The sequence below is a fragment of the Cibotium barometz genome, chromosome 26, assembly GCF_041138505.1.
Source record: "Cibotium barometz isolate CiBa-2024 chromosome 26, ASM4113850v1, whole genome shotgun sequence".
Lineage (NCBI taxonomy): Eukaryota > Viridiplantae > Streptophyta > Polypodiopsida > Cyatheales > Cibotiaceae > Cibotium > Cibotium barometz.
The window spans coordinates 50010576-50154754 of NC_141071.1; the positions used below are offsets into that span (position 1 = coordinate 50010576).

General features: G+C 45.3%; 1 protein-coding gene across 1 annotated transcript; it reads left to right on the top strand.

The window, feature by feature from the left end:
- Positions 1–4898: 4898 nt before the first annotated feature.
- LOC147624066 (lactoylglutathione lyase-like) lies at positions 4899–118729 on the top strand. The gene is made up of 9 exons (XM_086820725.1): positions 4899–5173; positions 67805–67982; positions 68112–68236; positions 68401–68465; positions 68623–68835; positions 68989–69036; positions 69466–69573; positions 69695–69835; positions 118371–118729. The coding sequence occupies exons 1-9, from the start codon at positions 5044–5046 to the stop codon at positions 118410–118412; spliced, it is 1050 nt and encodes a 349-aa protein (XP_086676851.1). The 5' UTR covers positions 4899–5043; the 3' UTR covers positions 118413–118729.
- Positions 118730–144179: the final 25450 nt, after the last annotated feature.

Below are 144179 nucleotides of genomic sequence, written 5' to 3' on the forward strand. Positions count from 1 at the left end.
GCAAGGTAGCTTTAACAGTGCATCTAACATGATTACTTTCCTCCTCGTCTGAGTTGGAAGAATTGGAAGAATCACATTTGCGTTTGGAATGCTTCACTTGGCACTCTAATTTGTGTCGGAGTTCTCATTCATTGGTAATTTGTTCTTGAAGTGTTGAGATTTATTCTTGCACCGTGGGTGGTGTGGGTAAAGTAGCCATTGCAATTTGATAACGCAAATGAAGACGGAAGATTTAGTTCTTAAATTCGTCATCCAGTAGTTGGTAAGATACCGTCCTCCAAAATTTTTGAGAAAGTCAATATTTTCTTGATATCAAAAAATTTAAGAGCAAGAGGCTTCCAAAGAAAAGAGGGCTTCTTCTGAAATTTTCTGTAATTTCATACGTCTTCGGAAGATTTGAATTCTCCTCTAAAATTTTCTCTTTTTGGCAAGGACCTTCTTCTTCTTCTTCTTCTTTGAATCCCTTTGAATGCTTTGAGGGTAAGCTTTATAGGCTTTTGATAAGCTTTTTATAAGCTGCTAAGCTTTACTCTCTTTTTTAAAATTATTATTATTTTGGTGTAAAGCTTATAGTATGAGCTTACTAAGCTTATAAGGCTTTTTCAAAGAAATGTTAGCCTTTGGAAACGACTCCGCTACAGCGTTTGGAGAATAGAAAACTACCGCCGCCTCGCTGTTGAGAGAGAGAGAGAGAAAAAAAAAGAACAATGGGCGCCGCGCTTCCGTTGTTGCCGATTGGAGAGAAGGAAATAAAAGCTTAAGTAATTAAGCTTTTAATTAAAAAGAAAAAATCAGCTTGGAACAAGAGATTAAGTTAATCATCTCCATAAAAAGATTTATGGAAGCATGAGCACCCTCCATTATAGATTTCTCTCTCCAGCAGTGGTTTAGCAATCCCAAAGCTAAGCTGAATTCCCCTTCAATTATAGACTTCGTCCATACGGATGGATCAAGAAGAGGCTAAGAATTTGGGAAAATCGTTTTTCATAGAAAAGATGGTTTTATGGTTTTCTACATAGTGGTTTGTGGCCCTCCCCTTATCCTTTGGTCTTTTCCCCTTGGATAATAGATGGAACTCTTCAAAAACCTTTGAATTAAGCTTTTAAGCTTTCAATTCTGGTCTCCATCTTCCTAGCAGTGATACCACTGTCACATATCTAATTTTCTAGGGAGATAGAATTTAAAGAAACTTGCAAGAATTGATTTAAATCAAATACTTCATCAAACACCACATGCCCAACATATTCAATAATTGAGAGAAAAATAAATAAAAATACTTAGCTCACAAAGCACGACTCCAAGATTGGGTGCAATCATCCCCCCTCATGTGTGTATGGCCTATTTCCCTTGCACATGAGTATTTATGAGATACTTTATTCCAATTTAGGCCATAGCCTCCAAAAATACAAAAATGTGCTTTTCTTGCATGACACTCTCTTATCTTCAAAAATAGAGTGTCCATAAATTGAGGCTTGGGTTTAAAGCATATTACGCTTTACAAAAATATTAAAGATCAAGTCTATGCTTAATAAACTAAGGCTTTCCAAATATTATAAATCAAAATGTGCACAAGATGTATATACAAAGCTTGTTTATAAAAATGGTGTGCCAAGTAATAAATTTATGAAATTCCTCCTCAATCTTCGGAATCCTCTAAATTTATAAAATAACCAATAATAAATTGGTGAAACAAATATTTCATAAGCATACAAACCATAGCCACACTCATGTTTGCTAGTAGGCGTAAGTAACCTGGGAAACACCCCTCCATACAAACCAACAGAAACAAATGGAGACCCCAAACATACGTCAATATCCATCAAACATATTAATATTTAAAATGGCATCACCCATGATATTAACATAATTTGGCTTGACGCAAAGATAATCCAAGCATCCCCGAATTATCTAAGAGGGTAGAATAATATTTTAAGAGGGCTTAAAATATATTCTCATAACAAAGTTTGAAGCCTGCTCTTCATACTATGCTAAATAAGAGATGTAATGTTTTGCTAGACAGGCATCAGTGGTATTTTAAATTTAACTCATTGTGGCATCAATGTATAGAACCAAAAAAAGCTTGTCTTCTATGGTTGATACTACATCAAGGAATCTGGACCAATGTGAAGGCTTTCTCTCTGGGCATTGGCAGCCCCATGTGCCCTAGATGCTAGAGAGCACCTGAGGACATCATTAATTTATTTTTTGAACACACATATAATAAACTATGCCTTTCTCTTTTACAAGAATGGCTTAAAGAGCAGTTTGGAATGAGCCTTTGACTTGGAAGCAATTTTTACTAGGAGACTTTGTTGGCTATGCCTCTTTCTTATGGAATTTTCTTAGATCTAAAGTGCTCTCGCATATCTAGGCTCAAAGGAATAGGTGTGTCTTTAATCAAATGAGGCTATGTAAACACTTGGTTTGAGAATGGCATTATGTGTGCAGTGTTAGGTGTTGAGAAAGAGAAGGGAGGCAGATGAGGTGCTCTTCAGACCCAAGGTTGAAGTGGAGGCATTCTAAAAACAAAATACAAAAGCTACTACTATGAAGAAGATATCAACAATGGATTCATCTTCTTCAGAATATTAAGGAAGGCCAAAACCTTAACCCCTTAACAAACAACAAGATCAACTCCTCCTGAACCATCTTGTAAGAAGTTGTAGCTAGGTACTTGTTAGGACTGGTTGCAGCATTTGCTCAATCATTGTAATGTGTTTTGTACTCTTCCTTCTCCCCTCTATTGGGGTCTTTTTTTACCTTGGGTAGCCTAAGATGCTTGCACAAAAGCAAGCATCTAGAGAAGACCACGTGGTATGCTTAATCTAGCTTACTGCAAGAAGATTTGATTGGAACCTAGAGGCTCCTACACGATTGGTTCCTCTCCGACCTCCACAGCATCACCATCACACCCATCTATTGCTCTTTCCCATGGAACAACCCCCTGACCACATGAAACTCAAAGAGATATCCGATGCCTGGATCCTAGCCCGTTTCTTTGACGACCTTGAGGAGATGGGATGCGACCTAGCCATGGCAGACGAGCTCACGACGAGCATTGTGGGCGTGCTTGAGTCAAAGAGAACCCCTTATTTGGTCATCTGTGTGCGCTAGGCCGACACCGTCCCCAGTGTGGAGACGTTCAAGCTCATCTGGGCAGATGCCGGTGGTTGGTAGGTATGCTGCGTGCTCATAGAGTATGCCCTTGGGTTGAATTTCAATAAGGAGACACTTTCTCACCCACTTATCCGCTCGCTCTAGTTTATCGCCGCCTATAACATCTACTGGGTGAACGACGTCTTCTCTTTCAAGAAGGACTATATAGAAGGGGATCTCTTCAACATTGTTGCCGTGCTCTATATTCACAAGCTCAAGCTTGCTCCTTAGTGTTCAAGCTGCCCACTACTCAGCCCCCTAAACATGCAGGCCATTGTCTTGGATGTGTGCAAAATAATCAAGGAGCATGATCAAGACTGCGTCCATCTCTTTGCCGAGATCTGGGCATCCGGCCTCCTGATGGGTAAGCTCGGCATGCAGGGCATGACAAACGAGCTGGGTGGGAACGTCTACTGGCATCTCGTAAAGCTAAACACGCTTAATTGAGTTTCTCTCTTTTCATCGGTCGTCTGCTCCTTCCCCACACGGTGCTCATGACACGCACTCCTCCTCCAGGGCTGCTTAGATCTACTAGCTCAAATTATCTCGGCGATACTCATGAAAGTCTGGGAATACAAAAGCTCAACGTACTTCTCTCTCTTTCTCTCTCACTCTCGCTCAAGCCCTTTGGATTTGTTAACCTTACGAAATGATTTTGCCTAAAGCTGCTAATTGCTAGTTCTGTGCTGCGTTTTTATATATCCCTATAGTGGCCGTCGTGGTGGAACGCATGTTGTGAAGGGTATGGCCGTACCATTGTGAAGCCACAACCGTACCCTTCTTAACAGATAAAAATGCGGCAATGCTTGAAATGCTTGAATGAACATAATTTGAAAGCATACTTGGAAGTAATGCTAGACTGACATCCACAATCGATGAGCTTGAAGCCTACTCTTATGTTCGATTGGGGATTCAAAAGTACCTCACAAATTAGAAAATTACAGACTCATTACCACATTTGAAAATGAGTTTTGTATCTTGAATCAATACGTAGGACTGATCGCCGCCTTCAACACTGAAGGTGTTATGGTCCACTTTCGATATCGAAAGTGCTATTTGGGAAACGGGGGAAGGGCACGTTCTCCTATGTTTATAAAATTTCAGGGAAGATTGTGCCAACTCTCTGCCATACTTTATGTATGGTTTTTTTTAAAACTTCACTCACACAAACGAGTACGAAAATCCTATGACTTGATGAATGACGCGTAACTTAGATTCAAATGTGGTAATGAATTTGGAATTATCAACCTTGCGATGTCGATATCCATCCATTCCTCACATTGAATATAATCAAAGCCTTGATGTTCATGCTCGTTCAAGCTTTGTAAGCTGTTCATATAAACTTGAGAAAGACACGCATACGAAGAGGACGTGCTGCAGAAATGGTATGGGTTGTAGTGTCCATCTTCATACAATCGCTTCAAGATGTTAATACATGAACGTAAGGACACATGTTCTTTCAAAGTACGTTGACAACGCACAGGTGCAAGCAATCAAGAGGATAAGGGTACCGAAGCATTCTAGTTTCTTAAATATAATTCTTAGAAAATATATATATAAACCAATGTTTTTTTTATTTTTTTATTTTTGGCTATTGTTTAAAAAAAAACGTTCAAAAAGGCCGGCGAAAATCAGCGCCATCGGATACGAAAATCCATCTAAGGTATGTCATTTTCTTAACGACCTAAGGCGCAGGACACGTAAGGGAATATAATAATCATAATGGACGTGGCAGGTATATATAGAGAACACAGTAGAATTGCTTTGTAAAATGAGAGATCAGAGAGAGGGCTGCGGCAATGGCTGCTGTTTCTTTTTCTTGATATCACGTGCTGCGTATCGCTTGAAACATTGAGGAGAAAACAAATAGAGCAGGATCCTGTGATTATGGCCGCCCTGTCGTCTTCGTCTCCAGCGCTTCAGCGAGCGGCCTCCATCGCCCAAACGCAGGCCTGGTGCCGCACTGCCCTCCTCGTCTCTCCGCTCCGCCACCTCATCCCCCTCCGTCCCCTCTCAGGTACAAATTTTCCTCAAACTCTTCATTGGGATAGGGTAGCTCGCTTTACCATGGAAGCGCATGGTTTCACTTCTTTCTATTGGTCTTTTGCTTGTCTAAATTAAGAAAGGCCTGCCTTGTTTTGATTAAGACCCAAAGGCTATGAAACTAAAGAGTAATTGAGAAAAATATTTATTAAGCCCTATGGCCTTGCTGGCCCTTGGGCATCAAGTGATGTGTGGTCGACTCTTATAAGCATTACTGTAGCCACATTTAAACCCGCTTCCAACCAACCAACATCAAGCATCATCACCGCATATCAACACCCCAAAAGCATGGAATATACCTCCTTCAATGTCCCAATGATTCAAATCCCACACTTATTCAAGGAATCCCCTTGTGCAACTGACTCTTCATATCATGGCTGGTGCATGAGACCCAAGTAACTATTCACACATCTGTGCTACAAATCCACTCGAACATTATATGCAACTATGTATTGTGGATGCTCTTGAACATTGCCAATCTGCCCCTATGCTCAAGGGGTTGAGCTCACATACATTGGGGTGTGTACATTTCAAGATTCTACCCTTATTCATTTTACAATATATTTGCAACACCCTCAAGTGACAGCACATATGCACCTTAATTGTCATATTGCCATCAAGATTCCAAGATCCACATAGCCAACACATAATGAGATTGAACCAAATCACCCTTCACGGGTGGATGCAAATTCATGTGATGAGATTCATGTCCCAGAGTCATCATATAGGGCTTATCCAACGTCTTAAGTTCGTATATGCAAAGTAACTTTCAAAATAAAGGCCCTCTTTGTTCCATACAAACCCTAAACTCTTTGTAAACTAAACCCAATATACCCTCTTGCATGTATTTAACAACCACACAAAAGACGTAGAGAAAAGGCATCTCAGAGTCCGGTAAGGTCCACAATACCAGGGGATAACTTCCCAACCTTCCTTGTTCGTAACGTCGTAGACCTCTTGGGTGCTCTCAAATATATTAGCATTCCCTTGAATAACTCCCTTGATGAACATTTCCTATCAACATAAACTCATGCTTTGGCCTGAGCACTTTTGATAGCATCTCGTGCACTGACTATCATCTCTTGCATATTCGTCAAGAAGTCCCTAGCCACATCAATCTGAATACCCTTATGACCTAAGGTTACAAGAGATCTAGGCTGATATCTGTACAGTAGCATAAACAGACTATAACTAGTAGCCGAATGCTTAGCACTGTTAGGTAAACTCGACGATAGGGATGTACTTATCCCAGTCAGATGATAGCCTGGAGTTGTATGCACAAAGAAAATTCTCCAAAACTTGATTCACCGTCTCTGCTGTCCACTAGATTGATGATGATCAGAGCAACTCATACTCAATGCAGTCTCAACTCATACTCAATGTAGTCTCTAGTTCCCGGAAAACTAGTCGCCAGAGAACTTAGAGTTCCTATCACTCACTACATCACAAGGCAGAGTGTACAATTTGAAAAGCTGGTCAATAACTATTGTGCCAATTTAGTTGCTTCCATAGTTGTCCTTGTGGAAAAAAATCTTGCCATCTTCGTTAGTTCTTCTCAAGGAATCATACAATTGCAATCCGGCACTAATTTTGGTGAAACTCAAAAGATTTAATTTCCTAATGCTACTCAAGGCATTTGCAACTTGGCTCAGACTAGCCTTCCTATACTTAATTTCCAAATCAAAATCCTACATAAGTTCTGGCCACTGTGCCTTCCTTCCCCTGATCCTAGGTTAAATATCCCATTAGGAATACGACATGCTAGGTGAGAAATATGATACATTGGGAAACTCTACATGCCGTAGATCCTAGCGTCCCATACCACTAGTGTATACCACAAAAAATTTCATTTAAACCATAAAGTTTAGTTAAGGTGATCAATCCTTTTCCAATCTCGGACTTGATGAATCTCCACCTCAAATCATGGTCCAACCTAGAGGTAGACCTATGAAAGAAACAGTTAGATTCAAATATGTAACATGCGGAAGAGTTGCTTGTCTTAAGAAGTATGCAAAACACAAAGATGAACAGAGGGAAGAAAGAGATATGTTGCTAAAGCAATGTTTTCTGTATATATGTATCAAGATGTACATAGATCCTAGCCAATCATGGCCTCCAGAAGGAGTCTACTAATGCTTATGACCCATCCGTGCTATGAGGGATCAGATGAATAAAAAAGGAAGTGAACTTGCCTGTTTATAGGTCCCATTTGACCCCTATGTTGTAGTCGGCCGGGTCCTTGGACAAATAAATCACAAAATGTCCATAAAATGCCAAATTATCTGTAAATGTCGTCCACCTTCTTTTGACTGTCCCTAACATTAGCCCTGGTTGTTGATTGCCCCAAAATGTGCCTAAACACAACCTAAAATTGGAGTTTAGCATGTCCACATGTTGTGCATGTGACATCCCCTCTTGCTAAGCTTGATGACGCCAATCCAACTGATCTTGGATAATTGACATCATCCCTTTATTGCATGTGGACTCCATCCTTGGCATCGTGCTTCCAATACTTGAGGCACTCTTGACCACTTGGATCTTGCCTTGGAAACCTTCTGCTTTAACCTACAATCTCTAATGCTTTGTTCTGCATTGAGAAATGTGCACCTGTTCTTCTTGTCCCCTCCTTGGGCTTAATCCTTGTACCTTTTTTGGGCTGAGAGTTAAATCCCTTCTTGGAAACCTGCAATCCCTTGTTCCTCCCTCACCCTTGTACCCTGGCTACCGAGTTGAGCATCTAGCGAACCCACGATACCCACTTGGGGGCTCTATACCATAGTCACATGGTTCGGGGGACGGGAACGGGGACGAGGAAGGGTTTGGGGATGGGGAACGACTGGAGGCAGGGAACGGGGACGGGGGGTGGGATGGGACGTGGGACGGGGATGGGACGTGTCTGTGGGTATTCACCTCTTCCTACCAAGACCAACCTGAACCCTTGCCCCCAACATGGACTGCTGGTGCTTGCGAGGAAGAGGCCATTGAAGGCTGATGGCAGCTTAGATGGAGCTTTGGCACGCTCAAGCCTCAAGAACTTTTGCAGTGTGCAGTGTGCACACTCCAGAGGAGAGATGGAAGAGAGTAAGTGTGCTCAACAAAGATGGAGGAGAGCAAAGATCACTCAACAAACTTTGCACATAAGCCTTTAGATAGGCTTTTTTTAAAACATTAAAACTTAAAACTTAAAACCTAAGAGGCAAAGCCTTCCAAAAATTTCTTCACGTTCCCAAACATCCCCTCATCCCACAAATTTAAGACGTCCCCTGATAGGGGATGGCCGTCCCCTTGTGAGGGACGGCACATGGGACGTCCCCCCTGTAGAGGGACACCTTCCCGTGTGAAAGGGAGGCCGGGACGGCATTCCCCCGTCCCTAAGGCCCGGGACGAGCGTCCCCTGTTACTATGCTCTATACCCCATGGTTGCCCTCGTTCTAGCACCATCGGGATCCCCTTTTTCTAAACTTGATGATGGGGTGGACACTGTGTCATCCTTCCTCCTTGGACTACTGTCTTTGACCTTCTACTTTGACTTTGATATTTTTGTCTAAACACTTCACACTTATGATCTCCACTTCCAAATCTTGCTGAAGAATTGAGCATTTGTTCCACTGCTATCCCTTACCCTTAACACAGTGGCGGGTCACCTACTGGAACTGATCATGCTTGTCGCTAGGCCTTTGGAACCGATCTGAGAGCTTCTCTTGCTGCAGATCACTCCATCTGCTACCGTGCTACATTCTTCTGTTGGATTTGAGCACCTCCTTGGAACTATGCTTAGTGGCTAAGCTTGAATTGTCATGTGCATCAGTAATGCCATGGACATTCTGAGAGCTAGATCCAGAAGAGGCAACCAGATAAAGAGTATGAACCCAGGAGAAGAACCAGGATGATGGAGCACAGAATTCAGAGCACCTCTGCAGTGCAGACTGAAGCAAGGCTTGGAGAAAGAACCAAAGGGATGCTGTCGGCTGACATCAGCATGGTCAAAGAGCTGTCGGCAGCATACTGGAGTGGTGGGCTGAGCCAGCAGATAAGGGCAGCAGGCAGGCGCCAGAACCAGGACCAGTCGGCTGAATTAAAGGGATTTAATGAATTAAAACTGGCCGACCAGCAGTCGGCCAGCTCCTACTTTGTCCAAGAGTGCTATAAAAGGCACCAAGTGCTCCATGTTTTACTCATTCCACCCACTAGGGGTGTGAGTCAATAGGAGGTCCCATAGGGGACAGAATTTAGGGTTAGGAACCTTTTTATGAAGGCAGCCCATGGCTGCAAAGATCTGTACCTTTTTTGTACATAGTATATACTGAAATTCCAGCACTTCTCACTCTCTCTCTCTACTCTCTCTCTACCTGCATTTTTGCATCATGGTGCGTTTTTGCATCAGAAGGTCTTCAAGAGTGTTTAGGGCTGAAAGAAGACTACCCAGAGCTTCCGCGCGTTACATTGGTATCAGAGCATCAGGCTCAGCAAAGCTAAACACTGATTCAGTCCCAGATGATGGTGTACAGGTCCAAGGTACAGGAAAGTACACGGATTCGAAGCCCAAGGCAAGAACACAGATCGGGAAGAACTCCCAGGAGGTTTGTTGGTGGTGTTCCACAGTGCCAGATGGGGATGGCAGTTCCGTGAGCCAGATGGGTTCTAAGGGAACGGTCCCAAGGGAGGTTGATCCTCCAAGGGTGATGTGAGAGTGCCAGACTCAGTTCCAGGAACGAAGACCAAGACGGTGTTCAGAGCCAGGGCAGGAATGGATTGTGGACTAGAGGAAGACCAGATGCATAGATCTTCATCGGAGACAGAGTGGGTTGGAGAACAGAACGGATTTTCAGAGAAGAAAGGTTTGCCAGGGATGGATGATGACAGAGGGACTTCGGAACAGGATTGGGGATTGGGATGATGACAGTCATCCAAGAGCAGGTTGGATTCCCGTCATCAAGTTTAGCAGAGGGGGATGTCATGTGCATCAGTAATGCCATGGACATTCTGAGAGCTAGATCCAGAAGAGGCAACCAGATAAAGAGTATGAACCCAGGAGAAGAACCAGGATGATGGAGCACAGAATTCAGAGCACCTCTGCAGTGCAGACTGAAGCAAGGCTTGGAGAAAGAACCAAAGGGATGCTGTCGGCTGACATCAGCATGGTCAAAGAGCTGTCGGCAGCATACTGGAGTGGTCGGCTGAGCCAGCAGATAAGGGCAGCAGGCAGGCGCCAGAACCAGGACCAGTCGGCTGAATTAAAGGGATTTAATGAATTAAAACTGGCCGACCAGCAGTCGGCCAGCTCCTACTTTGTCCAAGAGTGCTATAAAAGGCACCAAGTGCTCCATGTTTTACTCATTCCACCCACTAGGGGTGTGAGTCAATAGGAGGTCCCATAGGGGACAGAATTTAGGGTTAGGAACCTTTTTATGAAGGCAGCCAGAGCTAGATCCAGAAGAGGCAACCAGATAAAGAGTATGAACCCAGGAGAAGAACCAGGATGATGGAGCACAGAATTCAGAGCACCTCTGCAGTGCAGACTGAAGCAAGGCTTGGAGAAAGAACCAAAGGGATGCTGTCGGCTGACATCAGCATGGTCAAAGAGCTGTCGGCAGCATACTGGAGTGGTGGGCTGAGCCAGCAGATAAGGGCAGCAGGCAGGCGCCAGAACCAGGACCAGTCGGCTGAATTAAAGGGATTTAATGAATTAAAACTGGCCGACCAGCAGTCGGCCAGCTCCTACTTTGTCCAAGAGTGCTATAAAAGGCACCAAGTGCTCCATGTTTTACTCATTCCACCCACTAGGGGTGTGAGTCAATAGGAGGTCCCATAGGGGACAGAATTTAGGGTTAGGAACCTTTTTATGAAGGCAGCCCATGGCTGCAAAGATCTGTACCTTTTTTGTACATAGTATATACTGAAATTCCAGCACTTCTCACTCTCTCTCTCTACTCTCTCTCTACCTGCGTTTTTGCATCATGGTGCGTTTTTGCATCAGAAGGTCTTCAAGAGTGTTTAGGGCTGAAAGAAGACTACCCAGAGCTTCCGCGCGTTACATGAATGCTGTGATACCAATGTTGCATGTGCGGAAGCCTTGCTGTACTGATCCATAGCCCTAAGCCTGATTAAGAACAAGATGTTGATTTAAACATGATTAAGACAGGAGAGAAGAAGAAAGAGATGGTTGGTGTCAGGGTTTCTTGTATTTAATATGGTACAAAAAGGTGACTTAATGCTTGTGCATGGCACACCTGCTGCCATTGTCTAGCACGTGGCCGCCTGCTGCATAGGGCTCTTGCTGGCTGCTAACAGGGTGTCTACAGGCTGCCGATAGGGTTCCCATGCCCCCCTAGATGATTCTCTGATGGTAATGATGAAGGTAGCCAACACCAGCAGTGCTTGTAAAGAAGGTAGCCAACACCAACAACGCTTGTAAGGAAAGCGTTGTTGAAAACAACACACCAAAATATACATGTGACATTGGGGATAAGGGCATATGGTAGGTCACCTTAACCTTAACTAAACATGATAGACTATGGTTTAGAGTATCTAGGAGGATCTTTTGAGCATATGCTAGGCGCCTAGAGCAAGTGGAGGAGGATCTCTCTTGCACACTAATCTAGGATTTTGGGTGCCTCCTTTTAAGATATTATTAGGGTTTTGCTTAGGGGTTAATCACACCCTAATCACTTGTACTCCAGCCTATATAAGAGGCTCTCATCTAATGCAAGAGTACACAACACTCTCATTCTCTCTCTCACATTTTGTCATTATGCTATTATTATGTTGTCATTAGTCTTAATCTCATGTGATTAGTTTTAACCCTTCTTGTCTAGCTTAATGTTGCCTTCATCATGAGCTTCATCATATTCTTTGATCCACCATGAAAGCCAACATGGTATCAGAGCTAGGATCAATCTAGGTTCATCTCCTTTAGCTCAACATTAATCACTCCTTTAACCCACTTTTTAGTGATTTTCCTCTTCTCCTCCAACACCACAGTTCATTCAAAGATTTAGATCTCCCTCCCTACTCAACCATTGCTCAATCTACAACTTGGGCCTTATCCCCAACTCAGATGCATCCTCTAGCAGCTTCAATCAAGCATCCCCAAGAGAACCCGATTGAAAGAAGGCTGAGTTTTTTTGGCAAAAACGTTGCAGTGCACAAATAGAACATCGGCACAAATCCACTCGTCCTCAGGGGTTTTTCAATGATGCGAACTCGCCTACAACGTCAAATTTTTGAAAAAATGACTACGGCAGCCGCCTCAAGCTTGGATACTCAAAGACAAACGTTTTTGGTAAAGATATGATTAACCTTGCATAAGAGTGGTTAATCTTGTGTTTATGAGTTAAAAACTCATTATTGGGAGTTGCTATTACCTATTTTGTGCTTAGTTTACAAAAGCCCCATCATTTGGTGCTCCAATTGAAAGCTCCAAGTCGCCCCTTCTTCTGCACTACAAACAATTAATTACCTCTACTAATCAAGTGAGTAATGCTAATCATTGAGGTGATTTTGGACCATTGGGGGTTCAATCATACCATGGGACCTGCTATAGCCTCCCAAAGCTTCATCTTGAGAAAGCTCCTTGATTTTGAAAGAAAGTGAAGCAAATAGAAAACACAGATTTAGGCCCATGTACAAGACCTCGAAATGCTGGAAACTGCTGTTTATTGCTGAAAACTGAGCAGGAGGGAAGCCCGTAGGTGCTGTATGATGGTAAGAAGTAGAAGCAGGTGCTAATGACCTCAACAAGATGCAGAGAAATGAGATGAAAATGAGGGAAAGGGTGAGAACCCTTATATATCTCTCAAAGTGTTGGTCGGCCAGTTGTAGAGCAAGCTGACAACAGGACAATAGCATAAAATGCTATAAAATACCTAAAAAATGGTAGAAAAAATGCTGAATAATATCTGCCAAGATATGCCAATGCAGGGCCTCTCATAAATGGCCAGTACAAGCATGAAAATGGTGATGTAGACCCTCTGGAGATGATATAATTCAACACCTCCTCTTCAGGCCAGAGGGGCGGTCCAATATCAGCATGCTGGAGTAACACCTCCATAGTAGCTCTCGAAAGTGGTTTGGTGAAGAGATTGTCAGAATACATAGCGGAGAGATTAGCAACATTGTCCTTGGTAGAACAGTAGGCCAGTCGAAGAAGTTCCAACTCGATCCAGTCACGTACAAAATGATAATGCACTTCAATATGTTTGGATCGTCCTCGTATCACAAGATTCTGAGCTCTGAGCAATAGCACTTTGAGAATCTGAGAAGATAGTAACTTGGGAAGTATCGGCATAGCACAAATGCTCCAGAATCCGATGAATCTAAAGTGCCTTAGTGGAGGAGAGAAGGTAGGATTTATACTCAGCCTCGGTGGAAGAAGCAGAAATAGTCCTCTGCTTTTGAGACTTCCAAGAAACCAATCCAGAACCAAGCATGAAGCAATATCCAGATGTAGACCTCCGAGTATCGATATGGCCTACCCAATCAGAATCTGTGAAGCCAACCAAATCAGTACCACAAGAGTAGGTGATGCCATAATCTGAAGTACCTCAAAGATAATGAAGAACTCTCAAAGCTGCATGCCAATGAGGCCTTCGAGCGGCTGATGAGAACTAGTTGAGGACACTCATAGCATATAAGATGTCTGGACGGGTGTTGGCAAGGTAAAGCAATGAGCCAACAATTTGCTGATACTCTGTGGAATCCACCAAGGGTGTATCTGTCAGAATACGCAGCAGAGATGATGACCAGATCTGGGAACACGAGCAAAACGCAGTGCAGAAAATCACAGCACAAGACAGAGAGAGAGATAGAGGCGTGTAACTCTGCTCTATATACACAAGAAGATCTCGGGAATGATACAAAAATGACAAGGGGGCTGGGGGCCATTTTATATGGCCCCCCAACAGCAATCGGCCTGCTGTAGGGCAGCCGACAGGACACATAAAATTCCCACGATTGAAAATACTCAGTCGGCTAGCAGCAGAGGGGGTCGGCCAGCATCAGGGAAGTCCACGACCCATGCAAATCAGTCGGCCACCTCCAGAGACTCCACGGATGCAATCGGCCAGGTTCAAGGTCCTCGTGCCACTACAAGACTGCCTCCCATGCCACAGAAAAATAGGGAAAAATGGGGGAAAAATACGGAGAGTGGGGAAAAATGAGAAAACACCTCATAAGGGCGGGCACACCCACAACAAGGGCCCTGGTGTATAGATATAGACAGGAGATGACTTCTAACACCCCCTCTCAGCTTCTGGCTGTGTAACCAACCACAGGGAGCTGGGGTGCCGCCTGAGCAAATCCTGAGATAGCGACTTCGTGAAGAGGTCCACCATACTATCCTCCGTCGAAGAGAACTCTAGCAAGATGTCATCAGCAACGATTTGTTCACGAACAAAGTGCCTCTGGATGACCATGGGTTCCTCCAGTGGAAGCCCAATCCTGCAATGCAACCTCTGCATCCGCACCACCTCACAAGCAGTATCACAAGCAGCCCGGTACTCTGCCTCTGTCCTCGACAAGGCAAAAGATGACTGCCTCTTATTGCTCCAAAAAACTGCTCCTGGGCTTGAAGTAGATCTCCTCGTGTCTGGATCTCCTCCAAAAACTGAGTCACTCCAACCGTGGAGTCGGACTCTATCAATCAATCCCCCTCTTGTGTACAAGAGTCCATGATTCTTCGCATGCCGCAGAAACCACAGGAAACGCAATCCTGCCTCCGAAAGAGTCATCTGCAACCATGAGCTCAACTGCCTCATCAAGAAGCTCCTGTCCAATCTGGTGTCCATCAACCAGATCAATGAACCATTCTGCTTCTGAGTCAAAGAGGCATCACACTGCTCACAAGGACCAACACCAGTTACGGTGCAAAACCAAGTCCTGGAAACTTGCTGAAGACCACGCAAAGCCTTCTGAAACGTGTCAACTACCCCCTCTGATCCGGAACCACAAAGCTTGGAGAAACCACCTCCTTCTGCAAGTAATCAACTGCCACCTCCTTGGCTTTCCGAAAGGTCCCTGTGGAAAGAACATCCTCATCTATAGGAGTTTCTTTGTCCCGAATACTACGAGACATTAGGGCATAAGTTACCTGTTCAGTTTCCTCTGACCGACGAACACAAGAACTACCAACATCAGTACTGGAAAGTTCCTGCCAACTGTTGCCATCAATTGGCAAGCTATCCACCATCTGGTCCCGGAAAGCCTGCACCTGCAGTGTATCCACACTTAAGTGGCCATTACCAGACTGCCACTCATCACAAAGCTGAGGACCTGGGAGAGAGAGTGCTGAAAGCTTGTAAACTCCATTCTCCACTCTGCCTTCCCAAACTACCTGGCCTGTTGCTTTGTCCCGGAGAGCAACAAAGTGCTCATCAAACTCCACCCGTACGCCAGTCTTGCAAACCTGATGCACTGACAACAGATGAAAACCAAGTGACGGAACATACAACACCTGGGAGGAATGCTTCCCCCCTCTGCCATCGAGAACTATCTCCATCCTGCCCTCACTGGTGAACTGGGATAGTGGACGTATCCCCAGTAAAAATGTTACCAGAAAACTTGCAGAGATCCTGTAAACCGGAACGGGAAGGAGCCATGTGCCTGGAAGCACCACTATCTAGAATCCACTCCCGAGTATCCGTTGCGGAGAGTCCTCTAATCTCCTCCCTGCCTGAAGAAAATGAAACATCGGTGTCCACCACCTCCAGGTGCACAAAAGCCGGAGTTTTCATGATTGCTGCTGAGGAATCTTCACCCTTCTCGGTCTTCCGCTTGGGACACTGCCTCCAATAGTGGCCTTTCTCGCCACAATCATTATAGGTCCTCTCTGCCTTTAGTTTCTCGCGGTCAGTAACAAACTTCTTCTCAAAAGACTTCTCCGACGAAGCCTTCCCTTTGCCCGTGTTACGGCCTTTCGACCGTTGGCCAGTTAAGGCCTCCGAACCTCCACCCTGAGGAGGGTTCGTGAATCGTTCCTCCTGGTCCAAGACCATGGGCACAAGCTCCTCCCACGTGATGGTGCTGAGCCTGCCACTGGTAATCAAAGACGAGTAAAATGCTGAGTACTGAGAGGGCAAGTGTGACAGCAACGTTATGGCCATGTCCTCTGACGATATCTCCTTCCCAGCCTGAAGAATTTCCTGCTGAAGAGCCCGCAGCTTGTTAATATGCTCCCGCATCGTCGACGACTTTGCAGGGCTCATAACCCGCATCTGTACTTCCAAGGAAATCCTCTTCATGGGCGATACCCTGTTGTAAAGAGAGGCCAAATGTTGCCATAGACCTCTGGCCAGCGTCATATGCTTTACATGACTGATTACCTGCGGTGTGCAGTTGAGAAAGATAAACGAACGGATCCCTGGCGTTGACACGATCCCACATCTGTGTCTGAGCCTCCCGGTCCTTTCGGATCGATGGTAACTCCCCTTCCTCTACTTCCGGCCGTGGAACCTCAACAATGACGAAATCAGCGAGGTCGTAAGACTCCAGAACAGATTCCATCATAACCTTCCAAATGCCGTAGTTGTTCCCGTCCAACTGACGGTCCACCGGGAATGTGGGGAGTGTTGGGATCTTCACATGCCTCTCGGCCATCTCAAACAGATCTGCCATTGTGGGGATGTACATTGAAAAAGGGTGGGTGGGTGGGAACAAAGAAGAACTAACACCTGCAAGTGGCTGTCCAGCAAATCAGCCCGCCGTCCTCTTGCTTCCCCTCTTCCCGAACAGTCCCGTACAGTCCACCAATCAGCAACACAACAGTCCCTCTCTTGCTCACACAAATCCCAAGAACTATCTAGAGCCTAGGCTCTGATACCATGTCAGAATACGCAGCGGAGATGATGACCAGATCAGGGAACATGAGAGCAAAACGCAGTGCAGAAAATCATAGCACAAGAGAGAGAGAGATAGAGGCGTGTAACTCTGCTCTATATACACAAGAAGATCCCGGGAATGATACAAAAATGACAAGGGGGCTGGGGGGCCATTTTATATGGTAGGGGAAGCTTTCCCAGGGTTCCCTTCATCCTTTTGAAGACTTTTGTCACAAAGGATTGCGACAAAACAAAGATTTCAATACTCCAAGCACTTCCATTCGCGAAGACTTTTGCTGTCATTGACTCTACTTGCAATCGGTAAGCTTTTATGTTTAAATATGGAAGCAAGTAGCAGGAGGGAGGAAACGGATTACAAGATCACATACCCTGTGTAGTGTTCTCTTGTCCTGCGTGCTCTCTTGAGATTGTTGCTACCATGTGTTGGTGGAACAATCGAGAGCAGATGGTAGGGAACATGGGCACTTGAGAGAGTAGTGTGAGTAGCAAGTTTACACAGACAACCACACTGTTTGCATTATTGTATTCATATGCATTGGTATGGAAATCTGGTCAGGAATGCCCATGACACTATGTACTTGATTCTCCCAAGATTAATATACTTTATTTGGGGGAGGGGCCGGCCGTTTCGGCTCATTGTGCGTCTCTTGTCAATTCAGCAAATTACTTCTTGTATTGAGCATGCTGTCTATTAAATCTTGGTATATTTAAGTGTATTGATTAGCATTGTGTTCAACTAAATTTCATGGAGAACTTCTTGGCACAAGATCTATGTGATGATCCTCCGGTCTTGCTGGTGGTAACTCTGCGGGCAATGTATCAACAAAACAATCTTTAAAGGCATTTTGAAATTCCAACCTATTCTTTGTTAGAGTATCCACATGAACATCACTATGTGCTACATTATCTCAAACAAAAACCAAGTACGCGGAAAGGCTCTTTTTCATTGCTTTATTAATCTAGATGTGGGATACAATTGGGAATGAATCCCCTTCCTTGCCGGCATCAATAACATGCTTATGGCCCTTATGCATTAAAGTGATCTTATTAGTCTTGTAGTCCTTGAAAGGCTCAAGACGATGATGCCATGGTTTGCCAAGTAACACATCACATTCATTGAGTGGAGCAACCAAGAAATGTTCATGATCAAGATATCTTTGAATGTGTTGGATATTTCAGAGTTAGTCTGGAGTCTAGTGTCTTTTGTGGTGTGAACACACTAGGTGTGAACACCCTCTTATTTAGTGCCAAAAGGCGAAGGCCTTGGTGCCTATAAAAGCATGTACTTGGATCCTTCATTCTTACATATGAGTACCATTTAAGTTGTGCAATCTCTCTCTCTCTCTCTTTCTCTCTCTCTCACACACACACACACACACACACACACACACACACACACACACACACACACACTCACTCCACCATGATGATGATATTTCATCCTCTATAGCTCCTTGTGTGATTCTTTGGATACCAACATGGTATCAGAGCAAGTTCTTCTAGCTGAGGTGTTGCCATAAGCATTTTTTTTTTCCTTTCACCATTTGCCTTATGGCATATACTATTTCCTTACGTTTTTCTCCTTGAAAAACAATTGCGTTTTTGTCTTGCGCTCTAAAGTTGTCATTCTTCTTCAAGTGGCTTTGAAGTCCTCCATTGCTTTTTTTGGACTGTACTCCATGCGACACCCTCTTTCAATGGCTCTGCTCCTTGGCTATGGGGCTCTACTAGCAGCTCCATCCACTCCAATGTAGTAGGCAAACCTGCATCTCGTGCGTTTTTTCATCTGCGCTGTTGTGATCAGCCACATCGACAGCATAATTAGCACCATCGACGGCCCTCTGTTGGCGCTCTTGCTCACACGCCAACAGCAGCTTGTGTTTCCTTTGTTTTAGCTCGGCCACCCTAGAGCCGACGCCTGCCATCTCTGCCAGTGCAGTCGACAATGCTATTGTTGAGAGTGCCGTTGCCGCCTCCCGCCCGCCTACAGAGGCTCCCGCCCCCGCTGGCTCCTACGTGCTATCCCGGCTGGGCCCCCAACGCCGCCGGCCGCTGCTTGGGCCGACTTGGTGCTGTTGCCCCGGTTGGGGCCTTGACCTCACCGTTGCTCTGCAGAGGCCGTGAAGCACCCGGTAGTGACGGCGCATGCTGAAGATCGGCCGTCGCAACGTCCTTGTCATTGGCCAAATGAAAAAAAAAAAAGCACCTTCGACGTTTTTGTTTACAAATTTTTTGGGAGATAAGGTCTTTTCGTTTATCCATACAATTATAAGGTGTTTTCATCAAAGCTTGTGAGCTGTTGTTCACATGGACACCTTCGCGTGCTTGGCTTTTGGGCCCTTCTACAACTCATATAAGATCCATCACTCCACAGCACCCATCTTTTCCGCTGTGGGATCTTCTTCGACATCTTCTCATCGGTCGATGGCGGATATCCGCAATGTCCTCCATGGTGAGAGACATCTTTGGATAGTGATGTATATGATGCTTACCTTTGTTGCTGGAGTTTTCTTTCCTAGATGTTATCCATTAGGAGCTCCTAGCACCTTACTTTTCCTCATAGTTGTTGTTTTAGTTTCAGTTAGTTGTTTAGTTGTTTTAGCTTTTCTTACATAGACATTGTATCAAATCCACCAATTGTTGTAACCTTTTTGGTCTCATAGGTCATTTTGGCCTTTTGAAGACGTTAATATATCATTTCATTTCATTTCTCTCTCTCTCTCTCTCTCTCTCTCTCTCTCTCTCTCTCACCCTCACCCTCCATGATGATGATATTTCATCCTCCATAGCTCCTTGTGTGATCGTGTGGATACCAACAATATGCACACGCAACTTTCCAACAAGGGGAGTAACCTGCACCTCCTTCCCACAAAGGCAGGTTCTACTTCAATTGGGTGTCCCATGTCCCCAACCTCAATGCCCAATGCGGGTGCCATATGTGTAGAGATGAAATTGTCGGTGGCACAATCATCAAACAGGAAAGCGGGCTGATCCTTAATTTGGCCCCATGCTTTGCATGCAACCCTCTCTTTATTGTCATGCCCTGTATTTCCTTGTACATCTCGAATTGCATGTACATTCACTTTTGGTTTCTTGTCCTCCTCTTTCTTTTTGCATTGCGGGCAATCCCGAAACATGTGATCTTTACTCCCACAAGAGAAGCACTTTCCTTCCTTTGCGTATTGTTCTCGTTGCTCCGGAGTGATCCTAAACCTGTGCCTCTTACTAGGACCATCTTTGGTAGAAGAATTTTCAGCTTTGGCCTCTTTAAAGCCCCTTTTTGGTGGCTGTCCAGCTCTTTGCAGGTTTGATACAGCTCTCTCTTTTGCATTGTAAGTACGGCTATCCCTCTCAGATTGCTTGATCTTTTGCTCCAATTGCTCGGTAGCCACTGCGGAAGCTATAAGCTGCTGTAAAGTGTGGTTTGGATGCAACTCCAACCCCGATTGGTACACCGGATGAAGACCCGACTCAAACTTCCACTTCTTTTCAGCTTCTCCAATATGCATAAATGAGGAAACTTCCAAAAGAACCTTTCAAAATTTGACTGACTCATTGTCCTTTTGTTCAAGCTTATCCCACTTCTTCCTAATTGAATTTGGAGCTAGGAATTGAGCATAGAATTTCTCCTTGAACTCCTCCCAAGTGGCAATAGGGGTTCGTTCTTCCCGTTGTACAAAAGATTTAATCCTACGAGAAATGGCACCACCTGGCTCTATGCGAGGAGGCTTTTTGAACTTAAGAATGCTTGCTTCACCTTCCAGTACATATCTGTTGCATATGAGATAAGTAAGGGCCAACTCCGCCCAATTCCCTAGCCATGGAATCAAAAGTATGGTCCACCATGGATTCAGCTTTGGTGGCTTGAATGAGCTTGTGAATCTGTGGGTTCTCATGAAGAAGCTTCAGCTCCTCTTCTCTTGCCTGCAACTGTCTCTTCACATGATCCGATTCAGCCCTCAATGTACGGGCTCCTCTTCATAAACCTTTTCCTTGCCACGGGATGGCTGTCCCACCAAAACCACATTTGGATCATGAGGGTTTGCCACATATCGACTGTGAGACACATCCGAGGCATGTGTAGCACTAGAATACCCTGTAGAGTTGGGCACTTCTTCACATCTTGCTTGGCTGTCCATGGTGTCAAGTGTGTGAGGGAAAAAGGACGAAAGGACCAGATGAACGAGAGATCAGAGCAAAACAACACAGCATGAAATGGGTGAGTGAGTGTATATATGATGGTGAGTGAAAATATGTACAAGAGGCCCTTTGATGTGAGAGGTCTCTGAGTAGAAGACCAGTGCAGAAGCAAAGACGATGTCGGAGCTAAAGCACGGTCGATGACGAAGGCTCGCGTCGATGTGAGGTGAAGGCACTCCGAGAGGTGGTCGGTGTCGAAGGCTCGTGTCGATGGATGCAGAGGCACTCCGAGGTCGTAGTGTGCAACGGAAGGTGAAGTGATGTAGACTCTGATGACAAGGGTGCTGCGGTACTTGAAGGGTCATGAAGAGCAGAGAGGGCTACCGTCCCAAGTGGTGTCGATAGTGAAGATAAGCAGAGGGGGCTCCCGTCTCGATGATGTGAGATGGTGAGCAGAGATGGCTGCCGTCACGATGATGTGAGATGGTGAGCAGAGAGGGCTGCTGTTCCAAGGTAAACTGTAAAAGAAAAACGATGATGTACTTTAGCAAAGAGTGGGCTGCTGTCCCAGGGTGTGAACTGAAGATAAAACGCTAGTGTGCTCTATGTAGTAGAGAGGGCTGCTGTCCCATGAATTGACGATAAAACACTGGTGTGCTCTCTTCAGTAGAGAGGGCTGCTATCCCATGAACTGATGATAAAACGCTGGCGTGCTCTGTGTAGCAGAGAGGGCTGTTGTCCCATGAACTGAGGTAAAACGCTGATGTGCTGGAGCTGACAGTGATGATGATGAAGCAGATGTAGTGCAGGCCCCGGCAGCAGCAGCAACCAGCAGGTGTGGTACCAAATATGGTCTATGAAGTGGTACAAGATGTTGAATGAAGAGGCTATGCTATATATAGTAAGGGGGGCTTTTGGTCGGCCCAACAAAAGGGCAGTCAGCCAGCAGCAAGACCTAAAAAACATAAATAAAACCTAATAAATCCAAAAAAAGCCTCTTTTTAGGCTGGATAAAATGCCATTTTCACACAATGTGCTATGAACATGGTGTCCAAGCCCACAAGATCATTTCCCCACCGAGGAGAGGGAAACAACTGTGCTCTGATACCAATGTAATTTGACCCTGCAAGGAGTGAAATTGTATTGGGCACCGTACTGAGGTTTAGCAAAACTTAAGCCCTTGGAATCCTTATGACAGCTCAAGAAAAAAGATGAAGCTGAAAATAGATAATGCTCAGTACACCACATTGAGGCCGGAATCCTAGGCCGATAATCTCCCCCCCCCCCCCCCCCCCCCCCCCCCCCGCGTGGGGCCCCCTCCCCCTCAATACCAACTATATTATTGGTACAATGTTCCACAGGCTTTTAAACCAGCTTTTCCATAAAGGCACTAGGCATGACTACAATTACCAAACAAGTAATTCAGAGAAGAATTCCCTTCATAGTCGATGTCCCTCGAGAAAATCTTCCCGCCCTTTGCTGGAGTAAACACCCACGATATTGGTTTTCCGGGTCCACGCACGATGCTGGTGTGCCCGTACTGGTACCTGGACTGGGTACTCTCGGTGGGAGGTATCTCATTGAGCAAAATGGTGTTGTCAGCCCTAGTCGTGGAAGCAAACAATAGTCAGCAGCAGCCTGTATCCAAAAATGATAGGCAGAATCCAGTAGAATATGGCAGCCAACGACAGCACTTGTATGGAAGGCAACCAGCAGCTACAACACCTGTGAAGATGGCGGCCAGCAACAGAACCTGTAAAGGTGGCGACCAGCAGTTACAGCACCAGTAAAGGTGGCGGCCAGCAACAGCAGCGTTTGTAGGTGAGGCGTCCAGCACCAGCAGCGCTTGTAGAGAAGGCAGCCAGCACCAGCAGCGCTTGTAAAGGAGGCAGCCAACACCAGCAGCGCTTGTAAGGGAAGTGTCCAGCACCAGCAACGATTGTAGAAGAGCGGCCAGTAGCAGTAACGTTTGTAGAAGAGGCAGCCAGCACCAACAGCACTCGTAGGAGAGGCGGCCAGCAGTAGCAGCACTTGTAGAAGAGGCGGCCAGCAGCAGCAGCACCTGAAGCAAGGGAGATCAGCCAATGGAGAGCTGGCAGCCCACACCACGAAAAGAAAAAAAACGATGGTCTTCTGATCACCACCCTCCTTCGAATCTCCTTCAATCCCCTTGCACCAGCTTATTGAGTTTGTCCACCAACCCCAACAATATGTGGGGGGTTATCAAGTATGAGCGAGTGGCCCTCTCCACAACCTTTGATCATTGTGTGCCCAAGGAAGGGTGCCCACTGGGTTGGGCCCCAGGCACACTCATTAAATGTCCACTCACTTATTACAAGTGTGAACCTCCAAAGGTTAGAACTTTATAAAGAGATTTTAATAAAAATAACCAAAGCTTTTGAGCAAACTTACCACTTGTTCACGGCCACAAAACACATCAGAATACACGGCATTCACACGGTTCACGGGTAGGTGTCCGAGGCCCGTAAACTGGACATTCATAGCAGGCAAACACAGGAATACAGGTCACACGAAAACAATGTCAAGCATGCTAAGATGTGTGCATGTGCACTTGATTTATGGAAAAATCTCCCAGTCATGGAACATGTACATCATTGGCATTTTTGGGCACGAATCTGGCATATTGGAAAGCGTGGAACTGGGACGCCGAGCACACGGATCCACACACTGGCCACATTTGGGCGTGAGAAACTGGCCACATTTGGACACAAGAAATGAGTGGAAACCATATAAACAGCCAAATGATGACACCATTGTTGGGTTTTATGCTGTGTTGTCACGATTGTGACGTGTTTATATATCAGATTCTCTCTTCATTGTTGATTACTGTTGCAGATACAAAGAGTTACCAGCCAAAGGGAACCCCTACCCTCGACTGGTTGCGACTCTTCGTCAAAGGATGTACCTCTTCATCGAATAGCCACATCTCTTCGACGAATGGTTGTATCCCTTAGTGAATGGTTGTGCCTCTACATCGACTGGACACATCCCTTAGCCTAAAAGTTGTACCCTTTCGTCTAAGGTCATGTCCTTTCATCAAAGGACATGCCTCTTCAAATGTGTCTCTTCATCTCCTATATAAGAGACCTATTGTACTCAGTTTAATAACAACAAGTCAATTCAATCTTGTCTCAAGTGTTCTCCTAAAGGTTCTTGTTCTAAGTTAATTACTTAAGTAGTAATTAGTACACAATATGCAGGATTAACAACATAATCCTCACAGTGGTATCAGAGCAAAATTTTTTTCCCGGGCCTACGGTTGTGAGCCTCTCACCCTCTCCGCTCTACTCTCCTCTCGGTGTTGTATGGAAGAAGCAGAGCGATGGTGGACTTGGCGTGAATCCTTGCTCGCAGTAATGTAAACAAGCAGCAAACTTTTTTCCGCCCTGTGAGATGCCCAAACCCAAACCCTAAAATCAGTCCAAACCCTAACCCTAAAATCAGCCCGTCCAAACCCTAAAATTGGGTGTAGCAAGTGTTGAATGGAAGAGCAAGAGAGAATGCCCCATTTAATTCTACCCAATTTTGCCAATTTTGCTTGATTAAGCATTTTCCCAATTTTCTATCAAAAAAAAAACGATGGGAAGCAGAGAAGCAGAGAAGCAGAAACTCACATCAAAGTGCTTGTAGTATGCCTGTATTCTACTGGAAGCCCTCATCGCGTCTTTTCGGGCTGCATTTCTCTCCACGCAGGGTCGCCACCTTTCGATCCTGCCTCTTCACGTTTTCTTTTAAAAACGTGACGTTTCATATTAAAAAAAAAAAAAACGAAACCAAAAGCCTTATAACTTAAGGCTTACATTAAGCCTTTTAATATACGTGGCTTCCACCAGCCACGTAAAGCAGCCACCCAACGGCAACTAGCGCTAGCGCACGCAAGGAAACCCGCCAGCGCAAGGAAGCCCAAGCCGCCGGCCAGCGATTATTTAAAAAAAAAAAAAAACAAAGGAGTACCCCACGGCCAGCGATCAGCACAATCTTTAAAAAAAAAAAAAACCCAACGGGCGTACGCTAATGTGAACCGGCACCCCCAACCCCCCGGATGCAGCCCTCTTCATGTATGCCCCTCTTGTCTTGGCAATGACTTTCTTGGCATGTAAGGCTTCCACCAAACCCTGCAGTGCAGAATTTTGTTGCTGTCCAGAAATTACAACAAGCATAAAGTGTTGAAAGTGGCCTCAAATCCTCATTTTCTTCACCGATTTTCCTTCTCGGGCATGAAATGAAGGCATTTCAACTACTCTTGAAGCCTTCTCTGGCTACTTTTTCGTCACACTTGATCCATGGTGAGCCAAAGCCTCCTCAAGCTCCCGACAAGCAACTTCTCGGCGTACAACACCCACAACAGGTTTCTTGTCCTCAGCACAGTTCTGTGGAGACCACCAGACATGAAATAACTTCGTTCGAGCCTCTGCATGCTCGTTGCAAACATTCTCAACATTACAACAGTTATGAGAAAGATCCATCTTTGAATCACTATCAGCAGAAGCCAAAGCAGCAATATGAAGCTTTCAGAAGATCTCCCCTTGAAGAGTCATCAATCTCTTCGAAGTGGGCTCACATAGTGGCACATATTTGCGACCCTAGTCGAGTACTCGGTCGTGAATGCCGCAACGCTGGACAAGTTCCCCCTTGCGAGCCATGCCATGCTCCTCCTACTCTGGAAGCCTTAATACCCGCTGATAAAGCTGACGATTCAAGAGGTTCCGGTTCATGTGTGGCATCCCAAATGCACACAACTTCTTTGGCTGTGGTCCAGGCAAAAACAAAAGCCTCGTCACCGCCCTTTCAAAATGAAGTCTTTGTCTCTTACACAATAACCGATGCAGTTGCAATGGTGAATGAAGATTCTTCAAGTCTGAAGACTCCAGTTCTTACCTTGAATGGTACAAAGAATAATTCTCATACAGACTCTTGCAGCATGACTTCAGTTGTTACAAATAAATCTTTGGACATAACTTGTTCCGAGAACAACTTTCTAAGCAAAGAAAACCATATGGAAGATATTTCTTCTTCATCTACGACAACCCTTGAAGACATCCGTGTTACAGACAAGCCAATGGAATCCCTTTCAGATTTCCAAATGATGGTCACTAACCAAATGCAAAGTTTGGTGACACAATCCTTGATATTGGAGATTCAAGACAGTTTGCTTATGGTTTCTCTAAAGGCAGATGAAGATTCAATCTTTTCTTGGACAAAGCTCGAAGTTACCAATGATGTTAACAAAAGAGTTCCAGATATGATTCTCATGCTTTCAGTAAAGATGAGACAAGTTGCAGATGCAGTTAATATTCAGTTTGGTATGTGCGAGATTGTTATGGTCAACAATAATGCCATGACATGGGATCTAGCAGCTAGAGCTTTGGATGCAGAAGCAATTCAATCATTTCCCTTCTTCCAGAGTCTCAACAACTACCCCTGGATTTTATTTTAAATGGGAGGGAATGTCACGATTGTGACGTGTTTATATATCAGATTCTCTCTTCATTGCTGATTACTGTTGCAGATACAAAGAGTTACCAGCCAAAGGGAACCCCTACCCTCGACTGGTTGCGACTCTTCGTCAAAGGATGTACCTCTTCATCGAATAGCCACATCTCTTCGACGAATGGTTGTATCCCTTAGTGAATGGTTGTGCCTCTACATCGACTGGACACATCCCTTAGCCTAAAAGTTGTACCCTTTCGTCTAAGGTCATGTCCTTTCATCAAAGGACATGCCTCTTCAAATGTGTCTCTTCATCTCCTATATAAGAGACCTATTGTACTTAGTTTAATAACAACAAGTCAATTCAATCTTGTCTCAAGTGTTCTCCTGAAGGTTCTTGTTCTAAGTTAATTACTTAAGTAGTAATTAGTACACAATATGCAGGATTAACAACATAATCCTCACATGTGTATGCACCCAGAGGAGTGCTAGTGATCATCAATAGATTACTGGGGCACTTTTTACTTCAGTTAGTGGAGGTTTTTTCCCCCCAGTTTAGCTTAGTTTCACTTATAACAGTTTATAAGTGTTTTGGTCCACCCGGCACATTTTATGGCCGGACATGTGAACACATCTTTTAGGTCACTTCATTATGTGGCTATTGTACTTCACATTATAACAATTGAATACACAAAGAGTCGCGTTCTCTCTCTGCTTCCCCACGTTTCTGTTTGCAGTACCTTCAAACCCTAACCCTAACTGCTGAAAGCCTTCATTTGGTATCAGAGCTACCAGGTTGGCCTGCCCTTGCCCTGCCTGTACTGTTCAACACCACCATCCGTACAGGCTCATCATCATTAGCTTCGCCTGCAACTGCCCGTACAGCTTCGTCTGCAACAGCCCGTACCCTGCAGCTGTCCGTACGAGTTCGCCGACAGCTACTGTCCTGCTCCGTACACCTGCGCCTGCCCGTACTGTTCCACCCCTGCGCAGACAGCGCCGTCAACCTCCGTACACACCTGCGCAGACAGCAGTACTGTCCTGCGCAGACAGCCGTACAGCTGTCAGTACAGGCGACCTGCGTCATTCAGTACAGGCGACCTGCTGCGTACCTATTCAGTACCAGTCGACTGTACCTGCTGCGCATCTCTGAAGTCAACAGTCGACTGCAGCTTCCGTACCTGCTTCTGTACAGTACTGCTTGCGTACCTGCTTTCGTACAATACCACGATTGTAGCTGCTGTGTACCTGCACAGTACAGTCGACTGTACTTGTTCATTACAAATACCATAACCTGCTCCGTACAGTTGTGGTAAGCATTACAAGTTTTGAATTTTGGGCATTTTTCTCTGTGAAAATCTTCTGGCAGATACAGGCAGACTTTCTTGCAAAGAAATCTCTACAGGTTTCTTGCAAGGTTTTGGGTGCAGTAACTTTGGGCATTTTGGCACTGTGTAAGCCATTTTTGCTGCTCTACTCAGTCAGTGGTGCATTGTGTTGCACATTCAGAGGATTGAGAGTGCAGGCATATTTGGGTTAACTGTATTCAGTGGAGTACAGTTGCTTTTAGGGTTCTTGCTATTGGGTTTTTTGATACACAGGTACAACATTGTGCATTGGCATAATGGCAAATCAACAGTAGAGTGATGTATTCACGTATTTGTCTAAGGAAGACAAATTGGACGGCACGAACTACTCCTTGTGGAGTTTTATGCTGAAAAATGTGCTCGTGGCAAAAGGTCTTTGGGATTTTGTTAGTGGTGATGAACCACGTCCAGGTCCATTGGCTCCAGAGACTCCTCCCCAAGGGTGTGCTCGTGGACGAGGACAACAGGTACAGGCTCCAGGTCAGCCATTGCCTGTTCAAAGAACAAATGCTCAGAAGACATGGGATGCCAGAGATGCACAAGCCTTGTCACTCATTGCATTGTCAGTATAGAGGTCTATTATACCTCATATTCGTTCAGCTGGCTCTTCACAGAATGCATGGGTGACTTTGGAGCAGATGTATGCTGCTCGTAATGAGGCTCGGATCTCGTTTTTGAAAAGAGAGCTGGAAAATCAGAAAATGCATGAAGGAGATGATATGTCTAGCCACTTAAACAAGCTGCAGGATTTGAGAGAGCAACTCATCAATGTGGATGAGATAATTCCTGAAACACAGCTTGTGTCTACCATCTTGAACTCTTTGCCAAGATCTTACTTGGCTTTTCATACCTCTTTGAACCTCAGCATGAGGAATGCTGTTGAACCTCTTAAGTATCAGGAACTTGTTGCTCTCTTGCTACATGAAGAGCAAATCAAGAAGAATATGAATATGAACACAAGTGCTGAACAAGCATTTACTACAGGTCAAAAGGGGAAATGCAAATCTCAGCCAAAGAGTTCAAATCAGAATTCAGGTGATGGTGGTTCATCTCAGGATACCAAGAAAGGTGATGGACAGCCCAAGAAGAAGGGCAAATGCCATTACTGTAAGAAGCCAGGTCACTACATCACAGAGTGTAGAAAGAGGATTGCCAAAGAAAAGGCAAAGGAATCTGGGATGTCTGTAAATGATGCCTCTAAAGCTCCTCCAGAGACTTCTTCTTTTGTTGAGGACAGGGATTACTGTTTCTATACATGCAGCTATGATGCCTCTTGGTCTTCACAGGCACTCAGTATGACAGAGCATGCATGTACTTGGTATTTTGATAGTGGTGCTTCAAAGCATATCACATCTCGCAGGGATTTGTTTTGTCATGTAGGCCCTGCCCCTGTTGGCAAAACTGTTCAGTGTGCCAACAATGCTTCATATCCAGTTCGGGGAAGAATTTGTTGTCCATTTCTTCTTTAGCACAGTGTGGTATGCAAGTCCACTTTGATGATGACAAGTGCATGGTCAGAGACAAAGCTAATGCTTTGACATTGATGCTTACTGGTACATTATGTCATGGACTTTATCAGTTGGATGCATTTCAGCCAGTGGACCAGTCTGCTTATAATGCATTCACTCTTACTCCAGCTATGGTTGATGCGGAGTTATGGCATGCTCGCATGGGGCATGTAAATTTTGGTAGTCTTATGCTTATGCAGCGACATAACATGTTTACAGACCTACCTCTCATGGAGAAGCCTCCAGATCACATTTGTGAAGGATGTATTTTGGGAAAAATGCATCGGTTTTCCTTCCCACGTGATCAGGCTCTACGAGCAACTGCAAAATTACAGCTTATACACAGTGATCTTTGTGGTCCCATGCAGACGAAGTCATTAGGAGGTTGCTTCTATTTTGCTACATTTATTGATGACTTCTCTCGTATATGCTGGGTCTATCCTTTGACACACAAATCACAGGTATATGATGCATTTTTGGCCTTTGTAGCACTTGCTGAAACAGAGTCAGGATGCAAGGTTAAGACTCTCCGTTCTGACCGAGGGGTGGAATATATGTCACACATGTTGAATTCCTTTCTTGAGAGTAGAGGTATAAAACATCAGTATACTACTCCTTATACTCCACAGCAGAATGGGGCTGCAGAAAGGAAGAATCGGTCACTCATGGAGATGGCCAGATGTATGCTAAAGGCAAAGAAGCTACCACATATCTTTTGGGTGGAAGCTGTCATGTGTGCTTGTCATATTTTGAATCAATGTCCCACAAAGGCATTGGTTTCCATTACTCCTTTTGAGGCTTGGCATGACCGCAAGCCTTCAGTATCACATTTTCGTACTTTTGGGTGTCTTGCATATGCACACATACCCAAAGAGATGAGGAGGAAGTTGGATGATAAAGCCACAAAATGCATTTTTGTTGGGTATAGCCGTGAGAGCAAGGACTACCGGTTATATGACCCACTATCCAGGAAGATATTCACTAGTCGGGATGTGATTTTTGATGAAAAATCAGAAATATCCATGGCTGGTTATGATGCAAATCAGGCTGAAAATGATGTGTTTGAAGGTCTACTACCTATGGAGTTTCATTCCACAGTTGGTGATCCAACTCATGAGGGTACATGACAGCCAGCAAATCATGAAGGTGGTGCAGAAATTCAGCAGCAAATTGAGCCAGAAGCTGAACCAAATATGGGGCAGCAGGCACCACAGGTCAGACACATACCTAGATGGTACTTGAGGACATTACAGGACAGCCATCTAGAGGGTCCTCTTGCTGGTCGTACTCGTAGGGAGACACGGACCAATGAGCATGCACACATCATGGATTTGAATATGGTTATGGCAGCCAGTTTACAGGATGATGATGAGCCTGATTCATTTGTGGATGCACGAGACAATGTGCATTGGAATAAAGCCATGCAGGATGAGCTTGATTCTATTAAAAGGAATCAAACATGGCATTTGGTTGATCTGCCCAAAGGGAAGAAAGCCATTGGTACTAAGTGGGTCTATAAGTTGAAAAGACATGCAGATGGATCCATTGACAGGTACAAAGCCCGTCTAGTTGCAAAGGGCTATGCACAGAAGAAGGGCATTGATAATGAGGAGACATTTGCTCCTACATCCCGTATGTCGACACTTAGGTGTGTCATTGCATTGGCTGCACATCGTGGTTGGGTTGTTCACCAGTTGGACATTAAGACTGCTTTCCTACATGGGGACCTCGAGGAGGAAGTTTATGTATATCAGCCCATAGGTTTTGCAGAACATGGTCATGAAGGCAAAGTATGTAGGCTGAAAAAGGCCTTGTATGGTTTGAAACAAGCTCCACGAGCTAGGTATGCAAAGATAGATGCTTTCCTACTCACTCAAGGATTTGTGAACAGTCCATCAGAAGCCACTTTGTATGTAAAGAAAGAAGAGAAAGATCTGCTGGTCATCAGTCTTTATGTAGATGATCTTTTGCTCATGGGATCAAATGATGACAAAATTGCAGCTTTTAAAGAGATACTGCAACAGACATTTGACATGTCTGATTTGGGGCTCGTACACTATTATTTGGGCATACAGTTTGTGCAGGATAACAGAGGCATTGGGTTGTTGCAATCTCGTTATGTTGCTAAACTTTTGGAGAAGTTTAAATTTCAGGATTGCAAGCCTATGGAGCCTGGGATGAAACTGTCACTACAAGATGACAGTATTCCTTTTGATGCCACTACATATGCTCAGGCTGTTGGGTGCCTTATTTACTTGTGTACTACACGGCCAGATATGAATGGGAGGATGAATTAGGGTTAGAGTTCATGTGGGAGACATACATAGAGAAGCAAGGGAGAGAGAGAGAGAGAGAGTTGTGGGGATAAGTCAACTCATAGGAATAATGAGTGTGTGACTTCCCTATCACACATGTATATTGCACTAGTACACATAGTGCACTTAGTACATTAAAAGTACTAAGTGTACTATGTACTATAACTTATGGGCTTGTACACACTATAAGGGTGGGCATAATGCCTTTACCCCAACAATCTCCCACTTAAAGGCAAAGTGCCCTTAAATGAAGGAAAAGAAAAAATCAGCATGTACATGATAATATACAAGGCCATATCAAGGCTGAAACTGGCCTCATCCAATGCCCATCAAGTGTCTGCAATGAGCAAACCGCTCCGGAGGCAAACTCTTTGTCAACAGATCAGCCGGGTTGTCATCCGTATGAATCTTAACAAGCTGAATTTGCTTGTTCTCTATCACCTCTCTCATGAAGTGATACTTCACATCCACATGCTTCGTCTTTGCATGAAAGACAGGGTTCTTTGCCAACTGAATGGCACTCTGACTGTCACAATGCAACAATGGAACATCCCCTGTATAACCCAAATCAACCACTAACCGAGATAGCCATAATGCCTCCTTGCAAGCCTCTGTGGCTGCAATATACTCGGCCTCTGTAGTAGATAAGGCAGTGCACTTCTGCATCCTGGATATCCATGATACAGCACCTCCTGTGAATGTAAACACATAACCGGTAGTAGACTTCCGGTTATCTGGATGACCGGCATAATCCGAATCCGTGTAACCATGCACTAATGCATCCTGTTTGCCAAAGCAAATGCACATATCCTGTGTGCCCTTCAGGTATCTCATGACACCTTTCACTGCTTCCCAATGCTTCTTGCCAGGGTTGGCCATGTATCTAGAAACCACTCCCACTGCAAATGCAATGTCCGGCCTAGTAGCAACCATGGCATACATGAGACTGCCACAAGCTGAAGCATACGGAATCTTGGCCATATCAGCCCTGCCACTATCTGACTGTGGGCTGTCCATAGCACTGAGTTTCACATATGGAGGCAAAGGAGTACTAGTCTTCTTCCCCCCGTCCATATTGAACCTCTGCAAAACTTTGCCAATGTATTCCTTCTGAGACAAATACAACACATGCTGATTTCTGTCCCGAAGTATCCGCATACCCAAAATGTGATTTGCATCACCCAAATCCTTCATATCAAAGGTCTGATGCAGCCTCTTCTTCAAGGCATCCATCTCTTTACGAGATTTCCCGGCAATCAACATATCATCAACATACAAGATGAGGATCAATAGACTGCTATCCAAAGCTTTCTTGGTGTACAAGCAGTGATCTATGCCACTTCTCCTGAAATCCTGGGATTTCATGAATGTATCAAATTTATGATACCATTCTCTTGGTGCCTGTTTGAGCCCATAAAGACTCTTTTTCAGCTTGCATACAAGCTTCTCCTTTCCATTCACTGCATAACCCTCTGGCTGTTGCATATATATCTCCTCATGGAGATCACCGTGAAGAAAAGTAGTCTTCACATCCATCTGAATCAAATCCAGATCATCATGAGCAACCAAAGCTAATACAGCTCTAAGTGTGGTCATTTTGACCACTGGAGAGAAGATCTCATCAAAGTCCACACCATATTCCTGCTTGAAGCCCTTAGCCACTAACCTGGCTTTGTATCTTGGCTTTGCATCAGGTGCAACTTTGAGCCTGTAAACCCATTTGCATGGCAAAACCTTCTTGCCTGTAGGCAAATGCACCAACTTCCATGTTCCATTTTTGTGCAGAGAATCCATCTCTGACTTCATGGCACGCTCCCAAAGAGCCTTGTCTGCCCTCTGTAAAGCCTCCTTATAACATGAGGGCTCCCCACAGTCAGTGAGCATCAAGTAGTCAACCCCTGGAACAAACCTGTCATCAGGGGCTCTGGGGGGTCTTGTGGACCTCCGTACCCAATGAGCATCATTTGCAGGTTGCTGTCCAGCCTGCATGTCACCTATTGGTGGCTCCTGTTCCATGCCATAAGGCTGAAAAATCATGCCCGGTATCTCCTCTAACTGTGGCATATCCATAGGGATATTTTCTGCCATCTCTGGCTGTCCATTTGGACCATTTTCAGCACCATTTAAGGGCTGGTTTTGCTGCTGTAATGGCTGATTTACAGCCCTTGGTTGTTGTCCATGATGTCCATCATCATCAAAGATGACTCTGCTAGGCTCCTGTTGCCTTGCAGGCTCCTTATACATGCATGTTTCATCAAAAATGACATCATTGCTGCGTATAATCTTTCTATTCACAGGATCCCAAAGTCTATACCCCATTTCACCTTTGTCACCATATCCTAGGAATATGCATTTGTGAGACTTAGGATCAAGTTTGGTGCGCATTTCCCTGCGTATGTGCACGTACGCAACGCAACCAAACACTCTCAAGTGCTTGCATGACGGAGGCTTCCCTGTCCATACTTCCTCTGGCACTTTCCTACCAAGCCTCGTGTTAGGTGACCTGTTTATAAGATGAACGGCTGTCATAACAGCTTCAGCCCAAAAACCATGAGGTAATGCAGCATGTGACAACATAGAACGGACCTTCTCCTGAATGGTCCTGTTCATCCTCTCTGCTGTCCCGTTTTGTGGAGGATCATAAGGAGTAGAGAGCTCCCTCTTGATGCCTTTAGCATCACAAAAGTCCTGAAACTGTTTGGACATATACGCTCCACCATTGTCGGAACGCAAAGCCTTCAGTGTTTTGCCAGTTTGATTCTCAACATGAGCAACAAACTTCTGAAACACTGAGAATGTATCACTCTTCAAACGAAGAGGATAAACCCACACCTTGCGTGTGGCATCATCTATAAAAGACACAAAATATTTTGCCCCTCCCAAAGAAAGCTGAGGCATCTCACATACATCTGTATGCACAAGCTCTAACTGAGCATCTTGCTGTCCAAGAGCTTTCTTGTGGGGGCACTGGAGTTGCCTGCCATATATACAATGCTCACAAAACTGAAAACTTGAAAACTTTAGAGAAGGCAAGTAACCCAAACGAGACAATTGCTCCATTCCTTTGACACTCATGTGTCCCAACCGGCTATGCCACATAGAGATTTCCGGCAGCTCGGTTGCATTTACATTAGCATGGTGACAAACACCTGCATGCATGAAGTAAAGAGTGTCCACCTTAGAGCCTCTGGCAACAACCAGTGAGCCCTTACTAATCTTCCACTTTCCACGACCAAATGTGGTAACATAATCAGCATCATCAAGCTGTCCAGTAGAAAGCAGGTTCTTCTTGATCTCAGGCACATGCCTGACATCATGGAACATAAGTTGTGAGCCATCTGAAAACACAAGCCTCACATCACCTCTGCCAAGAATCTTGCATGCATGGTTATCACCCAAATAAACTACTCCTTCATTGCCAGCAGTATACCTGACAAACAAGTCTCTGCAACCTGTGACATGAAAGGAGGCACCTGAATCAATGATCCATGAGTGCATACCATGACCATCTCCTGTAAGAAGTGAATGGGCATCAAGTGAAGACGTGAATAGGACCTCATCCTCACTGTCACCTGCATGTGACACATTGACTTCTTCAATCTTGACTCCACTTTTGCTCTTTTGCTTTGCATCTTTGGCTTCATCTTTGTCTTTGTCTTTGCCTTTTCCCTTTTCCTTTTGATCATTTTTCCATTTGTAGCATTGCTTCTTGATGTGTCCCTTCTTGCCACAATAATGGCATTCCAAGTCCTTTTTGGAGCGGGACTTGCTCCTTCCCCTTTCTCGGCTTTTACCCCTTTGCTGGGATCTCCCACGTGCATTTATTGCATTGGACTTTCCAACAGAGTTGTTTTTCCTGTTCATCTCTTCTTGAAGAAGAGCACCCTCAACATCTGCATATGACAGCATAGCATTCGAATTGCTAGTGGCTGTCCTGAATGTGTCCCAACTCTCTGGCAAAGTGCATAAGAGAAAAGTGGCTTTGAACTCATCGTCCATTGCCAACTTTTGATTTATAACTTGGCTGACAATACCATTAAACTCATTTAGATGGGTTGCCATAGACGCCCCTTCCTTCATCTGAAGACCTATGAGTTTCTTCAACCAATACACTTTGCTTGAGGCACTTTGCTGGGCATACAAGTCCTGCAATCTCTGCCACATTCCCCAAGCTGTCTTCTCTTCACGAATGCTGAAAAGTAAAGAGTCTGACACAGATAACATGATAGTAGATCTTGCCAGCTCATCCATATCTTCCCACTCTTCAGCAGTAAGAGAAGCGGGCTTTACACCCCTTTCTTTGATAGGATTGTGCTGCTTCTTCTGGAGCAACACATTATAGCACTGGGTTTGCCAAATATCATAGTTATGTGAGCCTTCAAGCTTCTTGATGTGAAGCAATGAAGAGCTCTCACCTGTGGTTGCCATAGCAATATGCAACCTGTCAATGCCTGACTCCCTGCAAGTGTGCAAACACTGCACCAAAAGCACACAAAGTGCTTACAGTTGTTCTCCCAAGCTTGATCTCCCACTGCGGAAGCACAAATGCAACTCTACTCCCACTGTATGTGATGAAATCACCAAAATCTGGTTGCTGCAGATTTAGGACAGCACCTTAAATGTGCTCTGTTCCCCTTCCAAAGTACTGTACAACAATACCAAGTGCTCACCAATGATGTACCAAATCTGTACCGGCAAGTACAGCAGCTGAAATTGAGCCTTTTGCTCACTCAAATCAATGTGCAGCCATGCCAAAACTTGTACAAAGCTGTACCAAATTTGTACCAACAGGTACAGTAGCAATAAATGCTCTCCTGGCTGTCCAAATGAGTGAAAATCAGACTTTTACAGTTCCGATCACTGCATACAACAGTCCCGAACAGAAATTGGGCAAAAGCCCCTTGACTGCAAGCTGATTTCTGAGGATTCAAGGCATAAAAGTCTTGCCTGCTGCTTTGCCAAGCTCAACAAGCATAAAATCTTGAAAAGCCCCTTGATTTAAGATCAATTGCTGATCATACATGGTACATTAACGCACATGAAGGCATCCAGAGTCTTCGAAATGCTTCCCCCTGGCCACATATACATCCAATACATGAAAGCCCCTTGATTTACAGGCACATTGAGTGCTTGACAGGCATCAACACATTGCCCAAAGCATCAATTGCGAGTGCCTGCATGCAAATCAATCCAATCGGCACAAAAGCCCCTTGATTTGCACTGCAATTTGCTGCAATTTTGCCCGAATGTGCGATTTCTCACATCATACAGCATGTATGAATGCCCAATTGCACAAATGCATCAAAAACCCCAAATTTCGACATCCAATTTCCTGCAAATTGATCCTGATTGTGACCAATGTCACCCAACTTTGCCAATTTTGCTCAAAATTGAGCAATTGGGCACTTGTACCTGCTCAATTGATTGAATTGATAAGAAATTCCCAAAATTGAAGGCAAATACCTCTTAATTTTTTGAATTTCTCTGATCTGCAGGCTGAATTTCTTTGTGTTGATGCTGTTGCAGAAAGGGGTGATGAATTTGGTGTTGCTGCTGCTGAAAAAGGGTGAGCTTCTTCTGTCGTATTGAAACGGAGGAGGCGCCCGTGGGTTTCTGCCCGGCTGTTGGCTACCTGCGCTAGGCAGCCTGGGCTTCGCTGGTACACGCACCACAGCTACTCCGTTCGCCTGTCTCGCCTATGCGCTACCCTGTAGCCCGCGTGAGTGCTTTGCTCACGTGTGTGTTCGCCTGAGTTCGCCTCATAGCCAGCCGTCGACCAAAGCCTTGGTGCCTTCGCCTACGTGTCTTACGCCTTGTGGCCAGGCGCCTCGCTTACTCATGCGGACCACCACCACGCCTACGAGCTCGCCTTCGCCGCCTCCACCTAGTAGCGCTACAGGTGTTTTCGCTACTCGTTCACCGCTTTTGTAGTGCGTGTGTTGATTCTGCTGCTGTAGGCACCTGGCTGCGCCTGGTTGGCTGGGCAGCCCTTTGCGTTGCTGGTTGGGCAGCGTGGCTGCTGCTGCAGCTGAATGGGCAAGCGTATCAGTTGAATGCGCCACTTAGTTAGGGTCTTTTGCTTGTCGTCGCCTCCGACCGGTAGAGAAATCAGCGCCAAGAGGGAGAGGATCAAGATAGCTACCTATGCTCTGATACCAGTTGAATGGGAGGATGAATTAGGGTTAGAGTTCATGTGGGAGACATACACAGAGAAGCAAGGGAGAGAGAGAGAGAGAGAGAGAGAGTTGTGGGGATAAGTCAACTCATAGGAATAATGAGTGTGTGACTCCCCTATCACACATGTATATTGCACTAGTACACATAGTGCACTTAGTACATTAAAAGTACTAAGTGTACTATGTACTATAACTTATGGGCTTGTACACACTATAAGGGTGGGCATAATGCCTTTACCCCAACAAGATATTCAGTATGCCGTATCTCAGTTGAGTAGATTCATGCACAGCCCGCGATTGTCACATTGGCAAGCTGTGAAGCGTGTATTCCGGTATTTGCAGGGTACCTTGTCTCTTGGATTGCTTTATCCTGAGGGGGGTGACATACAGTGATTCAGATTGGGCTGGTGATTTTGATACCAGACATTCCACTAGTGGAAATTGTTTCTTTCTTGGCTCTTCATGCATTTCTTGGCTAAGCAAGAAACAAACCACAGTGGCCACTTCGTCTTGTGAGGCAGAGTACAGAGCAGCCTACACTACTACTGTTGAGTGTGTTTGGCTGCGTCGTCTCATGACTGATATGGATATTCCAGTGGAGGAGCCTACACCTATCTATACTGATAGTCAGAGTGCCATTGCTGTGGCCAGGAATCCTGTGTTTCATGCTCGCACGAAAGACATTGAGATTCACTATCATTTTATTCGGGAGAGACTCCAGGCAGGTGATATCAATCTGATCTACTGTCCTACAGATCAGAATGTGGCAGACATCTTCACCAAGGCATTACCACGTCCGAAATTCGAAGCATTCCGCACTGCTTTGAATTTGTTTCCTTTTGGTGGATGATGTACAGTGATCACATATCACTCCAGGGGGGTTTGTTGGGTTTTATGCTGTGTATGCACCCAGAGGAGTGCTAGTGATCATCAGTAGATTACTGGGGCACTTTTTACTTCAATTAGTGGAGGTTTTTTCCCCCAGTTTAGCTTAGTTTCACTTATAACAGTTTATAAGTGTTTTGGTCCACCCGGCACATTTTATGGCCGGACATGTGAACACATCTTTTAGGTCACTTCATTATGTGGCTATTGTACTTCACATTATAACAACTGAATACACAAAGAGTCGCGTTCTCTCTCTCTACCATACCTATTGGGCATTTGGGCACTCCCAAAGGTAGTATCGTTGTGTTTCCTATAGATGGTCGTCCCGCTATGGCTAGCCAAGTGGCGGACAACCAGCTGTGATTGTCCAACAGCCAAAGGAAAAGAGTAACCTTTCTAGGACAAAAACTATCCCAAAGCTTGTGTCAGTAATTCATGAGAAAATCATCGCATGAGTCCTTGGCCTTCCAGTGGATAGCTGCTCCGTGGTACCATCTAGCTCCTGCAAGAGAATGCACCAACCCAATCAAGTCGACTGTTGGAAAAAGGAGATACCAAGGAGCCACCGAGCAACACATCAAGTCCCTCCAATGCCACTCTCCCAAGGCGGCTGTCCCATAGTCAAGGTTGCCAAGTCAAATTGTCGGCCGCCTTTACACGGGAAGTGCCAACACCGGTCGTGAAAACCCACTATCCTCACCCATTGGAGGCGTGAGGAATAACTCTTCTCTATGAGGTCTACACATAGTAGCAGTCGTCCATGGTTGTGCATCGCAAAGGCCATGGAGAGATCTTGAGTGCCAAAGATTGCTATGGAGATATTGTGTCGAGAAAAGGAAGCTATCCATGCAAAATCAAGCAAGGCAGATCCATGGGAGTGCACCAGTCACCGTGTGGGGGTTGGGGGGGGGGTAGAGAGAGACGTCGATGTGACAGAAGATCCCTCTGTAGAGGCGAGCAACCTATCCTTCTGCATGGAAGGGGAAAGAGCGCAGAATCCGAGAAAATGCAACCCCAAGCAAAGTGGGACTGGGCTCCAAGAGGTGACCTAAGGGAAATGTTGATTGGCAGAGGTTAGGGCAAAGTGCCTCCCACGCTCAAAAGAGGCTAGTTGCGAGTTTATCCTCAAATGAATTATGAGGTGCTAAGTTTGTGGAGAACGGGCTGACCCCCTATTAGGAATTCTTGATTCCAAAAAGAGTGTTCTCAACGAATGGCAGATTTGTGCAGAAGTTTGGAGTGGAGAACATGTGATCATGTGTACTATGTGAATTTGGCAACGGAATATGGGTAGATCGGAGACCAGCATGTGTCTCTTTTACCGATATCTATCCTAGACTATAGAGAGTCCCTAGATTTCTTGATTATAAATCTAGATAGGATCGATATTATTGTATAAAAAGAATGGTTTTACAGCCATGAAGCCCATGTAGATTGGAAGGGTCATACTTAGTCTTATTTGATAGATGATGCTCCAGTTTTTCTTTGCGTGATTTTGTGGTCCCCACCTTCTACACTTGTAAATTCAGCAAAAATTCTGAATATGAAGTGTTTCCGTGTGTTCTTGATTCACTCTCATATGATGTTAATTGTAATTTAAATGCAATTAAATTAGATATTTAGCAGTCATTGGATTTAGGAAGCGTCAAGGCAGATTTCGTTGACGTTTTCCTTGCTAGATTGTCTTGTGATCTTCCGCCTAGTCGGTTAGTAGATCATAAGAAGATTTGATTCCAAGGTTTCAGCTTGTGAGTATTGTACCTTGCAAGACAAACCAGCTAGAGAAGGAGGAGATTAAATGACCGTTATTAGAGTATCTCCAGCGGGGATGGATTGGCAAAAGTAGATCTCCTTGGGGGAGCTCTTGTGCTTTTGAAGTAGAAGGACGAGAGTTGGCAGATGTGTGTGAAATTATAAAAGTTTAATAAGGTTAAGAATAGGTATACCCTTCCTAGACCAAATGATTTGATAGATAGGTTGCAGAGTGCTACCTATTATCCGAAGATTGACCTTCGTATTGGTTATCACCGCTTATAGATAGCTGAGGAAGATGTCTTTCAGACAAGATTCCATACGTGGTATAGCCATTTACGAGATTCTCGTATTACCTTTAGGGTTCATGAATGCTCTTCCTAATGTAACATGCGGAAGCTTGGTGGAAGAATCGGTAACTTCCATGCTCATTGGGCTGGCCGACAGCCTGCCCAGCCCATTCTAGGGCTGGTGGGAAGCCCCCTTGGGGTCTCCTTGCCCAATCAATGGGATGGAACATCCCCTTCTTGGGGTAGCCCTAAGGGCTAGCCCCGTCCTACATGCAAACTACATGCAATTCCTATAGATGCTTGGCATTTGGTTGCAAACCAAACACATAGGTTATCTGACATCATTCTAGGGGGAGACTCACAGTACGGACTGGCACTGCTTCATGTGCAGGACAATGCACACCTGACCTTAGGTGGAACCCTGGTTGACTCGTCCTGGACTGGACTCACATGGGAAGAGTTTCCACTCCAAGTCCTACACCTTCTTGTTCAGATATGTCTACGTGGCATCCAAGTGTGGGATGCACGTGACACCTACTTTTTGAACTGATGATTGATAATCTCTTCCGAGATTATTCGAGGAGATTCGTTGTGGTATTCTTAGATGGTTTCTAGGTACATTGTACCATAAAATACTCCAATAATATTTTTGGTATTGAAGGGGGGGGGGGGGTGTCGGCCCGGGATTCCGGGCCTAGTGTGGTGTACTAAGCATTATCTATTTTCAGTTTCATTTTTTGTCTTGAGCTGTCATCATGAGGATTCCAAGTGCTTAAGTGTTGCTAAACCTTGGTACGGTACCCAATACGAGTTCACTCCTAGCGGGGTGCAATTACATATGGTGTGTTGTTACAATCCCACGGGTCTCCTAAACGCAAAACATGAGTGATTAGAACAGACCCCTTGAGAGGGGTGCGTGCTAGCTCACCTCCCAATTGTAGGTTCTATGCTTCAAATCACCCCCGAGCTAGGGGTTAAGGTCTGACTCCCAGAGATCCATGCTAGTCCTTCGGCAAGTCAAGGAAGAAAACCTCGGGTGATTTCATCTATCGCCACATTTGACAAGCCAAAATAATCATCCTGTTATAAATAGACAATACACATGGATTTATTATTAATAATAACCATAGTTGCCCCTAGTAGCCTACTTTGTCCTAATCCTATGTAACATGCAGCGGAAGTATTCGTAATTAAGGATCCTATCACACAAGTATCGAGGCGGTGGACACTGATGACCCGCCTGGGGGATAGGCCCCACACTTACACCACTGGCATGGTTGGTGAGATCATGGGTGATAATACCGCCTTATGTATCTTGAGTTTTGCGAGTTTAGCAATCCACTTTTATGACTTCAAACTTTAAGAGATTTAGAGAGAGAGAGAGAGAGAAACTGTACACCTGATTGGGTCTCGAATTACCCACTGAAGGGCCCCCTATCCCGTTACTGGAATAGTAATTGCTTTTATTACTTTGAAGAGAATGACTTTGGATTGACGATAAGCCAAACACAAGATCTCGGAGGACCAAGAGTCGGGCTGAACTGTACATGGCTGTAGAAGCACCAATAATGACCGATCTCAAGCCTATGCACTCTTCCCAATGGATGTAGGAAGGCTGCAAATCTGAGGTTGAGATATGGGCTGTTTGGAACTGGTTCTAGGTTGTGAATGAATGCTGAAAATGAATGCATGAATGCATTTTACCTACCAAAACGATGAGTGTATGGATGCTGAAAACTGTGTAGATGCTGAAAACGTTGAACCTTGGAGGGGCTGAATGCTGATTGATGCTGCGTTTTGTTGATGATGTGCTGAAGCAGACCCTAAGGCTTCTATGACTTTTATATGCATGAATGATTCCCTCCAAGTGGGTTAAGGGGCTTTGACTGACTGACTGACTGTCTAAGGCTGAGGAATGACCTACGTAGCTCGTGCCTGACATATCGTGGATTGAGGATTACAATGGGGTCACGAGGACGTACGACAAATATCATCCTAAAGGGTTCTAATACTACACAATGTTGCACTGATGATGATGAGCCATCTTGTCACCATGCACTACAATGTAGAGTGCATGTGACATCCTCTCGTGCTTAGCTTGGCAGCAGGTTCATGGCTTCCAAGTAGTCCGCTAACAACCGGGGATTCTCTTGAAAGAACTCCTCGTCTAGCCAAACGGCTTCGTGGGTACCTCGATCTCGGAACTTCGTGTAGAACTGACGTATTCTTTGACCGTAACCATGCTTCCAACGATGAAGAAGGATCTGCTCAGGCTCATGACTTCTGCTTCGTCTACCTCGTTTGGGTGTTGTTCATCTGAAACATTAAACACTTTTGGTCCAACATATGGGCATATTTTGGCCGACAACACTCCATGTCCACCAATCAGTCAAATCCCTTCCAAATTAGCAACACATGCTCCAAATCCTTGGTTCTAATAAGTCTTTAATTCTTCTTTATCTGGTTGCACTCTAGGTGAAACCGATCTCTGGTAGAAACCAAAGTGCGGTAGACAAGCAGTCACCCAATCCAATTGTAGTCCAGCCAATAAACAATTAAACAGGAGCTAGAGTGCTCCAAAACAGGAAAGAGAACGACATCTGTTGGCCCCAAAGCTTGGCGCCCCTTTCGGTATTTCTTTATTCAAATTCAATGGAAAGATTTAGATGATTACAACATGGCCATCCATGGCTCGTATGTTTGCAAGTCCAATCTGCCAATCCTCAGGACCTCTTTTAGCATAGAGGTTACACAGCCTTGTGTCCCAAGAACACCACACTGTTATCTCCTCTAATCTGCTAAGTCTGTACATCCATGAGGCCTTGAATATGCATCTAACTGAACCATGCACATAGCCATAAACTCAGCTATGAAAACCAGTCCACAAACTCATCCAAAACAGCCCACAAACTTGTCGTGTTTCCACCCTCTGAACTACTAAACCCTTCCTCTCACCAAAGGGCTAGAGAGAACCACTCTAGAGCAGTCTTGAGCCAGTGAAAAAAGAGACTCCAAAAGACATCACCTGCAGTCCCACTTGCTCACAAAAAAAAAAGAGAGACTTACAGTCTTTATGTCGCTTTCCGCAAGAGAGAAAAGACTCGAGGAAAAGCCCCGAACTGTCCTGTCCTCTTGTCTTGCAGCCGGGAGAGAGAAAAACAGTGAGAGAACCTGCTGTCCAGCCTTGTGTTCCCTTCTCACAATTCACACTTCCCAACTGACAACCATCTTCTTGCCAAAAGCAAAGGAGAGAGAAAAGAAAGAACCTGCTGGCGCTTGTACCTTCTGCAATTCAGCAACCAACCAGCTCTTCAAGAACTAAAGAGAGAGAGAGAGAGAGAGAGAGAGAGAGAGAGAGAGCGAGAGAAAAGAGTCTTGAATCTCTGCTCTGTAGCACAGCCAGCAATCAGGCTTTGACTTCTCCCCCATGAAACCAGTCGCTTGTATCTTCTGCAGATCTGCGCAGGTGTTCACCACAGAAAGGGGGAGGTCCATACACTAGTCAGCCCCTGCCCGCCAGTCTCTCCAAGATGAAGTACACCTCTACGTATGCATGCAGTTAACAGACAGAGAAAGGGAAGAAACTCTGTAGCTGTTTTTCCAGGCTTCAGAACAGCGCTGCCCTCCTACAATCTCTCCAAAGGCAAGAGTAAGCGAGGAGCAGCCCTGCAACCAGCTTGTATGCTCTCTGTTTTCAGAAACTCCCCCCTTCCACTTGCGCTACCCGCCAACCTTCTTTTTCCAAAAAGCTAGAGAGAGATAGAGAGGGAGGCGTGTACTCTAAAAGTGGAGCAGCCCCCTCTCCCCATAAATATCCTAGGGGCCTCATAAAGTTATTCAAACCTTTCTAGGGGCCACTTATGGATTTTAAAACCCACCTAGGGACCACCCAAGGTTATGAACCTTAAAAACTTTATTCCCTTGGGGGTCCACATGTTAACTTTTGTCCGGCCACCCAAGTATGAATCTTTGCTCACCGACCCCCATGCTCACACTTATGTTGTACCAATTTCACAGGGTCATGACACTAGGATTAGTCCTTCCTACTCTGGCAACCTTTTCACTGAATACTCGGCCCGGTCTCCAAATTCACTCTAACTCTGAAGAAGATCTATGCATCTGTTCCATCCACTCCCCTTTCCGTTCCTGCCGTGTCTCTGAACACCATCTTGGTCTTCATTCCTGAGAAATGAGTTTGGCACTCTCACTCCACCCCTTGGAGGATCACCCTCCCTTGGAACCGTTGCCTGAAAGCCTTTCCCGACTCATAGGACTACCATTCCCGTTGGGCTTTGAGAGGAACACTACCAACCAACCTCTTGGGAGCTCTTCCCTGTCTTGTGTTCCTCGGCTTGGGCCTCGTACTTGTGCACTTTCCTGTACCTTGGACCTGTACACCTTTATATGGGACTGAATCAGGGTTTAGCCTTGCTGAGCTTGATGCTTTGATACCAATGTTACATGTGGAAGCTCTGAGACGCTTCTTTCAACCCTAAACACCACCTAGAACATGCTCATGCAAAAACGCAAACAAAAGGGAGAGTAGAGAGAGAGAGAGATAGCTAGAAATTTAGTATTTCATATGGTACAAAAAGGTACATCTGTCTTGCAGCCCTTGGCTGCCTCCCATGAAAAGGTAAAACACCTAAACAACTCCTAGTTCTATGACCCAACCAACAAGAAGCTGAATGAGAAAAACGATGAGCAAACAAGCCTTTTATAGGCCTTGGATATGACCATATAAACTGGTCGACTGCTGGTCGGCCAGCTTCCTGGACACTTTATTCATTTGCTGCAACCGACTGGAGATAAACCTGCATATTGGCCAACTGCACTCTATGTCCACCAATCAGTCAAATCCTTGCCAAATTAGCAACACATGCTCCAAATCCTTGGTTTTGATAAGTCTTTAATCCTTCTTTATCTGGATGCACTCTAGGATTAGTCTTGAGATTAGCATGTACATGTGTGTTCACATGACAATATGTGGAATCTTAACTTTTGGACAAATCTTACAGGCTTGAACATGTGAATATACATCACGCCTCATTTTTGGCCAATAAAAGGACCGTTCCAATTTCTTGAGGGTACTGTTGATACCTCTATGTCCTCCAACTAAGGAGTCATGGGATTCATGGAGAAGTGCTGCTCGCTTTTTCCGAATGACATAGAGGCTGTTCTTGTAGAACAACCAACCATTCTGCACTGAATAATGGCCAGGCTCAGAGGTGAGGGACAAGTTGTATTGAGTACCAAACTTAGGGGAGTCGACTTACTGGTTTTTCATGCTATCTAAGTCTTTCCTCGTGATTTTGAGAATGGTAGGCTCCTGCAGTGCCTAGATGCTGGCTTTTCGACTAAGAGCATTTGCGAGCGACTAGGTTATACTTAGCAGGGATGTACTCGATCATTCCTCCAAATTGTTGGAAGAGCGGACTCCATCTGGCTTGCCGATCACTCCACTGGGCACTTGGCATGGTTTGAAGCCACTTAAGTGCTTGGTGGTGTGTTTTGACTGTGAAAACCTGTCCATAAAGAAAAGGCTTCCAATGTTTGAGCGCTGTGATCACATCCAAAAGCTCTTTGTTATAAACCGAATAATGCTTTGCTGGTGACATCCAACTTTCTACTGTAGTAGGCCACGGGTTTATTGTCCTATTGGAGAAGTGTACCTATGGCTACATTGCTGGCATCGGTAATGACCTCAAAAGGTTCATCCCAAAATGCTAACTTCAAAACAGGCGCTTTAGAGGCAGCTTTCTGGAGTGCACGGAATGCATCAAGTGCCTTCCCTGTGACTGTGACTGTGACTGTGACTGTGACTTTTTGTCTATGAGTCTTCACTCCCTTGAGCAAGTTGGTGAGAGGTGCTGCAAGGTTGGAAAACTGGTGAGCATGCGTGCTGTAGGCTTGGCAAAGACCTATGAAAGAACAGATCTCTTGGGCGGTTTGAGGGATGTCCCAATCCAAGATCTCTTGAAACTTTGAGGGGTCCAATCGAATCCCATCGGAACTGATGATATAGCCCAAGTATTGAACCTCTGTAACGCTGAAGATAGACTTTTTGGCGTTTATGTAGAGCCCATTATCTCGCCAAAGTTGCAAGACTTTCACCACATCTTTCTCATGCTGCTCCACGATGGCTGAGAGCACAAGTATGTCATCAAGAAATATGAAAACACACTTACTAATAAGTCTTGGTTTAGCCCATGTTCCATGTGTACATTGTAGCCAGCTAGACAACAGGTCGCAAGCCGAGGGCTGAAACAAATGTGGAGATGCAAGCAACAGACAGCATGTAGAGCAGCCTACAGGAAGGATAGCTGGCTCCTGGACATCATTTTATTGAAGGTTGTGGGTGCATTGGTAAGCCCAAAAGGCATGAATACGAACTCATAGTGAGCACGCTCTGTCCGGAAAGCTGTTTTGGAATGTCAGCTTCAAAAATGCGGACGTGATGGTAACCACTCTTGAGGTCGATCTTTGTGAAAAAATTTTCATCATCTAAATGCTTCAAAATGTACTCAATCCTTGGCATAGGAAACTTATTCTTAATGGTGAGCTCGTTTAATGCCCTGTAGTCTACACAAAGGTGTGTAAACTTGTCCTCCTTTTGGACAAATACGATGGGTGCAGCAAATGGTGAGGAAGAAGGCTGAACGAATCCGGCTCGGAGGAGCTCAAATAACTACTTTTCTAGCTCGCCCTCTTTGTCATAAACCGAACAATTCTTTGCGGCGACATCCAACTTTCTACTGTAGTAGGCCCACGGGTCTATTGTTGTGTTGGAGAACTGCATCTATGGCTACATTGCTGGCATCGGTAATGACGTCAAAAGGTTCATCCCAAGATGCTAACTTTAAAACAGGCGCTTCTGAGGCAGCTTTCTGGAGTGCACGGAATGCATCAAGTGCCTTGCCTCTGACTGTGACTTTTTGTCTGAGTCACCCCCTTGAGCAAGTCGGTGAGAGGTGCTGCAAGGTTGGAAAACTGGTGAACATGCGTGCTGTAGGCTTGGCAAAGACCTATGAAAGAACAGATCTCTTGGGCGGTTTGAGGGATGTCCCAATCCAAGATCTCTTGAATCTTTGAGGGGTCCAATCGAATCCCATCGGAACCGATGATATAACCTAAGTATTGAACCTCTGTAACGCTGAAGATAGACTTTTCGGCGTCTCGTTTATGTAGAGCCCATTATCTCACAAAAGTTGCAAGACTTTCACCACATCTTTCTCATGCTGCTCCGCAGTGGCTGAGAGCACAAGTATGCCATCAAGAAATATGAAAACACACTTACCAATGAGGACTGCAAAAATCCTGGACATCATTTTATTGAAGGTTGTGGGTGCATTGGTAAGTCTAAAAGGCATGAATACGAACTCATAGTGAGCATACTCTGTCCAGAAAGCTGTTTTTGGAATGTCAGCTTTGAAAATGTGGACCTGATGGTAACCACTCTTGAGGTCGATCTTAGTGAAAAAATTTTCACTATCTAAATGCTTTAAAATGTACTCAATCCTTGGCATAGGAAACTTATTCTTAATGGTGAGTTTGTTTAATGCCGTGTAGTCTACACAAAGACGTGCACACTTGTCCTTCTTTTGGACAAATACGATGGGTGCAGCAAATGGTAAGGAAGAAGGCCGAATGAATCCGGCTCGGAGGAGCTCAGATAATTGCTTATCTGGCTCGCCCTCTAAAGTCGTTTTTCCTCGAAACGTCAAAAACCCTGAAACGTTTCTGGTGACTATGTTGGGGATGAAGATGAGATAGCTGCTACTGAGGAGGTAGAGGCTGTCGAAGTACGAACATAAAGCAATGCTCCTTCCGCTCCCTTGCGGATAGCTCTTCGGGCTTGGAGATGAGAAATCAATGGGATGCCAAGAATGCTTCTATCCCCTCGAATCATGATGGGCTTAGGAAAACCTTTACAAATAGTAAGTGTCCTTTCCCCAATCGGGAGTAGGCTCATACTGACGAAACCGTTAGATTCTTGGTGTCATGTCACACCCCAGAATAGGCGAGACAATGAAATCTCATTGGAATGAGGTCTTTTGAACTAGAAAGGCAAAGTGCTCTGCCTTTTGAGACATGTGGGTGCGGAGACTAGGTGTGAACCCGTCCACATCCAAATGATATGGCACTAATGTGCAACGCATTTTGTTAGCTAACTGGGGAGAGATGGCATCTTCAAAACTGCCCATGTCAAATAGGACTACAAAGTGTCGGCCCTTGGTAGAGCCATAAGCTCAGATGAGGCTTTTCCGTGCAGCATCGCTCTCAGCCTCCTGCTTAGCATCAAATACCACGGATGGCATAGGATGCATAGAAGGCAAAAGTTGAAGTGCGTTTGTGGGAGTAGGCGGGGCTGGAGGAGCAAGAGATGGTGTGGTAACTGTGGAAGAAGGGGCTTTGGAGGCTTGCTGCGCTTGCCATTTCTGGCAATCCTTCTTACCATGCCGGATGGTATGACAGAAAAAAACATCATTTTTTTGACTGGTATTTCCTTTGCTCCTCTAGAGGAAGATAACCTCCAGTGATGCCTGCTTTAGCCTCTTCCTCAAGGGTTTTCTTAGACTTGGATTCCCTATCCTTCTTACCCCCTGAACTAGAGCTATTATTGCCGTCCTTCTTAGCATCTTTAGCTGATGCATTGCCTTTCCCTGGCTACGCAGCAGATTGTTGTTGCTGGGATTTGGCACTAGATTGCGACGATTGCTTAGGCTTGCCTTTGTTCATCTTAATTTTTTCATTTTGAGCCAGATTCAGAGCCTGGTCATGTGTATTGGGTTCAAAGTTATGAACTGTGAACGGGATGTTAGGATCTAATCCACGAATGAATTGATCCATCTTAGCCCTGCTTAGATAACCCTAATTGCTGTGCTAAAGTTATAACCTTTCCGGAAAACTGAAGCACGGGTGACCCGTTCTGTTTGAGCCCATAGAACTTATCTGCCAGGTTGGTCAAATACTGGGGAGGGAGACATCTGGTCTTTAGGTCATGGACAAATGTATCCTAGCTAAAAGCTGTGACGCTTGTGGTTTGGTCTGTATGAAGACTAGACCAATGCTGCCACCAAGTGATTGCCTCACCCGTAAGGTGGGAAGTCGCTACGTGGACTCTATCCTGAGGATCTGTGATCCTAGCTAAAGGAAAATGAGCATTAAATTGATGAATAAATTGATTAACTGCTAAATGATCACACTAACCATCATACTTACTAAAGTTTGGTTGAGTTCGGATGACGGTAGTGAATGTTGCGGGATGCTGGCTGGTGGCACTGATGGGTGGGAAAACTAAAGAGGTGCTGATACTTCAGATGTATGGCCTCCTTTTCCCTTTGGTGTTCGAGAAACATGCGCTCGCGATCGAGCTCTCGTTGGTGCTCCCGAGCGGCGAGTTCAGCCTGACGCTGGTCTTCTTCGATCTTGAGTTGGGCTTCCTCATAGTGCCGTTTGTTTGCTTTTTCTTCTCGCCGTCTGGCCTCATCTTCTTGTCTTTGCTGTTCCATGTGAAAGAAGAGGGTGACGAAGTCGGGGGTAATTGGAGGAGTGGGTTTTGCTGCTATTGCCTCCAAGAGTTGGAGACGCTCCATAAGAAGTTGGTTCTGAGCTCGGAGTAGAGCTATGGTATCTGTGGTAGGTGGAAGAGCAAGGTCTCTTTCGGGGGAGACGTCTTCGTGTTGATGTGTACTCTCCTCTGTAGACATGTTGCAGAAGTTGGTGGTCGTGCCAGAGCGCAGTCTGACCATCCAAGGATGCCCTCACACTAGGATGCGGTGTGTGTGGACAAGCTGAATCTAATACCAATATAACATGCAGCGGAAGTATTCATAATTAAGGATCCTGTCACACAAGTCTCACACGGCCTTCTTTTATCCTGAGTTTCACGAGTTTAGCAATCCACTTTTATCACTTCAAACTTTAAGAGATTTAAAGAGGGTAGATCCATACACCGTATGGGGTCCCGAATTACCCACTGAAGGGCCCCCTCCTAGTGCTAGGAGTATTTGCGTTATTAACTTTCAAGAGAATGACTTTGGACTAACTGTGGCCTGTAGATAAGCCAAATGCAAGATCTCTGAAGACCAAGAGTCAGGCTGAACTGGACACGGGCACCAATAATGAACGATCTCAAGCCTATGCACTCTTCCCAATGGAATGTAGGAAGGCTTCACTAGATGGCTGTAGCAAAACGATGAAGAGATGAATGCTGGAAACTGGTTGTATGCAGAAAACGCAAGGTTTCCTGAGGGCTGAATATTGTAGGTTGCTGCGTTTTACTGATGGAGGACTGGATGCTCCAACGATGATGCTCCTAGGGCGGAAGCATGGATTGCTTGTTGAAAACGCTGAAGAATGCTGAGGTCTATGGCCTGTAGGCTGAATCGTTGATGCGCCTACTGCTGATTGCTGAGATGTTTGAGGTATGAATGCAAGATGCTATTTATAGGGAGGCTAAGGGCTGGTCGGTTGGCTGTAGGGCTGGCCGACTGGTTCCCTCATGCAACACGACTGAATAATAGGTATAAAATGGGTTATTGATGGTATTAAATGTTGGTAAATATTAAATAAATACTATAAAATATGAAAAATTACCAAGGTAAAGTTCTGATGCTTCTGCAATGGTCTAGATGGCCTAAATGCATATGGGTTGAATGCTATGCAAAAATGCACACATGTCCTGATGCAAACTCTAAGGCTTCTATGACATCAATATGCAGGAATGATTCTCTCCAAGTGGGTTAAGGGACTTCGACTGACTGACTGATTCACTAAGGTTGAGGAATGACCTACGTAGCTCGTGCTTGACATATCCTGGACTGAGGATTACAATGGGGTCACGGCATACGACAAATATCAAATCCTAAAGGGTTCTAGTACTATACAGTGTTGCACTGATGATGAGCCATCTTGTCACCATGCACTAAAGTGTAGAGTGCATGTGGCAATGGAACCTGTAAACCCGCACATGTGATAATCCTAGCGTCCCATACCACTAGAACATACCCCATATACGTCTTACAATCCATCACTCCTCAGCTTGCAAGTATTCCGAAAGATTTTCTAAGGTTGCTAGCAATCTCTTTCTACATACAAACTGAATTTTCTTGGGAGAATAAATCTATCCGAGAAATGTGCTGAATTAAATATTAGCAAAATCTGCACTGCATCTCTACAAAATATATGTGCGCACGCCAAGATCCATGTGAACTGTCTCTACGAATCAAAGAAGCTTCGCCTCTTATCTGTGGCAAAGCATAAACGCTTTACTTGAAACATATAGACACAATCATAGTTACAAATACCAAGTAACAATATAACTTTCTCTCCGATCAACTGCAAGCCATAGTTTCATTCTTCCTTCTCGTAATTGATTTCTCAAATCAATTGCTGCCTCCTCTCAATCCAAAAATCCACCAAATAGGAATATAGATGTATCTAGAAACCCTGCATGTAGCGGATCCTAGCGTACCATACACTAAGATACACCCCATACAAGACACCCGTTAGACATAAGATTAAGTCAATAGTGATCAATTCCTTCTCAATCGTGCCTTGACACAACCATGCTCCTACCTAAAGGAAGCTGACTTTCAGTTTAGCCCACCACATTAATCTTCCCTATATGATATACCCTCTCCTCCCATAATTGTGGGGCTACCATAAATTTGCAATCTTGTCCCAAATAGAGATCATGAGTCTGTCGTAAGTGTAGAACACACATCCACGACAACCCTTCTTTAACACACTGTCTGGAGCAACTCACTAGCCCAAATCATATTTACATAAGGCTGGCCAGACCTGATTATGCCACCACATGTAAACCCTATAAACCCGAGTTCAAAACTCAAGAGGATAGTCTCAGGAAATGCTACCTTTATCCAGAATAGGACCGTTTCTCGAAAGAAAGTATAAATCCCATAAAAAGTTACTAAACTCTCCCAAGTAAGCAACCATATTACCCACTTTCACTATTACATGATGAGGGTTGATCATAGTAATCACAACCTTAATAACTTAATTACTATAGAAATGAATTTAGATGAATGCAAATGCAACTATATTAATGATGCAAATGATTACAACTGAGATGAGATCTGTGAACATATCTATGATTTTGATGCTGATGTTGACTTCATCCTGAATGACGACTTCAATTGCTGAACTCCTGACTTGATCAACTTCTAATCTGATGAATGAACTTGATGGTGGAATGACTTTATGATTTGTGCTTATATTTACTGCTAGAGTGCTGGTCGGCTAGCAAAACTACTGTCAGCCAGCTTTGGACATGCATATATTTATTTTCCTCCTGTTAATTGCTACGCTTCATGCATAATGTGCCCAAACCGATGCTGGTCTTCGACATACTGTTGTCGCCTGCTGTTAGTGTCCTAGGGTTGGGTGTCGACTACTGCTGTATGGCTGCCGACTGGTCTCCTTCATCCTCCAGTGCTGATGTTAATGATGATGTGTTGTTGCTAATGATGATGATGCTAGCTTGTCACCATGCAACCCGAAGGGTGTGCACGTGACATCCACTTTTGATAAGCGCACCAACAAAGAAACTTAAGGCCCATCCAATAGATAAAATCCCTGGATAATCAAGTTCTATACAAGAATCCCATATCACATGCAATAAGTGATGGCACAAGGTAGCCTCTCTCATCTCGAAATTTGCGATGGAACAAAGGTAACCTTTCCCATCTCAAAATTTGAGATGAAACAAAGGTGCATCCAAAATGAGCCCTTAAGAAACCTGCTACCATTACAGCATGCAAGAATACAACAAATGCCATTGTGCTAGAGTACATACATGAGCCAAAGGCATCTGGAAAATCAAGTATAGGTCATACCATCAATGCTGTGTATAGCACACATCAGTATATCATGTCTCCCTCGAGTAACATCTCTGGTACTAAAGCCTAGTACCTACTACCGATCCAACTCCGTAAGATAAACTTGAATCTAGGTCTATAAAGGGACCTCTACTCAATAGAACCCAAGTCTACACATTGTAAAAGTACCAGTATAATTACCAGTAAATCTAGTACACCTCAAGGAAAAAGTATGGCACAACGGCCCAGCTTCACCATGCTGACAACATTAAAGTTACCCATGGTCACACAGAGAAATCTCATCAGTGTAATCTTCTCGACAAAAGTCAAGACATGCTGTCCTCGTGAGTCAAACTCATCCAAAAATAGCTACACATGAAGCTACACTGAATCCCTTGTGAGTCAAACTCATCCGAAAATAGCTACCCACATGAAGCTACACTGAATTCCAAGCTTAAAGTGGGAAATTCTCTGTCAAAAGATGACTGAATAAACCGTCCCTAGGATCTTGTGCACTACATCCAAGAAATGTGCTCGATCAAATACATGATCTAAGATTACTGGCGGTAACTCAAAATAGGCAAAGATCAATGATCGTATAGGAAAGTAATGTATTACTAAAAGTATTCAGAAATTTGGTCACTAGCACTCGGCTGTGACACAAGACGGATTGCAATCAAAGCAAGTGCCTGACGAAATTCCTTCGTCGAAACTTCGCGATTGGCGTCTATCTAGGGCTAACTAATTCCTGGATGTACGAAGGAACTATAGATCATCGATCATGACAACTCTGTCGGCAAGATAGAATTAGATAAGTGCATAGTATACATAGCACTATTGAAGTGGTGCTATCAATCCTTTGCATACACTCCTAGTTCACACAAGGTAGCCTGCAATCACTAGGATCCCCACAAAAGATGTGGGTTCTCCCTTTGCAACACACGGGTCATAGAATAACCAAAGTACATCCGCATCCAAGAGTTCATCGAAACAAACTCAAGCTTACCTTGGCAAGACCAGCCAAAGAAGGCTCTCTAGCATAGTCACAAGGAACGGGGGACGGTAACGGGGGACGGGGACGGGGACGGGACGGGGGACGGCCATAAGTAGGGAACGGGGACGGGGAAAATACTTTTTTTTAAAGTTTTTCCACCCTCAGGTAACTACGCAGGCACCGGCTAACTCTACTTTGTGAGTCCCCCCTATATGAGGAGAAGGCATTTATGAGTAGCACGGGTCACCTGATAGGTCCCGGTTTAAACACCGGATGGTGGCCGATTGTGGCCAGATAGCATGAGACGATTCTGGAGAAGGTTGGCACACTGCCAACCAGGCTACATGCATATGCGGTGAGTTATTATACACCTACTGCATATGGGCTGTAAATTTTGAGTCCGTTGCGGCGCGCAGTTTCACACCAGCCTACTTGGGGGAAGGTGCGGAGGGGGGCGTGAGCCCCTCTCTGCAGGGGGTCCGGGGGGGAGATGACTCCCCCCCGGCCCGAAGGGCCGTTTACGCTAAACTACATGTTTGTAGCCTTGTAGCCTTGTTCTATATATAGATATTAGATAGGCAAGAGAGAGGCAAGGGCAAGTGAGAGAGAGAGAGAGGCAAGGGCCAAGGCCCAAGGCCCAAGCCTCAAACTTAAGCCTCAAGGGCAAGAGAGAGAGAGAGGGCCAAACAAGCCTCAAAGAGCCAACAGCCATAAACGGCTAGAAATGGGAAGCGCAACGGCCAAAAAACGGCAGGCGTCTCTCTGCCGTCCCCTCACAGGTCCGTCCCTCACCGGCGTCCCCGTCTCCGTCGCTGTCCCCGTCGCCGTCCCTTGTGAGAAACGTGCCATGGGGGACGTCCGTCCGTCCCCGTCCGTCCCCGTTGCTGGTCCGTCCCGAATCGGCGTCCCCGCGTTCCAAGCTGCCGTCCCCTCCGTCCCCTGTGACTATGCTCTCTAGTTTCCTATTGGCTATCAGGCCTTACACAGGGAAGCAAGAGAGCTATGGTGGCTTAAAAGGAAACATAGCTAGGCGATGGCATTAACGTACTGAGAAAGATAAAACACGAATCAAAATAGTAGACAAAAAATGATCGAAATGCTTGCTTAATTATCATTGAGAAGTGTGCCATTAAATAGGCAAGTACAAGATGCTAATACAGCTCGTGTGATGCTGACTAGGTATGAGATTAGGTGTGATTAGATTGCTCCATGAATCTCTCCACCTTTTCCCCTACATCAGCTCTATGATTTCTGCTCCTTGATTTATATCGAGGTGGATGCTCCTTTGACTTTTCCTTGTGGTTACTTTATGGTTTTATCTGCCAATGACTGTTGACAATAAGCATGGTGATTAAGATTTTGATTCAGCATACCGTTGAAGGGGGATCAAGAAAGATTAACCTCGCTCTGATACCATGTTGGCTATCAGGCCTTACCAGGGAAGGAGGAGAGCTATCGTGGCTTAAAAGGAAACATAGCTAGGCGATGGCATTAACAAAGTGAAGAGTAGTGAGAGAGATAAAACACGAATCAAAACAATAGACCAAAAATGATTGAAATGCTTGCTTGATTATCGAGAAGTGTGCCATTAAATAGGCAATTACAAGATGCTAATACAACTTGTGTGATGCTGATTAGGTGTGAGTAGATTCCTCCATGAATCTCTCCACCTTTTTCCCTAAATCAGCTCCTTGATTTATGTTGAGATAGATGCTCCTTGACTTTTCCTTGTGGTTACTTTATGGTTTTATGTGCATCTCTTTTTACAAGAGTGTGTGCACATGCCTGTATGCTTTTGTACTTGGATAAGGCTTGTTCTTCAACATTCCCCAAGTCAATGGTCTCTACAATGAATTCTTCTCTACAAGTCAATGATTTTACCCATAAGGAAATCAAGTATCTACAACACCTGGATCCACTCAAATATCTAGAACAATAATCTGTTAGACGTGTACCAGATGGGATACCAAGGTAGATGTCTCCAAGGTGTGTATCTCCATGTGAACCTCCCAAACGATCAACCACTCTTGGGTCCCCTCTCTCAGATCACCCTTGCAATGGTCCGGATCTACTGCTTCAGACGTCTACCACCACGAGTCAGAGTAATCAAGGAGAATTCTGGTCCAAGCTGTTCAACTAAGGCATTACGAGAGAAATCTACTTCTTGCTACATACTCAAACAACTCTCCCCCCACCTATGTCTGCTCCTCATGGGTGTGAAGTGTCACGTGCACACCCAGTCGGTGTATTGGCATCATCTAGGCATTCATCAACATCAAGTAGATAACATTCAGGAGCATCAGGTTTATTTCAGACATTTAGCAGAGCATTATGGCATTAAGCAAAAGCATTTCAGTATCATCCAGATATTTAGCGCATTCACACCAGTACCCAAGCATTAGCATAGCATCCAAGCATTAGGCAAGGCTTGTGGGGGCAGCCGACATGAGGTTATGACATCAGCCGACAGCAGCATGTAAGCATTTATGTAGTTGTGAGCATTTAGGAATCTGGCCGACAGCAGCAAGGCTGGCCGACCAGCATATATATAAGAAGCGCATCTCCCATTCAGTCAGGTATCTCAGTTTTCAACGTCTTCTCCTCAGCGTTTCCTACTAGGGAGCAAAGGGGAGACAGTAGTTCATCAACAGTATTCAGCAGTATTCAGTCATCCTCCTTCTCCTACATCGAGGGAAGCCGGCAGCCAATTGGTGGACCTCAGCATTGGAGCAAGGAACAATCCTCATCATCAGCATTCAGCCTATCCCTCTCATCTCGAGAAGGATCTCATCTAGGACAGCATCATAGACCTATTTATAGATCTTCAATGTAACCCATTCATTTAATATAGCTGCATTGCATTGCACTAACAATTTTGTCTTATCTCTTAAGCATCATTAAGTGAAGTTTTAGTTAGCCTAAGGTTGTGATTACTACGATCAATCTCTCGCATGTCACATTGGTATCAAAGCGTTATAGGGTAACCAGCCTTAGATCATTTTCATTCCAAAAGTCATTCAATAAGTCATCATGTTAGTGGTTTCCGGTCAGTTAAATCCAGTTCTCAACCGCTCAGTTCTCAAGATCTTGCAGGCCATCCTTAGGGTTTTCCCCTTAGGCATGCATCAGTAACCTATCCATTGCATTCTTGCACAGCATATAGGGTTGCACAAGGCTTGCATTAGCATGTAGTTATCCTAGCAGTCAGTCCTGCATCTGCAAGGCATACAAGTTTTACCCATGAGTGGGAAGAATGACATCCATCATCAAAGGAGTAAATGGAGTTTTGGGCTTCAACTGGCAATAGAAGGGGTTTCTCTTCCACATAAGAAGACGGGAGTTTGCTCCAACATCGCGTCAAGAAGTTCAGAGGTTTAGGAACGACGGAGATGGTTTGTGAAAAGGGGTGACTCAGGTATTTCCAGACAGTTTTAGCAGCATTTGCCATTTAGTTCCCTTAGTAGACAAGTCTTTGGCTCAAAGGATTCAACTCCTATAGTCGACCTCAGTCTTGGTAGAAGAAGTCAGAAGGGAGCAGTGGTTTCAGTGGAGGAGGATCAAAAGGGGAGTCGAAAGGTTTCCAGGTACATCACCCAGCAACAGTTTAGTAGAGGGGAATGTCATGTGCACACCCAGTCGGTGTACAAGTGACATGGCATCATCTAGGCATTCATCAACATCAAGTAGATAACATTCAGGAGCATCAAGTTTATTTCAGACATTTAGCAGAGCATTATGGCATTAAGCAAAAGCATTCGAGTATCATCCAGATATTTAGCGCATTCACACCAGTACCCAAGCATTAGCATAGCATCCAAGCATTAGGCAAGGCTTGTGGGCAGCCGACATGAGGTTTGGACATCAGTCGACAGCATCTATTTGGCAGCCGACAACAGCATGTGAGCATTTATGTAGTCGTGAGCATTTAGGAATTTGGCTGACAGCAGCAAGGCTGACCGACCAGCATCATCTCAGCATATATAAGAAGAGCATCTCCCATTCAATCAGGTATCTCAGTTTTCAACGTCTTCTCCTCGGCATTTCCTAATAGGGAGCAAAGGGGAGACATTAGTTCATCAACAGCATTCAGCAGTATTCAGTCATCCTCCTCCTCCTACATCGAGGGATGGCGGCAGCCAATTGGTGGACCTCAGCATTGGAACAAGGAACAGTCCTCATCATCAGCATTTAGCCTATCCCTCTCATCTCGAGAAGGATCTTCATCTAGGATAGCATCATAGATCTATTTATAGATCTTCATTTTTTGTAAACCATTCATTTAATATAGCTGCATTGCATTGCATTGACAACTTTGTCTTATCTCTTAAGCATCATTAAGTGAAGTTTTAGTTAGCCTAAGGTTGTGATTACTACGATCAATCTCTCGCATGTCACATGAAGGCCATGGTACCCTCTAATGGAGGGGAAAGAGCTATCAGGTATCTGGAAGGAATCATAAAGGAAAACTCTAACTGTTTTGCTCCAAGATGGAAATCTACTCGGATCAAGTCACTTCCCAAACAACCACCCCAAAAGTACGACGGCGAAGGATTAACGCCTTGCGCGATGAGGTAAGGTAAGGGTTTGGTGGGGCAAGGAAGTATGCAAACCAAGCTTCCCCATTTTCCTAGGTTCTTCACATCAGAGCCCCACCTTCTGATTTGTCACTTTGGGCGCGATTTCTTGGGCTATGGAGGATACCGAGGTCATAAGCCTAGCCTCAAAATACATGAAAGCTAGGTGTTATGACCTTGGGGGTTGTAACATATTCCCTCCTTTAAACTAGACCCCCCACTTATTTATGGAGTTATGGCTAGTCAAGGAGACAAGGAGCTACATTTTTCAGAGATTCTAGAATCTAAAATCTCCTAAGAGTTGTCATCTTTAGTATGGTTTATCCACTTGTTTAACATCTCTAGAACAACCCTATTTTTTGAAAACCAGTTGAGAAAGAGTGGTGGCGGGTGCATTGTACCTTCTACCCTTAAATCTGTGTAACTTCCTCTTGCAAGCCATCTGCACTTACTCACAAATATCCAAAATCCATTTGTGGAGCAAACTGAGTCCAATCCTCAAGTTGAACAACTCACAAATATCCACAATCAATTTTGGTTCTTGTGGAGCATGAGTCCAATCTTTGAGTTGAACAACTCAAGCAAATTTATCACCAAAGGTCCATATAACCAAGGAGAAACTTTGTAAAATCTTCCTTTGAATCCTTGCGGATTTAGAGGTTAACCAATCGATCAATCTTGAATGTATGCAATCTTCGCTTAATCCCAAGCTATGCATGCCTTAACTTTTCTCAACGTCCAGCTGCATAAGAAAGTCGGCTACACCTCAAAGCGTATCAATCAATGGTATAAAAAAAAACTCGTGGTTGAAGTCCAAACACAATTTTGCTATCAGAAAGTAGTCTCTCCAACCAAGCTATATCCCCAGCTACCACCCTTGCGTTCCATACCACAAGGCTCCACTAATTTAGGTGTGCAGTTGTGTAAGCTATAGGCAATCTCTCTGAGATCCATCCTTGATTCGCTTAACTTATGTTCAGCCAAATGTTCAAATCCATGAACATTTATTTGTGCAATCAGACAAATTGACAATCAATGTCATGTGCACAGTGGGTATCTACCGTGTGCTATACGCATGCAAGACTAGTTTCGAGGCTTGGGGAAGCTTGGAACTAGGTAGGCTGATTGACGAGCTGAGTTAGGGATATACTAACGGGCGGGCACCCAAGTATGGACGGGTGGGCGGCCAAGTGTGGACGCCCGATGACCGGCCAAGAGCCTATAAAAGGGTGGCCAAGGTTAGTTATTGGATTATAGAGAGTCTCGCGAGTTTGTGAGAGCTCTATGGTCTTGGAGCCTGGATCTAGTGCAGACGTGCACCTGCTTTATGCAGCCGAGGCTGGCAGCAATCTCGAGGCCCGCGAGGGCAGCTTCGTGGCGGTATGGGACGTCGCGAGGAGGAGATTGGTCGGTACGTCAACCTAGTTAGCTCAGCTCGTGGCTCGGTGGGGATAGCCAAGATTGTGGGCTTGCCCACGGCTCTCATGGTTGGGAGGTGAGTCAGGCCTGCACCCCCTTGCTTGTTTGTTTGTTCGTTTGTTTGCAGGATTCGAGTTTCGAACCAAGATCGATCACGAGGGGATCCGTGGGGATTTGACAGTGGTATCAGAGCATACCTCGTGAATGAGCAAGTCGGTAGGTAGAGAAGAAGAGGTCGAAGAACGGTATGTGTTAAAAAGCTTGCTGTTTTTTCTGTGCATACTGCAGTTTTCAGATTTGTATGTGTTTTTTCTTCATCAAAGAACCCCATGTTGATGGGAGATGGTAGTGTAAGTAGGGTTGAATGCTTTTGCAAAGAAGAGGAAAGATGTTGTGCAGTCGCATGAGAGAAAACAGAAAAACAGAAAAAAAAGCATGATGCTTTTCGTTTCTTTTCGTTGAACGAACGAGAGAGAGAGTGAGAGAGAGAGCGTGCGAAGCGTATGTTGTCCTGCTGGTTACGTGCGTTGGCCGGGTCTCGTTCGATGCTGCGGGCTGTAGAGGGCACAACGGTATGGGCGGCCAGGACCCGTAGGCTAGCAGGCGCCTAGACTTGCGTGGCCAGGCCTGCCAAGCCAGGCGGCCAGGCTAGCGCAGCCAGCCAGGCAACGCCCAGGCCAGGCAGCGTAGCCAGCCAGGCAGCGCCCAGGCCAGGTCCTGCGTAGCCATCCCACGTGTAGCCAGGCGTACTCGAGGGTGGCGCAGCCTATCTATGCGCACTCAGGCGTCGGCAAGAAGGGCAGCATAGGTCGACGTCAGCGCCAGCAGCACACGCCGCCAGTTAATCTTGGAGAAAAAAAAAACAACAGGTAAGGAAAGCATTCGTTTTTACTGCTTTCGTTTTTTGTTTTTTTTGGAGGAGTTTAATTTTTTTTAAAAAAAAAGGTTTAAAAGTCCTCCCCTCTCCAAGGTTTCCAAAGGTGTTTATTTTTTTTAAAGAAAAGCGAATATATATATCCATATATATATATATATATATATATATATATATATATATATATATATATATTTATTCAAGGAAAAAAAAAAACACAAAAGCTAAGCCTAGCTTTTCGAGTTTTTTTTTGGCTTTTGGGAAACCTTTATAAACCCCTCTAGTGGGCTTCTTGCCACACATCTCTCGAGTTCTCAAGTTCTCAAGTTTTCAAGCTCTCGAGTTCGCTCGCACTATCGAATTTTCTCTCCACGTACCCTCTTCACGATGTCGACCCAAGAATCAGAGTTGGAGCCCCTCGTGGAACGCGAAGGCTTGCCGGCTACGGAAGGTACCGATGCCGATCTTTTTGACGAGTTTGTGTCAAAATCAGATTTCCAAGAGTTCAAAGTAGCTCTCGAAGCTTCTTCGATGGAACGTCAGGCACAAATCGCAGCCCAGATGCAAGCTTTGCAGAACTCCATCGCTCTCTTGACCACTACCCTCTCTACTTTCTCGGGTATGGATACCTTGGCTTCAGCTTTAGGCCCCAATATTACTCCGGAACCGTTCGGGGGCGAGCAAAAGCAGCGAACCAAGGAGATCGTGGACACGTGGCTACACAAGTGGCAAGTTCACTTTCAGTTTCATCCATATGATGATGGAAAGAAGATACAGTTAGCAGCAGGTTTCCTGTCCGGCAAAGCTTTGCTTTGGTGGAAGGAATTGAACCCAAAGCCAACGACTTGGGCACAATTCGAAGACGTTTTTAAGAAAGAATTCCTCAAGAAAGAGGATGATTACGATGTTGTTGCCTGGTTTTCAGCTTTGACCATGACCTCGCAGCACCTCACTTATGAGGTCTACCTCCAGAAGTTTCGTGACTTGCAGATGAAAGCTACAAAGATGGATCCCACTACTCTTTTGGGGTTTTTCGTAGCTGGTTTACCAGACTTGTACCGATTACAGGTTAAAAATAACAAATGTAAAACATTGGACGAGGCCATTCATTCAGCTCGTATCTATGATGATACGATGGTCTCTTCCAAGTCGAAACCCGTTACCGAGCAGGGGAACAAGCATAAAAGAAAGTTCTCCGCACCTATGGCTAACACGACTGAAGGCAAGTCTTCGGACCAACCTTCGAAGAATTCAAGTTCGACACCAGCGAAGAAGAAACGACTCCTTAGGGCTTTGAAGCTCAAGAAGGAAGGACGTTGTTTTATCTGCGAAGAAAAAGAACACATGCGTAATGAGTGCCCAAAGCAAAAGGGTACCAAGTCAAACGCAGGACCCAAGCCAAAGGCAGCTAACCAGTTGTCTTTGACAGGTATGTCAATTACTGTACTTTCTCGCCCTAGTACTTGTTGTGATTGTCTGTTCAATTCTAAGGTATTTGGCATGCATAATCTTCTCCGCGTTTATGGAGAAGTGAAGGGCCATAAAGTTCACATTCTTTTAGACCCTGGTAGTTCGCATAACTTTGTTAACTACAAACTTGTGCAGAAATTGAGTCTTGATACGACACTCACAGCGACCATACCTATGAGGTACGTCTACCTGCGGGCAGATAAGTTTGGGATCGCAAGGTGGAGATGCTTCCAATCCAGATTCAGGACTACAAAGATACTCTGGAATGCTATGTCATGCATCTGGAAAATGTAGACTTGTTATTAGGGATTGAGTGGTTTAAGACTCTTGATGTCCAGATAGATTGGTCTAGTCATATTTTTTCTTTTCAGCATAGGGACACCAAGTATAGTATTTTAGGTGATTGTATTCATCCCTCTCAGGGACCTCTTGTAAATACAATTGATTTTGGAAATATAATGGATTCTTCTTTGTATACCGCTTTCCATCGTGTATTGATTCCACTTTCTTCTTTTCTCATCCCTTCCATGGATGTGAATGAATTAAGTGTGTTTGAAAGCAAAGAATTACAGAAGATACTTGATTCGTTTTAAGATGCATTTCCTAAGGAATTGCCATCGGGTTTACCACCTGAACGGGCAGTAGATCATCGTATTGACTTGATCCCTGGTGCTCATCCTGTCAGTATTCCACCTTATAGGATGAGCCAAGCTGAGGAAGATGAGTTGGCTAAACAACTCGAAGATTATCTGACGATGGGCCAGATCCGTCGAAGTAAATCACCTTGGGGTGCACCTGTGTTGCTTAGGAGAAAGAAGGACAATACTTGGAGAATGTGTATAGATTACAAGAGATCGAACAAGTTGACCATTAAGAACCGTTATCCTCTCCCTAGATCAAATGACCTAATTGACCGGTTAGCAGGAGCGAAATATTTCACGAAGATAGATTTACGTACTGGCTATCACCAGATACGTATTCATGAAAGACATGTCGAAAGAACTGCCTTTCGGACTAGGTATGGCCATTACGAGTTTCTCGTATTACCTTTTGGGTTAACCAATGCTCCAGCCACTTTCCAGCAAATGATGAACGATCTTTTTCGTGAACATTTGGGAAAATTTGTGGTGGTGTTCTTGGATGATATTTTGATATATAGCCGTACTCTTGAGGATCATGTCAGACACCTCATGATTGTCTTATCTATTTTAAGACAATATGCTAAATTGAGTAAATGTGAGTTCTTTATGACCGACATCATTTACTTGGGACACAAGATCACTAGAGATGGATTGAGCATTGACTATGACCGAGTTCAGAAGGTTTTGGACTGGCCTATACGACGAACAGTGAAACAACTTCGTTCTTTTCTCGGTTTTGTAGTTTTTCTTCGGAAATCTGTACGGGAGTACTCTCAGCTCACACTACCGATGACCGACTTATTGAAAGGTCGTGGACGTAAGTCCAATCAGCCTATCACTTGGAATAACGATTTGGATATGGCCTTCAGACTTTTGAAAGATAAAGTCAAGGAAGCACCTATCTTAGCATTGCCTGATCCTAGTCGGCCTTATGTTCTTGAAACTGATGCCAGTGACTATGCTATCGGGGCTGCTTTATTTCAAGATGGTAGACCGGTTGCTTTTGAAAGTAAAAAGCTAGACGACACTCGATCTCGTTGGCCAACCCTTGAGAAGGAGCTTTATGCTGTGATTCATGCTCTCAAGGTTTGGAGACATTATTTATATGGCTCCAAGTTTGTGGTATTGACTGATCATCAGTCAATCAAGTATGTGTGTGATGCGGATGATTTGAGAGGCAGGAAAGCTCGTTGGGCAGAGTTAATGCAAGATTTTGATTTTGAGATCCGTTATCGGAAAGGGTCCATGAATAATATTGCAGATGCGCTTAGTTGGATTAGAGAGGTGAATACTTTGTTGTTCACCGAGATTTCTACTGACTTATTTCAGTCATTGAGAGGGCTTTGCAGGACTGATAGTTATTTTGGTCCATTTTGGCAGAAGATCCAGGACGAGAGCTCATTGATTGCTACCATTCAGGCTGCAGGAGGTCAGTGGATGATTCGGAATGCTTTACTATTCCGTAATGACAAAATTTGTGTACCACAGATCCCGGACATTAGGTCCAAGATTCAGAGGGAGTGTCACGATGCCCCTTCTGCTGGACACCCTGGGGTACACAGGACATTATCATTAGTGAAACACACTTTTTATTGGCCGAAGATGAAAGGGTATGTAGAAGATTATGTTCTCAAGTGTCAAATTTGTCAGGCAAATAAAGCTGAACGTTTTAGACAGGCTGGGTTGTTGCATCCTTTGCAAATCCCAGGTAATAAATGGGAAAGTATTTCCATGGATTTTATTACCGGATTGCCAAGAACACATCAAGGCCACGATTCTATTTGGGTTGTGGTAGATCGCTTGACAAAAATGGCTAGATTTTTACCGACCCGGAAGACTATTACAGCTACGCAATTAGCTCGGCAGTTTATCGAGCAATTGTTTAGACTGTACGGGTTACCGCAGGACATAGTCAGTGATAGGGACTCTAAGTTTACGAGTGATTTTTGGAAACTTGTTTTTGAGAAGTTGGAAACAACTTTGAATTTGAGTTCCTCTGATCATCCTCAATCTGATGGCCAGACTGAAAGAGTGAATCAGATTTTGGAGGATATGCTTCGAGCATATGTATCCAAAAGACAGAGTTCATGGGAGGATTATCTTCCTATGTTAGAATTTGCATATAACAATACTAAGCATACGAGTACAGGGTTTAGTCCTTTCATGCTTATGTACGGTTTTCAACCTAGATCACCTGTTACAGTAGGATTCTCAGGAATTCAGCATGATGCAGCACGTAATTTTTTGCAAGATATGCAGGAAATGTTACAAGTTGCAAAGGAATCTATTAGAAGTGCTCAAGACCGAGACAGGTTTTATTCTAATAGACATCGTTCACCTAGAGAGTTCTCTGAAGGAACGATGGTGTATTTGCGAGTTCCGAAAGATTCCGAGACTTTACGGACATGTAGATCTCCGAAATTATCCCCTAGATACTGTGGACCAGTTCGTGTTACACGACGGATTGGTTCAGTTGCATATGAATTGGATTTGCCTTCTCATGTGAAAGTTCATCCTGTATTTCATGTCAGTAGACTTAAGGAAGTACTGGGTGGAGCAGATCAGTTAGTTACTCCTCAAGAAATTATAGATGTCCAGGACATGACATTTGTTCCGCACGAACCTGAAAAGATTCTTGGCTTTCGTGAACGAAGATTGCGTCATACGCTTATCACGGAATACAAGATCAAGTGGAAGGATCGTGTTGAGGAGGACGCTACATGGGAGACATTGACTTCTCTTCAGAGAGATTACCCTGGCTTTTTAGTGAGCTCAGGACCATTGACTTCTCTTCAGAGAGATTACCCTGGCTTTTTAGTGAGCTCTTAGAGGAAGGGGAGTATGTCATGTGCACAGTGGGTATCTACCGTGTGCTATACGCATGCAAGACTAGTTTCGAGGCTTGGGGAAGCTTGGAACTAGGCAGGCTGATTGACGAGCTGAGTTAGGGATATACTAACGGGCGGGCACCCAAGTATGGATGGGCGGGCGGCCAAGTGTGGACGCTCGATGACCGGCCAAGAGCCTATAAAAGGGTGGCCAAGGTTAGTTATTGGATTATAGAGAGTCTCGCGAGTTTGTGAGAGCTCTATGGTCTTGGAGCCTGGATCTAGTGCAGACGTGCACCTGCTTTATGCAGTCGAGGCCGGCAGCAATCTCGAGGCCCGCGAGGGCAGCTTCGTGGCGGTATGGGACGTCGCAAGGAGGAGATTGGTCGGTACGTCAACCTAGTTAGCTCAGCTCGTGGCTCGGTGGGGACAGCCAAGATTGTGGGCTTGCCCACGGCTGTCATGGTTGGGAGGTGAGTCAGGCCTGCACCCCCTTGCTTGTTTGTTTGTTCGTTTGTTTGCAGGATTCGAGTTTCGAACCAAGATCGATCACGAGGGGATCCGTGGGGATTTGACAATCAAGCACCAAAAACACTGAAGCCAAGTTATGCTTTTGGCAAATGCCAACCGAGTAATCAATTGGTTGACTTACTACAACAACTAAAAAAGATGAAAAGTAGTTTCCAATTCCTTTGTGGGAACCCATCTCACCCAAGAGGCACATAAGAATCATGGTCATTTGACTAATCTCTATACACTGCACTGAGTGAGAGATTTTTGAGACATTATGTTTGACTATTCCCAAGAGACTCAAAAAAATCTACGAAAGGTGAAAGTTCATCTGTCTCGCACTCCTAGATATCAAGCTCATGGGTTGTCATGCTTCATTAAAGGAAACCTTCCTTCCCATGCCTGAGACACTCTTTCATTTGACTATGATTGGGTCTGGTCAAGGATAATCATGGTGGCGGAGGATAATCATGTGATTCATCTATACCTCAATCACTATTAGCTTTCATGAATTACAAAAAGGTTAGGAGATTGTTGTTTCCACTTTGGACATTCAACTTCGATCATGCATACCATCACTCTGTTATTAGTCCTCCAACTTTGTAGGATGAAAAAGACTTCCTTGGTACTTCATTAATTCTTCTTTGTATGTGTATAAGGGTTTTCAACACATTGTTTGCTTAACTCTTCTTAGTGACAATTTGTATCCATTGGGTTATTGGAATTTTGTAGGCTGCTATTTCCAGAGATGTCAGACATGGCAGAGTCCTTACCAATCATGCATGAAAGCTAACATGGCCACAACTTCCACAGCCACGGACAAAGAAAGTAGCCTGGATTGGTCTAAAAGGGACAACAGGAGGCTTCTTCACGTTGTGTATCGGGTTGGGGATCTTGACAAAACCATCAAGTTAGTACCACCTGCTTTTGTTTTGTTTGTCAAATGCAATGTGTGTGGATGTGATTACAACCAAAACCTAAGCAGGTCAAAAAAGGGCTCCATTCTGATTCTCTTCTAAAGAAAGGTTCATGACAACAGGTTCTACACAGAATGTCTGGGCATGAAGCTGTTGAGGAAACGTGATATTCCAGAGGAAAGATACACCAATGCATTTCTTGGTTATGGTCCCGAAGATTCTCATTTTGTTGTTGAGTTAACATATAGTAAGTTACACTTCTTTAACATACTCATAATGGCTAGCATATGTTGCCAAACTCTGATGTAAACTCACGAAAAGAACTTTCTTTTTGGGTGCATAATGATCGATGGCTGGGTGTGGGTGAGAGGGGGTGCGTGTGTGCCTGCATGACTTTTTCTTTTCTGACAGATTATGGGGTCGACAAATATGACCTTGGAGCAGGCTTTGGGCATTTTGGAATTGCTGTTGAAGACGTAAGTTGAGAGATGTGCTGGGGTTTTTTTGTCATACCTCTATGTTAAGAAAATGAAGACTTCTCCAGTTGAGGAGTCAAGTTGTGTTGAGACAAGCCTTGGATCCTCCTAAATGATTGTCCACAAATGCTTTGGTATTTTATGTTTGAAAACTTAGGTTTATAAGACGATAGAACTTATAAAGCTAAAGGGAGGAACAGTTTCACGGGAACCAGGTCCTGTGAAAGGAGGAAAGACATTGATTGCCTTTGTTGAAGATCCAGATGGCTACAAGTTTGAGCTTATACAAAGAGGACCTACGCCGGAGCCCCTTTGCCAAGTTATGCTTAGAGTTGGAGACTTGAATCGATCAATCAACTTTTATGAAAAGGTTATCCTTGGTCTCTACATTTACTGCAGTTGAAAGGTTGCTGGGGCGGGTTGGAAATGCTGGGGTGGGTTGGAAATGGGCAGTGCCAGTCAAACACATTAAGGAGTTCCAGTATATCTTCTCCTAACTGAGTGCCATTGCTGTTGTATGCAGGCATTTGGGATGCAGATTCTTCGAACATGTGATAACCCAGAAGAAAAGGTACTTTCTCCTTAGCTTATTGCTTGAACTGCATTTAACCAAGCATGATCAACCTGCACACATGCATGCATGGGGGAAGAAATTGACCGACTCAGAAACCCAACCAGAGGTCCAACAGCTCCTGGCCACCCCAAAGTGTAGAAGTGTGCACTTAATATTGACCCCTAGTGCTATTGATTGTAACTCCCTAATAGCCAATAGATTAGCCGAGTTACAGCTTGCATGACCTTTAGACTATCAACCATACCCAGTAGCTAGTCCATGCCAAGGATGTAACACATTTGCAAGCTGGTATTCTTCTTAAGTTTGTGCTTTTAATTTTCCTACTTTGAAAGGAGACTGGAATTGGTATGTGATGTTGTGTTTTTTTGCATACATGTGAGGGGCAGGTCCATTTCCTTACAACTCCTATGTTTCTGTATTCTGCAGTATACAATTGCCATGCTGGGTTATGGCCCTGAAGATAAGACCACAATATTGGAGCTGACATACAACTATGGTGTATCTGAATACGACAAGGGCAATGCATATGCCCAGGTACAGTATGGACTCTAGAGGCACATTACACTTTGATACCATCACTTTGTACTTTGTGTGTTCCATTGCAGTGTAAATTTTTATGTTTATTTGGTCAATCATATTATGCTTGGGATGGCAGATTGCTGTCGGAACAGATAATGTTTACAAGACAGCAGAGAGTATCCGAAAGGCAGGTGGGAAAATCACAAAGGAGCCAGGGCCTTTACCAGGAATCAACACAAAAATTACAGCATGTCTGGATCCTGATGGTTGGAAGTCGGTAGGTTTAATGCTTTTGCGTATGTTTATTTAAGAGTTTGCAGTTTTGATTCTTTATTAAAGAACTTCCCTTGGCTGCTATCTACATAGAACTTGGCGTGTGTAGTGACCTCAATTTGTTTATCCATTGGATGACCCAAATACTAAGAGGGGTCTGCTCTGCATTTACGTTAGTACTAGTCTTATAATTGAGCCACAAAGTGGCATTAGATTGGTTTATGAATTCTGGAGAAACGGAAAGGCAAATCAACTTAGACTTCCATGAACTGCTTGAGAATGCTTAGTACTGTAATAGCCTTATTTTCAAGGAGACATGTATTAAAAAAGTATGTCTTGAGTTGATAGAAGGTACATGCCAATGGCCTAAATACATATAGAAGAATTTTGTGTGAGATTTAAAAATTATTAAAGCTATTTTCAAAGAAAAATTAGAACTTTTTTGCATTTAAAACTTTTTGGCACTTGATATTTGATTTCAACCGATAGCTTGTGTCGAGAGTACTTCCCTGTTTTTCTACAAGACTAGTGTTAGTACCCTAATGTGATTCAAGCCACTTTGACTTTAGCTTTAAAAATAAATAAATAGATGCTGCCAACATCATGGATTCCATCACGGAGTTTGTTACCATCCAGAAGCAATTGATCTCTTTGGGGAGCAAGGCCACTGACGAAGACTTTGTTCAGTGGCTCCTTGCCAAATTGCGCGAAAATTTCTCATCTTTCTGTGATACTATTTCACTTCTTCCCTCTACTCTTGATCGACACTGTTGTTGGCATGCTTCAGGATAGAGCTACGAGGAAGAAAACAAGCTAGGGTGCTTCCGAGACCCTTCTTCAGATCAAGGGCAAAGGCAAATGGCAGTCTAAAGGTTGCACCAACAACAAAGTTGACTCTAAACCTGCTAAGAATCCTGGACATAAGGATCTTACTTGCCATTGTTGTCGTCACAAAGGTCACATTCAGCTTAACTGTCTCACGAGAAGGTGGTTTTGCAAAGAAGCCCGCTAATCAAACCTCTCCCTTTACCAACCAATCCTAGAGTTCCTCTTCCACCAAGGAGACTGTTTTTATCGGCATTGAGGAGCTTCCCACAGACTCACCTATTCTTGCCACTGATGGGAGAGATAATTAGGGTTAGGGTTTCATGTGAGAGACAAACACACAGAGAAAAGAAGAGAGAGAGAGAGACATCATTAAGGAATGAGTGTGTGACTCCCCTATCACACATGTATATTGCACTAGTACACATAGTGCACTTAGTACATTAAAAGTACTAAGTGTACTATGTACTATAACTTATGGGCTTGTACACACTATAAGGGTGGGCATAATGCCTTTACCCCAACAACCTCCCACTTAAAGGCAGTGTGCCCTTAAGTAAAGGAAAAGAAAAAATCAGCATGTACATGATAATATACAAGGCCATATCAAGGCTGAAACTGGCCTCATCCAATGCCCATCAAGTGTGTGCAATGAGCAAACCGCTCCGGAGGCAAACTCTTTGTCAACAGATCAGCCGGGTTGTCATCCGTATGAATCTTAACAAGCTGAATTTGCTTGTTCTCTATCACCTCTCTCATGAAGTGATACTTCACATCCACATGCTTCGTCTTTGCATGAAAGACAGGGTTCTTTGCCAACTGAATGGCACTCTGACTGTCACAATGCAACAATGGAACATCCCCTGTATAACCCAAATCAACCACTAACCGAGATAGCCATAATGCCTCCTTGCAAGCCTCTATGGCTGCAATATACTCGGCCTCTGTAGTAGATAAGGCAGTGCACTTCTGCATCCTGGATATCCATGATACAGCACCTCCTGTGAATGTAAACACATAACCGGTAGTAGACTTCCGGTTATCTGGATGACCGGCATAATCCGAATCCGTGGAACCATGCACTAATGCATCCTGTTTGCCAAAGCAAATGCACATATCCTGTGTGCCCTTCAGGTATCTCATGACACCTTTCACTGCTTCCCAATGCTTCTTGCCAGGGTTGGCCATGTATCTAGAAACCACTCCCACTGCAAATGCAATGTCCGGCCTAGTAGCAACCATGGCATACATGAGACTGCCACAAGCTGAAGCATACGGAATCTTGGCCATATCAGCCCTGCCACTATCTGACTGTGGGCTGTCCATAGCACTGAGTTTCACATATGGAGGCAAAGGAGTACTAGTCTTCTTCCCCCCGTCCATATTGAACCTCTGCAAAACTTTGCCAATGTATTCCTTCTGAGACAAATACAACACATGCTGATTTCTGTCCCGAAGTATCCGCATACTCAAAATGTGATTTGCATCACCCAAATCCTTCATATCAAAGGTTTGATGCAGTCTCTTTTTTAAGGCATCCATCTCCTTACGAGATTTCCCGGCAATCAACATATCATCAACATACAAGATGAGGATCAATAGACTGCCATCCAAAGCTTTCTTGGTGTACAAGCAGTGATCTATGTCACTTCTCCTGAAATCCTGGGATTTCATGAATGTATCAAATTTATGATACCATTCTCTTGGTGCCTGTTTGAGCCCATAAAGACTCTTTTTCAGCTTGCATACAAGCTTCTCCTTTCCATTCACTGCATAACCCTTTGGCTGTTGCATATATATCTCCTCATGGAGATCACCGTGAAGAAAAGCAGTCTTCACATCCATTTGAATCAAATCCAGATCATCATGTGCGACCAAAGCTAATACAGCTCTAAGTGTGGTCATTTTGACCACTGGAGAGAAGATCTCATCAAAGTCCACACCATATTCCTGCTTGAAGCCCTTAGCCACCAGCGTGGCTTTGTATCTTGGCTTTGCATCAGGTGCAACTTTGAGCCTGTAAACCCACTTGCATGGCAAAACCTTCTTGCCTGTAGGCAAATGCACCAACTTCCATGTTCCATTTTTGTGCAGAGAATCCATCTCTGACTTCATGGCACGCTCCCAAAGAGCCTTGTCTGCCCTCTGTAAAGCCTCCTTATAACATGAGGGTTCCCCACAGTCAGTAAGCATCAAGTAGTCAACCCCTGGAACAAACCTGTCAGGGGCTCTGGAGGGTCTTGTGGACCTCCGTACCCAATGACCATCATTTGCAGGTTGCTGTCCAGCCTGCATATCACCTATTGGTGGCTCCTGTTCCATGCCATAAGGCTGAAAAATCATGCCCGGTATCTCCTCTAACTGTGGGATATCCATAGGGATATCTTCTGCCATCTCTGGCTGTCCATTTGGACCATTTTCAGCACCATTTAAGGGCTGGTTTTGCTGCTGTAATGGCTGATTTACAGCCCTTGGTTGTTGTCCATGATGTCCATCATCATCAAAGATGACTCTGCTAGGCTCCTGTTGCCTTGCAGGCTCCTTATACATGCATGTTTCATCAAAAATGACATCATTGCTGCGTATAATCTTTCTATTCACGGGATCCCAAAGTCTATACCCCATTTCACCTCTGTCACCATATCCTAGGAATATGCATTTGTGAGACTTAGGATCAAGTTTGGTGCGCATTTCCCTGCGTATGTGCACGTACGCAACGCAACCAAACACTCTCAAGTGCTTGTATGACGGAGGCTTCCCTGTCCATACTTCCTCTGGCACTTTCCCACCAAGCCTCATGTTAGGTGACCTGTTTATAAGGTGAACGGCTGTCATAACAGCTTCAGCCCAAAAACCATGAGCTAATGCAGCATGTGACAACATAGAACGGACCTTCTCCTGAATGGTCTTGTTCATCCCGGCAGAAAGGTGGTGTTCCTGGATGAAAAGGATATCTATGGGTCCTCCAACGAGAGCCCTCTGGATCTCCTGGCGAAGTCTGCCCCGACCAATGTAGCAGCGATGTCCACCGAGACCCTGGATGTTCCATGAGAGGATCCTCATGGATGAGCTATGGCAAGTGAAGCAGCCGCCACCCACTGGCTCACCCCTCTCAGCCGGCCCGGATGATCTGCCCTCCACTCTGTGAGTCTTGGGCGCCGGCTTGGAGGGAGAATAGTCACTGTCTGTCCGGGTGCGGAGTCTCTCCAAAAGAAGGGTGACCTGTCTCTGTGTCTAGCCCCACTCCGCCTTCGCCCTGTCAAGGGCATAGGCGTGCGACCAATCCTCTGCATATATGTATCTAAAGGTAGGCTGCACCCTCGGGGCGGCATGGAGGAGAATCAGTAGCACCGCCTCAACTGAGGTGTGGACCGGATCCGCCCGCCAATCTCCTATACCAAACAAGCTCATGCGGGCTGAGTGTAATCGGGTCTGCAATAGGTCCGTGAGCCCCAAGTCACTGAAGTGGTGAGAAAACTCTAGTATCTGATCATGCAGAACTTCCTCTACAGAGTTGCAATCCCATGCTGTGTGTGGGGCAACACTGAGAGGAAAGGAGAAGGCCACCATGCTGCTCACCACTGAAGGAGAACGAGAGGGATGGCACACCACGCAAACTCGCAAGGGCGCGACCAGTGTCTCGAACGGGCCAGCATCCAGCAGGAGGCACCTGAAAAAACCGTAATCCACTGGGAGCCCCATCACTCGCGGGGGCCCCCCAGGGGAGGCTGGAGAGAACTCTATGGCGGGCGAAGCTAGGATCGCCATCTCCACCGGCCCGGAGTGGCGGTGGAACAACCGCTGGACTGAACTCTGGCCTACCCAGCTGCGCTGCCCGGGGGCAATGGGTGGTCTGGCGAAGTATCCTGGAGAGGCCGAGGGAGGGATGGGGGCTCGCGGAGAGGAGGGGGAAGAGCGAGGAGAGGATGGAGAGGCATCTGCCAGAGGATAGGTGTCAGGGGGGGCCGCCGGGGGAGGCGGGAGGGGGGGGGGGGGCTGGGGGGGGAGAGGGGAGGGTGGAAGGAGTGCTCTCCGGGGGAGGGGAAGAGGAGCCGGGGGTCGCAGAGTGCGGCCCGGGATCCTCAAGAATCTGCTCCATGGAGGGGGGGGGCGGGAGCGGGGTCTCCACGTGGGGGGCTCCACCGGCGGTCTCAACGGGCACTGAGTCTGAATCCTCGTCCATCGGGGTGGGACCTGCTGGCCGCCTATCCCTGACTGGAGCATAAGTGCGGGTAGGTGCCTGGACGCCAGCCGGAGTCGCCTGTCCGCCAGCCTGTGCTGCCTGCTGGCGTCCGCCGGCGAACCTCCTGCCATCCGCCAGCCTCCTGGGTCTGCGCGGCCTCCTCCGCCGGGGCCTGCTCGTCAGATGATGGCGCCTGCTGAGACGAGCTTGGGATGTCCGGTCTCTGAGGTGGATGGCCACCCCTCGGGTCTCCTACTGGGGGTCCAGAGGTGGCAGAGCGTGAAGGATGAACCCCCTTGCGGGGACAGGCGCGTGCGAGATGGCCCATCTCCCGACAGGTGTAGCACTGGCCGGGGAGGCCCGAATACTCCACGCGCTGTATCAGATGTCCTCCAGAAAGACAAGGGAGGAGGATCGTCTTCGGGAGGGACTCCGCTGACGGAACCACAACACGGATGGCCGGGAGTCCTGCTGCCCGAGCTTTCACTGAAGCCGCTGTCTGAGGCGTCTCCACCACCTACCCGAACGCCTTGCCAATGGATGACAAGAGGGGCAAGTACTCCCTACGGAGTCCAGGAAAGCAGATAGTGATGGGAAAACTTGTCGCGCCTGCTAGCGGGTCAGCAGCGGGGTCGAAACCGTGAGTCCATCGCGCCAGGAACGCCTGGGATGAGCGGAGGGCAATGGGGCTCCGAGCCAGCACCATCTGAGCTGCCTGGGGGGACTCGAAATCCACCTGGTAGTAGCCACGTCCCAAAAAATCGACGCTGACGATCTTGGCAGGCACGCCAACGAGGCTGCCTTGCAGAAGGTCACGAAGCTCTCTCTGCATCGGACGGCTACCAACTATCTTGCAGACCAAGGAGGAGGCCTCAAGAGCGGATACTGTGGAAACAAACAGCTGATGATCTGCAGCTGTGAACTCCAGACGGAGACCGGAATTGGCAGGGGTAGTCGGAGCGGCTTCCATGGAGTCCTCCAGAGGGAAAAGGCCAGAAACCGGGGTCACCAACGGGAGGGACACAGCCCTACGAGGAAACGGAGGGGCGGAAGGTTAGAGGATAGCGGGGGCGGGGCGGGGGGGGGGAGGGGGGAGCTGAGGCGGGGGATAGCGGTGGGGGGAGGAGCGAGACGGAAGGGGAGGAGAGGGAGAAGGCGGGGGGGGAAGAGATGGCGGGGGAGAGAAGCGAGGCAAAGTAGAAGGCGTGGGGGGTAGAGAAGGCGGGGGGAGGAAGTGATGGCGGGGGAAGGAAACGAGGAAGGAGGCGGAGGGGGAGAAATGGCGGGGGAGGAAACGAGGAAGGAGGCGGAGGAGGAGAAGGCGGGGGGGGGGGGGGGGGGGGGAGAGAAGGCGGGGGAGGATGCGAGGAAGGAGGCGGGGGAGGATGCGAGGCAGAAGGCGGGGGAGAGAAGGCGAGGAAGGGTGCGAGGAAGGAGGCGGGGGAGAGGACGGAGGAGAAGGCGGGGGACAGGCGGGGGGGGAGGGGGGCGCGACGGCGAGAAGCAGCGGGAGGGGGAGAGGCGGAGCTCGCAAGCGCAGATCGTCAGTCTATGGATCACACTCTTAGCTCTCAACTGTTCTAGTGTTGATCATGCTGGCTATCACACATCCATATTAATAAAGCAATAAAGAAGAATTTGGTAGCAGATGCACTATCCAGGAGGCCATATGTGGCTGCAGTTTCAGTGGCCTCTCATGGGCACTTATCTGCTATGTGATTTGTATCATTTGGATGCTGATTTTTGCCATATATGGACTGATTTGATGGCTGGTCATTCACATGCCTCTTATGTGATCAAAGAGGGCTATCTCATGAACAAAAATTGCCTATGTGTGGTGAAGGACATGCCTCCCAAGGTTTTAAAGGAATGTCATGCCGCACCCCATGCTGATCATCGTGGTATCATGCCCACAACTCGCATGATTGACAGATACTTCTTTTGGCCAAGCATACGAAAGGACATTAAGGCTTATGTGCGTGCATGTGTCACCTACCAAAAGGTGAAATTTGATAGGCAGAAGCCTCCAGGTTTGCTACAACCATTGCTTATTCCCTCGCAGCCATGGGAAAGCATTGCTATCGGCCTCTCACCTGCAAAACGGATGGTCAAAGTGAGGCTGCAAATTCAGCCGTATTGGATTTGTTGAAGTATTGTCACCCAGAGATGATTGTCTTTCACAAGGAGAGAAGGCTACTTGCAGGAAAGCTTTCCAGGAGATACCTTGTGAAGTTCAAGAATTATTTGCCCATTGATGCAAAGTGGGTAAATGAGGATTATTTTATTGACTACCCACAGTTGTTGCAGGCATATCTTGAGGCTTTTCAGTTGAGGACAACTCTTTAGAAGCCCGGGGGACTGTCACCAATTGGCCGACCATTTGGTCCATCTCCAGTTTTGTGTCTCGTTCACCAGGCCGGTGTCTCATGTGAAGAGGCCAGTATTTTTGCTTGACATGGACGGGAGCCAGACTGGTGCCACCCGTGTGTTAGCAGGATGGTGTCATATGGACGGGAGCCAGACTGGTGCCACCCGTGTATGACCTCGACTGTGTTCTATCCATGGGATTGTCACACCATGGAAGGGCCAGTATTTGTGCCGTGTCTTGCCTATGGGACTGTCACTCCATAGGGAGGCTCGTGCCTGGAACTGTGTTTTACCTATGGGATTGTCACTCCATAGGAAGACCAGGATTTATGTTTTATGTCATGCCATTTTTTTTGCTGACAGATGTTTTGTACTTGTTCCATGAACGGGAGATATGTCCATGATACTATTTGCACATGCACTCATGTTCTGCATGTTTGAAACTGTTTTCGCATGATTTGTATTCTTGTGTTTGCCTGCTTGACGTGTCACTTACTGAGCGGGGACGCCTGCCAGTGAGTCGTGAAATTTGCTCTATCTTCTGACAAGTTTTGTTGCATGTGAACAGGTGGTAAGTGCATTACACTTGTTGGTTTAATAGTTTAATTCTAACCTTTTGTTTTATAAGGTTGTATGTTCACATTCGCTTAAAAGTGGGCACCCACATATGGGCCAAGGTGGGGAGCCTCACTTAACCCTTTGTGTGTGTGGGGGTGGGTGCATGACCACCTACCCACACCACACCATGAAGCTGGCCGCCCACATGCAAACGTGGGGAGCCAGCCAGCTCTAATCGTGTTTGGTTCATTGAACCCATGGAGCATTGTATTTGTTAAATACTCCCAATAATATATCATATATTGAGGGGGGGGTCGGCCCGTTCCGGGCCCAGTGCTGGTATCCATCTTTCAACATTTCATTTCATTTCAATATCAAGTTGTAATTAAGTTGTCCATTTCAAATTGTGATATTAAGTTGTGCTATTACGCGTGTGGGTGTCCAACAGAGTCTATTCCCACTTGACGGGATCGGTTTCACACAAGTCCCAACGAAAAGCCAAGTCCACAGTAACACATGAGTGGCATCAATCCTCGGCATATACAACTGCCATGGACACCAGTCCAATGTACATACATGATAAGAAAGCACGGGTGTACCAATTGGGTGGCCAAATGGTGACATCCCCCCCGGCTTCTAAACAGTTGTCCGCAACTGAAAAGCATCCAAATATGTCTGAAGCACATGCGGGCAATCTCTGAAGAACTCTTCATCTACCCATTTAGCATCAATGGAAAGGTAACGCCCCACAACTTTGCCTGCAGCAAGCTTGCATTGCTTGTGATACACAATCTGCTCTGGCTGCAAGATCTCCTCAAGCTCATCCACTTCTGGTGGATCCTCAATGACCGTTTCACTGGGCTCCGGCTCTACATACTTGCGAAGGAGACTCACATGAAAAGCATTGTGTATGTGCCAATGACTAGGTAATGCCAATCTGAAAGCCACTTCATTGATCTTCTCGATCACTCGAAAAGGCCCATAGTACCTGGTTGCAAACTTAGGATATGCACCCTCTTTGCCAGGCCTCTTTGCAAGTCTTGCTTTGTCAAATTTCAGCAATACCCAATCATTCTCTTTAACATCCAATTGCCTTCTATGCTTGTCGGCAGCCCTTTTATGCTTGTCTTGTGACCTTGCAATGGCTGTCCGCACCTGAGCAAAAGCAATATCCAAGTCTCTTACATACTCATCAGCTGCAAATAGCTCATCCTTTGTGCGAAGGATGGGTGGCAAAACCACCTTACCATAAACAATCTCAAACGGGGCCTTTCCCGTAGATGCATGCACCGTGTTGTTGTATGCGAATTCCACAAGCGGTAAGTACTTCTCCCAAGAAGACTTCTGATCCGCCACATAACATTTCAAGAGATCCAACACGGCTGAATTTGCAACCTCACTTTGCCCATCCGTTTGAGGGTGATAAGCTGATGAGAAGTCCAATTTGGTACCCATATTATCAAATAAGACCCGCCAAAAGAGACTTGTAGTCCTGGGATCTCTATCCCCCACAATGGACTTCGGCATTCCATGATGTTTGAACACTTGTGCAAGATATATTTTAACCATATGCTCAGCTTTGATGGTCTTTTTGACCGGCAAGAAATGAGCTTGCTTGCTAAACCTATCCACAATTGTCCAAATTGCATCATTACCCTGTTGGGTCCATGGCAAGTCCATAATGAAATCCATTGTAATACTTTCCCATGGCTGCGCGGGAATAGACAATGACTGAAGTAAACCTGGTGCCTTTTGCCTATCAAATTTTACGTTTGACAGCAGGTGATATATGCATGTACATGTGTCTCTATGTCCTTCCGCATACCTGGCCAAAAGAAATACCACTCAATCATGTGCGTAGTAGGCATTATGCCTCTATGACCAGCATATGGAGGAGCATGGCACTCATCCAAAACCTTTTGCCTCATGTCAGACATCACACACAGGCAATTATCTTTCATGAGATAACCCTCTTTGATCACATATGAGGCATGTGCATGACCAGTCATAAAATCAGTCCAAATAGTGGCAAAATCAGCATCCGTATGATACAAATCACGCATGGTAGACAAGTCCCCATGAGAGGCAACCGAGATAGCTGCTACATATGGCTTTCGTGACAATGCATAGGCCACTACATTCTTCTTTCCTAGGGTGTGCAAGATCTGAAATGAAACATAGAGAGGAAATTGGCCATCCTCATATGCTTCTATGATGACAACTTAGTTTGGGTAAGAAAATATCTCAAACTCTGGTGATTTGTCTTCACAGTGAAATCAACCCCAAGAAGGTAATGTTTCCATATAGTAAGTGCATGAATTACAGCCAAGAGCTCTTTCTCATAAATGCCAAGAGATAGCTCTGCATCATGCAATCTACGGCTCTCATAAGCCACGGCATGTCCCTCTTGATTAAGGACAGCTCCTATGCAATTTCCAGATGCATCACATTCCACACAAAAAGGCTTTTGCAAATCCGGAATGATCAACACTGGACCATGAGTAGTTGCATCTTTCAATTTGAGGAATGCATCGCTCTACATTAGTCCATTTGAACACGGCCTTCTTCTTTGTCAAATCATGCAAAGGACATGCAAAGTGCCGAATGAACCTGCGATAGTAAGAGCATAATCCAAGAAAACTACGGATCTCATGCACCAAACTCAATTCGGGCCAATTCCGAATTGCATCAATCTTTGCAAGATCCATCCGCACTCCATCTTTGGACACAATATGCCAAAGATAATGTATCTCTAACAAGAAGAACTCACTCTTCTTTGCATTTATGAAGAGTTTATGCTTACGGAGTTCTTCAAAAACAATGGCCAAATGAGCTCTATGCTCTTCTTCGGTCTTCGAGAAGACTAGGATGTCATCAAAGAAGACACCTTTAAATTTCCTGTACCCACGGAATATGTGATCCATCATTCTATTGAATGTAGCCGGGACATTTGTAAGACCAAAAGGCATAATAAGATACTCATAAAGCCCAAAAGTCCTGAAAGCAGTTTTGTGTATATCCTCAGGCACTACACGCACTTGATGATATCCACTCTTGAGATCAATTCGGCTAAAGCATGCCGATCCATCCAACTTGTCAAGTATGTCGTCTATGCGTGGAATCGGAAACCGATTCTTGATGGTAAGCTTATTCAAAGCTCAATAATCCACACAAATACGAAAGGATCCATCCTTCTTTTGAACCAAGAGGACGGGTGAACAATATGGGGAAGACCTTGGCTGAACCAAACCCTTCTCAAGAAGCTCATTCACCTGCTTCATGATCTCTTTTTGGGATGCACTTACACGATGGGCTGGCCTATTAGGCGATGAGCTACCTGGCACAAGATCAATGCGATGATCTTCCGGTGGTACGGGTGGTGTCACAAACCCCTATATTCTAGGGACATGCGGATGCGTGTCAGGCGTAGAAACATGGGGATGCATGTATGTATTATACCTGGGCATGTGTATGGATCATATGAGTGGATGCATATGAGTCCAAGGACATGGCAGGACATTTGTGGACTTTCGGGCGGTGCCCGTGTGGATTCCGGCCATGCACACATGGTGTGTTATGATGGCAGGCGGAATATTTTCAAGTACAAGAATGATGATAGGTGGTTCTCCAAGTTTACATGTGCACAATGCATAAATGATGCATGTCATATCTTTATTTTACTGTGTGTGACATTGTCTTGCTGCCTGGACAATGCTTGTTATTTTGGCTTGTGAAGTCCGAGGGACCGGGGACGCCCGGGCACCTTGTGGACACGTGTGTGCACTCCTGTTTGGGCCTAAAACTGTGGGCTTATGGGTTTTGCAGGTGGTAAGTGCGTCCACACTCAATTTATAGCTTACTTCATTTACTACTAAGGTTTATTGGTTTGCAGGTCCACACTCATTAATAAGTGACCGGACAACTTATAATGCGTTCGCATTTGGTTGGACCAAAATTAATGAAGTCCGGACAGCTTATGGCCATTTCCCATTTGGTTGGACCTAAACTTATACAAACAGGACAAATGGAGCACTATGGGCTGGACACCTACCTGGACACCTTATGGGGACACATGTCAGGCCAGTATGTGTACCCACCAAGCCCCTTAGGTGGCACTGGAAAAAGGCGCCTCCCTCAAGAGGCCTTTTGGGCTGTTTTATTCATTAGTCAACACATTGGAGAGCTGGTTGGAGCTTTGGGAGTTGCTACAGGGCTGGTTGCTTGCTTCCCGGACTCACACAAGCTTGGATAACGATCCCCACACTCTTCTAAAGGGCTGGTTGGTAAATTTCAGACCTGCAATTTCTGGTTATTGCGAGTTTTGGGCTGGTTACAGGTGTCCAAAGTCAACTTGGACAGTACAGGACAGCTCTAGGGACCTCCACAGGGCTGTAGGACCCTTTACAGGTGGATTTCTCGCGACAGAAAGTTGCTGTTTTGGACTGGTTATTGCACAAAACAGGCCGGACAGCAATGGAATATGTGAGCATGGATGTATCTCAAGGATTCCTGGTATAACAGGTGCTTAGGGCAAGCATTGGGGACACTTGCTCACGGAGAACACAGGTTTCTGGATCAGTTTCTCGCGTGGAAACAGGGCCTAAAGATCCATTTACATCTTGTGCAGGGCGGAGTACCTGTGAGGATTGTGATACTCTTGTGCAGGGCGGATGTACCTGTGTGTAGGGCGGATGTACCTACAGATTCTCTTGTTTGAAATGTATTCATTCATGATGTATTTGGAAGAATCAGGTGTGCAGGCTGGTGGTGAATCCCCAGGCACCCGTAATCTTGTACTTTGCAGACTCTTTTGGTAATATAACCTAAAGGGGGGGGGTCAGCCTATCATCGGCCCCTTTATGTGGTATACTGTCATTTTCAGCTTTGTGGTTGTAATGCTCAAGTGTTAAGTGCTCAGAATCTTGTTCACATTTATTCGATTCCAGTACACGCGTCCGCCTCCCGTTACAGGTGGCAACTCATTTGGTAACTCATCAGCAAAACAATCATTGTGCTCTTGCAAAAATTTCAACCTATCACTGAAAGCAATATCAAACTGGGCAATAAAAGCAAGTGCCTTTGATGCATCATATTCCCCATGATATGTGTCAAACTTCACAGATTTGTCTCCGGCTTTGAAGTCACGAGACTTTGATGCATGTGCTTGCATCTCAACATGTTTTCCCCCATGTTTGTCCATTGGGACAGCCCTTGTGACTGGCATCATTTTAGGACCAAAAGGTGATGCATAAGGCATAGATACATGTGCCCTGTAAGCATGAGACATGACTGGCCCCTCAACATGCATTGATACATTTTCAGCCATAGCTTCTCCCTCACGAGCACACTGAAAGGCATGAGTGGCATGAGAGATACGCGGAATTCCTGCACCAACAAAAAATTGCGGCCCATGTTGCATGTGTTGTGCATGCATATTTTCAGCCGGCAATAGCATTTGACATACATTTTGACCACTGCCATAAACATTGTATCCTTCACGGGCTACATAAGGTATTCCTGCATGCCGTGAAGTCACTGACTATTCCTCTCCCATAGCATGGAGATTCGTCCTCTTAGACATAAGTTCTTATTCGGGCACCTGCGGGGATTTCAAGACATGTGGGATGGTTGCCTTTTCTGCATAGGCATCCTCGGTACGAGCCAAGTATACATGTGCTACATCCCTCGGTTGCATGTGCAACTCTTGAGCAATCATTGCCATTGCATGATCCGTATAAGATTCAGCTTTCTTGGCCTTCAAACGTTCATGTACCAATGGAGCCTCACGGCGGTAGAGATTCAATTCTTCTTGTTGTGCATGGAGAAGAGCTTGCATACGAGTAAGTTCAGCCCTCAAGGCTATGGACTCTTCTTCCTACATCTTCTCTCTGCCACGGGATGGCTGTCCCACATATTCATGTTCCATATTGTGCACCACATGAGTTTGCTCCTCCTGTAAAGCATTGGAAGCATGCATTTCATTGTCCCTGCCTCTTGTGTTAGCATCTCCAACGTTCATTGTATGAGCATACGGTTCTCTTTCACTTCTATCGTGAGAGACGATCACCGTGAACACTAGCTATCTCTACACTTAGAACATTATGGACCGCATGTAACTTGGTTGAACACAATGCTAATCAATACACTTAAATACACTAAGATTTGATGGACACTTGCTCAAATACAAGAAGTAAATTGCTGAATTGACAAGAGACACACAATGAGCCGGAATAGCTGACCCCTCTCTCAAATAAAGTATATTGATCTTGGGAGAATCAAGTACATAGTGTCATGGGCGTTTCTGACTAGATTTCCATACCAATGCATTAGAATACAGTATTGCAAACAAGTGGTTGTCGTTGTAGACTTGCAATCCACACTACCCTCTCAAGTGCCCATGTTCCCTACCATCTGCTCAATAGGAGAAGAGAACACTACACAAGGTATGTGATCTTGTAATCTGGTTCCTCCCTCCTACTACTTGCTTCCATATTTAAGCGTCAAAGCTTACCAATAGCAAGTAGAGCAGGTGCTTTGTGGAGCAAGCTAGAGTGGACACATGGTTGGTTATCCCCTTTGTAAAAAGGGGATAAGGTCTGGGCTGTGGACATTGGGTTATGTCCACCTCGGGACATCAGTGTGTGTGAACACCAGGCTGGTCATAATTTATAAGTGAGTTTTGACCGCCCAAAAACTTAATGAAGTGTGTACACACTCACTTATAAATAAGTGCTAACTCCTAAGGCTAGGTTTATGACCAATACTTACCACCTGTCACATGCCACATAACCATGTCAACAGACAGTTTCACACGCACGGTTCGCGGACGGGCGTCCCCTCACCCGGAACTACACATTGGTCAAGCAAGCATGAAAACAGCATGCAATTTCAATTGCAAGCAAGCACAAAATGATGCTATGCAATGCAGCACTGGTATGGACAATCCCCGTTCATGAGACTATACCAAAATAGACGTGCTCCAGGCAAGTACACGAGGTACCAGACCCAATGGAACACCAATCCACCAAGCATTTCCGGGCATGTACACGGAGGCACAAGTCCCAACGGAAAGCCAAGTCCACAGGAACACATGAGTGGCATCAATCCCCGGCATATACAACTGCCATGGACACCAGTCCAATGTACATACATGATAAGAAAGCACAGGTGGACCAATTGGTGACAGCATCCCTCTCCAGCCTCTCTGCCTTCCCACTCCCCCCCTCCCCACCCACCCCCCCAACCCTCACCTCCAACTCTACCCTAAGTCACTCCATTTGCCCCTTCCTCTTCCTCTATGCCTACCATCCCCTCCCCCCCCCCCCCCCCCCCCCAAGCATTCCCGTCGGCCCCCTGCAACCCCTGATCCAGAGAGGAGACAGCCAACGAGTACCATTCGCCGCCTAATTTATCGCTTCTCTGAGCTGGTGGAGATGACCGTTGTGGCCTCACCTGTGAGGGCTCTCCCACCTGAGTCTCCAGGCGGGCCCCCACGATCTTGAAGCAATCTATGGACTATAGTTTCTTTTGGTGTTTTCCGACAAAAGGGACAGACAGGTTTGAGGAGACCGTAGCCCCTATTCGGGTATTATGTGTGGTCTTCCACCACTCCAGACCCTCTATGCCAGAGAATGGCGCGATGATCTTATCTTTCCCCTTGAGTGCAGCCCCCGAGACAGAGTGGGATCCAGAGTCGATGGTCGCTACCATTCAGGATCAGGCAGTTGGAGCTATCGCATCATCTACAGGATCTCCGGATCACCGACGTTCTTACTCATCTATGGGCTTTGGCTAGGATGGAGCTTGGTGGATCAGCCCACAGAGACCAGGGAGGGGAGATGGTGACCTCCAGCCTAGAGGTGCTGCTTTTTGTGTTCATGCATACCTCTCTCACAGTACCTCTCCCCTCTTCTTACAAATACCTCCATTGTGATCGATGGAGCACGAAGTATACATACTCTTGCGCTCGGGCAGAGTGGCAATACATGGAGGGCAGGATCCACGCCCACTTGGCGCGACTCCTCACCAAGACAGATTGTGACTATTCCCCGTCTAAATCCGTGCCCAAGACTCTTTGAGTGGAGGGCAGTTCCGGTAGTTCGGCCTCACACACAAATTGATATGAGGATTGTCTCATGGAACATTCAGGGCTTAGGGGGGCCTCAGCGCTTTCAGAGACGAGGCGTCCTTAGAGGAGAGCTGCATCAAGCTATGGTGGGGGGGACCTATCGACATTCTTTTCCTCTAGGAGCACCATCTTACTGAGGGGCGTACCCGCCGTTGCAGGAAGATTCTACCAGGTAGGAGTCATACTTTTTGGTCTCCATCCTTCGGTCCTAAGGGATGCAGGGAGGAGTGTGTCTCTCTCTTAGTGAGCAACTTCTGTCGTCTCTGATAGGATCAGGAGTCATAGTTCCAGGATGTGCTCAATGGGTTACCATTCTGATTGGAGAGGATAGCGTTGGCTTCCTCAACATCTATGCCCCGAATGCGGCTGCAGGTAGAGCTATCTTTTGGAGCACTGTCCAACAAGCCTTGCCCCAGGCTGATTTTTAGTGCATGGGCGGTGACTTCAACATGACAGAGGCAGCAAAGGATAGACTTGGAGGTGGCATGGCCACAGTCTCAGAAGCGCAGTACTCTGCATGGGAGGAGATGATACTGATTCTTAGGGGACAGGACCCTTGGCATCTTCCAGAGTTTGGACGTAGCCCTGCGAGTCTTAGCTTCTCTCGATCAAATACGCAGAGCACTGGCCCCAACCTCTCTCGGCTAGACAGGTGTTATGTTGATGAGTGGGCTTGCAACTGTGGAGGCATGGTTGGTATTTTGGCAGGCACTACATTTTCAGATCATGCTCCAGTTATTCTGTCCCTAAAGGACTCATGGAGGCATGACAGACATGCGAGCTCCAGGATTCCAAATAGCCTCATTCAGGACCCCAAGATTTGTAGCCGGATTGAGTAGATATGGGCGGGACTGGACTTTTCCTCAGGATCTGCACCGTACACTTTGGATGATGGCCTTGGGGAGGTCAGTGCTTTCTTTCAGGAGGCATCCCATAGTATATTGGAGGGATTTCGGGAGCAGGAGAGGAGTGTCAAGAGGGGCCTAGCCTCTTTACAGCATCTATAGGAGAGTTCCCCAGACAGCTCATGGATTGAGAGTCAGATCGTTGCCGCCCGCACAGAGATTCGGTCCATTGAGGAGAGGAGGGTGGAGTATAGATATCATGCCAGGGCTTCATTCTAGACTCAAGCCGGTGACAGAGTTACTAGAGACTTCTCTCTTGGACACATTAGCCCCACTACATTTTCTTTGCCAAGCTATACTGAGGCACACGAGAGAGGTGGTTCCCCCCTCTCTTCGGTCTTTCTTATCGACCCCTTTCACTGCAGAGGAGCTAGCAAAGGCGGTGAAGGCATTACCCAGGGGCAAATGCCCCAGGGCGGATGGACTTCCTGTTTCTTTCTTTCTTCGCCATTGGGACCTCATGGAAGGTGGTCTTCGCGCTGCCTTCAATGAGATTATGCTCGCAGGTGCCATTCCAAAGAGGCTCACAAAGGGCTTGATACACTTGATTCCCAAGGAGGGTGGTGATAGATTGGAGATCCGGCAGTGGAGACCCATCACTCTTCTAGGGACGGCCTACAAGATTTTGGCCAAGGCCATCATCTTCAGCCTTCCCTCCCAGACTTGATCCACGACACTCATACTGGTTTTGTTCAGGATCGGAGTATTCTGGACAACATCTTTACCTTTTGGGAGGCAACAACTTCGGCCAGGATGCGACAACAGGACCTCATTGTGCTACTCCTAGACTTTGAGAAAGCTTATGACAGGGTGGATTGGAGCTTTCTGGAGGGCCCTATGAGCCGGATGGGATTCCCCATGGAGTGGATTTGTGGAGTCTCAGGACTTTATTCAGCATCTCACAGTCAGGTTCTCATTCGGGGAGCCCGAGGCGACAGATTCCCCCTTTCCCGCTCAGTTCGACAGGGCTGTCCTCTGGCACCGTACCTCTTTCTATTTGTCACGGAGGCCATGAGTAGTTTTCTCTCCGCCCAGGGGACTGGGCTTCAGGGATTGCCCCTTCCCCTCCGCACACAGGAGGAGTTGCGGGACTCAGAGTTTGCAGACGACACAGCAACCTACCTTGCTGGAGATGTTGGGAATCTCCAGAGATTCGCGGAGGCGATAGAGATTTTCTGCCATGCATCAGGAGCACAGATCAACTGGCACAAGTCGTGTGGTTTTTGGGTAGGCTCAGCATCCACCCCGACTTGGCGACCAGTTGACGCTTTCCAGTGGATCCGGAGGGGCACTAGAGTCTGATACTTCGGTAGCCAGGTTGGCATTGATCTCTCTCCCGAGCAGCAGCTCGCTCCGCTTCTTCTGAGTATTCAGAAGAAGCTTCTATATTGGAGCTCGACGAGGCTGTCCCTAGCCGGCAGAGTGGTGGTGGTGAACCAAGTACTGCTTGCCACTATGTGGTACATCACCTCGTGCTGGGCCTTTTCTCGGGCTTGTATTGGCTAGGTACAGCGTTTGATCCGGAACTTCTTGTGGGCCGGTAGTGATGGGAGGCTAGCCAAGGCCAAGGTGGCATGGAGGGTGATCATTTAGCCACGTAGCACAGGGGGCCTCGGCCTCATTGACCCAGCTATACAGAGTCGTGCCCTACTGGGCAAGTGGATTCTCAAAGGACTCCTACCTGGTGGTGAGCCTTGGAAGGATTTCCTCTTGACCCGGATTTCAGCCCGCACTCCGAGTCTTGGAGGCCCGTGGCCGCAGAGTACTAGATGGATCTTCACAGAGATGCAAGCCCGTGGTTTTAGTCCTACCTTTGAGGACAGATTCGCAGCCAGTCTACTTCGTGCTTGGGATCATCTCAGGCCAGCCCTCAGATAGATTGTTCCAGTGGCCTCAGAGGAGCAGCTTCGGCAGCCTTTGATCTGGAACCCCTGATCCGTTTACCTAGTGGCCACATGCTAGGGGCCCGACCGCACATATCCTGGGGCGCCTTGAGCATGGGACCAGCCAGGTCTCTTGCAGATTGGGTTGCACACAGGCAATTACCTCAAGAGGAGCACAAGAGAGGCCTGACAGGGAACCGGGGTAGAGACAGGCTCAACATCGACATTGACTCAACAATTCCTCCAAAGTGGTTAACTCCTATTCTAGACCGACCCCCCCAGTGTGGCTAGGCATGTTCACCAAACACGATATCCTCGTGGCGATCCATGGAGGAGATGAGGACAGTGGTATGCTCACTTTTTCTAGTGGATTACATGGCAAATTAGAGAGATCAGTGCACCCCTTGAAGGATTTCAGAGGGTCAAGGTGATTGGTTTTCAAGCATGTGCATGGCACATAGATCCAGCACCAGCCAAGGTGGCCAAGGAGAGTTTTTGGCGGTTAATACCTTTCTCTGAACAAAAGTTGTGGAAGACTTTGGAGATGAATTCTCCTCCATTGTCCGAACGGACTTGTCGAACCTTCTATGGTCGCATTCTTCTATATGTATACAATTGAGCCACTCACTCTTGAAAGCAAGAGAAAGATTGAGATTTTTCTACCAACGTGAGAAATCATCAATAATAAGCATGAAGTACCTGGCACCACCCTCGGTAGTAGTCCACATGGGACCACACAAGTCAATATGGATAAGCCCGATGAGTAGCCTCATGGGGGAAAGGCTCTCTATGTTGCTTGCCAGGCAAACAAGCCACACAAGTGGAGTGGGAGGGTTTCAGCTGCGAAGGACCCTCGACCATCTGCTGAGAAGACAGCTGCTGAAGAGAAGCATAGTTCAAGTGCCTGTAGCAAGCATGCCACAACGTTGTATCCTCCTAATACCAAGGCATGATAGCTTTGAAGAAGTTATAGAGCAAATGATATTGTGACTCATTCAAAGAGCCACCAAAGTCCTTCAACTTGTAAAGACCACCTTCTTGTACACCTACGGCAACAATCTACAAGGTGCTGGTGTCAATGACCTCAAGAACTGAACTGTCGAAGTACAAGCCATAGCCTTTCTCTACAATCCAAAACACTAAGAGTAGATTGCTAGAGAGCTTGGGAACATAAAGCACATCTCAGATGGTAGAAGGCTGGCCAAGAGAAGAGTTCAATCACAAGTTACCCACATGAGGCCTCAAGATTGGAAGCATCGCCAATGGACACCTTCAAAGAGCTAGGCGGAATATCATGCAAAATGGACTTGTCATGAGTCATGTGAGTAGTGCACCCACTATCAACCACCCAATCCGTAAGACATGAGGTGGCATGGGAAGATATGGATGAGCTGGCAAGATCTACTATCATGTTGTCTGTGTCAGACTCTTTACTTTTCAGCATTCGTGAAGAGAAGACAGCTTGGGGAATGTGGCAAAGCTTGTATGCCCAGCAAAGTGCCTCAAGCAAAGTGTATTGGTTGAAGAAACTCATAGGTCTTCAGATGAAGGAAGGGGCGTCTATGACAGCCCATCTAAATGAGTTTAATGGTATTGTCAGCTAGGTCATTAATCAAAAGTTGGCAATGGACGATGAGTTTCTTCAACCAATACACTTTGCTTGAGGCACTTTGCTGGGCATACAAGTCCTGCAATCTTTGCCACATTCCCCAAGCTGTCTTCTCTTCACGAATGCTGAAAAGTAAAGAGTCTGACACAGACAACATGATAGTAGATCTTGCCAGCTCATCCATATCTTCCCACTCTTCAGCAGTAAGAGAAGCGGGCGTTACACCCCTTTCTTTGATAGGCTTGTGCTGCTTCTTCGTTGTTGGGGGCATTATGCCCACCCTTATAGTGTGTACAAGCCCATAAGTTATAGTACATAGTACACTTAGTACTTTTAATGTACTAGGTGCACTATGTGTACTAGTGCAATATACATGTGTGATAGGGGAGTCACACACTCATTCCTTAATGAGTTGACTTATCCCCATATGTCTCTCTCTCTCTCTTCTTCTCTCTGTGTGTTTGTCTCTCACATGAAACCCTAACCCTAATTATCTCTCCCATCAACTGGTATCAGAGCTTAGGTAGCTGTCTTAATCCTCTCCCTCTTGGCGCTGATTTCTCTACTGGTCGCACTGTCCATTCTGCCCAACTGGTCGCCTTGCCCAGTCCATGCAGCCCAGCTAAGGCTGCCCAGGCTGCCTAGCGCAGTTAACCTACAGCCAACCAGGCGCAGCCAGGCGCCTACAGCAGCAGCAACAGCGCCTGCAGCAACAGAAGTAGAGTGGACAACGTTAAGAGGCAGAGCGGCATAAGGCCAGGAAAGTGTAGGTTGTGTTTGAACACGACCTTTTGAAGATACTCCGCGATCAACGTTCATCTTCGAATCAAGCGACGATCTTTTCAACGAGCACTACGCGGCAACTCTCCAGCTCGATAGAGATCCAAAGGCGGCAACGACGATCAGAGAAAGTACTGATAAGTGCTATGGAGGCCAGGCGGGATGAGGATGCGCTGCTTATCGACTTCCTGTCTTCTGTTGTGGAGTACCTCCCTGTTATTCCCGATGAATTGGCCGAATACTATCTCAACAGAAGCGGATTCCAGTGTCCGGATCTGAGAGTATTCGCCGTTTGCTGCACGACTCTCTAGCAGCTGAGAAATTGCGCTGGGCCACACACGGGCCTCTGACCTGAGTCGAATCAGATTTCTGCAAATAGCACCTCATCAGAGCAAATTCGACGTCCCCCCCTTTCCTGCAAAACAAATTTTCAGAGGTACATGCTTCAAATTTTTTTTGGGATTTGCAATTGAGCAGGTACAATTATCAATTGAGCATGTACAGGTGCCAAATTGCTCAATTTTTTGAGCAAAATTGGCAAAATTGGGTGACATTGGTCACAATCAGGATCAATTTGCAGGAAATTGGATGTCGAAATTTGGGGCTTTTGATGTAATTGTGCAATTAAGCATTCATACATGCTTTATGATGTGAGAAATCGCACATTCGGGCAAAATTGCAGCAAATTGCAGTGCAAATCAAGGGGCTTTTGTGCCGATTGGATTGATTTGCATGCAGGCACTCACATTTGATGCTTTCGGCAATGTGTTGATGCCTGTCAAGCACTCAATGTGCCTGTAAATCAAAGGACTTTCATGTATTGGATGTATATGTGGCCAGGGGGAAACATTGTGAAGACTCTGGATGCCTTCATGTGCGTCAATGTACCATGTATGATCAGCAATTGATCTTAAATCAAGGGGCTTTTCAAGATTTTATGCTTGTTGAGCTTGGCAAAGCAACAGGCAAGACTTTTATGCCTTGAATCCTCAGAAATCAGCTTGCAGTCAAGGGGCTTTTGCCCAATTTCTGTTCGGGACTGTTGTATGCAGTGGTGAGGACTGTAAAAGTCTGATTTTCACTCATTTGGACAGCCAGGAGAGCATTTATTGCTACTGTACCTGCTGGTACAGATTTGGTACAGCTCTGTACAAGTTTTGGCATGGCTGCACATTGATTTGAGTGAGCAAAAATCTCAATTTCAGCTGCTGTACTTGCCAGTACAGGTTTAATACATCATTGGTGAGCACGTGGTACTGTTGTACAGTACCTTGGAAGGGCAAAAGAGCACATTTAAGGTGCTGTCCTAAATCTGCAGCAACCAGATTTTGGTGATTTCATCACATACAGTGGGAGTAGAGTTGCATTTGTGCTTCCGCAGTGGGAGATAAACTTTGGGAGAACAACTGTGAGCACTTTGTGTGCTTTTGGTGCAGTGTTTGCACATTTTGCAGGGAGTCAGGCATTGACAGGTTGCATATTGCTATGGCAACCACAGGTGAGAGCTCTTCATTGCTTCACATCAAGAAGCTTGAAGGCTCACATAACTATGATATTTGGCAAACCCAGTGCTATAATGCGTTGCTCCAGAAGAAGCAACACCAGCCTATCAAAGAAAGGGGTGTAAAGCCCGCTTCTCTTACTGCTGAAGAGTGGGAAGATATGGATGAGCTGGCAAGATCTACTATCATGTTGTCTGTGTCAGACTCTTTACTTTTCAGCATTCGTGAAGAGAAGACAGCTTGGGGAATGTGGCAAAGATTGCAGGACTTGTATGCCCAGCAAAGTGCCTCAAGCAAAGTGTATTGGTTGAAGAAACTCATAGGTCTTCAGATGAAGGAAGGGGCGTCTATGACAGCCCATCTAAATGAGTTTAATGGTATTGTCAGCCAGGTCATTAATCAAAAGTTGGCAATGGACGATGAGTTCAAAGCCACTTTTCTTTTATGCACTTTGCCAGAGAGTTGGGACACATTCAGGACAGCCACTAGCAATTCGAATGCTATGCTGTCATATGCAGATGTTGAGGGTGCTCTTCTTCAAGAAGAGATGAATAGGAAAAACAACTCTGTTGGAAAGTCCAATGCAATGAATGCACGTGGGAGATCCCAGCAAAGGGGAAAAAGCAAGAACGGGGAAGGAGCAAGTCCCGCTCCAAAAAGGACTTGGAATGCCATTATTGTGGCAAGAAGGGACACATCAAAAAGCAATGCTACAAATGGAAAAATGATCAAAAGGAAAAGGGAAAAGGCAAAGACAAAGACAAAGATGAAGCCCAAAGATGTAAAGCCAAAGGGCAAAAGTGGAGTCAAGATTGAAGAAGTCAATGTGTCACATGCAGGTGACAGTGAGGATGAGGTCCTATTCACGTCTTCACTTGATGCCCATTCACTTCTTACAGGAGATGGTCATGGTATGCACTCATGGATCATTGATTCAAGTGCCTCCTTTCATGTCACAGGTTGCAGAGACTTGTTTGTCAGGTATACTGCTGGCAATGAAGGAGTGGTTTATTTGGGTGACAACCATGCATGCAAGATTCTTGGCAGAGGTGATGTGAGGCTTGTGTTTTCAGATGGCTCACAGCTTATGCTCCATGATGTCAGGCATGTGCCTGAGATCAAGAAGAACCTGCTTTCTACTGGACAGCTTGATGATGCTGATTATGTTACCACGTTTGGTCGTGGAAAGTGGAAGATTAGTAAGGGCTCACTGGTTGTTGCCAGAGGCTCTAAGGTGGACACTCTTTACTTCATGCATGCAGGTGTTTGTCACCATGCTAATGTAAATGCAACCGAGCTTCCGGAAATCCTCTATGTGGCATAGCCGGTTGGGACACATGAGTGTCAAGGAATGGAGCAATTGTCTCGTTTGGGTTACTTGCCTTCTCTAAAGTTTTTCAAGTTTTCAGTTTGTGAGCATTGTATATATGGCAGGCAACTCCAGTGCGCCCACAAGAAAGCTCTGGACAGAAAGATGCTCAGTTAGAGCTTGTGCATATAGATGTATGTGAGATGCCTCAGCTTTCTTTGGGAGGGGAAAAATATTTTGTCTTTTATTGATGATGCCACACGCAAGGTGTGGGTTTATCCATGGAGGAATTAAAAATTGTCGATCTGCTCCTGCGAGCTCCTCCTCATCCCCCTCCCGTCTACCTTCCCCCTGCTGCTTCTCACCGTTGCGCGCCCCCTCTCCCCCCCCCGCTTGTCCCCCGCCATCTCCTCCACCTCACTCCCCCGCCTCCTTCCTCGCTCCTCCCCGCCATCTCTCCCCCCCCCCGCCTTCTCCTCAGCTTCGCGGCTCTTCCCCCCGCCTTCTCCCTCACCTCCCCCTCCGTCTCGCCCCTCCTCCCACCGCTAGCTCCCCCCGCCTCAACTCCCCCCTCCCCCCCCCCCCCCCCCCCCCCGCTCCGCCCCCGCTATCCTCTCTCCTTCCCGCCTCGCCGTTTCCTCGTAGGGCTGTGTCCCTCCCGTTGGTGACCCCGGTCTCTGGCCTTTTCCCTCTGGAGGACTCCATGGAAGCCGCTCCGACTACCCTTGCCGATTCCGGTCTCCGTCTGGAGTTCACAGATGCAGATCATCAGTTGTTTGTTTCCACAGTATCCGCTCTTGAGGCCTCCTCCTTGGTCTGCAAGATAGTTGGTAGCCGTCTGATGCGGAGAGAGCTTCGCGACCTTCTGCAAGGCAACCTCGTTGGTGTGCCTGTCAAGATCGTCAGCGTCGATTTTTGGGGACGTGGCTACTACCAGGTGGATTTCGAGTCCCCCCAGGCAGCTCAGACGGTACTGGCTCGGAGCCCCATTGCCCTCCGCTCATCCCGGGCGTTCCTGGCGCGATGGACTCACGGTTTCGACCCACTTCTGACCCGCTAGCAGGCGTGACAAGTTTCCCCATCACTATCTGCTTTCCTGGACTCCGCAGGGAGTACTTGCACCTCTTGTCATCCATTGGCAAGGCGTTCGGCAAGTGGTGGAGACGCCTCAGACACGCGGCTTCAGTGATAGCTCGGGCAGGCAGGACTCCCGGCCATTCGTGTGTTGTAGTTCTGTCACCGGAGTCCCTCCCGAAGACGATCCTCCTCCCTTGTCTTTCTGCAGGACATCTGATACAGCGCGTGGAGTATTCGGGCCTTCCCCGGCTAGTGCTACATCTGTCGGGAGATGGGCCACCTCGCACGCGCCTGTCCCCGCAAGGGGGTTCATCCTTCACGCTCTGCCGCCTCTGGACCCCCTTCAGGAGGCCCGAGGGGTGGCCATCCACCTCATAGACCGGACATCCCTGGCTCGTCTCAGCAAGCGCCATCATCTGACGAGCAGGCCCCGGCGGAGGATGCCGCGCAGTCCCAGGAGGCTGGCGGATGGCAGGAGGTTCGCCGGCAGAAACGCCCGGCTCGCAGGGACCGTCGCAGACGCTAGCAGGCAGCACAGGCGAGCGGACTCCGGCTGGCGTCCAGGCACCTACCCGCACTTATGCTCCAGTCAGGGATAGGCGGCCAGCAGGTCCCACCCCGATGGACGAGGATTCAATCTTAGTGCCCGTTGAGGCCGCCGGTGGAGCCCCCACGTGGAGACCCCGCTCCCGCCTCCCCCCGCAGGGGCCCAGCCCCCTCCATGGAGCAGATTCCTAAGGATCCCGGGCCGCACTCTACGACCCCCGGCCCCTCTTCCCCTCACTCGGAGAGCACTCCTTCCACCCCCCCTCTCCCCCCCCAGCCCCCCCCCTCCCGCCTCCCCCGGCGGCCCCCCCTGACACCTCTCCTCTGGCAGATGCCTCTCCATCCTCTTCCTCGCTCTCCCCCCTCCTCTCCGCGAGCCACCATCCCTCCCTCGGCCTCTCCAGGATACTCCTCCAGACCACCCACTGCCCCGGGGCAGCGCAGCTGGGTAGGCCAGAGTTCAGTTCAGCGGCTGTTCCACCGCCACTCCGGGCCGGTGGAGATGGCGATCCTAGCTTCGCCCGCCACAGAGTTCTCTCTCCCCTGGGGGGGCCCCCACGAGTGATGGGGCTCCCAGTGGATTACGGTTTTTTCAGGTGTTTCCAGCTGGATGTTGGCCCGTTCGAGACACTGGTCGCGCCCTTGCGAGTTTGCGTGGTGTGCCATCCCTCTCGTTCTCCTTCAGTGGTGAGCAACACGGTGGCCTTCTCCTTTCCTCTCAGTGTTGCCCCAGACACAGCATGGGATTGCAACTCTGTAGAGGAAGTTTTGCGTGATCAGATACTGGAGTTTTCTCACCACTTCAGTGACTTGGGGCTCACGGACCTATTGCAGACCCGATTACTCTCAGCCCGCATGAGCTTGTTTGGTATAGGAGATTGGCGGGCGGATCCGGTCCACACCTCAGTTGAGGCGGTGCTACTGATTCTCCTCCACGCCGCCCCGAGGATGCAGCCTACCTTTAGATACATATATGCATAGGATTGGTCTCACGCCTATGCCCTGGACAGGGCGAAGGCGGAGTGGGGGTGGACACAGAGACAGGTCACCCTCTTTTTGGAGAGACTCCGCACCCGGACAGACAGTGACTATTCTCCCTCCAAGCCGGCGCCCAAGACTCACAGAGTGGAGGGCAGCTCATCCGGGCCGGCTGAGGGGGTGAACCAGTGGCGGGTGCTTCACTTGCCATAGCTCATCCATGAGGATCCTCTCATGGAACATTCAGGGTCTTGGTGGACCTCGCTGCTACATTGGTCGGGCAGACTTCGCCAGGAGATCCAGAGGGCTCTCGTTGGAAGACCCATAGATATCCTTTTCATCCAGGAGCACCACCTTTCTGCCGGGCGTACCCGCACCTGCGGGAAGATCTTGCCAGGCAGGAGTCACACTTTTTGGTCACCGGCATATGGCTCCCAGGGGAACCAGGGTGGAGTATGCATCTCAGTCAGCGAGCAGCTTCTATCCGAGGTTGTGGATTCTGGCACTCTGGTCCAGGGTCGAGCGCACTGGATCATCCTTCGGGTTGGGGAAGACCGCATTGGCTTCCTCAACTTCTACGCCCCTAATGGGGCGACCGGGAGAGCTGAGTTCTGGAGCACCATTAGGCAGTCCCTCCCCATGGCAGACCATTGGTGCCTAGGGGGGGATTGCAACATGCTGGAGGATGCAGAGGACAGGATGGGGGGCAGCCAGGAGACCATTCATGGGCCGGAGCTCGCTGCCTGGGAGGAACTAGTGCTGCAGGTGAGAGGCCAGGATCCGTGGACTCTCTCGGAGTTTGGCAGGTTGCAGGGGAGTTTATCTTTCTCGCGCTCGGATAGACGAGCCACAGGAGTTAACCTTTCCCGCATCGACAGGTTTTACATTGATGAGTGGGCTTGCGATAGAGGTGGCACTGTCGGTATACTTGCAGGCTCCTCGTTTTCAGACCACTTTCCAGTGCTTCTCCAGATCGAGGACCCTACGAGAGGAGAGCGAGGCCAGAGCGTCCGGATTCCAGATTGTCTCAAAGAGGAGCCCGAGATTCCGACCAGAGTTGAGCAGGTCTGGCAGGAGCTTCAGTTCAGGAGAGGATCGGCAGCCAGCGATCTTGACAGGGGTTTGCAGGAGATCAGTAGGATGCTCAGACAGGCTGCCCTGGACCGTCTGGAGGCTTTCAGAGAGCAGGAGAGGAGCCTGCGGAGGAGTCTAGCCTCCCTTCAGAGACTTCAGGAGAGGGATCCTACGAGCCCTTGGATTTCAGAGCAGATGGAGTCAGCTCGCACAGAGATCAGATCCATCGAGGAGAGGAGGGTGGAGTTCCGATTCCATGCTCGGGCTTCTTTTTGGACACAGGCTGGAGACAGAGTGACTCGAGATTTCTTTGAGGCGACAGGGCCTCGCTTCAGACGAGAGGGTCTCAGGCGTCTTCGGCAGGCTGATGGCCAGGTAGTGGTGGATCCCCCCAGGGTTCGGGCGATCGCCACAGATTTTTACAGGGATCTGCTCTCTGTTGAGCCAGCAGATGACAGGGTGAGAGAGGCTCGGGAGGCAGTCTGGAGCTTCACGAGACCGGTTGTGCCGGCCCATTTGCAGCACTTCCTTCTCTCCCCCTTCTCGGATACGGAACTGGAGGCGGCTCTTCAGGCACTTCCTCGGGGCAAATGCCCAGGAGAGGACGGTCTCTCAGTGGCTTTCTTCCAGAGGTACTGGGGTCTCTTGCATAGGGGTTTCAGATTGGCATTCCAGGAGATCATGGAGTCGGGAGACATGCCGGACAGCATGGCAGAGGGGTTGATTCACTTGATCCCCAAAGAGGGAGGAGACAGACTGGAGATTAGACAGTGGAGACCGATCACCTTGCTAGGCACGGCCTACAAGGTCCTAGCTAAGGCGATCAGCAGGCGGCTTCAGCCTCACCTTCCGGATATCATCCACTCCACGTAGACAGGCTTCATCCAGGATAGGAGCATCCTGGATAACATCTTCTCTTTCTGGGAGGCTACGGCTTTGGCTAGATTTCGGCAGGAGGATCTGGCAGTGCTCCTTCTCGACTTCGAGAAGGAATATGATCGGGTGGACTGGGCCTTCTTGGAAGGCACTATAGAGAGGATGGGCTTCCCCCCTCAGTGGATCCGTGGGGTCTCTGCACTCTACACATCGGCTCATAGCCAGGTGCTGATACAGGGCGTGCACGGAGAGAGGTTCCAGCTCTTGCGCTCGGTGCGGCAGGCGTGCCCCTTGGCGCCTTTTCTTTTTCTTTTTGTGGCGGAGGCCATGAGCACTTTCTTGACGGCACAGGATACAGGTTTACGGGGCCTCCAGCTCCCCATCCGCACCTCGGAGGAGCTCCTAGACTCGGAGTTTGCGGATGACACTGCTGTCTATCTTCAGGGAGGGGAGGAGAACCTCCGCCGCTTCGCCTCAGCCATGGAAAGGTTTTGCAGAGCTTCGGGCGCTTTGATCAACTGGCACAAGTCGTGTGGGTTGTGGGTCAGTTCTGTGCCCCCCCCCCCCCCCGACTTGGAGGCCGCTTGATGGGTTTCAGTGGCTGCCCCCCGGCACTACAGTGCGCTATTTGGGATGCTATGTGGGCATTGACATATCTCCGGAGCAGCACATAGCCCCCCTTCTTCTGAGCATTCGGAAGAAGCTTCTGTATTGGAGTACCGCTCGTTTATCTCTGGCTGGCCGAGTGGTTGTGGCCAACCAGGTTCTGCTTGCTACCATGTGGTACATCACTTCTTGCTGGGCCTTCTCTCGGGCGTGCATTGGCCAGGTGCAAAGGCTCATCAGGAACTTTCTTTGGTCCGGTGGCGACGGGCGGCCCGCCAGGGCCAAGGTGGCATGGGCTGTGATCACTCAGCCGAGGGAGAGAGGCGGCCTGGGCATAGTTGATCCTATTTGTCAGAGCCGAGCTTTGCTTGGCAAGTTGGTGGTTCGTGGCCTCCTACCAGGCGCTGAGCCATGGAAGGAGTTTCTTGTTTCCAAGATTCTCAGCCGCACTCCTCTTAGCGGCCCCTGGACCCCCAGCATCAGGTGGATCTTTACAGAGCAGCGATCCAGAGGAGTGGGCCTTGGCTTCGAGGAGCGTTTTGCAGCTAGCCTTCTGAGGGCCTGGGAGCATCTGAGGCCATCACTCTTCCAGACTCCCCCGGGCACCGATGAGGAGCGCCTGAGGCAGCCATTGATCTGGAACCCCTTGATCCGACTTCCCAGTGGTCATATGGTTGGATCGCGATCTCACGTGTCGTGGGGCCCGTTGAGCTCCGGCCCAGCCCAGTCCCTAGACGATTGGATATGTTTTCAGCAGCTGCCTCTAGAGGTTCAGGAGAGGAGACTCAGCGGGATGAGGGGCAGAGAGTTGATGAGGCAGGACATTGAGGCGGCCATCCCCCGGGAGTGGCGGACTCCAGTACAGGACCCTCCACCTCCACAGTGGATGGGCGTCTTTACTCGGCATGAGATCCTTCTAGCGGTCTGCGGCTCAGCAGAGAGAGTCGCCCCACTCACCTTCGAGGTGGGAGAGCGAGGCCAGCTTCAGAGGACCCGACTAGATTTGGATGAGTTCCAGGGTTGTATCTTTCAGAGGGTGCGGGTGGTCGGCTTTCATCAGAGACAGTGGCATGTAGACCCCTCACCGGCCTCGATAGGGGAGGACTATTCTTGGAGGTTATGGGCTTGGGACAGCAGGCCTCTTATTCGCCTTCAGTGGGATCCAGGCGAGTGGCTTTGGCGAGATCCCTATTCGGCCCCTACCAGCCCAGGCACCCCCTTTTTTCAGTATACAGCGAGGCTGGGGCGGCGGATCCAGAGGCACAGGATAGCGGGCACCCCGGCAGCGGCCGAGCATTGGCGGCGACAGGGGCTCTCCCCTGCCTTCCTTAGGGACTTCTGGCAGCGCCTTTGGGCCAGCTTTCGGCCCCGGAAGGTGACGCTTTTTCTCTGGCTTACAGCGCATAGAGGACTGGCCGTGGGGGCTTGGCTAGCTTTTGGCAGACACCCAGCGTCCTGCCCTCGGTGCGGCCATGCACAGGAGTCGCAGCGGCACTGCTTATGGGATTGCCCACAGGCACAACAGGTCTGGCAGCGCGCTCTCAGGATGGTTTTTGCAGGCTCGTCGGGTGAGATGATGGTGACGTGGGGTGCGGTGGCTTGGGCCACGGACAGCGGCCCGGCCCTTGGATACGAGGACGTCCCTGGCAGTGTGACCATCCAGGTCTCTGACAGGGCGATGGCGGTGGTTCCGACGCCAGACTTCTCTTCGGCAGTCTTCCAGGAGGGGGACGGGCACAGATGGGAGATGATCAGCAGCATGACGGCTTGGCACATATGGAGAGCCCGATGCAGGGAGGCCATAGACCGCCAGGCGACTCCACCGACGGAGGTCATACAGGCCCTCTGGGTGGACATCATTCACACCCTGAGAGGACACTGGGGGAAACTTCAAGGCGACTCGGATCGCATGAGAGATCGCCGCAAGGCGTTCCTCCGCACTTGGCAGCCTGGCCCTTTCCTCATCGCGAGGGGCGAGGATGTCACTTGGCACTACAGGCCTCCAGTTTGGCTCTTCTCACCTCCCGCATGTACTACTAGGTAGCCCCCCCCAGAGAGCGGCCAGCCACGGGGGTGGAGCTCCGGTGTTCACTGTGTTTATTATCCCTCCTTGTGAGGTGAGCTTTGTAGCCTTATGGCGTTTTCTCAGTAACTAATAGAAGGATCGTTTTTTCCCCCCAAAAAAAAAAAAAAAAAAGTGTGGGTTTATCCTCTTCGTTTGAAGAGTGATACATTCTCAGTGTTTGAGAAGTTTGTTGCTCTTGTTGAGAATCAAACTGGCAAAACACTGAAGGCTTTGCGTTCCGACAATGGTGGAGAGTATATGTCCAAACAGTTTCAGGACTTTTGTGATGCTAAAGGCATCAAGAGGGAGCTCTCTACTCCTTATGATCCTCCACAAAACGGGACAGCAGAGAGGCGTACCCGCACCTGCGGGAAGATCTTGCCAGGCAGGAGTCACACTTTTTGGTCACCGGCATATGGCTCCCAGGGGAACCATGGTGGAGTATGCATCTCAGTCAGCGAGCAGCTTCTATCCGAGGTTGTGGATTCTGGCACTCTGGTCCAGGGTCGAGCGCAGTGGATCATCCTTCGGGTTGGGGAAGACTGCATTGGCTTCCTCAACTTCTACGCCCCTAATGGGGCGACCGGGAGAGCCGAGTTCTGGAGCACCATTAGGCAGTCCCTCCCCATGGCAGACCATTGGTGCCTAGGGGGGGATTGCAACATGCTGGAGGATGCAGAGGACAGGATGGGGGGCAGCCAGGAGACCATTCATGGGCCGGAGCTCGCTGCCTGGGAGGAACTAGTGCTGCAGGTGAGAGGCCAGGATCCGTGGACTCTCTCGGAGTTTGGCAGGTTGTTGCAGGGGAGTTTATCTTTCTCGCGCTCGGATAGACGGGCCACAGGAGTTAACCTTTCCCGCATCGACAGGTTTTACATTGATGAGTGGGCTTGTGATAGAGGTGGCACTGTGGGCATACTTGCAGGCTCCTCGTTTTCAGACCACTTTCCAGTGCTTGTCCAGATCGAGGACCCTACGAGAGGAGAGCGAGGCCAGAGCGTCCGGATTCCAGATTGTCTCATAGAGGAGCCCGAGATTGCGACCAGAGTTGAGCAGGTCTGGCAGGAGCTGCAGTTCAGGAGAGGATCGGCAGCCAGCGATCTTGCCAGGGGCTTGCAGGACATCAGTAGGATGCTCAGACAGGCTGCCCTGGACCGTCTAGAGGCCTTCAGAGAGCAGGAGAGGAGCCTGCGGAGGAGTCTAGCGTCCCTTCAGAGACTCCAGGAGAGGGATCCTACGAGCCCTTGGATCTCAGAGCAGATGGAGTCAGCTCGCACAGAGATCAGATCCATCGAGGAGAGGAGGGTGGAGTTCCGATTCCATGCTCGGGCTTCTTTTTGGACACAGGCTGGAGACAGAGTAACTCGAGATTTCGTTGAGGCGACAGGGCCTCGCTTCAGACGAGAGGGTCTTAGGCGTCTTCGGCAGGTTGATGGCCAGGTTGTGGTGGATCCCCCCAGGGTTCGGGCGATAGCCACAGATTTTTACAGGGATCTGCTCTCTGTTGAGCCAGCAGATGACAGGGTGTGAGAGGCTCGGGAGGCAGTCTGGAGCTTCACGAGACCGGTTATGCCGGCCCATTTGCAGCACTCCCTTCTCTCCCCCTTCTCGGATACGGAACTGGAGGCGGCTCTTCAGGCACTTCCTCGGGGCAAATGCCCAGGAGAGGACGGTCTCTCAGTGGCTTTCTTCCAGAGGTACTGGGGTCTCTTACATAGGGGTTTCAGATTGGCATTCCAGGAGATTATGGAGTTGGGAGACATGCCGGACAGCATGGCAGAGGGGTTGATTCACTTGATCCCCAAAGAGGGAGGAGACAGACTGGAGATTAGACAGTGGAGACCGATCACCTTGCTAGGCACGGCCTACAAGGTCCTAGCTAAGGCGATCAGCAGGCGGCTTCAGCCTCACCTTCCGGATATCATCCACTCCACGCAGACAGGCTTCATCCAGGATAGGAGCATCCTGGATAACATCTTCTCTTTCTGGGAGGCTACGGCTTTGGCTAGATTTCGGCAGGAGGATCTGGCAGTGCTCCTTCTCGACTTCGAGAAGGCATATGATTGGGTGGACTGGGCCTTCTTGGAAGGCACTATGGAGAGGATGGGCTTCCCCCCTCAGTGGATCCGTGGGGTCTCTGCACTCTACTCATCGGCTCATAGCCAGGTGCTGATACAGGGCGTGCGCGGAGAGAGGTTCCAGCTCTCGCGCTCGGTGCGGCAGGGGTGCCCCTTGGCGCCCTTTCTTTTTCTTTTTGTGGCGGAGGCCATGAGCACCTTTTTGACGGCACAGGATACAGGTTTGCGGGGCCTCCAGCTCCCCATCCGCACCTCGGAGGAGCTCCTAGACTCGGAGTTTGCGGATGACACTGCTATCTATCTTCAGGGAGGAGAGGAGAACCTCCGTCGCTTCGCCTCCGCCATGGACAGGTTTTGCAGAGCTTCGGGCGCTTTGATCAACTGGCACAAGTCGTGTGGGTTGTGGGTCAGTTCTATGCCCCCCCCGACTCGGAGGCCAGTTGATGGTTTTCAGTGGCTGCCCCCCGGCACTACAGTGCGCTATTTGGGATGCTATGTGGGCATTGACATATCTCCGGAGCAGTAGATAGCCCCCCTTCTTCTGAGCATTCGGAAGAAGCTTCTGTATTGGAGTACCGCTCGTTTATCTCTGGCTGGCCGAGTGGTTGTGGCCAACCAGGTTCTGCTTGCTACCATGTGGTACATCACTTCTTGCTGGGCCTTCTCTCGGGCATGCATTGGCCAGGTGCAGAGGCTCATCAGGAACTTTCTTTGGTCCGGTGGCGACGGGCGGCCCGCCAGGGCCAAGGTGGCATGGGCTGTGATCACTCAGCCGAGGGAGAGAGGCGGCCTGGGCATTGTTGATCCTATTTGCCAAAGCCGAGCTTTGCTTGGCAAGTTGGTGGTTCGTGGCCTCCTACCAGGCGCTGAGCCGTGGAAGGAGTTTCTTATTTCCAGGATTCTCAGCAGCACTCCTTCTCTTAGCGGCCCCTGGACCCCCAGCATCAGGTGGATCTTTACAGAGCAGCGATCCAGAGGAGTGGGCCTTGGCTTCGAGGAGCGTTTTGCAGCTAGCCTTCTGAGGGCCTGGGCGCATCTGAGGCCGTCACTCTTCCAGACTCCCCCGGGCACCGATGAGGAGCGCCTGAGGCAGCCACTGATCTGGAACCCCTTGATCCGACTTCCCAGTGGTCATATGGTTGGATTGCGGTCTCACGTGTCGTGGGGCCCGTTGAGCTCCGGCCCAACCCAGTCCCTAGACGACTGGATATGTTTTCAGCAGCTGCCTCTAGAGGCTCAGGAGAGGAGACTCAGCGGGATGAGGGGCAGAGAGTTGATGAGACAGGACATTGAGGCGGCCATCCCCCGGGAGTGGCGGACCCCAGTACAGGACCCTCCACCTCCACAGTGGATGGGCGTCTTTACTCGGCATGAGATCCTTCTAGCGGTCTGCGGCACAGCAGAGAGAGTCGCTCCAATCACTTTCGAGGTGGGAGAGGGTGGCCAGCTTCAGAGGACACCACTAGATTTGGATGAGCTCCAGGGTTGTATTTTTCAGAGGGTGCGGGTGGTCGGCTTTCATCAGAGACAGTGGCATGTAGACCCCTCACCGGCCTCGATAGTAGGGGAGGACTGTTCTTGGAGATTATGGGCTTGGGACAGCAGGCCTCTTATTCGCCTTCAGTGGGATCCAAGTGAGTGGTTTTGGCGGGATCCCTACTCGGCCCCTACCATCCCAGGCATCCCCTTTTTTCAGTACACAGCGAGGCTGGGGCGGCGGATTCAGAGGCACAGGATAGCGGGCACCCCGGCGGCGGCGACAGGGGCTCTCCCTTGCCTTTCTTAGGGACTTCTGGCAGCGCCTTTGGGCCAGCTTCCGGCCCCGGAAGGTGACGTTTTTTCTCTGGCTTACAGCGCATAGAGGACTGGCTGTGGGGGCCTGGCTAGCTTTTGGCAGACACCCAGCGTCCTGCCCTCGGTGCGGCCATGCACAGGAGTCGCAGCGGCATTGCTTATGGGATTGCCCACAGGCACAGCAGGTCTGGCAGCGCGCTCTCAGGATGGTTTTTGCAGGCTCGCCAGGTGAGATGATGGTGACGTGGGGTGCGGTGGCTTGGGCCACGGACAGCGGCCCGGCCCTTGGATATGAGGACGTCCCTGGCAGTGCGACCATCCAGGTCTCTGACAGGGCGATGGCGGTGGTTCCGACGCCAGACTTCTCTTCGGCAGTCTCCCAGGAGGGGGACGAGCACAGATGGGAGATGATCAGCAGCATGACGGCTTGGCACATATGGAGAGCCCGATGCAGGGAGGCCATTGATCGCCAGGCGACTCCACCAGCGGAGGTCATACAGGCCCTCTGGGTGGACATCATTCACACCTTGAGAGGACACTGGGGGGAAACTTCAGGGCGACTCGGATCGCATGAGAGGTCACCGCAAGGCTTTCCTCCGCACTTGGCAGCCTGGCCCTTTCCTCATCGCGAGGGGCGAGGATGTCACTTGGCACTATAGGCCTCCAGTTTGGCTCTTCTCACCTCCCACATGTACTACTAGGTAGCCCCCCCCCAGAGAGCGGCCAGCCACCACGGGGGTGGAGCTTAGGTGTTCACTGTGTGTTTTTTATCCCTCCTTATGAGGTGAGCTTTGTAGCCTTATGGCGTTTTCTCATTAACTAATAGAAGGATCGTTTTTCCGGAAAAAAAAAAGCATGATCAACACTACCCTGCATATCGGGAACTGCATGCACAGACGGCTTATCCTCTTGCATCTTGCTTACGTTTGGGGCATTGCCGAAACATATGCTCTTTGCTTCCACATGCAAAACATTTCCCGTCTTTCGCATATTGCTCCATTTGCTCAGGAGTCAAGCCAAATCTGTTCTTCTTGAGCTTTCTGGCATGAGGCTCATGGTCCTCTCTTTTTCTTATCCCCTTATCCAACGGGGCAGCCCTATCTGCATGGGTTCCATGGGCCATCATGGAAGTTTCATGAAGCACGGTGGCATGTGCTCCTCGAACCAGAGAATCAGATGCATGTGACCTTCCTGCATAAGGCAATGTCTCTCCATGACAACTCAGTAGGCAAGGCTCTTCTAGTGGCAAACTTGTCACCCCTTCCATGGGATACATGCCTTGAATACATGTGACCATCATGCCCTCCATGAGCACTAGCATACATATGCCTGTCAGCCTTTGTGCCTTGTGGAGAAGTTTCATGACGAGAGGTGACTGTCACCTCTTCCCTTTGCATAAATGACCTCAACCTTTGAGATGCGGGATCTCCATGCTTCAAGCGAGGTGGATTTCTGAATTTCAGCTCTCCATCTTCCCCCTCTTTGATGTCACCTTTGCGGAGGAGGTAGGAAAGTGCCAACTCCCTTGGCTTCTTGCCCACTTCCCGTGCCATGGACTAAAAAGTCACGTCTACCATTCCCATCAGGTTCTTCTTCTTGCATGACTGTCTTTCCTTGAGACAGTTGTCCCCTTGAATCACTATCATTCACCCTTTCAAGGGGCTTGTGCCTTCCTCGTAGAGCATCAGAACCACGCGAGGCACTTGATGGGCCCCTCGAATTAGGCACTTCCAAAGGGTTGCCTTGGCTGTCCATTGTGTTACGTGCGTTGGAAGCGGGGTGTCCAATACACAGGTTCGTTTCCCCACTAAGAAGAGGGAAACAACCGTGCTCTGATACCAATGAAACCGATCCCGTCAAGTGGGAATAGACTCCGTTGGACACCCACACGCGTAATAGCACAACTTAATATCACAATTTGAAATGGACAACTTAATTATAACTTGAAATTGAAATGTTGAAAGATGGATACCAGCACTGGGGCCGGAACGGGCCGACCCCCCCCCGCAACCGCCGGCTAAGGAGCACAGCCACCAGTCTGAAGAAGAGAAGTGGCGCAGCCTAAAGAGGCGTGGAAGAGTAGCCATTATACAGAGGAGGCAGCCTGATGTGGGAGGCGCTGCCAGCTGAAGGTGGAGCGCAGCCTGCAAGAGCCTGCAGGAGGTGAAACGTAACCTGCTGGAGATGGAGAAGGAGCCGCCGCCTGTATGCAGAGCACAGCCGCCGGGGGATTTGAGATAGCCGCCTGGCTGCAGCCGCCTCTCGGGTGGCTCAGTCGTCTCTGCAGGACAGAAGCAGCCCGCTGAAGTTGGTCACACAGCCACCTGCAAAGGGAAGGCAGCGTAGCCTTGTTATGAAGGTGGAGCAGGTACAGTCGTCTGTGGTGCAGCCGCCTGATGGATAGGAGGCGCCTGGCTGCAACTTGCGCCGCCTGTAGTGCAAAGAGAACAACCGCCCGCTGGAGGACTAGCGCAGCCACCTGCACAGCAAGTACAGCCGCCAGCAGAGGTGGTGGAGATGGCGCAGTAGATGGTCGCCGACTGTATGCAGAGTAGAAGAAGCAGGAGCCGCTTGGCTGCAGAGCCGTCGGCTGTAGAAGCGTAGCCTGAGGAGATGGAGTCGATCGCCGGTTCTGTCCCCTTACGAGAGAGGTGGTGGCTCTCTTTTGTAGAAATTGGAGTAGAGTTACACGATTAGAGCTGGCTGGCTCCCCACGTTTGCATGTGGGCGGCTAGCTTCATGGTGTGGTGTGGGTAGGTGGTCATGCACCCACCCCCCCACACACAAAGGGTTAACTGAGGCTCCCCACCTTGGCCCATATGTGGGTGCCCATAGTGGGTGCCCACTTTTTAAGTGAATGTGAACATACAACCTTATAAAACAAAAGGTTAGAATTAAACTATTAAACCAACAAGTGCAATACACTTACCACCTGTTCACATGCAACAAAACTTGTCAGAAGACAGAGCAAATTTCACGACTCACTGGCAGGCGCCCCCGCTCAGTAAGTGACACGTCAAGCAGGCAAACACATTAAACAGTTTCAAACATGCAGAACATGAGTGCATGTGCAAATAGTATCATGGACATATCTCCCGTTCATGGAACAAGTACAAAACATTTGTCAGCACAAAAATGGCACGACATAAAACATAAATCCTGGTCTTCCTATGGAGTGACGATCCCATAGGTAAAACATAGTTCCAGGCACGAGTCTCCCTATGGAGTGACAGTCCCATAGGCAAGACACGGCACAAATACTGGCCCTTCCATGGCGTGACAATCCCATGGATAGAACACAGTCCAGGTCATACACGGGTGGCAACAGTCTGGCTTCCGTCCATATGACACCATCCTGCTAACACACGGGTGGCACCAGTCTGGCTCCCGTCCATGTCAAGCAAAAATACTGGCCTCTTCACATGAGACACCGGCCTGGCCTCAAGTGAACTAGACACAAAACTAGAGATGGACCAAATGGTCGGCCAATTGGTGACATGTGCCTCCACGTACATGCCCGGAAATGCTTGGTGGATTGGTGTTCCATTGGGTCTGGTACCTCGTGTACTTGCTTGGAGCACGTCTATTTTAGTATAGTCGCATGAACGGGGATTGTCCATACCAATGCTGCATTGCATAGCATCTTTATGTGCTTTCTTGCAATTGAAATTGCATGTTGTTTTCATGCTTGCTTGACCAATGTGTAGTTCCGGGTAAGGGGACACCCGCCCGCAAACCGTGCGTGTGAAACTGTCTGCTGACATGGTTACGTGGCATGTGACAGGTTGTAAGTATTGGTCATAAACCTAGCTTTAGGAGTTAGCACTAATTTATAAGTGAGTGTGTACACACTTCATTAAGTTTTGGGCGACCAAAACTCACTTATAAATTATGACCAGCCCGGTGTTCACACACACTGATGTCCCGAGGTGGACATAACCCAATGTCCACCGCCCAGACCTTATCCCCTTTGTACAAAGGTAGTAACCAGCCATGTGTCCACTCTAGCTTGCTCCACAAAGCACCTGCCTGCCACCTACACTGGACAACTCACCACCTCTCTCCTCCTCCTCTCTCTAGAGATTGGCGCCTCCTTCATGAGGACTGTTGGGCTGCATTTTCTGCACATTCTCCTTCCCAACTCCATTTCCAAGCTTGCTAAGGTGATTTTCAAGCTTCCAAGAGTGATTCCGAATGCTAATCACTCTCCTACACACTCCCAATGACTGAAATTCAGCAAAACAGTTTTCTTTATTGCTGTAATTTCTGGTCTTTTTACTGAAAACCCTAATTTCAGCCCTCCTTTCTCAAGCTGAACCATAGGGGAAGCTTTCCCAAGGTTCCCTTCATTCTCTTGAAGACCTTTGTCGTGAAGAAAGGCGACAAATCGAAGATCTCAACACTCCAAGGACTTCCATCGCGAAGCTGTCATCAACTCTACTTGCTATTGGTAAGCTTTTACGCTTAAATATGGAAGCAAGTAGCAGGAGAGAGTAACGGGATTACAAGATCACATACCCTGTGTAGTGTTCTCTTGTCCTACGTGCTCTCTTGCAGATTGTTGCTACCATGTGTTGGTGGAACAATATAGAGTAGATGGTAGGGAACATGGGCACTTGAGAGGGTAGTGTGGATTGCAAGTCTACAATGACAACCACTTGTTTGCAATACTGTATTCATATGCGTTGGTATGGAAATCTAGTCAGAAATGCCCATGACACTATGTACTTGATTCTCCCAAGATCAATATACTTTATTTGAGGGAGGGGTCGGCCATTCCGGCTCATTGTGTGTCTCTTGTCAATTAAGTAATTTACTTCTTGTATTTGAGCAAGTGTCCATCAAATCTTAGTGTATTTAAGTGTATTGATTAGCATTGTGTTTAACCAAGTTTCAGATGTTGCTGAGAGGTATCCATCAGAGAGGAAGGCTGCTGGGGAAGGCTTGACGAAGCGAGCGTGGGGTCAACGTGCCCCACTGGGCACTAAGGGCCAGAGGAGAAGTTGCGACGAGGAATCGGCCGCCACATCCCCCCGGGGGGGGGGGGGGGGGGGGGGGAACCTCTCCGTGACTGGATGGGGCCCACCGTTTGCGGGCGGGTGATGTGATAAGTGTTCGAATGGTTCTTTGATAGAACCGAATCCTCCTGCATGCTGCCAACCTGGCGCACATGGCGACGATGCTCAGCTCTGGTGCTTGGCCGGTGATCAGGGCGGGGGCCAACCGTCTGCTACTCTCTGGCTAATGGGTCATCCGAGGTTGGAACCTGGTGCTCTGCGGCTTGGGAACTTGCTCCTCCCTCGGTCCCCTTATGAGGATCTGAGCGGGAAGGAGAGGGAACCACCAGGGGCAGTCACCTAGTCTGACGTCGAGGGAAAACTCTGGCCAGGTGACCCATCTGTCTGCAAATAAAGCATTGGCCTGGAAGGCCGGAATACTCCACTCGCTGCATAATGGGGTCGCCCCGAAGACTGGGAATAGATATCATGTGAGGCACATACTCCGGCGAGGCAACACAGATGCAGAGAGATGGAATCCTGGTTGCTCGTGCGAGGGCCGAAGCGACTGTGGGGGGGATTCCATCACTCTCCCGATGGCACCACCAATCACCAGGAGAAGATATTCCTTCCTGAGGCCTAGAAAGCAAATTGTCACAGGAAAGCCTGAAACTCCAGCTAATGGGTCAGATGCTGGGTCGAATTCATGTTGCCACCGTGCAAAGAAGGCTTGGGCCGTATGCAGTGCAATGGGGCTCAGCTACATGACAAGATTAGACGCCGCTGGTGAGTTGAACTCAACCTGGTAGTAACCGCACCCCAAAGGATGAATATCTGCGATCTTCGCTAGGGCACCTAGGTCTCTAGGGATGCGACAGTCATAGCGAGAAGCTGGAGGTCCGCTTTGGAAAATGAGAGCTTGACTTTAGACCTTCTATTTATTGCCTATGACCTGATCCTAGAGGGGTATTAGATGATATGTATAAATGAGAGCTTGGCTATTTATAGGCAGAAGAGAAAAATTCGTAATCCAGTTGATTTTTCCTTTTCAATCCACAACTTTGTCGAAAAAGCCATATTTTGTGTCCAAACTATGTCCAAAATATATGGGTGTATGTCTTGGGCACTTCGGGACCCAATTGGGCTGCAAAATCAGCTCTAAATTTGCCAGTAAATCTCCTCTAAAATGTTGTCGAATCTGGGATTAATGATGAGGTTATCCATGTCCACGGTTGTGTATGCAACACTTTCAGAGTCCGTGTGTGTACCCATTGGGTACGTGTACCCACTTGTGTTTGTGTGAACAGCCCCTAAATGGACTAAGTGTGTTAGTGTGTGAACCTGTGTCACTTGACCATAGTTGGCATGGTACGAAAATACGATACTGTACGGGAATTTTTGGTACGATATGAAATTTTCGGATACCGTACGATAAAATACGGTTTTTTTTCTTTTACACTTACAACCTATGGAGCTTCAAGCTTGAATGTGAGGGAAGGTTGGGAGGAGAGATGTCTACAGTGCTTCAGGAACCAGAACATGGATATGTGTCTCTCCCAGTTGGATCTCCCGATTGTCTCCAAAAAAGAACCTGGATGGGTAATGTAATACCAAAGGTCTCCTAGTGTAGCGTGTAAGACTAAGGGACCATCCTTGCACAAATACGAGCAGTGCATCTAAGATCAAAATGGCCATGTCCAAATGTTCTCCCTCGTACATAACTTGAGAATCTAACTGTCTAGCCTACCTATACCAGGGATCTCCAAGTGATGTAGCAAGATTCTCTCATCTTACCAATCAAGTGTACACTACCAGTCTACCGTGCAGATTCTTTAGGTCTCTCAACAACTCCATATGGAATACTGAGTGGACACGAAAGTTGCGAAGTATTGCGGGCATTTGGGATCTTCGTTAAGCAGGGTTTCTAAATTTTTTTTAAGCATCTGAAAAAAAAAATTCAAAGTTTTTTTTTTTTTGGGGGGGTGGGGGAAAAAAAACCTCGTACCGTACGAATGGGTTCATACCGGTAGGAGAAACAACTATGGGTGTGACCTTCGCTGCCGCCCCTCTGTGCGCAGTAATGTAGAATGCCCCTATCTCGGACCAATGTTTGAACCCTCAACCAGAAGCCACCCCCATCGTGCATCAGGCCGGCTCCCGTGTCCTTGACCACAGCTTGAGTTGAGTGACTGTGACAATGGTGCTCCCTCTTGAAGACAGAGTGAACAAGATCGAAGAACAGGTTCAAAAGGCCCTTTCAGACCAAAAGAAATTGATAGACAGGACATTGAACTAGCATCAAAAGGAGATTCATGCTGTCATGGAAGCCTGGAAGGACGCATGCCTGGCTGCATGCATGGAGAAATGTTTGGAATTATGCAAGGAAGAGATGCACAAGTATGGCGAAGAGGAAGGAGAGCTAGCCACACAAGAAGCTCTTGCTCTAGAGATTGCCTAGTTGCGAGACGCCAATGCCAAACTTGAGGCGGAACCAGATGGCCGTAGTTAGACAGCCTTACATCTTTTCCGCATGGGGGAGGCAGTAGTATGGTGGATTACCTCATGAGATCTCCCGCTCTTATACCACACATCTCAGACTTCACCATCCCTCCTCCCCCCATACTAGCTGACCACACATTACTTTCTTTCACGATCTCATGCCCCATCTTACCGCCCACACCCACACCCCCTGTCACCACCTTCACCCGGATTCATTTCCATCATGATATTGACCACATCTATGAGGACCACCTCTCCCGCGACATTTCAGCTCTTGACTTATCCCTCCCTATGTCCACTATCACATCCCAACTTTCCTCCATCATCCATGATTCCGCCCACGCCAGCTTCCCTTACACCACATGCTCCACAGCAAGTTTGCCAGTGGGATCCCAACCCCAGAATGGATGGTATGATGAAGAGTGCAAAACCACCAGGCTTCACCTCTTACGTGAGAGGGAACATGGGCTGATTTCAGCACATAAGATGCAACGCATCTTCCGTACATTCACTTGCCGAAAGAAACCGGCATTTCTCGCCAGATGAGAACAAGAGTTATACCAGCTCTTTTTGAGCGAGGACAACTCAGAAGCTTGGGGCATTCTGGAAGAAAAAAGATCACCTACACCTATCACAGATCCTAGCCTTTGGGAAGCCTATGCATGACAGCTGTATGATGTGCCAAACCAGCCTATACCACAAATGTCACACATCCCTAGGCCTACATCATCTTATCTCTTTGATTCCCCCAATGTCACTAGGGCTCTTAAAAAATTGCATAATGGGAGAGCAAAAGATCTTGAGGATCTACGCGTAGAACATTTTGCCCACGGGCACCCTGTATTGGCTCCCATTCTTGCCAGTCTTTTTAACAGAGCACACTATGAAGGCTTCCCACCCTCCTGGACTACCAACACCATTGTCCCCATCCACAAAGTAGGAGATCCCACGAACCTAGGTAACTACAGGACTATCATGATTGGTCACACAATGGCCAAAATCTATGTGGCAGTACTAGAGGACATGATGAGCTCTATGGTAGAGAGGATGGGAAAGAGAGCATTAGGCCAAGCAAGCTTCAGGAGAAACTTCTCCACGCTGGACCATATCTTTACTTTACGAGCTATCATAGAGGAGGCGAGGTCCTCAAAGAGACATGTGTATTGCTGCTTTGTGGATTTCCACAAAGCCTTTGACTCTGTCTCTCGATCTCCTCTGATAGGACACTTGCAAGAGCTCCAATTCTCACATGAGATGATATGGGGTGTGATGGCACTATATGAGGCAGTACTCGGCTGAGTACGTGCACCCGGTGGGACCTCGGGAGATATATGTAGCACTATTGGGGTTAAGCAGGGCTGCCCACTCTCACCTACACTCTTTGGCCTATACATTGTTGAGATCTCAGTATTTGTGGATAGTTTCGGAGGTAGAGGTTCACCATTGGCTCAGACATTAGTGCCCATATTGCTATATGCTGACGACATTGTCTTGATCTCAGATTCAGCCGAGGGTTTACAGAAACACTTAAATGCATTGGACAGATTTTGCAGGGGGAGACCTTACGGTCAATTTGGGCAAAACCAAGGGTATGGTCTTCAACACGTCTTATGTAGTCGCCTCACGATTTTCTTTCATATACAGAGATGCCCCAGTGGAGATTGTGCAGAAGTATGCGTATCTAGGAGTCACTTTTACATGCCCTTTGTTTTGCATGACCACAGTTGCCACTGACCGACTTGCGAGGGGGCACGCCTCCCTAGCCCGTATGGAGAGAGTGTTTCCAGGCACATTTCCAAGAACCCCGCACTAAGTACTGGCTCTTTGATACTCTAGTACGACCAGCGGCTATGTATGGTGCAGCCCTTTGGGGGCCAGGCCTAGGGAAGGATCACTGGAGGAGCATAGAGAGGCTACAGGTGATGTTGTCACGCATGATCAGGAGTAAGCCATCTGTACCACATGACATTCTACATGCAGAGTATGGGGTGGCCCCACTGGTTACAAATGCCCTTTTTCAGACTGTCACTTATATTCAGCATGTATACACGTTTGACAGAGATCTCCTCCCACGACTAGCACTAGAGTCCTCTATGCAATTATACGGCGAGAGGGAGAGGGAGAGGGAGAGGGAGAGGGAGCGATTGAGACGAGCTGGACTACCCTCCTCCTTAGCGACACGGCCACCACCATTACTGATACATGCATGGTACTCTGAGGTATTTGAGTGGTTTCATGCACATGGCATACAGATGGACCGTCTCCCCCCTTTTCAGTATAGCTTGGATTCACCAGACCTTGATCTCTCACGTCAGGAGATCAACTGGATCATCCGGTTAGATCTACTCGGGCTACACAGACACCAGACATGGGTGTCTCCGTCAGAGATTGGTAAGAAGTGTGAGTTCTACAAAGATCACTTCTTGAGACTCTCCGAGGATGGATTCTTTGAGATCCCGGGATATATAGAGATACACATGTCACATGCCATGCGTATCATGATCGGCCAGCTCAGGGTATCCTCCCACCGCCTCAGAGTAGAGAGTATGCATCATAGGAGCAGTAGAGGATGAGGCCCATTATATGCTCAGTTGCTTGGCTTACTATGAGATACGGGGAGATTCCACTGCCTCTTCCGAGAGGGATTTAGACCACTCACATGGGTGATACAATTTGAGGATCAGAGGTGCTTGGGCATGTACTTGATGGAGCTCAAATGACAGAAGGATGTAGTGTTGAGGCAACTGCTGAGAGACAGTCTTGGCTCCGACAGGACACCTCATAGAGAGCCATCACAAATTTCTTTGTGGTACATACATCCACATCGGAATCCACTGCCCACAACAGTTCCTGTACTACGACATTAGAGCCCACCACCCGTCCCCACGCTCCAGCTGTACGCCCCAGAGGAGTTCTTAGTGAGAGAGCTCGATCCATTCTGCAAGCCAGACGTCCCCGACCCAGTGCATCAGGACCCCCCACCACACAGAGACGGATTCGTGAGGTTCACCGATGACATGCCACTCTCCCATCACAGAGGCCTGACATTCACTCCACCATCAGATTGGTTCTAGCCGAGGCGGGTATCGTCATTAGCTGATCACAACATATCTTACTCTACACAGGATCATCTGCTGATCACATGTACTGTCAGATGTTTTCATTTTACTTTTTCTTTCAGTTTTCCATGGCACAGTATATCCATGGCACCATTGTATTACTTTTGGTCACATAGGCCCTTGGGGTCTTCTGTAGACGTTAATATAACTTTCTCTCTCTCTCTCTCTCTCTCTCTCTCTCTCTCTCTCTCTCTCTCTCTCTGTGCACACACCATGGAGATCTTTCAACACCCATAGCTGCTCATCACCTGTGTATTTTAGCTCTAGCTCCTTCAATTGGTATCATAGCTAGGGTTTTCCTTTTTGGGGTTCCAACTCCTTCATCACCTGTGCGCCACTCACCCTGGCCGACCACAGTCGCTTCTGACAACAGCTCCTTTTCGTCACCTGTGCGCCATTGCTTCCGTCACCATTTTGCTCACACACTTACCCTCCGCTGTAGTCCTTAGCCCCGCTTGCATTCAGGTGGTGCATCCACGATCGGCCATATCTCATCGTTTTTTAAACTAAGGCCTTACTAAAAAGGCCATGTTAGCAACAGCCAGACAGAGTTGCTGTTTCTTCATAGTTGCTGCCTCCAGTGTTAGTTGTGCGCAGCACCAGCGCCCAACACATTCATTGTATTGCCGGATTGTGCATCTCAGCCAACACCACATATATGCTGCAGCCCCCCTCAGTCAGCTTCAACCTGCAACCTGCAACAGTACAGGTCAAGGGGCTTTCTTATTTTTTTGATGAAAATGTCAAATTGAACCCTCTGCAAACCCTAAAAATTGGGGCTTTTGGACAAAATTAACTAATCAAAGCCTCATATGACACATTGAGATTCTTTTGGGTTTTGCCCCCTGGGCCTAAAATGAATGGCCAAGCATCAATAGCTCAGTCCCGGCACCACAAACGACATTTGTTCGGGGGGGGGGGGGGGGGATCTAATCTCCCATCAATATTTATGTTTTTGTGTGAGTCAATATCGGTCGTCTATCCGGGTTGTCCCTTGAAAAGATTTGTAACAAGTGTTCGTCATGTATGTCATTTTCATGTGTTTGTACCACCTTGTGTTATAAAAGGCTCCAGTACTTCAATTTATCCCTATTTAGGTCGAGGGGGTTGACTTTTTGAGAGACTGATGTAAGTGAAAGTCATGAGTGATCAAGCTGTTTTGGCACCTATTCCGTAGACCTGTAAGTCTCTGCGCGTCCATGCTTGTTAAGCCTATGAGCCATGCTTGTTGAGCGTCTGAGCCTTCTTCTGTGCCAAGCTCATTGGCCTTTGAACAACGCTTACTAGCCTGTGAGTCAAGGAACATGCCTTAGATGGAGCATTACAGTGCACTGTTGAGCCCAAAACATTCTCAAGTCACTCCATCATCGCTCCAAAGGGGGGTTTGTTGGGTATTTCAGAGTCTCTGTGTGCGTACCCATCGTGTACGTGTACCCACTTGTGTCTATGTGTGAACAGCCCCTAAATGGGCTAAGTGTGTTAGTGTGTGTGAACCTACCCTTAGTGTGGATAAGCGTGCCATGTGTCACTTGTCTAGTATGTGTGATTTCCTTGAGTCAAAAGATCGGGCTATTGAAGGTTGTCTCTGTGTGAACAGCCCCTAAATGGGTTAAGCGTGTTAGTGTGTGTGAACCCACCCTTAGGTGTGGATAAGATAAGTGTGCCATGTGTCACTTGTCTAGTATGTATGTGATTCCCTTGATTCAAAAGATCTAGCTATTGAAGGTCGTCTCAAATCACTGCACCACTGCTCCAAGGGGGGTTTGTTGGGTATTTCGGAGTCTCTATGTGTACCCATCATGTTCATGTACCCCTGTTTGTGTCTTTAGACTGAAAGAATGGAGGGCATCCCACGAGCATGCAGAGGGATAGACCTGTCCACACTCCCTTTCCCAAAGGAGGTGCAAAGCCACAAGGGTAAGGGATACTAGATAGACCTGTCCGAACTCCCTTTCCCAAAGGAAGTGAAGCCGTGTCCATTTTTGGGTGGTGAGGGTTCGGTAGTGGAACAAACATTGTGAGGGAAGCTGGCTAGGGTGGGCTCATGGAGAACAGAGGTAATCTGTGAGGTGATGGCTTGGATTGCTGACGAGAGGTCAAGGTGGTACAGGTGATGAGCATAAACCGAGTCATGATCATGATGGAAGTGGATGCGGATGATGGTGGAGATGGTGAAGCTCTGGAGAACAAAAGATATGGTATGTGTGATCAGCCCCAGCAGGTGGTGGTGGTATAGTGAATTCCTGGATGTGTTGCATAAGAGCTCGAGACTCCATCAAGTAATCCATGGTGCTCAACAATGAGCATAGACAGCTCTAGATGGGACAGCAAACACAACACTCTGGTTGTGCTGGACAATCTGAGGGAGGGCACACGACGTTGTGTGTGCACAAATGTATGGGCTGACAGGCCTGTCAAACTGGCCCCTAATGAGCAGCCTACTTTCCTGTCTCACATGCGCGAGCACAAGCACAGATTTCTCTTTTCTACATACTTGAGGTGCCTGATCTGCATAGCATGAAGTTGTGAATGGCAGGGTGATCAGATCTTGTTTTAAGCTGTTAAGACACCTCCTCAGTCTCATCGCTCTTGTACTTTTCCTTTTGCCTGCAGTATAAGCTATCTAATTGCTGTTTTGTGTCAGTTCATTTTGTACATGGTCTTCGATAGTGGCCCTAGATGTTTCCCAAGCTCTTTGTGTTTTTCACGAAAGTGCTATTGAATTTCTGTCTGTCTACACAATGCTGGTAAAATGTTATGGTTGGTTTTCTGTTTATGCAGGTTTTTGTAGACAATGCAGATTTTTTGAGAGAACTGGAGTAAGATTGTTGTGTGGGAATGGAAGGGGGGGTAATGTAGTCTTGCAAAGGTGTGTTAATTGTCTTCAACTTGGTGATGCCCTGCTGGTTGTCTTACAATGAGACACATCAAGCGCTGGTTCATTTCAGGATATCATGATGTAGGAGTTTAGTTATATGAGAGGAAAGATGGTTACTTGCTTGTATAGATATCATGATGTGGGAGTTTAGTTATATGAGAGGAAAGATGGTTACTTGCTTGTATATTTTCATAACATTCTGGAACTAGGAGAAAAAATTGCCTCAATGTCAATAATGAAAAGTTTCAAGACTTCTAAATGAAACTATTTTGTGGTAATATTTTGTAATTTGAATAGGAGCCATATGTCTCATGCATTCAGAGTTCAGATCATGTGTCATGTGTTCAAATTTTGCACTTGTAATCCTTAGTGGACGCACATGCACCATGTCTTTATCCATTTAAAAAATGAAGAGAAAGTTCACCATTTCTCATATTTTTGACTATAGTCCCTAAATGAATTTTTTCTTGTACTAACCCATCATATAGATAGGAAGCAATGCTGATTGTTTTGAATGAAAGTTTGCTTCCATGTGAGGGGTGTGCCAAGCGAAAGAAACTTGATTCAGCTCTTGTGGAAAATGGAAAGCTCAAATCTTGAGTGTTATGTTATAGATTTTCAAGTAAAATTTATGAGACATTTCTCAAACAATATCATATTCTCTTTAAAAATTCATCTTAGCTTTCAAAAGTTTTATCCACGGTTTTTAGTATTAAGGGGGAAAAAAATTATTGAAATGTAAATATTAACATCAAAGGTTTCTTTCGTAATTTAAAAATTTTAAAGTAATTTTGAAGTCCTAACATAAAAAATGTTTTTTTTTAAAATACAAAACTACTATAGTAGTCTTCTAAAATTATCGTAACTTGAAAATACTTTTAAAGGTGTTTAATATCTAAAAGAAAAAACAATGTGAGAAAATACTTTTAAATAAGGAGTTTAATAATGTACACTATTATAATATTTTAACAATTATTTTTAAAAAGTTCTATTATATGATATAATTTGGGCACAATCATCTTTTTATTCATGAAATGTATGAATTTATTGGAATAATTATTTTCTTGAATATTTTGATTGAATTAATGCAACATAGAGCACTACTTTACAGAATATTATTCAATAACTTTCTAGATTAATCATACTTGTGAACAATGTTAGCCATGTGGCTTTCAATTCTTGCATAGGTTTCTTCTAACGAAATATGAGTCAAGAGTCCAAAGAACCTTGTAACTTTTGAGATACTTATCATAAGCACCTTCAATTCACACTAGATTGTCCATTAAATTTTCAAATAGCGAAAGTAACCAAATGCGATTGATTACTTTAGGGAAAATAAATGTCAACCAAGAGTTTTTTTGGGGGCATATTAGAATAAAACCATGGATGGCGAGGGTCATTACTTCATAAAAGAAAATTCTAATATAGAAGTTTTTCATCATGGATCAGTATTTATGATTTTTTTGACATAGCTATAGTATATATATATATAAATAACGTATCTTTTTATATAAAGTAAAATTTGTATTTATGTATAATGCTTTTATTAAACATTGGAGAGAGAGAGAGAGAGAGAGAGAGAGAGAGAGAGAGAGCGAGCGATTCTTGAAGCTTTCTTAGATGATTTATACCTTCATTTATCATGAAAGGAGCACTTATCTTCCTTATGTAAGGAATTTGAATGGTGCACACTTTATTGCATATCCTTAAATCCTTTCAAGTACCAATTTTGAATAAAACATGGAGTCATCTTAGGGAATATAGTGTCCAAAAATGGGATCTCCACGGATGAGCGTAAATAAAAATTATCTTAGAATTACCCTCACCTACGAACTACAAGGGAGTCCAAAGATTATGGGGCATGTAGGTTACTACAAACGGTTGATACGCTTCTATGTCGAGAATTCTCATCCGTGTTGTATAAGCTCCTCATTGTATTTGAGTGGACAAAAGAGTACCAACATGCTTATGATATGTTAAAGCAAGCTCTAGCTGGCTCTCCAATCTTGTGAGTGCTAAACGAGGATATTGTATTGCATGTGCATGTAGGCACTTCTAACTTTACTATTGGATGCGTCTTAGTTCAACCGAGTGAACACGAAATAGACTACTCTATAAGTTTTGCTAGTCGACAAATTGTGTGAGGCTAAGATAAACTATACCACCATGAAACGTGAAGGATTATCTATAGTGTATGCGATGAAGAAATTTCAACATTACCTATTAGTTATGGTGTATGCGATGAAGAAATTTAGAAATTATCAATTAGCTAATACGTTTGTTTTCTATGTTAACCATTAAGCCTTATTGTACCTTATTAATAAATCATGTCCCACAAGGAGAATCACTAGGTGGTGGTTGATCCTTCTTGAATTTGATTTTACAATGGTTGTGAGATCTAACAAAAAAACATGTCATGGCTAATCATCTATCTCGCGTACCTAATAGTGAAGCACCAACTGGATTAGATGATGATCTACCTAATGATACATTGTTCAAGGTTGAAGTTGATAAAATCATTAACTTTCTAGCTAATGGTTTTCTAGAACTGAAGAAGTCCAAGTAAAATCTAGCAAGGAAATCGCTAAAAGAAGCAGAGCCTTACCAATTGATTGCTGGAACCCTTTATAGAAGAGGTAAGGATGATATACTAAGATGTTGCCCCAATGAGGAGATGAATACTTATACATCTTAGAACAAGCACACCAAGGAGTATTTGGTGGCTGCACACATTATTGCATGAAAGACACTTCAATCCGGGCATTGGTGGACCACACTTTTTAAGGATTGCGCATTATTTGTCAGCAGATGTGATGAGTGTCAATGATGTGCCAAACCACAAAAAAAGGACATAATGCCTTTGTTTGCACCATGTCAAAGTTTTAGAACCCTTTATGAAATGGGGTATTAATTTTGTGGGACCCATCATTCTAGCCACACGTAGCACACCCACGCAAGATACATTTTAATAGTTATAAACTATGTCACGAAATGAGATGAAGCAAGAGCTTCAAGGATGGCATAGACGTTGTAGCCACAACCAAGTTTCTTTATGAGAACATCATTACCGGTTTTTGATGTCCTTTTGAAATGGTAAGTGACCAGGGAAAACATTTTATAAATGATGTAATTAAACATGTAAGCACAACGTTCCTGATTGCACATTAGAAATCCATGCCATAATGGTCAAGCTAAGAGCACTAACAAAGTCCTTATTTCTATATTAACTAAAACTATTGAGACTCAATACAATGATTGGGAATTTAAGCTCACCGCAACTTTATGGGCTTATCGCACCTCTTAGAAAGTTGCAATTGGTTGCACATCTTTTAAGATGGTATATGGGATTGAGATAGTAATGCCTTGGGAATTCATGATACCTATCTTAAGGGTAGCAATAGCTGAGAGACTTGAAGGTAATATGTTAGCGGACCGATTTTTCATTCTTGAACAACTTAAGGAAGAGCGACAGATTGTTGTGAAAAAACATGTTAATTGAAAAAGATCGCCAAAAAATGGTTTGATAATAATCTCAATAATAAAGAAATTGAAATTGGAGATCTTATACTTATGTACGGGGTCTACTCATTAAGAAAAAGGAACTCAAATATATAAGGAAGTGACTGTTTAGAGTTTGTGAAATAACGCCCCAACGTATGCATGTTGAAACTCCTGATGGAGTTGAAACAATAGGGTTCCTTAATGAGAGAAAATTCAAAAAGTACATCGAAGAAGGGTTTCAAGCTACACATAATAAGAAAGTATCCAAGGAAAAAGCTGAATTAAAAAATATCCATGCTCGACAAGAAGCAAAAGAATGACAAATCTGATAGCAAAAACGACGAGAAGCTAGCCTCAGACCTGCACAAGTTTTGGTCAGAGAGGTTAAAGGGGGTTAGATGATCACATAGAACCTCTTCGAACACCCATAAAGTTGACTAGCCCTTATGGTAAAGTGTTCTACAATGCATTGCTTGACACTGGAGCTAGTACCAATTTACTCTCTTTTAATAATGCATGGAACCAATGGGGAAGCCTTAACTCTTAGATAACTCTTTGAAAGTGAAAGGTATCAATAATAGGAATACCAAGGTACTTGGAATACTACACACTTGCATATATTGTAATAACAACAAGTACCTGGTTGGAACATTTGTGGTTATGCCTTGCAAGAATACTAAAGGCATCACTAATACTTGGTCGCAAGTGGATGAAAGATGCAAGGTGCATTGTTCACTAGTTAACGAAGCACATCTTTGTGGGGGGATTTCCAACCCCCACTGCTCAACCCTCTACACACAACTCACCTCTACCTCTTACTCACATCGAGGATCGCAAGGAGGAAGCCTCACCATCGTCTGAAGAAACCTCGTCCACCCCATCATCCACCATTGATTAGCCAACTCCTAGTTCTTATCTCTCCATGTTGTCAAAACCTCCTTGTCAAAAGAACCAACCACCCCTACGGGCTCACAATCTCTATAGAAGGTCCCCCATTACAAGCTATCCCAAAATGGATCCCTATTATATGCTTACTTGAAGCTTAAGGGTAACTACAAGGTAAACATTGGATTTGGATCCGTTAACAAAAACAAGTACCCTAGCTGACTCCCAAGTCTCGTCAATAGTCACAAGCTCTAAAGGTTTAATATCAGACAAGGGGAAGAAAATTTTGATGAACCTTCACCATCATCAGCCCAACAAATATGGATCCCTAAAGTATTACTAAGGATAAAAAGTACCTTAGAAAGGGAAATGCTCGTGGAAGCTTCTACTTCTATGTAAAAGGTTACAATAACCTCATAAAATATCAAAATTCAAATCCCATTCATATCCCAAGGGGGGCCCATCACACAAACAAAACTCAACTTGCCAACAACAAGCGCCACCTACAATGCTCATTCATGAGGAAAATTCCATAAGCCCCATCCGGTCTTATGAAACCCCCTTATAACCCTTGAAGTTGAAAATAAACATACCACAACAAACAACGAGGTGTGCCTCTAAATAACTAACACTGATGGAGCAAAGCTAGAGAGGATGGTTAAGTAGGATCTACAACACCTTTCGAGATACAAAGGTATGACATGAAGTAGGAAGGGGAGGCAACATGCTATTTGCTGCACTTCTATTCCCACATTTTTGCTCCCTAACAAATTTCATGCCTATGTAGAGAGGAAGCTTGTTGGGAAAATCTAGCCCCCACATTTTTGTTCCCTGACAAATTTCATAACCATATAAAGAGGAAGCTTATTGGGAAAAGCTAGACCCACAACAATATGGTTTGCATCATGTACAACAAGATAGCACATGAAGTATGAAGGGGAGAAAACATGCTATTTGCTACACTTCTATTCCCTCATTTTTTGCTCCTTGACAAATTTCATGCCTATATAGAGAGAAAGCTTGTTGGGAAAATCTAGCCCCCACATTTTTGCTCCCTAAAAAATGTCATACCCATATAAAGAGGGAGTTTATTGGAAAAAACTAGCCCCATAACAATATGGCTTACACACCAACATGTACAACAAGATAGCGCACACACACACACACACACACACACACACACACACACACACACACACACATAAGAAAACAAGAAAAAATAAGAAGAGATGATGAGAAAGATCACAAAAACAACAAAAAGAAAGAGAGGGAGAGAGAGAGAGGATAATTGTCATATTACTTTTGTTACTATAGGCCTTGAGCATGGACTTTTCATCATGTATTGATACGACACGCCCCTATCCTGGACACAGATTATATGGACTAGTACTATCAAGGGGACTTGAGTATTCCCCCTTTCCAAACTCACTCTTGTTATTTTTATGCATCATTAGGAGAACGATGTTGTGTAATTACCTTCGTTGACTTATTTTGCTTGCAGTTTCACCCCAATACACCATGTCTTGCTTGTGAGCATCACATTCTCCGCATCATCCTACTTACGCTGGCATTGTGGAGCTTACTTTAGGAACTATGGGATATGACTCCTTTAGTACCTAGTAGGAGAAACCCCACAATGACATGAGGACCTGAGTGTGCTATATCTAGTTAGTGGACCCTATCAAGTAAGGAATTCCCAAGAAGAACTTGTAAAAGCGATAAAGAAAGGAAATATATTATGCATTCACACCATAATTCTATGAAATAATATTCCCAACAATTTGCCCCTTTTAGAGCACAGTGGGTAATTTCCTTGATAGCTTCAAAAGAGGCACCTACTTTAGCGTACTTTCATGTGGTACCCATGCCAATTTATAGTTAGCATGCACTCAAACCATTGCCCTGTACACCCAAGGAGGCATATGTATTAGAGGAACTTGTGAGGAGGAGGATGACCCTAGTGAATCCGAGTCAGACCTAGCATATGAGGTATAGATATCTGATGACAAACTATTGCAATGAGATTGAAGGTTTTTATAGGTTCAAAAAGATGCAATCATGAAAATAAGCCTACATAATACAGAATGCAATTCTACAAGAGAAAATTCCAAACTATATGGTCAACTAGGTGCATTCAAAACCAATCCTCTTTAAATTTTAATTTTATTTTTGCTGTTTAATTAAGTGCCTACTTATGTTTCATATGACGTTCAAATTTCCTCTAATTAATATTTGGATGACCATTAATGCTAAATTCCTCTCTTGGAAATGATCCTAGCTCAATATTTACCTAGACTAACCTTAAGGTATACCAAAGGAGTATGCCAAGTACTCCACCTTTCTTTAGTGTGTCTTCTCTAGTTAGAGTGTTGCCTTCTAGGTGAGTTGCAAAGGTAAGAATAGTTTTATTAAAAATAAAATGTAGATTTTTTTAAAAAGAAAAAGAGAAAAACCAAGAAGATAATCATTGCCATGTGTGATCTTGATAGGTCTTTTAGCTCCTAGTACAGGTGCCTTGAGGCTATATCCTTGACCTTCATGGGGTGGGACCTTGTGTCCAAAAAGTGCTAATAAAAGGCTACAACCATCGTTGTAATTACGAGGTAGTTAGTGGTCCTTAGATACTCTTGTGACGGAGGTCTATGGGCCATTGCTTTGGTCTCTGCGGCGGGGTGGTGCCTTATTACTACTTATTTATTTTACATTTCTTAATTTTAAAAAAAGATTTATAATAAATCACTTTGCAATTTAACTTCTATGGCTAGACTATAGCTTGAGAGGGGTTCACATAATTGATAGTGTGTAGGCATATTCTTAGAAATTTAACTCCTAAGGCTAGACTATAGCTTGAGAGGGGTTCACATAATTGATAGTGTGTTGAGACTAAGGCCATAAACATAGGCATATTCTTAGCAATTTAACTTCTACGGCTAGACTATAGCTTCAGAGGAGTTCACATAATTGATAGTCTGTTGAGACTAAGACCATAACCATAGGCATATTCTTAAATAAGTTTTGGTTTGATAGAATTTGGACCAACTTTAATTTAGTCCTTGTAGTAACTAAGGAAATTCGATCAATCATAAACAAAATTCCACAATTGCATGTTTAATTAGTACATCATTGTTAAAGTTATAATATTTTCCACAAGAACACTTTATGATTGCCATGTTGTCTTACTACAGATCTTGCCAACATCAACCTATCGACATGAATCATCAACTCATCTTCATTGACATATTTTGAGGATGGAATTTGCATCAGGAAGGGGGGTAGGCTAACCCTTAGGTGTCAAGGCTGACCACCTCTTCACGATCACTTCATTTTAGGTACCAAAAGTACATAAAAGTGAGCACCCAAAAAGGTAGCTCTATTTTGTCTTTTGCTTAGGGTAAGTGTAAGTCTTGATTTAAACTTTGAACCTTTGCACATTTTAATATTGATGGATCAGTATTTTTTAGTTCTAACACTCCTCCTCAAATGATTATCCATCACTCTAGACATATGTGGATTTACAAAAAAAAAAACAATCTCCGGCTTTAGTTTCACCACCATAGCGGTCTAAATTTTGGATTCACCTTGAAATCTTTGGCTTAGGTTTCACCAACTTAGTCAAGGTGAGGTTTTCCAAAAGAGTAGGGATATTATGTAAGTGACTTTGGTTCAAGGAAACCTTTTAGAAGGCCCATTCATAATTTTGAATGAGGTTGGCCTCTTCTTTCCAGGTTGGTTCTTAAATTTGCATTGCTTGTTGTTGATTTTCTCCTTTTTATAAAGTAATCCTTTTCTTCATGATTAGGGTTTACACTTGGAAATCCCTTTGATGATGCTTTTATTAGAGTAGAAGACTTAACCTTGATTTGGCAAGTGTAGGTAACATTGCCATAAAAAATGTCCAAAATCATGGAATGTGATGCCATGTTTTGATATGAGAAAGTCTTGCCAAGTGATATTATCTTCACTGTAAATGTCTAATCCTTATAATAGAGGTTAAAGGCTTAATGATACTCTTTAATGATAAATATCCTCCTTAAAAAGATAGGCAGAAAAGTAGTGTGTTTTGGAGATTGAGAACCATGCACCAAATGAAAGGGGTTTTAAGAAATGATGCAAATAAGATTTAGAGCAATCAATAAACTTGTGATTTGAAGCTTAAAACCCTCATTCCTCTTTTCTTAATTATTTAATTACACATAAACCTTAAAAATTAGTTTTCCATTGAATGTGACAAAAATCATTCTTTTAGATAGTTAGTGCTAAATCAGTTGCTTTAGTGATGGTGAGTTGAAACTCATGAAATGCTAAGTTATCCTCAACCAATGGATACGTTACTTCAAGGTTAAAACCCCCAAAAGGATACTGGGAGTTTATTATAGGTGATGAGAATGAACTAGAGCTTTTGGAAGAAAATGTGACTCCTCAATAAGCACAAGCCTTTAAGTCGTGGCTTGAGAGAGCCAACAAAGTGATGTATTGGCTATTTGTTAGCATGTCAAATACTATGATGGGCTATATATAGGATGCAATCACACTTAAGGCTGCATGGGATACCTTGGTTAAATTGTATAGCATAAGTGCCAAGGCAAGAAAGATATAGTTAAAGCAAGATAGTTGCATAATGTGCAAAGGAACAAGATGAGTATCAATGGTTTACTCATTGAACGTTAAAGGGATTATAAATTCCCTTGGCTCTATTGGAGATCTTGTTAATGGATGATGACTTGGTGTTGGTCACATTGAACGGGCTTGGCAAAGACTATGATAAAGATATCTGAACTCATTTGGGAATGCTTCCCAAACTTTGAGGGTCTTATGGTCCTTTTGATTATTGAGGAGATGAATAGTGGGAGTAAGTCATCTTTAAGGAGTAGGCCTTCTACATGTAAATAGGTTGAAGTAGAGGTAACTAATCATCTTGAGGTTAAGGTGTAGGCCATTTTGGAAGTAGAAATTATGGTCAACCAACAATAAGAATATAATACACAAACAGGTGGAAGAGGCTACTCTAAAGACAAAGGGAGCCAGAGAGGCCAAGGGGGATGGTAAAAAAATCAGTGGTAATAGCATGGAGTATTATTATTATAACAAATCACGTCATATAGCAAAGTAGTGTTAGAAAAAGCAGAATGGCATTTAAAGTGGGAAGCTGTAACAAAGAGAACTATGCATCTTCAAGCAAGAAAGTTGAAGATAGAAGTGAGTAGCTTTTTGTTTAGCATATGCTTAGATTAGAGATACACAAAAAAAACCAAGGTATGTGGAAATAGGTGATGATATTGTGCATCCTATTACGCATGTAAGTAAGGTGTCATTGTCTATGCAGGCCCTCATGGATTCTATGTAGAAGATTTTAATGACCAAAATATTGTGTCATTTTGCAAAGGGCAACAGAATTGGTAGAATGTTTACATTAGAAGTAAACAAGCCTGAATGAAGGCTTAAATATTTGCACATGGTACAAGTGTGATTATAGATACATTTACATTTAGCATAAATGTATTGGTTAAGTCAATGAGGAGGTCTACATGAAGCATCCATGTAGACATCCTAATGGTTAAGACAATGAGGAGGTCTACATAGTGTTGCCACCAGGATATGAGGAGGTCTACATGGTGCAACCATAAGATATGAGGAGGTCTACATGGTGCAGCCACTAGGATATGAGGAGGTCTACATGGTGTAGCCACCATGATATGAGGACCATGCACATCCAAATCTTGTTTGCATGTTGTGTAAAGACTCATATAACTTAAAACAAGAACCCAGAGCATGGTCAAACAAGATGGAATACTCTCTTGTAGCTATTGGATTTCATTTATCTACAGTAGTTGATTTTTCACTTTATGTGAAAAAGACTAACATGGACACTGTTCTAGTAGTCATTTATGTTGATGAGTTGATTGTCTTAGAGGACATTGATATTGATATGCATGAGGTGAAGATGCTCCTTAAGAAGAAGTTTTAGATGAAAGATTTGGGTGTGAGTGAGTTGCGATAATTCCTAGGTATCGAGGTGATTAGATCAGATGGTGGGATTTGTCTTTTATAGAGACAATATTGTCCAAGTATGGGATGATAGGTTATAAGCCAGTCTCAGTACCATTGGATCATAACACAAAATTAGCTGCAGATAGGAGTGATCTTTAAGAGGACCTTACTATGTAGAGGTGCATTGTAGGGAGTTTGATTTACATGACTATCAGCAGGCCAAATTTAAGTTATGATGTTGAATTGGTGAGTCAGTTTATGCAGGCCTTGAGGAAGCCACATTTAGACGTGTCTAGGAGGATACTCAAGTATATAAAGTCCATAGTCCATAGTATACTATAGACTTTTCTATGCTACTTGAGTATAGGTATAGGTATGTGGATATACAGATGCAAATTGGGCTAGTAGTATTACACAATCAGGAGATCTACTAGTAGCTTTATGAGTGCTATCATTCTCACTAAAGCAGTAAGAAGCAACCAATTTCTTTATTGAGTACAAAGGCTAATGAGTATAAGGGAATTGATATTTTGAAGCATGTGAGGTAGCTTGGTTTACAGAAGCTACTTACAGATATCGAAAAGCCCATTGATATAGAACTATTATCATCTATTATGAGAATATGAGAAACAGTCAGTTAGTCATATTCTACTTACAGATATGGGAAATCCCATTTATATAGAACTATTATCATCTATTATGAGAATATGAGTAACATTCAGTTAGCGAGTAACCTAGTGTAATATGCTAGGATGAATCACATTGAGGTGCATTATCACTTTTGGGAGAGAGAAGGTTCTAGTGGGTGATGTGGATTTGGTGTAAGTCAAAACAAAGGATTGACATCTCACAAAAGCATTGGGTATAGAGAGACCCCATAGGTTTAAAAGCATTGGGTATAGAGAGGCCCCATAGGTTTAGGAGCTTACTTGGAGTACATGGTATAAAATTAGAGAGGCCCCATAGGTTTAGGATCTTACTTGGAGTACATGGTATAAAATTAGAAAAGCTCGAGGAGGAGGAGTGTTTAGATATTGAGCTCAAATATTAAATATAGGTAGTGTTTAGATATTGAGCTCAAATATTAAATATAGGTAGTGATATGCTAAGATGACAACTCTGCACTTATGCCACTAGCATGACTAGTTAGATTATGGGTGATATCCACTAGTTTATAGGCTCTGTGATATCCACTTTGGTTCACTAGAGTTATGTCAGTTATAGTTCCAACTCATATAGTCGAGTTCACAATATGGACCAACCATTTTGTATGTTATAGTAGGAGAGTGCTTTCCCTTATGTATGTACTCTTATATTTATGTTATGGTTGTAGAGGAGAAGAGAATGGAGGAAAATTCAGCTATCCATCTCTCTTGTGTGCTTGTCTACTCTTGTCTGTGTCTACTTATAGGGAGCTCAAGCTCACCCTCTCCTCTATATTCTTCTCAAAAATAAGTGGTGATTAAGCATGGTGATTATTGCTAATGAATATGATCAAGACTTTTAATTAAGCTAGAATGTGGACACACGATCAACACTTTTAATGATACTAGAATGTGGACACACATAAAGGTCAAAATCAAGAATGAGAGAAAAACCACAAGTGTTGTTTCTCTCGTGGGAAGAGCTTTTTATAGGCACAAAAAGTACATAAAAGTTAGCACCCAAAAAGGTAACTCTATTTTGACTTTGACTTAGATTGGTCTTAGAGTGAATGTAATGCTTGATTTGACCTTTAAACCTTCGCTCACTTTAATGTTGATAAATTATTATTTGTTGTTTCTAGTAGTATCTTTGAATCAAGCCAAAGAGGTGATAGTCCAAGTGGTAAAGTGTTTGCCTAGGACCGAAAGGTCTTGGGTTCAAACCCTGCTTGGACCCCTCGGCGGCACCTCTCATCCGCGCTCTCCATAAGCTTCCCTTTCGGCGTCGATCGTGTTCTGGCCGCCTTTCCCAGGAGGACTCCAGTGTAGCCCCTCCGCTCTCTGTGGTCGAGTGTGCTCGTCGCCCTCTTCAGAGGGCCGCGTAGATGATCTTGTAGCTCACGACACCAGCGTGGCTGGGACGTTGAGCGAGTTGTAATGTTAACTATTAGTAGGATCTCTCTCCCGGAAAAAAAAAAGTATCTTTGAATCAAATGTATGTTGGTAAGTCTCATCCCCCTTCCAAGACCCATATACCACTTTCCAATTGTTTATGGGCCCTAAGTTAGTATAATACCCTTATACAAGGGTGTGTAGAAAGTTGAATGCATGATAAGAGTCCAAACTAAGGGTTGAGGGAAGTGGCGTGGTTTATTTTTCACAAGAAGGACCTTATCTATGGGCACACCTTTAGCCCCATACCCATGCATGCCACTTGCATATTTCACTCTATAGGCATCACAATGTTTTTCACATCTTGCACCTTATGGCACACACATGGGCACATGCATCTAAAACTAACCTCATATTAACACCAACCCTCCAGGAACATCTCTAGAGGGAGGGACCATGGCAAGTGCAAACTTGGTCCATGGTGCAACCCATCACCTAGATAACCATCGATGACCTTGTAGGTACCTTCAGAGAGCTTCAATGTATCCAGCCTCTCCTTTGACTTTAATTCAACATAACCACACACCTTTCCTTGTCTAACTTATCATCATCCACTTAGAAGACCAATCTCTAAGCAGCATGTTGTAAGGTATGGGAATAAATTCCTATTGTGCCAAGAAACTCTAATTTATCACAACTACCACTCGCCTTGTCCAACTTATCAATAGCCACATAGAAGCCCAATCTCTAAGCATCATGTTCTGAGGTAAGGGCATTCTACTAATTGCTTGAATTTTAAGGGCCCAAGCCACTTTAAATAATTGCTAAAGGGCATGGGCTACTTCTACTAATTTCTCATTCCACCTGCTTAGAAGGAGGCCTCACATGAAGAACTTATATATCACATATACCTTCCATGCCACCTTACCTCACATCACATCCATCCTCATCACATCTCATCCATTCACATATACCCATATCCGCATCACATCACATCACATCACATTCATTCACATCACATCTCATCCATTCACATCTACCCTGATCCACATGACATGACATGACATCCATTCACATCACATCTCATCCATTCACATCTACCCCGATCCACATGCCATCACATCACATCCATTCACATCACATCTCCTCCATTCACATCTACCCCGATCCACATCACATCACATCCATTTCACATTACATGTCATCCATTCACATCTATTTACATCACATCCATTCACATCACATCTCATCCATTCACATCACATCTTATTCATTTACATCTATCCCGATTCACATCACATCTTATTCATTCACATCTATCCCGATTCACATCACATCCATTCTCTTCACATCACATCACATTCATCTCACATCACATCTCATCACATCACATCCATATCCACATTCCCATCCACATTCATTTACATCACACCACATCTTATCACATCCACTCACATCTTATCACATCGCATTCACATCTTATTCACATCTATTCACATTTAGTAACATTTTCTATTTTTGATACCGATGGGATTTTTCTAAATTTCTGCCAATTGCTTGGCTTGGTTAAAGGTACTTTTTCTTGACGGATATTTTCATATTCTTTCTCAAATTTCTCAAGTGAAATTTATTCAATATTCTTCTTTTGAGTAAAAGATTCATGGGATTTACAAAAATCAATTCTACCCATATTTCCCAATAATGCTCAAAATTTCACTTTTGATAAATACTCATAATTTGAATTATGCTAAAAGTTTCTCTTTTTCCATTTAATTTCTTGGATCTCAAATATCATGGGTATTCCTCTTTTTGCATTTAATTGATTGAATTCCAAATGTCATGGAAATTCCTCTTTTATCATAAAATAAATTTATCTAGAATTTCTCTTTTCTTTAATAAAATTATCCATTATTTCAAATATGTCAAGAATTCTACTTTTACCATTTAAATGATTAAATTCCAAATGTCATGGGAATTCCTCTTTTATCATTTAAATTTTCTCATACATAAAATAAATTTATCTAAAATTCCTCTTTAAATAAAAATATTCATTATACCAAAATTTCTCTTTTTTTATTTAATTACATGGATCTCCATTAACATGGGAATTCCTCTTTTATCATAAAAATAAAATTACCAAAAATTCTTCTTTTCTTTAATTATTATTTATGCATAAACACTAAAATTTACTTTTCCATGAATGTGATAAAAATCATTCTTTTTGCATAGGATGACCAATCCTAAAATATGGTAGGAAGTTCCCTTTTCACATTATGCATAAAAATGAGCTATGTATTAATTTTTAAAAATTTTGCCATAGCTCCGTTGCTATTACTGATAATTTTTAATATTTTTGGTAAGAATGACTTTGTAGTACAATTATGATAGAATAACTATCATTAGATGTAAATTCAATTTATGGAATTAAATCATAAGTTTACTATAATTTTATTAGACGTAAATTCAATTTATGGAATTAAATCATAAGTTTACTATAACTTTATTAGCATAAAGGCATAAAAAAGCCATTTTCTAACCTCTAGCTTAACTAGCTGTAACATACCCATCTTCACTAATAAAAGAAATGTTCATGTAATAGATCAATTTATGAGTTTTTATGGTATAAAAATCAAGGATTTTATTATTTAAGTCATTTCTACTTAGAATCTTCAAATTTTGAGCCCAAACTTGGAATTTACGTGCGCTTTTACCCTAATATAGGATTTTACAGCATCCAAAACGGACACCGGATCAAGCTTATACGCAAATTTCAGTCATTTTAGTCATTTTAGTTAAAAAGTGACGACCTTTAAACCTTAATAAATGCACGACCGGGCATCCGATTGACAAACGGTCTGAACCCGAACGACCAGGAGAACCTCCCGGACAAAAAAAAAATTCACCCCTGGGGCGGTCCGGCATGCAAATCGAGGCGGGCACCCCAAATTTGGAGACCCAGTCCCAAAATTTGGACCGTACACACTTACCAGGGTGCCCATACGATGGCCGCACAAGAACAAAAGGATGGCCGCCCACTGTGTGGTCCACACGTACAACTACGTGGACACCCATGCTGTCCCAGACCAGATAAGGTACATGCGTACCACTCCTTTCCCTGCTAACCGACACCGTACCTTTCCCTTGGACCCATGCAGGCCACTGATCCATAGCCTTTGATGGTACACCGTCCTTTCGTCCTTGCTTTGCGCAGCACCCATATCCATATCCCACAGCTGTATAAACCCCCGGGGTGCTCCACAAGCAACACGCATTTCTACGCAGAGTATGCCCTGTTGTACCGCCGTCTGTCCCTGTGCAGCGTACTTGCTGTAGTACAGCCGCCCCTTGCAGCCACCCCTCTCACACCCCCTCATTTGCCTCTTTTTAGATAAGGTAATTTTCCTCCATCCTCCTCTTGCTAGGAGGCAGTGTCCTTAACTCTTCTCCCCCCCCCCCAATTTGCGTAGACCTTAATAAGAGGTTTTTGCCTTGAGAAAGGGTTCATGCACTATAGTCTTTTGCTCATACAGTGAGCAAACGATCTCAGAATTGAGATCCGATTGAAGCGTTTCGACCGCGGCAACGAGCTCTACAAGTTGACATCCAAGATGGCCCCATCCCAAAAATGTGAGAATATTTCCTTGAGAGGAGCGCGCAACAACGAGATTAGGAAAGATGCTCTCGATGCGGCTCCAACCCTCCCTTTTCAAGATCCTCAAGGAAATGGTGGCCAAGTTAGCTTGGTTATATTTTAAAGAAGAGTTTTTTTTATATTAGTGCTAATAAATGTGTATCTTTTCCTTTTAAAAATAATGACAAAAAAATTGTATGAAGTTACGAATTGTGTGATGCTGTATTCAATAAATTGCATTGAAATTGTTATCTTTAAAGAGTGTAAGTTTTTCCTGGCTTCAACGCTAACTCCGTTCCGTGCTTGTGTAGCCGGGCGGCGTCGTTAGAAAAGCCCGGGAATGGCCCAAGGTATCCCTCATACCCTGTCTGTGTCCATCTCAAAAAGGTCAACGCAGCTACTAGGAAGGACCATTACCTATTGCCTTATACAGAACACATTTTGGAGAGAGTAGCTAGTGAAGAAGCTTACAACTTCTTAGATGGATTTTTAGGCTACAATCAGGTATGGTCCCGTAGGGTTTTGCCTAGCATGTAGAGGCTGAAAGGCCGAATTCTAGATCATCAGCAGAATAAAGGAAAAGAATAAGAGAGCTGGTTTGGCTTGTATGGAATTGATTCATGTATAAACTTTTTATAAACTTGTCTTTGGCATGATTGTATTGTGTAAAAAGGCTGTTTTAACAAACCTTGTGAAAAGGGCCCTAATTAAGGAACATGTTTATTTATGTCAAACAATATGGTAGGATAAATTAGAAAACAAATTGACGCGTGTGAGTACGGTGGAAAGTGGGAGGATGGAATTCCCCGATGGCACCATCCTACGGGTGGACCCCATTAGTCGGGTAGCTTTCCAACAGATTAAGTGAAAGCCCTATGCTCGATAATTAGGTTCTTGGACAACTCTGTTCTAGAAGACTAGGTCAGCGGATGTGCCTTGCATGGATGAGGAAAAAAGCGTTGCCTCTAGAAATCAAGTCTAGTAGTTGCCCAATTTATGATAAATTACCCTATGGGTGATTTGACTTTGGAAGATCACGCTTCCCCTACAAGATAGGACTAGGTCTTACCTATGAATCGTATCCTTGAATCTCTATATGGTCAAGGTGTTGATATACAGGAAATTTTCTCCAAGATAAGACTTAGTGGACTATCTTAAGTGCTTCTCCTATTTTAGAAGGGGGGAACCTTACACTAGCATAGAGTTTGATTTTTGAATTGAGAATTTATTAATGAGAAGCATCCATTTGAATAAGAATTAGTCATAGGAATGAACATTCTTTGGAGAGAGAGAGATATATACATAAAAAGCATTCTAATTAAGCATAAATATAAACTTTTTGTGATTAATTCATTAGAATTCTTATAGAAAGCTTAATTTGCATTGAAAAACACTTCATATGAAACTTCTCAAGCTTGAGAGGGGTTGAGAAGTGAAATCATTGAGAATATTAAAGAAAACCATGAAATTACATCTTACCTCTTGATTTTGCTTGCTTCTTTATCTTAGAAGGAAGCCCCCAGCCAATCAATTGGTTTAATGTGTTGAGAGGAAAGCTCCAAGGATTGTTAAAGAGAGAGAGAAGCTCCAATCTCTCCAAAAGTAGAGGATTTTTGGATAATAGAAAATATCATTATTTAAATGTAATACTGGCATGGTATAGCTCAAAGATGAGGATATAAAAGAATGAGGGTCTATTTATAGGTGAGGGAGGCCACTAACTGAGTCCAGCTAAGTTCTAGAATTTTCCAGCTTTAGTTTGGCTAAATTTGGACCAGTTTGGCTCCCTTTTTTATTTGGTTTGATCCAGGAGAGAGGAGAGATAAAAATATCACAATGTTTTTGAATTAAAAACTCATCCACATGTGTGAAATAGGCGCCTACCTCAAAGGTCTCCCCCTCCTTACCAAGGTGTCAAAAATTCATCATTCCTCCAAAATATCTCATTTTTTTAGTAATATCTCATAATTTTTAATTAATAAACCTTGTACTTAGTCAACTCTTCATCTTATGTGAGCATTTACTCATTTTTGGATATTTTATTTTATTCTTGGATTTATCTCATCCCAACACTTGGATTAATCTTATTGGTCCATAGGAACCTTAATTGGACCATAATCCTTTTTTTTTTGAAAATCTTGACCCGTCGAAGGTCTTTTAAATCAATTTTAATTGATTCCTAATGCACTTTGGAAAATTTATTTTGAACTTTTTTTTCAAGGGAAACCATTTCAGACACTAGGAGGAATTTTATATTCAAAGATATCTCAATTTTGGATTATCTCTCTCTAGACATTTTCTCTCTCTAGGCCAAAACAGGGTAAAACAAGATCTTTCTTTTATTTCAGAGAGGGGAATAATTACAAGAACAGAAGGGAAGGTTCTTACACCTTTACACCTCAAAAGCTGGAGGGAGGAATCTTACAAGGATGGCAACTGTGAGAGTTGACATTGCTATGGGGTTGCAACAAAGAGTTAGTCTTTACATCAGATGGATGTAAAGAATGCCTTCTTGTACAAGAAGAAGTTTACATGAGATGCGACCACTAGGTATGAGAGTGATGCACACCCAGATTTTGTGTGTAGGTTACGTAAAGCCTTGTATGGCTTGAAGTAGGCACTGACAGCATGGTCAAACAGGATCGAGGAGTATCTTGTTACCATTGGGTTTCAGATATCCAATGTAGATTTTTCATTTTATGTGAAAAATACAGATAGAGGGATCATGCTATTAGTCATCTATGTGGATGACTTGATTATCACTAGTGATAGTGATCTTAACATACATGATGTCAGGAGGCTTTTGAAGCAAAAGTTTGAGATGAAGGATTTGGGTGAGCTGTAATATTTTCTGGGCATAGAGGTGATGAGATCACCTCATGGAATTTTGTTATTGCAGAGGAAATATGGCTTGGACATGTTGTCCAAGTATGGTATGACAAAATGTACCCAAAATATGAGATATTTTGGGTATAATAATTCCATTTTGACACATATGTAAGGAAGGGGAGTCCATTAAAGGAGGTGCATATTTCACATGCTTGAATGAGTTTTAAACTCAAAATTAATGTGATATTTTTATCTCTCCTCTCTCTTGAATCAAACCAAATCAAAATGGAACCAAACCGAATCAAAAAGGAACCAAACTAGATCCAAATCTAGTCCAAATTCAACCAAACTGAATTTAGAAAATTCTAGAATTCAGTTAGCTTTAGTTAGAGCTTTCCTCTCCTATAAATAGAACATGAGTCCTTTGAAAAAATAGAAGAATTTTACTATACTAGAGTTATGTTGAAATAATGCTAATTTTTACTATTCTCTAAAATTCTCTCCAAATAGAAGAAATTGGAGCTTCCCTCTTTCTTCAATCCCCATTGGTGGCTCCATGAACATACTTAACCAATTGATTGGTTGGGGGCCTCTACCGTGAACAAAGAATCAAGCAATTTGTAAGGTAATTAGTGAATTTTGATCATTTTCTATAATTTCTCAATGTTTCTCTCTTCTCAACCCCTCTCAAGCTTGAGAAGCTTAATTGGAATGGTTTTTGAATGCTATTGAAGTTAATTGATGAATGGTAGTGAAGAGTTACATAATTTGATGAATGCTATTGAAGTTAATTGATTAATGATAGTTAAGAATTACATAAATTTCCATTTATGCTTGATTCTAATGGTCTTTATGTAATTTCTCTCTCTCACTCAAGAAATGGTCATACTCATGACCCATTCTCAATCCAAATGAAGCTTTTCATAAAGCTTTTTCTTAATCCAAGATTAATCTATGCTTGAGGTCAAATTAATAGCTTTTTTTCTATGCTTTTAGTTTATGTATTTTATGAATATTGATGATTCAACCCATTATTGGGTTAATGATCCAATTAGGGATCATTCTAATCATTTCCTTAATGATAAGCTTTATCCTTCAAAATAAATTGAGATTTATCAGTCATAGCAGCGGAGCTATGGCAAAATTTTTATAAAAACTACACATAAAATAATTTTATTCAAAGCATGAAAAGAGAACTTCCTACCATATTCTAGGAATTATCATCCTAGATTAATTGAAAGAATTTTATTGTAATCATGGAGAAATTGATTTTTATGTTATGCATAATTGATGATTATTTTATTGTAAAAGTGTTACTTTTATCATATTTGGATTTCATGCATAGAGTTATGCATAAAAGAATTGTTATTTTAATATAAAAGTGTTTCTTTTATCATAATTAGATTTCATACATAGAGGTATGCATAAAAGAATTATTATTTTAATATAAAAGTGTTTCTTTTATCATATTTGAATTTCATGCATAGAGGTATGCATAAAAGTTGATTATTTTATTATAAAAGTGTTTCTTTTATCATATTTGGATTTCATGCATAGAGGTATGCATAAAAGTTGATTATTTTATTATAAAAGTGTGACTTTTATCATATTTGGATTTCATGCATAGAGGTATGCATAAAAATTGATTATTTTATTATAAAAGTGTGACTTTTATCATATTTGGATTTCATGCATAGAGGTATGCATAAAAGTTGATTATTTTATTATAAAAGTGTGACTTTTATCATATTTGGATTTCATGCATAGAGGTATGCATAAAAGTTGATTATTTTATTATAAAAGTGTGACTTTTATCATAATTGGATTTCATGCATAGAGGTATGCATAAAAGTTGATTATTTTATTATAAAAGTGTGACTTTTATCATATTTGGATTTCATGCATAGAGGTATGCATAAAAGTTGATTATTTTATTATAAAAGTGTGACTTTTATCATATTTGGATTTCATGCATAGAGGTATGCATAAAAGTTGATTATTTATTTATAAAAGTGTGACTTTTATCATATTGGATTTCATGCATAGAGGTATGCATAAAAGTTGATTATTTTATTATAAAAGTGTGACTTTTATCATATTTGGATTTCATGCATAGAGGTATGCATAAAAGTTGATTATTTATTTATAAAAGTGTGACTTTTATCATATTGGATTTCATGCATAGAGGTATGCATAAAAGTTGATTATTTTATTATAAAAGTGTGACTTTTATCATATTTGGATTTCATGCATAGAGGTATGCATAAAAGTTGATTATTTTATTATAAAAGTGTGACTTTTATCATATTTGAATTTCATGCATAGAGGTATGCATAAAAGTTGATTATTTTATTGTAAAAGTGTTACTTTTATCATATTGGATTTCATGTATAGAGGTATGCATAAAAGATATTCTTTTTATACTAAAAGTGTGATTTTCATCATAAATGGATTTTATGCATAACTTAGATGCATAAGAGAAATTCTTTTATTCTAAAAGTGTAATTCCTACCAAATTGAATTTATGCATAAGAAGATGCATAAAAGATTGATTTTTAAATTCAAAGTGTCATTCTCATCTAAATTGAATTTATGCATAGAAAGATGCATAAAAGAATGGAATTTCAATTCAAAAGTGTTATTCTCATCCAAATTGAATTTATGCATAGGAAGATGCATAAAAGATGGATTTTTAATTCAAAAGTGTCAATTCTCATCTAAATTGAGTTTATGCATAGGAAGATGCATAAGAGATGGAATTGTAATTCAAAAGTGTCATTTTCATTTAAAATGAATTTATGCATAGGAAGATGCATAAAAGATTGATTTTTAAATGAGATGTGATAATATGTGATAAGATGCGTATGGGAAGTGATAGGATGTGAGAAGAGGTGTATGAGATGTGATAAGATGCATATGGGAAGTGATAGGATGTGATAAGAGGTGTATGAGATGTGAAAAGATGTGAAAAGATGTGTATGAGATGTGATAGGATATGATAAGAGGTGTATGAGATGTGATAGAATGTGTTAAGATGAGTTAGGATGTGTTAAGATGTGTATGGGACGAGGTAGAGAGTGTATCTGATGAGATAAGATGTATATGGGATGTGTTAGTGCGAGAATGTATGTAGTATGGATGTATGGATATAGATACGGATGTATGTATGTATGTGGATGTGGATGTATGAATGAGGATGTGAAAATGGATGTATGTATGTAGATGTGGATGTATGGATGTAAATGTGAATGAAGATGTGGATGTGGATGTATGGATGTAGATTCGGATGTAGATGTATGTATGTGAATGTGGATGTATGAATGAGGATGTGAAAATAGATGTATGCATGTAGATGCGTATGTATGAATGTGAAATTGGATGTATGTATAATGTGGATGTATGAATGAGGATGTGAAAATAGATGTATGCATGTAGATGCGTATGTATGAATGTGAAATTGGATGTATGATGTGGACGTACGAACATGGATATGTATGTAGAATAATGAATGTGAATGTGTATGTGAAATAATGTGTAGTCTATATGAGTGAATGGATGAGAATGAGTACACATTGAATGGAATAGGGAAAAAGTAATGTGGTCCGAGAGTGGATAATGTGGAAAGACGAGAGTTCGTTATAGAAACTGTATTTTGTGACTGTTTGTAAATGACTGTTTTATGTCAAGAATGCTGGGGAAGCATTTTGACCGTCTTGAGGATTAAGGTCATGAAGACCGAACTGATAAAGTTGCAACTGCTGACGGAGAGTCAATGGAGGACGTCTCGCGTAGCAAGGTCGATCGAGGTCTTGACCAGCCTCGGTTGGATGAGGGACCAAGGAAGCAGCCTACGAGTGAAGCGCTAGGTCACCTGCGAAGGATCCTAGAGGGTGCTGACCATACGGTGCTCGGGCTCTGGGTCGTCGAAGATACCCACACGTGCGTCGTGGAAGATATTAGAACAAGGAGTAAGAGTTGTTTTCTGAAACCGGGCATGGATCTGGTTGATTGACCTTGCTGGTCCTCAACGGATGAGTCCATGGCTCTTTTATATGGATCTGCGGGTTGATCTTGTTGATCTTCCACGGAGATTCCATTCTATTATATGAATATATTGCCGATTACTATGAGCTAGGAACTATGGAAAAGGCCCCTGAGTGAACAGGTGGTGAGCGTTCTGGTTGCCAATGATGCCATAAGTATACCGATGACTGGAAATAAGGATTCAACCAGAGACTTTGAGGATTGTCATCAGTGACATAATGGTTTCATTAAAGGATTGTTTTAAAGTTAGTTGATGCTAAGAAAAAGGTAATTTCATACTGGGTGTGTAAGTGGTGTGACTAGTTTTATGTTTGCATGAACTTCCGGCTAGGGGGCCTTGGAACTCTTTTCCTTGGTACCCGGGACAAAACCTAACCAAATTCTTAATTGGATCCCATCACTACAGTGGTTGGGCAGTTGGCTAACCCATGGGACTAGATGGGGTTAGACTGGACTGATGGATTCGTAAATCGAGACTCAATTTCTGTTATTAGGATAGATAAAGTAAATCCCGGATAGTAATTGTTCTATGGATAGGAATCAACGGCTGTGCCTCTTGATGGGAAAAAAAGCGTTGATCCCAATGATCCAAGTGCAAGTTTCTTCCTTGATCCGACAGAGTATCTTTATAGGTGCAGTCGGATCAGCGTGATCAGTAATGATCTTGACTACGTTAGAGTAAAAAGTTATCCTGGTGGAATCGCCCGTGCTTTCCGGGAAAGGGAAGTTTTTCCGGGTTCGGTTTTGGAAAAACTGACGGATTAGTCTCTTGTCCGGATATCCGTGGACGAGGCCCCGAGTGTGGGTCCCTGGCCCGCGCATGAAGTGCTACTTCCGCTGCTAGTACCCCGAATCCGTCGCATGGTGGGGACATGGATCTCACAGTTGGTATCAGAGCGAATTGGCTAATAAAGATCAACTGAAAAGCCAAATATGTCAAAAGTTTATCAAGTAGCACAAAAAGGTTATAATTGTGTGATATAATTCATACAAATTGATATTCAAACTAATTTCGTAAATTAGTAATTGGGTCTTCAAATGGAAGTACCACAATTATATGGACCCTGACTTGCTTGAGGCTTAGACATGATAGTATTTACCTTATAATTCCAAGTATCATGACTAACCGTATATACCGAGGGTATAACTGCAGCTCTTTACCGGCAGTATATACGAGTAAATCTAGGACTTGAAATTATAATCATTAATGCTATCTAGTTGATGAATTCGAATGTGGTTGATATGATTTTTAATTCTGTTTGGGAACTGATGAATTGATTTGGATTCTGATTGAAAAATGATGATCCCTGAAAATGGGTTGAAATGTAATAAGCTGAGCGAAACCACAATGTGGATGATTGGGACGAGTCCCTGTAATGATAAATGATGAAAATGATTTTAGCAAATCACTATGAGATTAGTGGATTGTGCTGACAAATTGCTACTGTTAATACTTGAGACGGCAGATCAAGTTAAGGGATGACAACTTGAGAACTTGCTTAACTAAAATTCCCATGGAGGAATGTTTAGGAGGAAATTTTTCGGTCTAATGGACCATTATCGTGTTAAAGATATGAATGATATGATCTGAATGAATTGTTATTTAATGATGAGTTCTATATAAGGGATATTTATCCCCATATTCTGTTGGGTTGACCGGAATATAAGGAACCCCAGAATAAATTGGATCTTAAGCAAAAGAGTTGTCCTCTACTTGCGAGATGAGGACATCTTGCACTTTTTAAGTGGGGGGTAGAATGTAAGATTCCTTTCCTAGCCTTAGAGGTATTCAGGAGTAAGAATCTCCTTTTCTGATCTTATAATTATTCCCTCTCTAAATAAAAGAAAGATTCTGTTTAAAAAGGGAAGACACTTTACCCAGAATACCTTCTCAGGAGCCCACCTGTTTTAAAGATTCAGAACGATGAGTTCAGAAGTGAGAACCAGTGTTTTGGATGCCAAGGTTTTGACCATCAGTTAAAAGACTGCCTGACTCCTACCATAAAAAGGGCATAGGGAAGTCTAGAACCCAAATTCAGAGACCAACTCCTTCATACCAATCTAATCAGGGTCCATCTCTCGGACAAGATTGCTTAACTCCATTAACTAGGTCCGTCGACCCATTGATTAGGGCCGAGATGACCAGTCAAATGCTTGGCGACTTAGAGCAACAGATGCAGGCAATTCATAAAGATATAAACGCTGCCCAGGATCGACAGAGACAATATACAGATAAGAAGAGGACAGTCAGAGAATTCAAAGAAGCAGTTATAGTCTTCATTTGAATATGGACCAAAAGAATTTCTTTATCTCTAGGGGAGTATAAGTAGTTATCCCCCAGCTATTGTGGATCAAAGAAAGTAGGTGACTTAGCCTACAAACTTCTTTTATCTCCTCATCTCAAAGTTCTTAATGCCTCTTATAGAAATATGTGCCAAAACCAAATCATGGAAAGACGGTAAAACTTCAGTGGCAAGATACCGTTGGCTTCTAGGTTACGCTAGCTCCTTCCTTTATATAAGTCGTAACTTTTACTTGTCACTCACAGTAATCTTACTTCCATCGATCTCCTTTCTTTCTTAATCTCCTTCATGGCTTAGCAACAGGAATTAGTTTTATCCATGATGATTTCTCACCTTCAAGACGCAAGCGAGTCTGTGAAGAAGGATTTTATAGAACTGTATGAGCGCTCACTTTTTCCTCACCTAGGAACTTCTGTAGCTCAAACCAAATGGCGGACCTATCAAGACATAACTAGGGTAACACCGTGGGGTCAGCAGCACTTTTGTAACAATGTC

Excerpts from the sequence above, each read along its gene's own strand:
- LOC147624066 (XM_086820725.1), top strand. The coding sequence starts at position 5,044 with ATGGCCGCCCTGTCGTCTTCGTCTCCAGCGCTTCAGCGAGCGGCCTCC. Across the intron at positions 67,983-68,111 it reads GATCTTGACAAAACCATCAA|GTTCTACACAGAATGTCTGG; the intron begins GTTAGTACCACC and ends TCATGACAACAG. Across the intron at positions 69,836-118,370 it reads ATCCTGATGGTTGGAAGTCG|GTTTTTGTAGACAATGCAGA; the intron begins GTAGGTTTAATG and ends CTGTTTATGCAG.